This window comes from Aedes aegypti, chromosome 1, assembly GCF_002204515.2.
Source record: "Aedes aegypti strain LVP_AGWG chromosome 1, AaegL5.0 Primary Assembly, whole genome shotgun sequence".
NCBI lineage: Eukaryota > Metazoa > Arthropoda > Insecta > Diptera > Culicidae > Aedes > Aedes aegypti.
The window spans coordinates 25,097,175-25,233,638 of record NC_035107.1 but is presented as its reverse complement, the minus strand read 5'-3'; the positions used below and the strand labels follow the sequence as shown (position 1 = coordinate 25,233,638).

Sequence of the window (136,464 nt, the reverse complement as noted above, 5' to 3'; positions counted from 1 at the left end):
TTGGGATTTGCACCAGGAGTTGCTTAGAGATTTGCTTTAAAAATGTCACCGGGGATATCCCCCAACATTTATTCTGACGGTTTTCTCTAGGAATTTGTCAGGGGATTTTCAATATGAATGCCTCCGGCGATTTTCTCCAGGAATTCCTCCGGTGATTTTTTCAAAGAATTCCTGCAGGGATCTTCCAAGAATAATAAGCACCTCCAAAGATTTTTCCTGAGATTTCATTAAGAAATTCCTCCGGGAAGTTCTTTGGGAATTTCCTCCAGGAAGTTCTTTGGGGATTTGCACCAGGAGTTGCTGTAGATATTTGCTCCAGAAATTCCTCCAGGTATTTAAAGGATTTCACCGGGGATATCCCCAACATTTATTCTGAGGATTTCCTCCGGTGATATTTTTTCAAAGTATTCTTCTACGGATTCCCAAGAATAATAAGCACCACCAAAGATTTTTCCAGGGATTTCATCAAGAAATTCCAACGGGGATTTTCTCCAGAAATCCCTTCGGCATTTTTCAGAGAATTTCATCCGAAGATTTCCTTTAGGAATTTCTCTGGGAATTTGCACCAGGAATTTCATTGGAGATTTTTTCCAGGAATTCCTCCGCGGATTTCGTCCAGAATTTCCTCTGGATATTTTGTCCAGAAAATCCTCCGGGATTTTCTCCAGAAAATGTATCGGCTTTTTTTCAGAGAATTTTTCCGGAGATTTCCAGGAAGTGCTTTGAGGATTTGCACCAGCAGTTGCTATGGAGAATTTGCTCCAGAAATTCCTCCAAGGATTTGAAGGATTCCTCCGGGCATATCCTCCAACATTAACTCCGGGGATTTTCTCCAGGAATTCCTCAGTGGATTTTCAATAGCAGTTCTTCCGGGGATTTCCCTCAGCAATTCCTCCAGCAATTTTTCCGGAGATTTCCTTCAGAAATTCCTCCGGAAATTTGCTACATGAATTCCTTTGGTTATTTTCACCAAGAATTCCTCCAGAGATTTTCCCCAGAAATTCCTCCGGTGATTTTTTCAAAGAATTCCTCTAGAGATCTCCCAAGAACTCCTCCTAAGGTTCTCCCTCCGGGGTTAAAGATTTCCTTCATGGATTTCAATCAAAAAAAATTTTTTTTCCGGGAATTCTTATGGAGCTCCAGCGGGAATTCCTTGGGATTTTCTCCATAATTCGTCCTGATTTTTTTTCCGAAATATGTCCAGAATTCTCCAGAGTTCCTCAAGTATAGTCAAACCTTCATGAATCGATTACTGAAGTTCCCATCGACTTATAGAACAGATTTGAAATTATTCCGGACTTCCATCGGCAATTCTTCTGGATTTCATCCAGCATTTCCTCGGAACGTCCTCCGGATTTCCACCGGTAATTCTTCTAGCTTTCTTCCAGAAATTCCTCCAGCGATTCATTTGGATATACAGAAAGTTCCTCCGAAGTTTCTTTCCAACGGTGGGAATTTGAATTTCCTCCTTAGTTTCTCCATGAAAATTCTTCGGAGTTCGTCAAGCAATTAACCCGAAATTCCTCTAGAAACGCTTCCGGAGTTCCCTCAGAAACACATCCGGAGTTTCTTCAGGAACGCCTCCTAAGTTCCTCCAGGAATTGCTTCGTAATTACGTTAGGATTTCCTTTGAAGATTTTCTATGATTTTGTCCAAAATTCCTACAGGAATTCCTTAAGAGTTCCTTCTGAGCTTCACCGGTGATTCCTCTTGAGTTGCTCCAGAGTTCTTTCAGCAATTCTTTTGGATTTTATCCAGCATGTGCTTCGAAGTTTCTACAATGCTTCAGGAGGAACTCCGGAGATATTTCTGAAGGAACTTCGGAAGAATTTCTAGAGGACCTACGGAGGAATTCATGGAGGAAACCCGGAAAATTCCTGGAGTAATACCTGAAAGAACTACGCAACAATTCCAAAGGAGCAAATCCTTGAGAATCTTCCAAAGCAAATCCTAGAAAAACTATGGAGCAACTCTGGATGTGTTTCTGGAGGCGTTTCTAGAGAAACTCCGGGATAATTGCTTGACGAACTCTAGAGATATTCCTGGAGAAATTAAGAAGGAAATTCAAAGGAATTCCTGGTGGAGCTCCGAAAGAATTCCCGGAGGAATTCTTGGAGAATATCTCCAGAGGAAATCGCTGAAGGAAATCTTCGGCCCCAGAGGAAATCTTTGTGAAAACCCTAAGGGGAGTAGCTGTAAGGAATCCCCGGATAAATTCTTGGAGAAATCTTCGCAGAAATTTATGGAGGAAATCCCTATCAGAGGAATCCCTGAAGGAAATCAGCGGATTATTTCTTAGAAGGAATTCACGTAAAAGTTCTTGGAAGAAATACCCGGGGCATTCCTGAAAGAAATCCCCTGAAGAATTCCTGAATGAAATCTCCGGAAAAATTCCTGTTGCAAATCTCCCATGAACTACCTGGAGAAAATTACCAGAAAAAATTCTCTGAAAAAAAAAATCCCCGAAAGAATTTCTGGAGAAAATCCCCGGAGAAATTTCCTTATGATTTTTTTGGATGAAATACCCAAAGGAAATTCTGGATGAAATCCCAAACAATTTCTGGACGAAATCCTCGGAGGAATTGTTATTAGAAGTCCATTGGGAAATTCCTGGAGAAATTTCTCGAAGGAGGTCTTGACGAATATCCCCGGAGGAATTGCTATTTAAAATTCTCGGAGAAATTCCTGGAGTTATTCTATAAAAAGAATTCTATAAAAAAAATCTCCGGAGAATTTTTTTTAAGAAAATCCGCAGAAATTTCTTTAGGAAATCCCCGGAGAAATTTCTGGAGCAAATCCCCGAAGAAATGGCTATTGGAGATCTCCTGAAGAATTTCTGGTGAAAATACCCGGAGGAGTTCTTGGGGGAAATCTCCGGAAGGAATGCCTGGAGCATATCGCCTAAGGAGTTTCTGGAGGAATTCCTGGACGAAATCCCTGGAGGAATTTCTGTACGAAATTTCCAGAAGAATTCCTGAAGATATCCCAGTAGAAGTTTCCAGAAGAAAAAAATCTCTAAATAAATCCCACTAACAATTTTTGAAGAAAATCCTCCGAGGAATTTCTCAATGAATTTCTGGACGAAATCCCCAGAGAAAATCCTGGACGAAATCTCCGGAGGAATTGCTATTGGAAATTCCCTGAGGAAAAATTCTCGAGAAATCCCGGAAGAAATTGCTATTGGAAATCCCATGAGGAATTCCTGGCGAAAATTCCCAGAAGAGTTCTTAGGGATATTGCCGGAGTAATTCTTGAAATCCCCGGAGAAATTCCTGGTTGGAATCCCAAGAGTAATTCCTGAAGGAAATCTCCGGAGAAATTTCTGCAGCAAAACCCCAAGGGAGTTTTTGGGGGAAATCTTCGGACGAAATTCCCAGAAGAATTCCTGGAGGATATCCCAGAATAAGTTGCGGTAGGAAATTCCCTGATTAACTCCTCAAGGAAATCCCCTCAACAAATCCTGAAGGAAATCCTAGAAAAATTTTATGAGAAAATCCCCGGAAAAATTCCTGGTTTAAATCCCAAGAGAAATTACTATTAGAAATCCCCTGATGAATTCCTGAAAAAAAATCTCCAAGGGGGTCTTGGAGGAATCCTTGAAATTATCGGAGAAATTCCTGGAGTGAATCCCCGAGGGAAATTTCCATTACCAAAAGATCTTGTACCGACCGGGAATCGAACCCAGATACCTTCAATGGCTTTGCTTTGTAGCCACGGACTCTAACCACTCTGCTAATGGAGGCCCTTTGTTCAAAAATATTCTTGGAATGTCTCGTTTGATCAATATTCCAAATAAGTTTAGACATTCTCTCAGAGCTCCAAAGTATTCATCAACAATTCAGCAATTATCTTAAAAACTAAAAATAATCCTGAAGTTCTCTGTAATTGTAATATTTTTTCAGAAATAACCTAAGAATCTAACTTTTCAAATTAGTCTGAATTTTCTACAGTGAGCTCCATTTGAATTGACATTTCTTTTCAACTGTGTACTGCGATCAAAGAAAAATGCTTTTCTTTGCCATTTCTTGCAAGAAATTTCCCACCCATCGAGATAGGCGTTTACTATTCTGTTGAAGTGCGTACTTCCTATTATGGGAATTAAAAAACACCGACACGTTAATGCTTCCAGTGGACGATTTGCCCTTTAAAGGAAGCACCACACTAGATAACGGACTAGCATGTAACGTCCAGTGGTCGTCCATTCCTGACGAAAACCGCACTAACCGCACTGCCACGAAGCCCATGAATTATTCTCAATTAGTTAAGAAATATCCTAGGGATCTCTTGCTATCCGTAGTAATTCTCAATTTGTCCAGAAATTGAATCCCAAAATATTCACTAAAATATCAGAAAAAATCTGTATGTTTTCTGTGATTCTCAATTAGTTCATAAACAGGGTAACTTTGATGGTCTTTTTTTAGAAGAAGATCTGATTATTACTGCATTCTGTTTCAACAATTTTTATTTCATATCTTTAAGGGGGCAGGATTCGTCATTGATTTCGGAATTTTCAAAACAGTTTTTTCGCTCAAAATCAAGAAAATTTTCAGGAAATTGTGTTCACTGTATTCTATTCTCCAACTGAAACACAGTGAACACATTTTCATCGAAAAAATGTCAGTTTTGAACAGAAAAACTGCTTTTGAAGTTTCGATGATGACGATCGAACAATGACGGAGCGTTGAACGTTAAAACAAGTACTTGTAGCTCATTTATCGATTGCAGCTGAAAAAATGCATAACGATCAACTTTATCAGTTAACTCTCCCTTACTCGATATTCCGTATCTCGATATCGAGTTAGAGAACCATAGTAAAAGTTGGTTTTCATGGCTAACTCGATGGTCCCATAAATCGCAGTTGCATTGGTTTTGTGTTCTGTAACTCGATATCTTCCTAACTCGATGGTCCCTTCAATATCGAGTAAGGGAGAGATGACTGTAGTCAATTTTTGGCTTTGTTGTAACTTTGATAATGGGTATATAACCATGATAATCCACAACCAAACTACTGTTTGACATAACTACAGTTGAAACTAGGTTGCAGAATAAAAATAAAGAAGGAGTATTAAATTGCTTTCATTGAATTCAGAATTTATAGGATAAATTATCTACAAAAGTGTTAAAGTTGAAAGAATTGTGACAAACGACATAATAAGTCCTTATGTATTTATATAAAATTATGTTTTTGAATGAATATAGATTGATGTTTATGTTTTGGCATTGATTTCTATTGTGCTTTGCTTTGATAAATGGATTATTGGGAAAGTTGTGTATCGCACTTCGAAGGTCACCAAGCAGTGGTTCCAATATGTTTCTTAGCAAATGGATCCATACCCAAAGTTCTTCAAATGTACATTTACGCGACGGTTTTTTTTTATCCAAATGCAGATTTGCACTTGACTGCATCATTGTCACAATTAATTATAATCGAACAAGCCTATTTCAAATGGCAGACATGCTTTCACAAATGTTTTACAAGCAAGTTTTCGTGAAACAAATGAAACAAACAAACTAGCAACCCTGCTGAGAGCACATGCTTTTGGTAAAACATAAACAATTTTAGTTGGCGCGAAACCGATTCACTGCCTTTTCTTGCCCGCCAACGGCGAAAACAAAGGGTTTGACGTTTCCGCACTTATGAACCCGCCCGCACTTCTGAAGTACGGGGTCCAATAAGGTGGGAACTGCGCAATATATGAATCAATATTTTTTGCAATATAAATATTGTTTATTATTATTATATATTAATTATTATTATATTAATTATTATTATATATTTATTTATTAAATAAGTTCATTTCGATATGAAAAGTAAATAAGGCATACATCTAGACGTTTGACGTAATATGGGAATTTCAGACTTGGATTGCAAAAAGGCCTCAAATAGTAGAAATGCTTTTTGCTAAGAGAAATGAGTGATCAAGAATGAGTGACAAACCCTTTGAAACTTTATAACATAGTGATCCTAGAACAAATTGTGTGTAAGCGTTTCAAAATCACTATACCCCACCAGCGCCATCAATGAATGCAGGGTGTCGACTACCTGGAAAAACCTGGAAAATCAGGGAATGTCAGGGAATTCCATTTTAGACCTGGAAAGTCAGGGAAAGTCAGGGAATTTCACATGAGGTCAGGGAAAAAAATATCCATGCTGTGTTCCAAAATCCAAATGAGTTGCACTGATATAAAACAGATACAAATTTTTGATTTGTTATAATTGAACACCTAAATTTTTGGTTGTCTGCAAAGTTTATCGTGAGGCCATTCATCATTACAATAGTTTGCAATCTTTTGATATTGATTCATTTGAGTCTTTATTTTGTCTTTGATCTTACTCAACATCTCGACATTTCTTTGAATAGTTCGACATGTTTTCAACCAGAGGCGACTCGTAGCCTCACTTTCTACCTGTTCTACGAATCTAAAAATAGCTAATTAGGTAAATTTGGACTATAAAGCAAACAGTAAATTATTGGAATAGTCTTTTCTAACAAATCACTTCTCAATAGATGCAATTTTGTAGCTGAAACTCTTGAATTTATATTCGTGGAACAGGTAGATTTGAGGTTAGAGAATCGCCACTGTTTTCAACTTATTTTAACTAAAACGAGATTCCGTGATTTTTTAACGGAATCTTCGAAAAATTGTCTTATCTTAAGAATTTAAATTTGTCAAGGATCAGTGAATCAAATTGTCATCAAAAACGCTCACAACCGCTTGTCTCAACTGTTGCGTATAAGGATACAATCAAAAGCAAAATTGTCATGACAATCCTAGAGCGCAACATTGTTGCAACCTTTTTAATTCGCGATTGATCAGTTAATTTAAACACAAAACCAAATTTGTTTTATGGATGCTGTTTTATAATGTATCAATGTTAACCAACACGGAGAAGGTTCTCGAAAATTGCATTGCGAAGCCCAGAAAATCGCTGCGCTCGTGGTGATCGATTATTGTCATATTCTGTTCAAGTGGTGATAATCTGATGTTGCGGGATAAAATTATGGCAAAATAGGAGGTGACAATATCTTTGTTGCTGCGTGTTGAGTGACAATTGATTCACTATTTTTCAATGCTTTTTTATCATGAGTTTTGTGAGTTTATAGACATTTTATAGTTGAAAATATTTATACATTGAAGCTTACTTCAACTATGCCATAGTTCATGACAAAATTTGCTCAAAATGTTGACATAAATATGCTAAAATGATTAATAAGAAATTCTTGTATTATGAGGCATGACAATTTTCCTACATTAGATGCGAATACTTCCTGTTTTATGACAATGTAGGTCATAATGTAAGGTACCGCGGGGCAAGTGGGTAAATGGGGTAAGTGAAAACAATTGAAATATTTTACTGAATATGTGAATTAACGTTTTGAACTCATGCGTAAATCTTTGAGGCCATTGAGAACATTACGATAGGTAAGAGATTTCTGAGATTTTTCAGCCATTATTGCATAATAGAGCCAAAAATTGTTAACCTGTCAACTGTTACTCCGTAACAAGTTGGCGGTGTACAATCTTATTTTAATATTTTCAGTGGAACAAAGTTGCGGAAAATAATTTCCTGCACCACTTCTTAGTTGTCCTCTGTGACAGTTTCAAACTGCAATAAAAAAAGTTTTAGAATTAATTCGACGTAGACCTAAAAATAACTAAATTTAAACACCGTCAATTTTCTTATCAGGTGGGGCAAGTGAAAAGTTTATCATTAGAGATTGAATTTGTGTTTTTTCTTTAAGTAGCCACCATAAGTAAACATGGTTCGCAATTATCATAGAAAAACATAACGTGCTGATAATTCAAGAAACACTACACTCAAGCGTTGAAAGCTAAGTGAAAAGTTTATCATTAGAGATTGAATTTGTGTTTTTTCTTTAAGTAGCCACCATAAGTAAACATGGTTCGCAATTATCATAGAAAAACATAACGTGCTGATAATTCAAGAAACACTATACTCAAGCGTTGAAAGCTATTAATCATGGAACTTCTCTAAAAGATGTTGCCAAACATTACAATATTACTATGTCTACTTCGGGCAGCCAATTAGAAGGAAGACGTTGACAGAAAGGTTGCAATATTAGAGAATACACGGGAATCTCGTGGAATGTCTATGTAAAGCTAGTTCAAAACATAAAAATGGGGTATAGGTCTATCCACATAAAAAATATTCTAAATACGTTATTGAAGGATTCCGTTTGATTTCTCCCGAAGAGGTATCCGACGTCATATCCGACTATCCCAAAAACAAATAACGAGCGGTGGAAATTCTACAGAGCAGAAATGCAATTGCTGTCCTATAATGTAAGAACTAACATTGGAAATGTTGCAGTTATAATGTTGTCGAATCATTTCAACTAACATAACTGAACAGAAGAAAATTCAAATGAAAAGAATAACATTTTCTTTGTTTACATGTTACTTATGTTATTGTTAATTGGGAAGCCTTAACAAATGTTAAAGTTAATAGAAATCGTGAATATAACTGTTTGTTTTTGAATTTATTGTTCAAAACGGTAAACTTTTCACTTGCCCCACTTTTGGGGTAAGTGAAAAGTAAGGAGACATTTTTCAAAAACTTTTTCTGTATTTTTTTCTTTAATTTTTCATAAAAATCAATTTCAGCATGCTGCTTATATTTGGTGGGAGTCAAGCTAAAAAATATACACGACCTCATTTGTTTCAATTTAGAGTCTCTAGAATTTGAAGAATCTCAACTATGCGAATTCCATTACCCACTTGCCCCACGGTACCTTATTTGTCTCTCTAAGCATAAAAACTATGAAAAAATAAATGGACAATTGGAACTTTCGACAATATTTATGGAATTGATATAGTATAAGCAGTCTTCTGAAGTCTTATTTTTTCTTCGAAAATATTGTTAGTTGTCTTTCTTAGATTAAGTTTGTTTCAGACTAATTAAAAAGAATTAAAGAAATTTATTAAACATTTTCCATCAGTTAAAATCTGTTGTTCGAGTAAATCAAGACTTGTTTATCATATGGTTGCTAAAACAACAAATTCAATGGTCTGGATTTTTTCTGGAAATCGACTGGAAGGTCAGAGAAAGTCAGGGAATTTCATTTTCAAAATTGAGTCGACACCCTGGAATGTTATTTCAAAGAGTGGTAGGGGCTCTTTGGAATAAACTAGGTTTATTTATGATGCTGGACTATTTCAACAAACACATCTGGTGCCTTACCATTTTTATTGCTACGCTTTCTTTATTGTAACATATTCTAATCAAATATTTTTCTTTTCAATTACAGCGCTACCACAGCATCATACTAATGGCAGCCAGTGATGCTAGTTACCGATTCACTTTTATCGACGTTGGATCTCCTGGTGCAGATGGCGATGTAAATGTTTTCTCCAGAACTGATTTCGGAAAACACATATTAGAGGACGCCCCATTTTTGAATTTACCGCCAGATTCTCCCATCAATGGTGACGACACGCCGTATTTCTTCATTGCTGATGATGCTTTCCCATGTTTCCCATTATCCCATCGTATAATGAAGCCATACGGGACAGCAACCGAACTCACTAATGCTCAAAGAATTTTCAACTATAGACTTGAGAATGCATTCGGAATTTTGACAATGCGTTGGGGATGTCTTCGATCAGAATTTCTATGTGCTCCAGATAAAGTCAAGATCATCGTTGCTGCATGTTGTGCACTACATAATTTTCTATTGAATAGAAGTGCATCATACGTGACGTCAGCAGATCGTTACGACAAAAATGAAAAAGTTGTCGAGGGAGAATGGCGCACATTACAGCAGATGGATCAGATTAATGGGCATAAACGTGGACGGCCTCATGAAGCCGGCAGTTTCATTCGGCGAAAATTGACGGAATATTTCAACAACGTAAACATTTTACCGTTTCAGTTTGAACCCGCTAACTGTATTTAGAACATAGAGAAATGTGCTTAATTTGAGGTTAGCTCAACATCGTAATAACGTATATAAGTAAATGGAAGAACTTTTGCAATTCATTTGCTATTTAAGAAAACATTATTTTGATTTTTATTTGTTTTATACATACAGAGCCTCCTTTGATTTGCGACGAACTCCAGACAAACTAAGGCAGATGTAATGTTGATATAACAATCATTAGATCTTACAGTCAACTAATTGCTACAATAGTATTGAATTACGATGCAAATCACCATTGTTGAGTTACTTTTTTTCAGCTCAAACCGATGTCTGGTTCTCTAGATTTGTGTTATTGAAAATTTGATATTTTGCTTCCATGTATCTTCATCTTAACTGGTTCATAAAATTCAGCCAAATTGTTCATACAGGATATGCAGACAAAAAAAATATGAAAAGGATAATAAAGGCTAGCTTATTATTTATATTATAAAATTTGTATGGAGTCTTGCGAAAGAAAGGGTTTAATTCAATATAATTAATCGAACAGTTTGCCTATACGTGCTGTGTGCAATGGACAATATTGTGAGACAAAAAACTTTAACGCCAATCGTTCCAAGTTTGTATGGAATTTACTATAGGAAAACTTACTTTTGCAAAGAAAAATCGTTAAAGGTTGCCCACTGACATCTGTAAAAATTGTGAACACAAACTTCGATAGGTATTTTTACGACAAAGATTATAGCCGAAGACCGCGAAACAAACCGACACTTGTGAAAAAAGTTTTTCAATGAAACCTATTGACAAGGTGACGTTTATTAAATAATAATAAAAATATTTCTATGTAGGTACTTGTAATTCTCCGCAAACAATGAATTCTGCATAATACTGAAGGCATTTAACTAAACCAATCATGAGCAGTAACAGTCTTATTTATTTTTCATTTTCTTGCTTTATAAGTCTTCACGTACCCAGTAGAACATGACATGTATTTAACATAGAAGCTTCACTAAGAAAAGTTAATTCTATCTATAATTCCAATAATGATAGGTGTAGTGAATGAATCACGACGTCTAACTTAAAACTAAATAATCAGAATATTTTTGATGGAAAGTCAATTCAAGAATTAATAAACCATTTTCGTAAGCAAACATTTGACATTTACTGCGATTTTGTTTGTAAATTGTCATTGTTCCTAATACTGTGGTTTCACTTATAATGGGTCAACCACCATGTGAAATAGAGTGACTAATCATTACTGACCCATAATAGTGTGGGCAGTATAGTTTATTGGCGTTTTCATATTGCAGATGTGGTAAAATCTCTATGAGTCGAGGTTTTCATTATTGGATATAGGAACTCATGGAATAATTCAGAAAATAAAAATTAAGTCAATTGCATGACTATTCCAGTGGTTCCCTCAATCTAGATTTTGAATGATTTCGATGGTCACGATAAATTTTATTACTGAGTTTCAACCACTGACCATATAAAAAGCCTCTATGCTGAAGCGAATGATGGAAGTGTCCATGTAGGGGAAACGCACTAGACTTCGGCCTAAAAAACCTTTATGCTATCTATTCAGATTTTCACACATTTCCACGGATTTTCAGCCAAAATCCTATGAATGAGTCGTAAGCCGGTGCTCTTTACCATCGACTTCCCATAATTGCACCATGTGAATACGAAATCTAGCAAATTGGGACTGACATGCAATTATGGGCAGTATTAGTGATTGCACAAATTCGTGCCTCTTTTTGTAATTCGTTTTTCAAGCTCTACATGCTCAATCGAAAGCATGTCATCGTGGCGTTCATAAGCATTTAGGAAGAATTTAATAAATTCTGATAGAAAATATTATGGTAAGCAAAAGCTAAGGTTCGATTCCGCCTCAGGCCGATAAATTTTTCGAGAGGAACGTTTTCCGTCTGTGCCACGACGTTGAATGCTAGCCCGTTGTCTAGTGTGGTGCTTCCTTCAAAGGGCAAACAGAGCCTGTGGAAGCTAAACCTATACCTAAACTAAACCCCCTATAATTGCGAAATCGTAAATAAAAGTGCGGGATTACCGATGTAATCCGATTCAATGATCGGTCTGGTGTATTTCCCGCACTTTTATCCCCGGTCTGGTATATTTTTATTCCCGGGTTGGTGTTTTCCTGCACTTTTATTCTCAATTCCGCACTTGTTATATGCGCAATCTGTCGTATATTTTTTCTATAGTTGTTGGTAGATATCAGTTAAAATTCTACAATGGGTACAATGTTTTATAATACGATTGTCTTTTATTTTCCGTTCTAGTTTCATTACATTTTAGTTATTATTTAGTATGTATTATTGTTTAAGATTTTCTAAATCCAAAACTGCATGCCCTCCATAAATGGCATTTGGCGCAGAACATTATCCAGCTCAGCATGAAACTCAATAAACTTGAGTTGAACTCATTTTTAATATTTGCACCGAAATCACTTATCGCAAACCTTCAAATTCCGCGCGGAAACAATTCAAAGTGATTTGTTCCCGCGCGGGAAAGTTTGTGTAGAGTTTCATTTCCCTTCGCAGAGCAAATCCCGCGGTAGCGTCTACACTTCAGGAAAACTGTCATGCTCAAATTCCGTCACGGGATTTCCAAATCCCGCTCCCATTTAAAACACATGGGGGACAAAATCCCGTGACACGTTTTCCGAACTGTAAACCGGCCTATACCAAAAGTGTAGTAAACTTTGTGGATTTTGTTTTTGAGTAGATGCTACATGTAGTAAAGTTCAACGATTTTTATTCATACGACCCAATTGCACATCAGTCGACATGGGCCGTATGAATAAAATGTAGTAAAGTTGAGTTTACTACATTCTCGGTAGTAAACGCTATATGTGGAACACGAGTGGAACATGTTTGTGTCATTTTCCTTTCTACACCTTTCGAACATACTACAAACAACGCATTGCTATGAATAAAGGTAGCATTTACTACAAAGCTACTGGTAGTTAGCTTCAGAGGTTGCTACACATGCTTTGAGTTTGCGGAATTGAGTGGAATAATTTACTTTTGAGTAAAAATCATGGGAAAACGATATGAGTTTTGATATATCGGAAGGTATTTTGAGTTTTGCAAAGGAATTCTGAGGTTACGAAAACTTTCGCTCCGCCAATTCTGAGATTCCGGTAAGATTACCGGCAGTATCAATTTGTAATATCCGTTTGAATTCTGGCATTACGATAATTATGTTATTTTCTAGGAATTTTAGGATGTCGGTAGGAATTCAGATATTGATAAAGTAATTCTGAATTTTACTTGTAAATTCTGACATCTCAGATTTCCTTTTGAATTCCGGAATTCCTGTAGGAACTTTGAGATTCCGATAGGGATGTCGGATTTTTTATGATAATTCTGAAAATTTAAATACCGTTCTAGGAATATTGCGGAAATATTAGGAATCAGGTAAAAACTCTAGAATTGGGGTGAGAATGGGATTCCGAATATTAATCTCTTGGAATTCTGTGGGTATCTTTGAAACGATATTTCTGTAAGAATCTATGAGATTGCGGTGGGATTCCTGCGAATTATTGTGTGAATATTTGTAATTCCGAAAATCAATCTTTGTAATTATTGTAAAAACCTTTAAGATTCCGTTGATCTCCAGTTCCGTTGGAATTTCAAAGTAAAGCTTTAATATAAACGTTTTGAATGTCGGTAAATATTTTATAGATTTCAATGGGATTTTTTGTGGAATCGTTAAGAATTTTAATAATTTCAAAGGGAACCCTGATGTTTTAGGGGAGATCCTCATTGAATAATAACGACTACCAATGGAATCACTACAATTCTCATAAAAATCTCTACATTCTAAGTTCTAGACATTCCAAGGATACTATCAGAAACCCCACCAAAATAACGAGAATATCACAGAAACACTTAGAACATCGGAATTCAACATGCTGTTAAGAAAACACATGGGGAGCATCAAAATTCTACCGCAATTTCACCAGAATCTCAGTACTGGTGCTAGAAAATATGTGATTCCTAATTTGATAGCTGTAATCTCAAGATCTCTTCATAAATGTTAAGCTAGTATTTAAAAAATCATCGGCGTTGGCGAAGGCCGAAAACCACCCAGAAAATTCTTTGATGTACCATCATCATAAAATCATAGACATAGAGAGAATACCAGACTAATCGCAAAATTACACTACAAATCTTGTCAAATAACAGCACCTTCATGATTTGTGCAAATTGTCGCGTAATCGATTAGATTCCATGCATTTTCTTCATATGCATGATTGTATTAATTTTAAGCGTCACTCTGAATAGATTATTCTTTACGTGCAGAATCACTCTGCACTCTGAATGGAAATTTCTTAACGTGCAGCTTCAGTCACTGCTCATGTTCGAAAGTAGTAAGTACTACACGCAAAAAAATTGTGCGGTAAAAACTACCATTTTAGGGGGTTAACTTAAGCGCTCGCACCGGCAATTTTCAGCAGACCAGAGATGCTCTTGATTTTACCATGTTTGTAGTCGAAATCAGATTGTTGTAAATTATTTCTGTCAAATGAACCAGTAATGTGGTGGGATGTACCGTAAACATAGTAAATTGGTCTGAAATTGCATGGTAGTTTCAAGAATGGGCGTAGTCAGCTAAAATAGTAATTTTTACTACAGAATTTTTTCCCGTGTACATGTTCGAAAAGTTTTTTATTCATTCCAAAAGTGTAGTAAACTTTGTGGATTTTGTTTTTGAGTAGATGCTACATGTAGTAAAGTTCAAAGTTTTTTATTCATATCACCCACTTGATAAAATCTCGACTCAGGTCCAACCCTTTGAAACACGATTTCATCGATACATGTGGAAGAATGGAACCCCAACAAACATTTTTTTGAATCAAAGTTGAACAGATCACTCTCAAGCATACTTCAGTTGAAAAAAACTATTATTTAGCTACTAAATGTGGGATGTAACCTGTTTTGGTGCAATAAAACGCGTATTTTACTTAGTAATTCAGATTTATTACGGACTTAATTACAGTCACTTGACTTGCTATTCTGACTGTTAACACACGAATGAAGAAAGGAAAAACTACCAAACAGTGGAACGACATGAACAAGAGTGTGTGAGTATGCGCTTATGAATGGAATGCGAGGGGCTATCCAATACTACAACATAACCATCGGCCTAATTTTCTCGCATCCCATTTTTGTTGCCAACTGATTAAGGCTCGCTGACAAAATATAATCGTTGAAAGCGATTTGTCTGTAATAAATATCGCCTTCCATAGCGCTCCACACTTCCAAGATCCTGCTCCACTTGGTCAAACCACTTAGCTCGTTGCGCTCCTCTTCGTCTTGTACCGACCGGATTCGAGGTGAACACCATTTTTGCGGGATTGGTGTTCGGCATTCTCACAACGTGTCCATACGCCGTTCTCACATACTCCGCCAAAGATCGTCCTAAGCACACGTCGTTCAAAAACTCTTAGTGCTTGAAGGTCCTCTTCCAGAATTGTCCACGTCTCATGCCCGTATAGGACTACCGGTTTTATCAGCGTCTTGTATATGGTACACTTAGTACGGAGGTTAAGTTTACCAGACCGCAATGATACGTCTTCGAATTTCTCTGCTGCAGTTGTTATCCGACGTTGCCAATGATCCGAAGTAGACAAATTCGTCCACCATCTCGAACTCATCCCCGTCGATCATCACGCGTCTGCCAATGCGAGCTCTATCGCGCTCGGTTCCTCCAGCCAGCAGATATTTCGTCTTCACGTTTCAGCCTGGTATACTGTTCAGAAATCACCTGGAACGTTCTTCCGACAATGTCCACGTCGTCAGCAAAACAGATGAACTGACTGGATTTATTGAAGATCGTGCCCCGCATGCTGAAGCCCGCCCGTTCCATAACACCTTCGAGCGCAATATTGAACAGGAGGCAGGAAAGACCATCGCCTTGTCGAAGTCCTTTGCGTGTTTCGAACGGGTCCGATAATGCACCCGATATCTTCACACAGCACTGTACACTATCCATCGTTGCATTGATCAGTCTAGTCATTTTCCGTTTTGAAATCGATGAATAGGTGGTGCGTAGGGACTTGATATTCGGAGGATCTGCCGTAACATAGATTTTTCTCGCGCAACGTTACTAGAGGACCTATGTACTAATGAGAGATTCTCTCCTCTCTCGTTATCTTTTGATTTTAATAGTGGAATACTAAAGCTTTTGGGAAGTTTTTCACTATAGATCGAAAGGCAATTTCCTTGACTAGCGTTTCATACATAAACAGCAACAGAAGAGGTTAATGTGACTCAGTTATTGATTAAAGAGAAAGTAAACAGAGAGAGCCTCTCATTGTTAGATATGTCCTTTTGGAACGTTGCGCGAGATTTGGTCTGTCGTCGATCGTCCGTCCACAAAACCGGCTTGATAACTTCCCATAAATCTACTTGCCAGTGGCGATAGACGACGGAAGATGATCTGGGAAAGTACTTTATAGGCTGCGTTAAGAATGGTGATCGCTCGATAGTTCTCACATTCTAACTTGTCACCCTTTTTGTATATTGGGTATATTGTTCCCTCCTTCCACTCCTCCGGTAGCTGTTCTGTATCCCAGACCCTGGCTATCAATCGGTGCAGACAAGTGGCCAACCTGTCCGGGCCCATTTTAATAAGTTCCGCTCCAATACCATCCTTTCCAGCTGCTTTGTTGTTCTTGAGCCGTTTGATAGCATCCTTAACTTCACCTATTGTGGGAGTTGGCACGTCTCCCTCATCCGCCGTACTGATGAAGCCATTCCTCCTGCTGCTTTGGTCTTCCTCCTCTGCGCCATTAAGGTGTTCATCGTAGTGCTGCTTCCACCTTTCAATCAACTCACGTTCGTCCGTCAAGATACTTGATACTCCATTCTTATCCCGGCACATTTCGGCTCGCGGCACAAAGCTCTCCCTCTTCCGGCAACGCTGCTTGTACCGTGGAGGGTGTCGGTACCAAATGTTGTTCACAACGGAAGGTCTTTGGTGCACTTTGACCGCCACAAGCCAGTGGTCCGAATCGATGTTTGCGCCGCGATAGGTTCTGACGTCGATAATGTCCGCGAAGTGTCTTCCATCAATCAAAACGTGGTCGATTTGCGATTCAGTGCCCACCTCATGTCTGTTGCCGCAGCTCTGGTAGATGGTACAACCATCCCTAAACGTATGTACCGTCGACCCTTTCCAGCAAACCTCGTGCAGCGCTACGATGTCGAACTTGCGGAAGCTCAATAATTCGGAACGAATGCGGGTACTTTCCAAGAAATTGAGAAACTTACAGTTCCATGATCCGAGTTTCCAATTGTTAGTCTGTTTTCGATGCCTGGGTCTATGCCGATTGTTCCGGTGCGAATTTACATTGTATGCTCCCTGTACTGATGGTTTTTACGGCTGGCTTGTAAGGCCTGCACCAACCCCCTGTCTCGCCGGAGAACCATCGTGCACAGCACTGTTTAGAGTCCCACGCTGGCACTAGGACGATGATCAGCCGCTCCTAACCTGGAGAACAGACGCTGTTCTGAGCCACCCCTAAGGAATAGTACACAAATTATGTCACGCTAAATCTCAACTTTTTTGACCCCCTCCCCTCCTTTGTCACGTTTTTAGTATGAGTCCTCCAAAAGTTTTGTAAAGTTTGTCACGCTTGGCTTGACCCCCCCCCCCCTTGGAGCGTGACGTAATTTGTGCATGACCCCTAACATGCAGTCTGTTCAGTCCAAGGTCCCACCGGAGTTGGTTACCCGATCTTCCCTAAGGATACTCGTATCCCAGGCGGCACCACGGGGAGGTAGGGATAGGAGTTACTGGACAAGAGGCTAACGACCACAAATGGGGTGTATTTTATACCTGCAGGTACGCGAAGTACCAATGGTACACATTGTCCAGTCATTTACCACCCCATTTACCACTACAACTAATTAGGTTGTTCTAATTTCCTTATATATATTTTTTTCCTTTGCACCGAAGTGACCCTGCTTATCGCAAAGGAGAAACTGAAAATTCTTGAAAAATATTTAATCGCACAGCAGTCCTTCACGCACTTCACGAAAACGATAAGTACCATTCTTCTGAAAACATTGCTATTACTAATTGAAAGGTAATTCAGATTAACTAATTATTTAACTAATTTGTTTCAGAGTGCAATTTACAAAACACCACAGAAAATCCCTCCTTTCCCAATATCCTCAGGTGGAACACTTCACTCCCGCTAGTCAAACATAACTGATTAATATTATAATGACCTTACATCATTCATACGTATAGTGGAAGTCTAGAGTATAAGCAAAACTTAAAGCAACTTCACGTCAAAGATGCGTTGCTGTTTCCCAAATCAAATAAAACTTTGTACTTTGTGTTTCTAAAGCCCCAAGGATTCTTAGTAAATCCACTTGGGAATCCTATGATTCCCAAGAATTGAAACAAAAAGATGTACTACATTTTTGAGAAGGATTTCCTAATGTTTGGATTGAACTCTTGAACTTGAATTCTCAATCATCCCCAAAGAAAAAGACACATCTACTGTTCTACAGTTGTACATTTATTTTCAACAGTGTTATGCATCTCATACACACTACTAGTAGGTACATTAATGTAAAGGGGTTTCGATTCCTCTCCTTAGTTTCCGTTTCCAAATATGTAAGTAGTTGATGGCATCGGCCAACAACCGAGTTCTCGGGTGCCGCCACAGTACGGACAGAATTACGCGTGCCTGCCTATAGGTCAATTATACTAATGTGTGTTAGGAAACTGGGTTGGATAATAGGGTCTCTCAAAACCAATGCGCCATAAGTACAGTTACTCGAAATCCCAACGTGCGTGATCCTCTAAAACCCCACTTTCGACTTTAGTCCTAAACGAAATTCATAACAAAAAGTGGTGTAAATATTTAGTAATTAGTTGTATACTATAATCTAGAGACGACTTCTACTTTGAACGTAATTAATCTTCTTTTTGATTAGGTAATTTCTTAGTTTGGTTAATAGCTCGTAGTTCTAGAATCACTTCTTCGGTTTCCCTCGCTACTTATCTAGTAATTGAAGCCTAGACATGCTTCTACGGCGTGTTTCAAACCCCATTTGGTGGGAATGTGTGTGTGTCTACATGGAATGTTTGTTCGTCCGCCAGTCCGCCAGTCCACCCCCCTTACATATCCGTTGGCAGGATATCCGGGATTAGATACTTGCACAGATCTTCCTCGCTCGACACGAAGACCACCTTGCCGGAGGTGTTCTCGTCGAGCCATCCCTTAATGACCGGCCAAATGGTGGAGAACACCATCGGAGCATTCAGGATCAGACAGGCCCCCAACCGTTCCGGGTAGTGCTTGCTGAGCAACCAGATCAGATTCTTAATCAGCTGGTAGTCCATGCAGGACGTGCTGAACTCGGCCAAATCGAACACGATGCACAGATTGTCGGTCACTTCTTCGAAGCAACGCTTGCACGCTTCCTCCAGGCAGTGCACGATGAACTTGGTCAGCTCGTCGATGTCCCGCTCGGATGAGTGGTTCTTGGCCGGGATGTAGATCACTGGTCGGCCGGTGCAATCGCGATGCTTGAGCACCCGAGCCTTGTTGGCGTTGGCAGCGATGGCCGGACTGTCCCCCAACGTCTCCACCCCGTACTCCTGGCGCCATTTGTTCGTCTTGAGAATCGCCTGCACGGGTTGAACAAGTTAAGGAATAATGATTAATGGATAGCAATATGGATGCTGATTAAAATAAATTGCTGATGCTGATTAAAATAAATTAAAATATATAATAAAAGTAAAAATGGATGATTTGAGGTAGTCAAGGAGGTTTGGCCAATAGGATGGAATGAGCACCCCTTGAAATCTGTATGAATTCATGAAATAAATTTCATATGAAATAACATGCAACTCCAAAGCTGACAACGAAATGAAGCAATAGGCATGTTAAAAGTCAGTGTTCAAAACTCAAAGAAAAAGAAATACATTTCGTTTGAAAAAACTGTCCATATTGCCCCGAATGGCTTTTTGGAATTTCATCATTTTAGAATGATGTTTGAAGTGTTTATAAAAACTAATAGCTTTCAAGTGAAGCGAAAAAAAATTATTGATTTTTTAGATTGTATGAGACAGTTTTACAACCAAAATAGGATGCTCATATCACCCCATCGGTAAAAAAACCGACTCGAAAAATGATTTTTTTTTTTGAAAAATCATTCATTTATTCGTGAACTACATGAGACAACAGATATCATTTGGATCTAGTGTATTGATCCAAGAATTGTTGGAAATCATGTAAAAATCCGAAGATTCCATAATATTTCCAGCTCTTTTATCGACTTTTCCTGCCTCACATTTACCTAAGTTGAAGTATGATAATTGGTTAAACTTCATTCTTGATTAAGTAATGATAAAGTACATAAATAGGCTATGTTACTAAATTTGTTAATTTTTGTTCGATAATTAATAAATGACTGATTGAATCAGGCCTGCACAACCTTTTTGCAACTCGGATCAATTTCAGAAATAATATTGGATGCCAATTTTAAAAACTACATATACATCATTCTTCTTCGTCATCATCATCATCTATTATTTTTGGAAAAATCAAACAAAATTATTAAATAAAATAGTATAATTGCTGCTGAGCATCCTGATCAGAATCGATTCTGTAGGAATTTCTTCTAATATTCTATTCTGTGATAATCTGACTATATAAAGATTATGTTCAGGATTACAGCAAAGTTCGATCCACAATTCGATCAAAGTTCTGCCACGGATTCTGTGAGTATTCTGATAGTTGGTGTTTATAAAAATTGACCTTATTATTTGCTGTTCCATCTTTTTGAATGATTCACGAAGTCAAGTAAATTGATAAGAATCAATTTAAATGTACCTAAACACACGCTTAACTGAAATAATTTCTTGACATTCAATTCAACGTTGATATAATTAGACTTGCTATGTTATAACTTCAAGATGGTAAAGCAGTCGATGGACAGATATGAGAAGAGTCTTCAAACTTTTCTGCTCAACTGCGGGCCGCACACAAAAACCCGCGGGCCGTACATTGGGCAACCCTTGATTACAGGATTCCTTCAGGAAGTTCTCCAGAATTTTTGTGAGAAATTTTTCAAAGAAAGTACTAAGAGAGTTTAACCAGGCATGTTTTTCCTTCAACGTCAACAAAAACTGTAGAGAAAAATCATAATAAGGAATCTCTGGTGGAATTTATCGAGTAGAATTGCTGGAAGCGTTTTTAATAGATTCACTGAAAAAAAAAATAAATTGAGATCAATTCCTGAGACAAAGCGTTTATGATTTTGCGAAGAAATCCATATGAAAGTTGTGTTATGAGCAGCTGGATAAAAAAAGAAGAACTGAAAATATCGGAGTAGGAACTCCTTGAAGAATTCTTTAAGAATTTTGTGGGAAAATTCCTCAATGAGTTTCTCCAAAATGAATAATTGAGGATTTTCTTGTAAGAACTTAGACATTTTTTCTGCAAGAGCAGTGATCCCCAAAGTGGGCGAAAATTTGATAATCTAGCTTTTGGGGCGAAAAATTTAAGAGGGGAGCCATAATGCCAGTATGAAAAAAGTTGAAAGCAACGAGAGATAACACGTCTCTTTCACTTTTTTACTTTCAAGTGTAACTGAAAAAATGGTGTGCTTATTTTATTAATTTATTTTCATAACAACAAAATGATTGATTTTTTTGTGTACTAAAAAGTAGACTTGTTTTTTAGATTGAAAATTATCATCAAAACCTTCCGAATCTGGATGTGTAGTCCTCTGAATTCGAGAAAAAGGCATAATTTTTCAAAGGGAAATAGAAGCTTCAGGATAAATTTAAGGAGTTTTTAGAGTTTGTTACGTTAGAAACATACTTGCAATATTAGCCAGTTACATTTTGTGTGCAAACTGTATTGAGAGTGAAGATTATGCTGCGAGGGACAATTTGCTTGAAAGCAAAGATTAGTCGATAAATTGACTTGCGAATATACAGCATACCAGCTGTCAAAAACTGCTTCCGCTTTGGAATGCAGTCACTCCATCGGACCATCAGCGAGGATAAAAAAGAAGCCTTCGTGTCGACTGGTCGTGGAAAAGGCTACCGCGTACCGATTAGAAAAGTTTGCGAAACAGAAACGCCCGCTTAAAATACGGTTGGCAAAGAGTGTGACCGTGGGAAACATCGGTCGGTGATTAAAATAAACCGTCGGAATCGAAGTAAAAAATTAGCCACCACTCGGAAACTCATCCACACGAGGGACCATTCTCGGTGTCCCGGAAAAAAACAGCCACGAGTGATTAACTGGTCCGCACAGCCTTCGCCGAAGGGAGCCGGCATTTCTTTGGAGAGCCATTCAGCTTAGGAAAACAATTCAGATTACCTGGTAAGGAAAATCATGGAATTTTACGATGACAGCACTGACACCATTGCCTTGCAGGACAATCGGGCATTGTGAAAAGCACCTTGAGATTCTTCGGGACGTACTCGTCGCCCAAGCAAACTGCGTCACGAGATTTAGCAGCAAGCATCCCCTTCGTTGGATCCGTAGGTCCACTGACGTCGATCATCCGGTAATAGGATCAGGAAAGGGACTCGGTAAGCGATGCAACGAGCGTCAAAATGGCAGGATCCTAATTTGTTTGCCTTACAGAACACTAGGGCGTACGAAGGACGTGCTGAAGTGCCGAATAGACCTGTTGGAACAACCCGACCAGCGAAACAAGAGAGCCTTACAAGTAGGTTGCATATACAGGACGGGATTGCATATAGAAACTAATATGCGTTGTCCAACAGGGCTCTTTTTTTTCTACAGCTTCGATTGGCCTTCAGACTCATTCGGCGGAGGACTCTGGACCGCGACCAATCCATCAGCAAGGTACGAGCTGTCACACGATCGAGGTCCATCGACAGCGTAGATCCCAAACAGGGTCGGGATTCGGCACGGAGAGCGGGTGATCGTGGATGCCGGGGATTACGGTGGTAGATGAGCCACTGGCCAGCGTTATTATACGAAAGAAGCATGTTGGCCGAAGCGGACGCGCTCGCCCACAAGCAGCAATGAAGCGGTGACCGTGAGTACGATGAAGAAAGTGGCATAGAGTGAAAGAAGAGCTAGAATGTTAGGGTCCAGAAGAGTAGGAGCATGAGACAGGTTAAGGAAAAGTAAATAAAATGTTTGCACACTAATATTGCATTTTGTGGCGTTTTATGTGGTTAGCCGGACCGATTCTTGCCCATTCCAACCCAGCAAGATCGTTTCACAACATTGGCGCCCAACAAAACGAACCATTTTTGTTTGTGGTTTGTGGTTTGTAGTTTTTAGAACTTGTGTTGAGTTTGAAGCACAATTCTGTTATTTAGTAACACATTTGTAGAACCTACCATTTTATTAGTTCTTGTCTAGTTGGCTAATTAAGACCATTTGGATCATGGATCCAGCAAGCCTGTCTGAAGAGGAGATCTGTTACGAATTGGCGTTGCGCCATGTTAACAATCTCGGAGCACTTCCTCGCAGGGCAAGGGCCGTTCGCTTGCGTGCTCTTATGCAGGAAGATGAGATTAGAGGCATTATTTATGACAGTTCCTCCCACGTTATGGATGCGGGGGACAATATCAGTCAATGTCAAACTCGTGTGCGCGAATTATTACCAGAAGTGGAAGCAGCGATGAAACGCGGGGATCTCCCGGCCGTGCGTCTGATACGATCGCGATTGATTCACTATCGGGATAGACTGGCAATTATCGATCCGCCGGAGGTTTTCGTCGACACGCACGCCACATTATCACTACTAGTGCAGTTTTCGTTGGAGGATGTGGACGATGCGCTGGGAAGAACGAGAAAAAGTGCTAGACCCGTGAATAGTGAAAGTGTGAACCAAAGCAGCACCGGTGCAATTCCGAAAAGGACCAGCCAGACTTCGATATTCGCCGAGGCAGATTTCCGAGGATTCGACGCAGAGGGAGACCCGTCTTTTCGTTCAAATTCGTCGAATCATGCGGGCATCGAGCAAGCTGGACATCCGCTAAGGCAGTCTTCATCTCCAGGGATTGAAGCGTTGGAGAATCGGCCGCAGCGGATGAACTCAACTCAACACGACAACGAAAGGGGAGCAGAGTCCTTGGAAGCTTTGTCTGCCAACCGAGGAAGAGGTCGGGGAGCGTTAAGGCAGCGGGTGGCAACCAGCAACAGATTCACCATGGAGAAAGATTTCGGCCGGCGTGAACCAACGATTAGCAGCATACCACCTCCGCCGTACGAACCACCTAGAGCAGAAGCAGGTGAAGCTGATGCCAGAGAAGATTACTACCAACTCCGAGCCGATCTTTTACGACAGCTGAACCAGAGACCACAAGAATACCTCCAAAGGCCGTTGTTGGAGGAAAGAAGAACACTGAAGGCAATCCACAATTGGCCATTTAGGTATAAAGGCGAGAAAGACGGATCATCGCTGAATACTTTTCTACAACGGGTAGAAATCTTCGCAGCATCCGAGGGAGTTCCTGAGGACGTATTGTTGAAGAACGTTAAGCACCTGCTAATGGACGACGCGCTCGACTGGTACAGCAACGTTTACGTGACTGGGGAGTTAGTATCCTGGTATGATTTCAAGCGCCTAATCAGGCACGAATTCCTTCCAGCGAGCTACGCCTATATCCTGAGAGCAGAGGCCTACCATCGTCTGCAGGGAGAGGACGAGCCGTTCAGCAAGTTCTATCAAGACATTACCACTCTATTCCAGTACGTAGACCCTCCGATGACCGATCCTGAGAAGCTGTTCATCATTAAGAAGAATATGAACTCCACCTACGCTCCCATCGCAGCATCGCACCACTCCACACGCTTGCTGGTAAAGGCGTGCAAGGAACTAGATGAACTTCGAAAACTACAACAACATCAACGAAGAATCTCGTTACCTTATGGAGCACTTATCGAGCCATCACTAGCTACACCGCACTCTTCATTGCGATCATCAAAGCTTCAGCAACCGCTTCAAAGATTTGGAAAGGTCCATGCGTTGGAATCGGAGAAGTTGCAAAGCCATGGAGACAATCATTACATTCCGGAAGCCGAGCAGTCAACGCAAGAGGAAGAGAAGGTGGATCAGCGAATGGAAGCCATACTCCAACAAGTGAACGCGCTCAAGCTAAGGTTCGATCGACGAGAAGCAGGAGGAAGACAGTCGTCCAATCAATTTCCCCAACAATCAGTGACCAATCCCAGCAACCAACAAGCCGCTGATGCATTTAATGCACGGGCATCTCTGGATCAGCGAATGGAAGCCATACTCCAACAAGTGAACGCGCTCAAGCTAAGGTTCGATCGACGAGAAGCAGGAGGAAGACAGTCGTCCAATCAATTTCCCCAACAATCAGTGACCAATCCCAGCAACCAACAAGCCGCTGATGCATTTAATGCACGGGCATCTCCAGCTGTGATGATATGCTGGAACTGTGATGAAGAGGGACACCGTTTCATGGACTGTGCCAAACCACAGGCGGTGCTGTTCTGCTATCGCTGTGGTCAGAAGGGATTCTCGCTGCGAAGTTGCCCGACATGTTGTCAACGCTCGGGAAACGCGCAAGCGGATAACCAGTAACCGAGGGTATGGAGTCCTCGCTTCACCATAACGATCCCTCAGTAATACCCGACTTAGTCCAAATCAGTTCACTGATTATCAATCCCGACAATGACAATCGTCCGCATGCAGTAGTGGAAGTATTAGGAAAGCAAGTTACCGGCCTCCTCGACAGCGGAGCCAACTGCTCCATTTTAGGAGGCGACAACGTGAAGATGGCACAAGAACTGGGCCTGCAGAAGACAGCGCTAATTGGAGGCATAAGAACAGCAGATGGCACGGAGCATCGCATCCAATCATACACTCGTCTACCCATAGCCTACAACAACAAGAATGAAGTCGTGACGATGTTGCTACTACCCACGCTGCCGACATGTGTGATCTTCGGAATGAATTTCTGGAACGCATTCAGCATCAAACCAGTCTGCTGCAAGATAAGCCTGGAGCCTGGCATGCGAGTTGATCCTCAGCAAGTCTCGATGAAGTCGCTGTCCGTAGACGAAAAGCGGAGATTGGAAGAAGCCATAAACCAGTTTCCAAAAGCAGAACCCGGTAAATTGGGAAGAACTGACCGATACGTCCATCGCATTGACGTCGGAGAAGCGAAGCCTCGGAAGCAACGGTACTACCCCATGTCGAAGTACGTTCTAGATGAAGTGAATAAAGAGATCGACCGGATGCTGGAGCTCGACGTGATAGAGGAAGCGCTGTATTCACCATGGAACAATCCGCTGGTTGCAGTAAAGAAGAAGACGGGCCAGTACAGAGTCTGCCTGGATGCCCGCCACCTAAACTCGGTGATGGTGAACGAGGGGTATCCCATCCCACAAATATCGGCTATCATGAATAACCTCAGCGGGTGCAACTACATATCAGCGATCGATCTGAAGGATGCATTCTGGCAACTGCCTTTAGAAGAGAAATCTCGTCCGGTGACAGCGTTCACGGTACCACAAAGAGGGCACTTTCAATTTAAAGTGGTACCATTCGGGTTATGCACAGCGAGTCAGGCCTTAGCGCGGCTGATGACCCATCTCTTTGCAGATCTGGAACCTCATGTGTTCCACTACCTCGATGATATCATCATCTGTTCAAGATCGATCGACGAGCACATTGAGATGCTTGAAAAGGTGGCCAAGCGGCTGAGGGATGCCGATCTGACCATATCCGCAGAAAAATCCAAGTTTTGCTTGGAGGAAATGAAATATCTAGGCTATGTGCTAAATCAGAGCGGATGGAATGTAGATCAGGAGAAGATCGACTGCATCGTGCGTTTCCCAGCTCCTCAATGCCGAAAAGAGGTGCAACGATTCCTGGGGATGTGCAATTGGTATCGAAGGTTCATAGCGGACTTCTCCAAAATAGCAGTACCGCTGACGGAGCTGACCAAAACGAAAACAAAGTTCCGGTGGACAAAGGATGCAGAAGATGCGTTCCTGAAATTGAAGTCAGCACTCGTATCAGCGCCTGTTCTAGCAATGCCAAATCACACTAAGCCGTTTGCGATTGCCTGCGATGCGAGCGACGTAGCCATTGGGGCGGTGTTGACGCAAGAAACAGACGGAGAAGAGCACCCAATTGCTTATTTCTCTCAGAAGCTGTCGTCGTCGGAGCGGAAATACTCGGTAACCGAACGAGAATGCCTAGCCGTGATAAGAGCAATAGAGAAATTCCGAGGGTACGTAGAGGGTACAAAATTTACCGTTCACTGCGACCACTCAGCATTGAGCTATTTGAGATCGATGAAAAACCCTACAGCGCTCATGAGCAGGTGGATACTGCGACTTAACGCATTCGATTTCGACATAAAGTATCGAAAGGGTGAAATCAACATAGTTCCGGACGCGCTTTCCAGAATTGTTAGCACGCTGGTGTTTTCCGCCGACGCCGCCGTCGATCAGTGGTATCAGAAGCTGATGGAAAGAGTGCAGAAAGCCGGGGACAAATTTCCGGATTTCCGTGTGGTAAACCAAGAGCTTTACAAGAACTGCAGCAGCAAAAATGAAGAAGGAGCCTTGACACACAAGTGGAAGAAGGTCGTGCCGCTCAACCAGCGAGCTGGAGTGATTGCGAAGTTCCATGATTCAGCCTCAGGGGCTCACCTTGGCTTTCAGAAAACATGGCAGAAACTACAGAACCACTTCTATTGGCCGAAAATGATTGAGGACGTAGCACAGTACGTTAGGGCGTGCGAAACATGCAAAGCAAGCAAGGCGCCGAACAGAACAATGATGCCGAACATGGGTGGCCCTAAACCTGCTCGCGTGCCATGGGAGTTGGTTTCGGTAGACTTCGTAGGCCCATTCACCCGTTCCCGCGCAGGAAACACAGTTATGCTTGTCGTGGTAGACTGGGTGACCAAGTACGTCGTCGTTCATCCCATGCGTTCAGCAGATTCGGTGAAAAAGGGTAGACTTCCTAGAACAGCACGTCTTCTTGCGGTACTCTAGACCTCGTATTATCCTCTCGGACAATGGGAAACAATTCCTATCAGCAGCATTCAAGGCTTTAATCTCCAAGCATAACATCATCCATATGAAGACTGCGTTCTACTGTCCGATGGTGAACAATGCGGAAAGGGTGAACAGAGTCCTGATCACTTGCATACGAGCCCTGTTAGACGAAGACCACCGTGGATGGGACGAAAACCTACAAGCCATCGTAGCAGCTATCAACGGAGCAAAACATGAGGCCACCGGTGTCAGTCCGCACGTTGCAAACTTCGGTAGAGAGTTAATACTGCACACTGACCTCTATACTCAGCTGGAGTTGAACACGCCCGATGATCCGAAGGTAGCGCAAGAAGTACGTCTCTCTGCGATCCGCCGTATCCACGAATTCATTATCCAGCGCATCAAGAACAACCACGAAAAGACAAAGCAGCGGTACAATATGAGAACAAGGGATATCGTATTCAAGGTCGGAGATCTCGTATGGCGAAGAACGTTCACGCAGTCATCCAAGGTAGATCACATTAATCGCAAACTCGACTCCAAGTTTATTCCGGCTACAGTGATTAAGGTCTTGGGGAGCAACTTGTACATGCTGGAAGACGTCAGGGATGGCAAACGTGGACAGTACCATGCCAAGGACATAAAACCGGACTAGTGATGCCTTTTTTATCAAGCTATGTAAGCAGCAACAGCTGCCAACCACAGATTATCTACGGAGAATCAGCAAAACACGCAAAGCGGTCAAGATTCCTGTGTGCAGAACGATTAGCAGACAACGCCCATGGGTAGCAGAAGGAACGCAGTGAAAAATCAACTCAACGTGCTCCGGAATCACGGAGGACCTAGACGGTGCTGCTCCGCACAAGTTTCATCTCTCTGCACCAGAATCGAAGCCATCGTTAAGCGGCATTTTCCAGCCGAAGAAGTTCGAAGCTAAGCTGAACCCAGCATTGTCCGTCAGGTGTGATGAGCAACAACATTCTTTTAGACTACCTCTCCACCTTGACCAGCGCTCAGCTATGAAAGCAAAGACTTTTGCAGACAACTGCCTTCGCCGAGAAGGAAAGAACATACGCATTGCGGTCATATAACAGAATTCTCCGGTAGTTTGAGGGGATCATTCAGCGGTACACCAACACTTTCATCGCGCCAGAAAGTGTACCGCGCGCCGTTCGCGAAGCGGGAGAAATCGCACCTTGCATTTCTGGAAACGGGAGGCAGGGATCTCTGCAGTACACCAGCTGGCTTCTGGATAGGAGGAGTGGAGAGCCGGAGATCGACGATTGAGTTCGGTTCGACGCGGATTCGAAGCTTACGGCCACTATCAGGCGCAGCGGAATCGCACCTGGTCTGTACTGAGAGAGGAGGAGTACGTAGCGGAGCCTACAGCAGGCTTGGGAGATTGGGACCCCGAAAGCGACCAAGTTAGTAGGGAGGCTCCAAATACCAGAAACAGCAACAACGCGGCAAAAGCACGAAGCCTACGGAAGGCTCGGGAGATTGGGACCCTGAAAGCTAACTGGCAAGTAGGGAGGCCCCAAATACCAAGAAAGAACAGAGACAACCAAGACACTACGCCAGAAAAGTTCAGAGCCTACGGAAGGCAAGGGGGATTGGAACCCTGAAAGTTGGAGGATGGCCCCAAATACCAGAAACAGCGTCGGTGCAAGGGAAGTCGGAGAGCACAGCCGGCGAGGGAAATTGGGACTCCAAAAACTAGTAAGGTGGCTCCAAATGCCGGACAAGCTATGCAGATAGCGGGTAAGGAGCTGTTGACAACGAGCATACGCTTCACCAAAACACGTTCTGCGGCAGAAGCTAGAGGACCAATATCACCAAACGAAACCTCGATGTTCTTTGCGTACCAGTGGACCAGCACATCAGTATCAGCTGTCGAACACGGTCTGAACCACCAACTCAACGAGCCATCAAGCAATCATCAGTTTGGAGCCCATTGCAGTCGACCACAAGTCGTCGGACCTGAAGCGCGCGCACGTCGCCGATCAACCGATCGGAAATATCGCTATCGGAGGAATGAATCCAACCGAGTAGTATTGACTGATCTTCAGGCACAGGTCTTGAACGAAGTGGTAGTCGGTTGCATGGGGGTCACTACGAAATCTCTCTCTAAAGTAACGCGACCGGGGGGCGCGGTAAAGCCACCTATCTGGGCTCGTAGTGATTTAGGTCGAGGAAATGCGACCTTTTCTCAATCGTAACTGACAAAATCCACTATTATCGTTCTAATATTAGCCAACATTAAATGTAAATTTTGTTACATGTTTTGATCTCTAGTTTTATTGTAGCTCTTAAAACTAGCATAGATCGTCTTGAGTGTTTGCCACAGGAACGGCAATGCACAGAAGATGGAACAAGAACTAGCGCAGAGAAATTTGCTCATTAGTGAGCGTTCAGATCACCTTTGGCAGGACTCGCTGCCGTGATGTTTGTTTTGTTTATGTTTGAGCTTTTGGATCTGGTGAGCAATATTGCTCACGTTTGTTAGTTTTGCTGCAGTTATCTACATCCTAAGGTCTGCTTAGAGATCCCCTTCAGATCTGCTCCAGTCTCTTTGCGACTTCTTGTAGAAGTGAGTCTGAGAGTTTTTTGTGAGCTGCCTACCAGCGCTCACAAAAAACTCTGCGCCTGTGGTAAGGTTGTGTTACGTTAGAAACATACTTGCAATATTAGCCAGTTACATTTTGTGTGCAAACTGTATTGAGAGTGAAGATTATGCTGCGAGGGACAATTTGCTTGAAAGCAAAGATTAGTCGATAAATTGACTTGCGAATATACCACGAGTGATTAACTGGTCCGCACAGCCTTCGCCGAAGGGAGCCGGCATTTCTTTGGAGAGCCATTCAGCTTAGGAAAACAATTCAGATTACCTGGTAAGGAAAATCATGGAATTTTACGATGACAGCACTGACACCATTGCCTTGCAGGACAATCGGGCATTGTGAAAAGCACCTTGAGATTCTTCGGGACGTACTCGTCGCCCAAGCAAACTGCGTCACGAGATTTAGCAGCAAGCATCCCCTTCGTTGGATCCGTAGGTCCACTGACGTCGATCATCCGGTAATAGGATCAGGAAAGGGACTCGGTAAGCGATGCAACGAGCGTCAAAATGGCAGGATCCTAATTTGTTTGCCTTACAGAACACTAGGGCGTACGAAGGACGTGCTGAAGTGCCGAATAGACCTGTTGGAACAACCCGACCAGCGAAACAAGAGAGCCTTACAAGTAGGTTGCATATACAGGACGGGATTGCATATAGAAACTAATATGCGTTGTCCAACAGGGCTCTTTTTTTTCTACAGCTTCGATTGGCCTTCAGACTCATTCGGCGGAGGACTCTGGACCGCGACCAATCCATCAGCAAGGTACGAGCTGTCACACGATCGAGGTCCATCGACAGCGTAGATCCCAAACAGGGTCGGGATTCGGCACGGAGAGCGGGTGATCGTGGATGCCGGGGATTACGGTGGTAGATGAGCCACTGGCCAGCGTTATTATACGAAAGAAGCATGTTGGCCGAAGCGGACGCGCTCGCCCACAAGCAGCAATGAAGCGGTGACCGTGAGTACGATGAAGAAAGTGGCATAGAGTGAAAGAAGAGCTAGAATGTTAGGGTCCAGAAGAGTAGGAGCATGAGACAGGTTAAGGAAAAGTAAATAAAATGTTTGCACACTAATATTGCATTTTGTGGCGTTTTATGTGGTTAGCCGGACCGATTCTTGCCCATTCCAACCCAGCAAGATCGTTTCACAACAAGTTTTAAATTAGGATAAGTGACAAATCAAAGCATATTACAGAGGAATTTTCTTTCATTCTGATGTTTTGTGACATTTGGTATAACTACACTACACATTCTCTATTTTTTTAGACATGCATATTGGAATTTTTATGAAAAGGTTCATTTTTCAAATAATCAATTTGAATTTTAGTTCAAATTTCAATTAATAATAGTTGATCTCTCCCATATTCGATGGGATCTGTTTCAATTTTCTACACGCTAATCCAGCTCCACGCAGCGCATGTGTTAACACTACTCAGAATGAGGCAACCAATGCAGAACTGGCAGGCTGACTGAGTGAAAATTCTGTGTAGGTCGCACTCATTCTGTGAGTAACCGATGTGTTGGCCTTTGGCTGTGCGGGGATCGATGGAAACGGAACTATCAATCATCTCCCGCGCGGCAGCAAACAGTTGGCCTTTGTGCAAGATGGGGAGTTTTCTGGGGAAAAAGCCGAAAGATGGTCGCAAAAGCGAAAGTTTTTTCCTCTTTTGCTTCCGCTTCGGCTATTTGAATGAAGTTTAGCAAGTTTAGCGTGTGTGTATTGTTTTTTTCTCTGACGTGATATTCTTAAAAGTTTAAAATCTTCTTCAAATTTATTAATTTTATAAAACAAATGATACAATTCTGTTTCAGGAGTTTCAAATTTTCACTAAATGTAATACTGTACTGACCCGATTTTGTCAGCCCCTTTTTACTGATAACTTTTTGCTCTCACGGTTTCATTATCAAATTTTGTCCAAATCTTATTCAACTCCGTTGAAGTTATTATGAATTTACATAACATAGTGAAGGAATAATGATAAACTTGTTTTCTTTTTGATGGAGAGCTGAAAAAGGGGCTGATCAAATCGGGTCATCTATGTAAATGTATAAATTTTAAGATGAGAAAGTACACAATATTTTTTGTTAGAATAGCGGCGTAAGTAACTTGTTGATAAATTTTATACTTTTCAGGTTGGAATAACAAGTAATTTTATTATATTTTAAATTAAACTTGAAATACTTTATAACTAAAAAATATGTGTTAGTCTCCTTGAAAACATAGTAGAAAAAGTTGAATTTAAATTCAAAAAGCTACACTTAATTCCCTCCCCTTGGTTATGCGACCTTGTCGCGATGGGAGGGCATAGAGGTCCCCAAGCAAACTGCCGCGAACACCAACGCACAATCAATCTTACACAAGTCGATTTCCTCAGAATGAAAACGTATCGATGTTTGTTTGACGTTATTGAGCTTTCGGTCAACTGCAGGCCAACAAGGAAGTGGTTGTTTTGCAGCAATTCTGTTTATATTTGGATTCTCACAGCAAACAAAAGCAATGTTGTGACAGTTCTCACAGCAAACAAAGATTTTTTTGTCAAAATTGTACTACTACGCAGGCAACTGGATTGGTCTATAATCCTGGGAGGGAGAAACCAATACAAAATTTCTGTACGTCATAGTGAGCCGAGATTCCGCTGTCACCAGCGTTGCCAACCTTCCAGATTTGTCTGGAATATTCCAGATTTTTGAGGCCCCATTTTACAAAAATCTGGAAGATCCAGATAAAAATTGAAACGAATTTGTAAGGTTTTATAAATAATTTGTAGGGTTCTCCATATACGAGATAAGCGATCCAGACTTTTCCAGACAAATTTTCAAAATCTCCCAGATTTTTGAAAAATTGACTTGGCATCCCTGGCTGTCACGAACTATCACTGTGAGCCCAGATCTCAAACATTGGACTAACATGGAAAAAGCGCGTAACTGATTAAAACACATTTTCGCATTTCATCAAAAGTGACAAAAATTGAATGAAAATCAATTCATACACAAAATGTAAGTAATGTCACGTGAGCACCTTCCAACTGATTGAATATAGAGCATTGAACAACGCATCGTTTTACTTTTTCCAATGAAAATTATTATTTATTGCACAGAAAACCGTGGCCCTTTTTCCATGTTTGTCAGGAAAGATCGAAAGTACACTACAAAAGAAAACTAGCGGTTTTCCCCAAGCCTGCCTTGATTGATGTTGGCAAGCTGGAGTTAACTTGCAGTTCAAACAAACGTTGTTCTATATTTCGTGTGTAGTATCGGTGCCTCCCTCCCAGGCATAATCCATTAGCCCATATGATGGAAACCAAAGGCGTAACCCAAGGTTTTGGATACCTTGTGTAACATTTGTCAATGTCCCATTAAAGTAAACGAAAAAGAATTGTAAATAATTGTATTAGTTTTGCATGTTTAGGAGTTAGCTTTCTTGTATTATATAAAGTTATTTAGAATACATCCGCCCATCGACACGCCGTGCGCTACCAACATCGCTGGGAGAGTAAACGCCCATAGCTGGGGGTTTGTTGGAGCTCGAGCTCGATGGCTGGGCCAATTAAGTTTCGGCCAGCAAAGTGTGAAGATCGCGTTAAACTGGGCTGATCGAGAGAAGCGTTGCGAAAGGCAAAACTAATAAGTGTGCATGTTCGAACCGGCAAATATCGCGTTCCCTGAGTGTGATTAGCGATTGTGCTTTAATCCCCTGTGAGGCCGGAAAAGTGAAACGGTCAAAGGTGGCGGATTGTGAATCTCTAGGCAGATTCCGAAAACGTCTGTGAAGCTGTAGTTTGGGGGGGATAACCCACGTGCGTTACCCGGAACAGCCATCTCCTTATTACATGGACGCGAGTGACTCGTATTCACGGTGCTCCCCTGACCGTTATTATCAGAAAAAAATCTCCATCAAATCTGTGCTCACCAGTCGATTTCTATAGCTAAGCTGCATGTCTGGGCAAAATTTAAAAAAAATCGTAGGGCCCGTTTTGTAGTTTCGCCCTTTTGATTGTCTAAGACCACTAATTCAAAGGAAATCTGAGATATTTAAACGGGTTTTGATTGGCAGTGATTATCAGATGAAATATACCACCGAAATTTGAATCAAATTGGTTTATTTAGTTATTTGTAACCTATTGGAGGAGTTTTGAATGAAAAGATAGACGAAATTTGGAGTTACGTCCTTTTGGAAGCGTAACCATTGAAAACACTGATTTCCAATAGATTAATTAGGCATTCTTTTAAGCAGGCATTCCGTTAAGCAAGTTCAAATATTTTCAATGACACATTGCACTTACATGTCGCCAAAGTCTTACACAATTGATTATTTTTTCAAAAGCTCAAGCGCTGTAAGGCATTACGGAGCCATTTTCGTGTCATTATTATTATTTATAAAATATTGTTATGACTCAACTAGCTACCTTGGGCCTTTCTTAGCCAAGTGGTTAGAGTCCGCAGCTCCAAAGCAAAGCCATGCTGAAGGTGTCTGGGTTCGATTCCCAGTCGGTCTAGCATCTTTTCGTAATGGAAATTTCCTACACTTCACTGGGCATAGAGTATGTTCGTTCCTGCTACACTATATACGAATGCGAAAATGGCAACTTTGTCAAAGGAATCTCTCAGTTAATAACTGTGGAAGTGCTCATTGAACACTGTGCTGAGAAGCAGGCTCTGTCTTAGTGGGGACGTAGTGCCGGCTATTCCGGCTAATTTTGTACTGCCCCAGAACATAAACTTCAATTGCTGAGTAATGCACTATTGGCCAAACTATAGCACTCTAGACCACTGTCAATACTTTTGTAATCATTTGTAGCATACATTACAATATTTAGATTTTTCACAAAGCTACAATTTTACCTTTGGGTTTCTCGGTCTTTTCGATTACACAAACTCGTACGAACTCTGGAAAAAAACAATAGTGCAAGATTTGTATAAAGCAATCAATCCATTCTCATGCTAACTCGTGAAGAAAAAGCCTCAGCACTTGAAATGTGCTTAAGAAAAATAAGAAACATGCGTTATTATTTGAATTTAAAATCAAAACACTATCGGAGCTTTTTGTTACATGTCTCCCTTGAATATCAAAACTCTTTTGAGAAGGTTCTATACCTTAACCCAGAATTTTATTACCCTAGTGTCATCACCTTGAACGCACTATTACGCTGAATGCTATTGTCCCGAATATATAATTACCTTGCATGGCATTGTCCCGTACCCGAGCAGAAGAAAATAACTACTGAATACCAAATTGAGGTATTCCATACCAGATAATTTCCAATACTTACAACCTAAATGAGGTATGAATGAGCCCTGCATAAGAGGTAAAATACCTCAAATAATACCTTCTGTATGTTCTACAAATATCTAGCTTATAATTAGATCAAGTATTGTAATACCTAAACAATATTTGATGGATTTTCATAGAAAAGTGAAATTTTTCAATAGTAGTTCAATACCTCCAGCAGACCTCAATAGCTGTTTAATACCTCAATGAAGTATTTTTAATTGTTTTAAAGATTTTTTTTAATACCATTATAATACCAAATTGAGGTATTGACAACTGAACAATACCTAATTGTGGTATGATACCAAAATATGGTATGCATAAGTTATTGGGGAGTTATTTGTTCCTGCTCGGGAGTAATGGAATTCGAACTAATGCCATTCTAGAAACAGGAACATGCGGAGATGGTCTTCAGGTATTCGGGGTAATGGAATTGAAAGTTAAGAAGACATATAAAATATGGTAAAAACAGAGTTGTTCATGGATTTTACGTGAATTCCAGTTTTGATTACCGGAAAATCATAAATTGTTCTGTGGCCCTGTTAATAACCTGCTGGTCTACCTACCAGAATATTGTTTTAACCCTACACAAACTGAAGATTTCCATGAAAACTTGTATTTGTTTTTCGATCGCAGACTATGCTTGTGAAGTAAAGACTCACAAAATGCTATGACTCATCACAAACGAAAAAAAATCTTTGGGAGCTTCACAAAGCTTTTCAAACTGACAGAGACAAACATTTAAAATTAGGCCCTGCAAATGCTGCGATTTTGGACTCCATTAAACAAAATAATAACGGATGTTCTGAGCTATGCATTGTTTTCTTCCATTTGATATCGCTGCTTTCTGCGTTGTTAATTTTATTTAATTCCATAGACTGCTACCCATAAACGAAAACATAACTCGTAAAATATTCCTTGACGTATGCTTCGCTTCGATATGCAACAGGTAGCAATCAATTGCATGTAAAATAATCTGAATCGTGAGTACATGGGTTCACCAAACTAGCCAAAATATTGTGCTACAAGAACTAATTCGGTTTCATGATTAAATTGGCTCCGTAATGCTTTAAAACACTTGAGCCTATGAGTTGATTGTAAAATACTTTGGCGGCATATAAGTGAAATGTGCCATTAAAAACATTTGAATATGCTCAAAGGTATAAGAATGCTTAACTAATCTATTGGAAATAAGTGTTTTAAATGGTTACGCTCCCAAAAGGGCGTAACCCTAATTTTTTTTATCTTCTCATTAAAAACTCCTCCTAGAAGTTACAAATAACTATATAAACCAACTTTGATTTAAATTTTGATAATATATTTATTCTGATAATCACGGCCAATGAAAACTCGTTTAAATATCTCAGATTTCCTTTGAATTAGTGGACTTACACATTCAAAAGGGCGTAACTACAAAACGGGCCCTACGATTTTTTTAAAATTTTGCCCAGACATGCAGCTTAGCTATAGAAATCAACTGGTGAGTACAGATTTGATGGAGATTTTTTTCTGATAATAACGGTCAGGGGAGCACCGTGGTATTCCGCAAGGCGATAGTTCGCGCCAAGAATTCCCCGACGCGAGTGCCCTAATTGTAAGGGGGACGCTGAGGCAGCGTCCCGGTGCTCATATCCGACGCCCGTTACCGTCGTGCGGGGTAACATTGGTCCGTAAGGGTGACTTTGGGCCAAGATTTTTACAGCAAGCCAATGCCTGAATAATGAAAACAATGTGTCAAGTTTCTAGAATACGTTACAAATGGCCAATAGATGGTCATATACTGGTTTTTTGGCGTTCCTACTAGCCATGAGATGCACCGAAAGAGGCGGTCAAAGTCACCCCCTAGGCCCAATGTCACCCCGCACGGCGGTACCCCTTTGGCGGCGGTGTCATCACTGCGAGCGGAGCGGCGGCGCGGGCGCAACGTAAGCTAGCTCACGAGTGGCAGAGTAGGCAGCCCCCACATAACATAAGTGGAACTCGAGCTCAAAAAGTGGCACCCACTTTAATATTTGCATGCTGGTATAAGGACATCGAAATGTCAAAAGTGTTATACCACCAATCGACATTGCACATTGGGCCAGACCGCAAAATTAGGAGAAAAAAAAAGTTTGATTATGAAGATGATTTTTTAGAACAAAATTGTCTTCGGCAAAAATGTTACATATGATGAGGACTACATTTTGACATTCAGTGACATTAGGGTGGTCCAACAAAACACGGAAATATTTTTTCCAACTTTTATGCTTTTCAAGCTAGCGCTTTAAACTGTTCTATAAAGTTGTTCTCTGTTAAATTTTGAACAACTTTGCCCAAGACGCCAACTTTGTAAGTCTACTATAGCCCTTGCTACGGCGTTTTCAATGTTGCAGGGTAGGGTAGTCCATGAAAAATTTATATTTTGCCCATAACTTTTTTACTTCAAATTCTATCAAAATTACGTCTTCTACAAAGTTTTAGAACTAGTTGAAACGCGCATTTTGGTGAAAGAGTTAAGGGATTCTATTCATTCGTTTATGAAATATGACCACTTTTATTAAAAAAAATCATATTTTTCAAACGTCAATATCAACAACAACGGGAATCCAATTTGCACAGGATCTGAAAGGTATAACTTAGAGGTTCAAATGGTATATTGTATCACTGGAGAATATTGGAGGATTTACCGTATAATTTTGATGAGAAAACGAACATATTGAGCAAGACCATGAGCATAAATGACCGTACAATTCGTAGTTGCTACTCCATGATTGACCAGATCAATCGAAGTTGCACAGAAATTTAGTGAATGGAGTTTGGGATTAGCTTACCATTCTTCAATGTGCACAAATCGAGATCTCAAATTTAGAAAGTTAATAACGGCGCCAGGTACAGCCTCACGATCATCGGGGAAGGGAAGGTATGTTAGTTAGACAACCGTTGTTACTAGAGACCGAGTAGACCTCTACATCTCCACAGTTGTCATGGAAAGGATATTGGGTTAGTGGGATAAGGTAAAGATCTGGGAGTCACCAATCGTTGGTTACGCGATCTATAATATAAACACGCGTAATCGGATTCGCGATATAATTAGATAAACGCATTGTACGCCGATCAAGTGTTCATCACTCGCCCACGCAAGAGCAAGCGACACGATCAATAGATCAAACACTCTTAACAATCCGCGACGCTTTTTCATTTCACTACTAGACCGACGATATGTTTGATCCTGCCCTCATCGCCCGCCCCCGCAGGGACAAGCGTCAAGATCGAAGGATCAAATAGAACTAGCGCACATAACATATGTGGAACTCCGAAGTGAAAGCGAGTTGAAAAGTTGTACCCACTTCCAGCTGCTGGCAAGTGTATCTAGTATAGAAGACATCGAACTGTCATTACCAAGAGTAAACAAAACACATATGATTCGATCAGTAGACCAGTTGCTGCAAAGATTACAGTCATTAAGATCGGGGGACGGTCGACAACGTTGGAAAGCAATGACTAAAGATTAAACAAATTTATTTTTTCAAAAAAATGTGATTTTTTTCTGCCATACTGTTTAATGTTCATGTTTCATAACCACAGAATGTGATCGTTTCGAAAAAAATATTTCCTATCAAAGAACTTCCTGTTTCATAACGTGAAAAAGCTTTTGCTTTCGAAAATCCTTCCATTCATTCACCTAAAGAATATAATTCTAGCATAACAACATAGATATCTAATACATTGGCTAAATTATCTCGAATACGAGTGGTGTAAATCTCATTCTAAAGTTGTACCATAAATAGTTATTTTCATTCCATTCGTTGCCACTCTGGATATATGTGATCTTTGGTTCATTTCAATACAATGCCACATTGGGCCAGACCGCAAAATTAGATGAAAAAAATATATTTTGGTTATGAAGATGAATGTTAGGCAAAAATGTTACATATGATGACCCGAATAAAAAATACAATACAAAAACAATATAACGTATTGCAACAGTACCATTCAATATATTGGAAATACAATACAGTATATGTAAAATGACAATACAATTACAGTACAATATATTGTTTTGAACAGTTCACTGTATGGTATATGAGATTTTTGCAATATAATGTATGGGTGGTTAAGTATCGTAACAATACAAATATAGATATTTTCTCATACAAACATTTTGAAAATACAATACGATATAATGTTCATGTATTGTCTTGATTAGCAATTCGTGTATTGTTGTACAATACAAAAACAATTCAACGAACTGTATCATGGTTGCATTCGTCGTTACATCTTATGTCAAGTGACTTCTAAAAAATTACTTATTTTAACTTTTTGAATATTTTTCACCCAACATTTCTTGCTTTCTGAACTTGTTTTGTTTATTTCTTTCAGCAAAGCTTCATAGAAAAAAGCAACAGTTGTTTTACGCGAAAATAGGAATTTGACCAAAATTGTAAGGTATAAAACCAATTAAAAACAATACAATGTTCTGTTACAATATATTATATTGTTTTTGAATTGTATATCCAAACAAGAATAATATTGCTTCGACATTCAATTACAATACGCTTTATTGTATCCAATACGTTATATTGTACATTAATGGTTTATTCCATTCACTGAATGATACGTTTTTATCCGGGGAGGACTACATTTTGACATTAAGTGACATTAGGGTGGTCCAACAAAATACGGAAATATTTTTGCAACTTTTATGCTTTGCAATTTAACGCTTCTATAAAGTTGATCTTTGTTTAATTTTGAACAACTTTGCCGAAGACGCTAATCTTATAAGTCTACTGTAGCCGTTCCTATGGAGTTTTCAATGATGCAGGGTAGGGTGGTCCATGAAAAATTGATATTTTGCCCATAACTTTTTTATTTTAAATTCGATCAATATTACGTCCTCTACAAAGATCTAGAACTAGTTGAAACGCGTATTTTGGTGAAATAATTAAGTGATTATATTCATTCGTTTATGAGATATGACCATTTTTATTCAATAAAGTTTTGTGTGAAATGGAAATATGCACAGAAAAACCGCAGCAGCAAAACAAATCCAGTGAAATCTATCGACATTTCAATCAACAATCTTCAATTATTGCCTACTCACCCCCCGTTGTTTCATAGCTAGCGTAAAAAGCTGGATTGTTCTGATAAAATTGTTGTTTCAACATTTTTTTTTATTACAACAAATCGAAAACACTTATTGAAAACAACAAAAATATTTATTATTTTGAATAGCTGTCAATTCTTTTCGTGTTAAACATTACTGCAAAGTTCTAAACATAATTTGGTTGAAAACTTTTAAACTGAATATTTTTTAGCATATTATACTTATTTATATAATGTTTAGATTCATATTCTGAACACTTGCGGCTTAGGCTGACTTGAAATGCAACTAATAGGCAAAAATCAGCCTGAATTGGCGATAAAAATATTAATATATCTCCTTTTTTTAAGTTTTTCTTAAAAGTATCGAATAATATTTTGTTTCCATTGTCAATCACTGTGATAATTCTGCCGCATATTCCGAACAGCACGAATAAATCCAATTCATATAAACAATTTAGCATACAAATTAATCTAGGCTGGTTTATCTGAAATCGAGCTAGAAAGTCATTACTACTCCCAGGATATAAAATAGGTTGAAATACAATAAATATGAGTTGCAATTGACTTCCACTTCCTGCACACTTAGACTAAATCACCGACTTCGGTAATCTCATTACTGAAATCTCAACAGCTGAACGATCGGTAATCGATTCGGTAAACGAATAGATTACTGACCTTTCGGTAATTTGCGTTTCGCACCTCAGCTGTCAAAACTACCGAGTTTTCGGTGAACGTTTACCGTAGATCTGTAAATATGGTGCATGGGTTTGTTTCTCCGGATAACCAAATTGCTATTAGTAAAAAGGGTAACGTAAACGTATAATTCACATTTTCACCTTTATTCTATCTTCTAATAATATAATCATGATCTAGCAGCATAAATCTATTCATGAAATAATTTTACGGGGACTCGTGCTGGGCTGCGGGAGAATGGCGGAGAAGTAGCGGTCGTTGCAATCCTGCCACAAAGAGTAACGTTATTTCATATAAAAAATCACTTTTAATCTATCTTTTACTCACCTCTATCGTATTTCCGTATTTGGTAAATCCTTAGAACACATTTTTATATCGGTATAACATGGGCTTGCCAACATTTTCACCATGACGACAAAAAAACAATGATAGTTTGACACTTTGTCAAATCACTGATTTCGGTGATCTATGGGTCAGTATACCGAAACTTCAGTTAAATATTTTACAGTTTTCGGTAATACTGGTGATTCACAGACGGTTCGGTGATTTTTTTGACAGCTCAACAATAGTTTACCGGAGATCTGTAATTTCACTCCTGACACACTGTCAAAAACTCATCGATTACCGAAACTTCGGTATTTCTGTGAATTACAGATCTGTTTCGGTAAATTTATTTACCGAACGCTCACACTCTGTTTTAGTGTGTGGGAATTGGATGACATATATCAGTGAAATATTTCAACCAACACGCCATATCATAGTATTTCGTTATGTCATAGATATGTACTCTGATTATTTCGCTTATTCCATGTAATACATTTCATACATATTATAACTGATCCATTAAAACAATTGTCGTAAATACAAAGGTGCGTTCGATCTCTATTACAAGAGGTTTGTATTTATAAAAGAAAAATATAAACATATATATTCGATTGAGAAGATTTCCGATGGTTTTGACTTTGTTTTTGTCAGCACTCAACAATATTTCAGCTAAAATCATGAACTTCCTGTAAAATATGTTCGTTTTCTCATCAAAAGTGAGTTCTGTTTGATCCTTCGTCCTTGGCGCTTGTCCCTGCGGGGGCGGCAATGGGGACAGGATCAAACATGTCGTGCTTAAAAAAAGTTAAAAAGTGTCGTGATCCGCTAGTTCTATTTGATCCTTCGATCTTGACGCTTGTCCCTGCGGGGGCGGGCGATGAGGGCAGGATCAAACATATCGTCGGTCTAGTAGTGAAATGAAAAAGCGTCGCGGATTGTTAAGAGTGTTTGATCTATTGATCGTGTCGCTTGCTCTTGCGTGGGCGAGTGATGAACACTTGATCGGCGTACAATGCGTTTATCTAATTATATCGCGAATCCGATTACGCGTGTTTATATTATAGATCGCGTAACCAACGATTGGTGACTCCCAGATCTTTACCTTATCCCACTAACCCAATATCCTTTCCATGACAACTGTGGAGATGTAGAGGTCTACTCGGTCTCTAGTAACAACGGTTGTCTAACTAACATACCTTCCCTTCCCCGATGATCGTGAGGCTGTACCTGGCGCCGTTATTAACTTTCTAAATTTGAGATCTCGATTTGTGCACATTGAAGAATGGTAAGCTAATCCCAAACTCCATTCACTAAATTTCTGTGCAACTTCGATTGATCTGGTCAATCATGGAGTAGCAACTACGAATTGTACGGTCATTTATGCTCATGGTCTTGCTCAATATGTTCGTTTTCTCATCAAAATTATACGGTAAATCCTCCAATATTCTCCAGTGATACAATATACCATTTGAACCTCTAAGTTATACCTTTCAGATCCTGTGCAAATTGGATTCCCGTTGTTGTTGATATTGACGTTTGAAAAATATGATTTTTTTTAATAAAAGTGGTCATATTTCATAAACGAATGAATAGAATCCCTTAACTCTTTCACCAAAATGCGCGTTTCAACTAGTTCTAAAACTTTGTAGAAGACGTAATTTTGATAGAATTTGAAGTAAAAAAGTTATGGGCAAAATATAAATTTTTCATGGACTACCCTACCCTGCAACATTGAAAACGCCGTAGCAAGGGCTATAGTAGACTTACAAAGTTGGCGTCTTGGGCAAAGTTGTTCAAAATTTAACAGAGAACAACTTTATAGAACAGTTTAAAGCGCTAGCTTGAAAAGCATAAAAGTTGGAAAAAATATTTCCGTGTTTTGTTGGACCACCCTAATGTCACTGAATGTCAAAATGTAGTCCTCATCATATGTAACATTTTTGCCGAAGACAATTTTGTTCTAAAAAATCATCTTCATAATCAAACTTTTTTTTTCTCCTAATTTTGCGGTCTGGCCCAATGTGCAATGTCGATTGGTGGTATAACACTTTTGACATTTCGATGTCCTTATACCAGCATGCAAATATTAAAGTGGGTGCCACTTTTTGAGCTCGAGTTCCACTTATGTTATGTGACTAGCGGATCACGACACTTTTTAACTTTTTTTAAGCACGACATGTTTGATCCTGTCCCCATTGCCGCCCCCGCAGGGACAAGCGCCAAGGACGAAGGATCAAACAGAACTCACTTTTGATGAGAAAACGAACATATTTTACAGGAAGTTCATGATTTTAGCTGAAATATTGTTGAGTGCTGACAAAAACAAAGTCAAAACCATCGGAAATCTTCTCAATCGAATATATATGTTTATATTTTTCTTTTATAAATACAAACCTCTTGTAATAGAGATCGAACGCACCTTTGTATTTACGACAATTGTTTTAATGGATCAGTTATAATATGTATGAAATGTATTACATGGAATAAGCGAAATAATCAGAGTACATATCTATGACATAACGAAATACTATGATATGGCGTGTTGGTTGAAATATTTCACTGATATATGTCATCCAATTCCCACACACTAAAACAGAGTGTGAGCGTTCGGTAAATAAATTTACCGAAACAGATCTGTAATTCACAGAAATACCGAAGTTTCGGTAATCGATGAGTTTTTGACAGTGTGTCAGGAGTGAAATTACAGATCTCCGGTAAACTATTGTTGAGCTGTCAAAAAAATCACCGAACCGTCTGTGAATCACCAGTATTACCGAAAACTGTAAAATATTTAACTGAAGTTTCGGTATACTGACCCATAGATCACCGAAATCAGTGATTTGACAAAGTGTCAAACTATCATTGTTTTTTTGTCGTCATGGTGAAAATGTTGGCAAGCCCATGTTATACCGATATAAAAATGTGTTCTAAGGATTTACCAAATACGGAAATACGATAGAGGTGAGTAAAAGATAGATTAAAAGTGATTTTTTATATGAAATAACGTTACTCTTTGTGGCAGGATTGCAACGACCGCTACTTCTCCGCCATTCTCCCGCAGCCCAGCACGAGTCCCCGTAAAATTATTTCATGAATAGATTTATGCTGCTAGATCATGATTATATTATTAGAAGATAGAATAAAGGTGAAAATGTGAATTATACGTTTACGTTACCCTTTTTACTAATAGCAATTTGGTTATCCGGAGAAACAAACCCATGCACCATATTTACAGATCTACGGTAAACGTTCACCGAAAACTCGGTAGTTTTGACAGCTGAGGTGCGAAACGCAAATTACCGAAAGGTCAGTAATCTATTCGTTTACCGAATCGATTACCGATCGTTCAGCTGTTGAGATTTCAGTAATGAGATTACCGAAGTCGGTGATTTAGTCTAAGTGTGCAGGAAGTGGAAGTCAATTGCAACTCATATTTATTGTATTTCAACCTATTTTATATCCTGGGAGTAGTAATGACTTTCTAGCTCGATTTCAGATAAACCAGCCTAGATTAATTTGTATGCTAAATTGTTTATATGAATTGGATTTATTCGTGCTGTTCGGAATATGCGGCAGAATTATCACAGTGATTGACAATGGAAACAAAATATTATTCGATACTTTTAAGAAAAACTTAAAAAAAGGAGATATATTAATATTTTTATCGCCAATTCAGGCTGATTTTTGCCTATTAGTTGCATTTCAAGTCAGCCTAAGCCGCAAGTGTTCAGAATATGAATCTAAACATTATATAAATAAGTATAATATGCTAAAAAATATTCAGTTTAAAAGTTTTCAACCAAATTATGTTTAGAACTTTGCAGTAATGTTTAACACGAAAAGAATTGACAGCTATTCAAAATAATAAATATTTTTGTTGTTTTCAATAAGTGTTTTCGATTTGTTGTAATAAAAAAAAATGTTGAAACAACAATTTTATCAGAACAATCCAGCTTTTTACGCTAGCTATGAAACAACGGGGGGTGAGTAGGCAATAATTGAAGATTGTTGATTGAAATGTCGATAGATTTCACTGGATTTGTTTTGCTGCTGCGGTTTTTCTGTGCATATTTCCATTTCACACAAAACTTTATTGAATAAAAATGGTCATATCTCATAAACGAATGAATATAATCACTTAATTATTTCACCAAAATACGCGTTTCAACTAGTTCTAGATCTTTGTAGAGGACGTAATATTGATCGAATTTAAAATAAAAAAGTTATGGGCAAAATATCAATTTTTCATGGACCACCCTACCCTGCATCATTGAAAACTCCATAGGAACGGCTACAGTAGACTTATAAGATTAGCGTCTTCGGCAAAGTTGTTCAAAATTAAACAAAGATCAACTTTATAGAAGCGTTAAATTGCAAAGCATAAAAGTTGCAAAAATATTTCCGTATTTTGTTGGACCACCCTAATGTCACTTAATGTCAAAATGTAGTCCTCCCCGGATAAAAACGTATCATTCAGTGAATGGAATAAACCATTAATGTACAATATAACGTATTGGATACAATAAAGCGTATTGTAATTGAATGTCGAAGCAATATTATTCTTGTTTGGATATACAATTCAAAAACAATATAATATATTGTAACAGAACATTGTATTGTTTTTAATTGGTTTTATACCTTACAATTTTGGTCAAATTCCTATTTTCGCGTAAAACAACTGTTGCTTTTTTCTATGAAGCTTTGCTGAAAGAAATAAACAAAACAAGTTCAGAAAGCAAGAAATGTTGGGTGAAAAATATTCAAAAAGTTAAAATAAGTAATTTTTTAGAAGTCACTTGACATAAGATGTAACGACGAATGCAACCATGATACAGTTCGTTGAATTGTTTTTGTATTGTACAACAATACACGAATTGCTAATCAAGACAATACATGAACATTATATCGTATTGTATTTTCAAAATGTTTGTATGAGAAAATATCTATATTTGTATTGTTACGATACTTAACCACCCATACATTATATTGCAAAAATCTCATATACCATACAGTGAACTGTTCAAAACAATATATTGTACTGTAATTGTATTGTCATTTTACATATACTGTATTGTATTTCCAATATATTGAATGGTACTGTTGCAATACGTTATATTGTTTTTGTATTGTATTTTTTATTCGGGTCATCATATGTAACATTTTTGCCTAACATTCATCTTCATAACCAAAATATATTTTTTTCATCTAATTTTGCGGTCTGGCCCAATGTGGCATTGTATTGAAATGAACCAAAGATCACATATATCCAGAGTGGCAACGAATGGAATGAAAATAACTATTTATGGTACAACTTTAGAATGAGATTTACACCACTCGTATTCGAGATAATTTAGCCAATGTATTAGATATCTATGTTGTTATGCTAGAATTATATTCTTTAGGTGAATGAATGGAAGGATTTTCGAAAGCAAAAGCTTTTTCACGTTATGAAACAGGAAGTTCTTTGATAGGAAATATTTTTTTCGAAACGATCACATTCTGTGGTTATGAAACATGAACATTAAACAGTATGGCAGAAAAAAATCACATTTTTTTGAAAAAATAAATTTGTTTAATCTTTAGTCATTGCTTTCCAACGTTGTCGACCGTCCCCCGATCTTAATGACTGTAATCTTTGCAGCAACTGGTCTACTGATCGAATCATATGTGTTTTGTTTACTCTTGGTAATGACAGTTCGATGTCTTCTATACTAGATATACCACTTGCCAGCAGCTGGAAGTGGGTACAACTTTTCAACTCGCTTTCACTTCGGAGTTCCACATATGTTATGTGCAGCCCCTGAGGTTAAAGGTGAGTTGCATGAACCTCTAATTTGTTATACTTGGCGTAACCTGTAGTGGTGGTATCACATTTTGGCATTTTTTTGCTTGAAGCTGCGTCATAATTCATATGGCATAGACGCAATAATATCTCTGATGTGATCCAACGGACATTCTGCGTCATTGATAGAATTGATGCCCATTTCAAATAATTAATCTATTCGAAGTGGACATTAATACTATTGGTGACGATCAGTTTGCCTGTTGGCAAACCAGAATGATTCGTAGCCACTCTTATTATTAGCTAGCTAGACACGTCGTTATCATGTACGACGTAAGGAATATTACTCTGAGGAAAATGACTAGTAGATTCACTGAGTACAAATAAGTGGCGACAATCTTATTTTAATAAGGTTTTTACATTGCCATAAAAAGAAATACCGTTTTTGTAACAACGGTATAAATAATCTGATTCCAGCTTCATTTTCGCAAAATTTACAAGTAGAAAGTAGGCGTTGTGAAGCATTGCATTGCAAGTGAATCTTGTAGGAGACTGTTAGAGAAGCCAAAGGTAATTTTACTCTTAAATATTCACTATAAAAATAACTATGGAAAGGAAGACGTTGAGATCGATCATTAGGGTTCACTTGCTAGGTTCGATAAATTGTTGAACAGACAAGGAAAGTGACTTTTTTTAAGGATTTATGAACGTAATGACCAATAAAGACTTTTAACAATAAAAAATAAAATTAATTAGAACTACATTTAAGATTCTAATCTTACGTAAAAGACAGGAGTAATCAGAATAGCACTTAAATGACAAGTTATTCAAAACCGTTTTGACTAGACAGTATTAGTAATGACACTACTACACTACTATTTCAAACAAATTCTGATGGAGCTGCTGATTTTCACAATGCTCCCTTTTCTCAGAAGCAAGGGAATATGGATATTTTTCAAAAACTATCACGTCAAACTACTAATAAAAAACAGTGTTCATGTGGGCACCATAGCCTAGTCCGTCTGAGTATTGGTCCTGGTAGAGGGGTAATTTGGCAAAAGCCAGACTGAGGGTTCAGCCTTGACAAGTTAAGCTGTCAGGCAGCTTCAACTGAATACCATACAAAAAAAAAAGCCACACTTAATTCGACATTTTTGTGGCCACGTATTCAATAGGCTATAATGCCTTAGGATTCTATCTAGTAAAATTGATAATATTAAATATTACTGACTTATGTTTACCGAAGGTTGTTTCTGCAAATAATAACAAAAAATATTGTTGATATTTATTTCCTTATATTTATGGTTCAGATTGGAAATTCATTGACGTAGAAAATCAATTATTAAACTACATTGTAGCTTATAGGAAATACACTAAGGGTCTGTCTCAATTGCGTTGTTAAAATTAGTCTGAACTTAAATTTGACAGTTCGGAAATTAATTCCCCTCCGATTTCGATCTGTCAAAAATAAGTCTGCTCCAGAGGAGACTTATTTTTGACAGATCGAGAATTATTTCGTTTTTTGTCCCGCTTCGGTGATTTCCGATATGGACATCCGTATGTCCTTCCAGCTGGCTTTCGGACGGCACATCAAGTGGGATAATATTGTGCATCCGAGTAATCGCTGCAATGTCGTTCAACTTTCGCGTCGCTGGACTGGCGAGCGCTTTGCAGTTTAGTGCTCCAGCGACGCATTGAAATAGCCGGTGTCGCTCAAGCACTAACATGAAAAGGACGCCAAAGTCCAGCGACGTTTTGGTCGCGTGAAATAGTTGAGCGAAGTTTGTATTCGTTCTTGATTTTGCCTGCACTAACAATATATTGCTGCTCATACTGAGAAAAATCTACACGTCAAGGTCGTGTGTTTTACTTATAGATTTGCGCAATGAGGAAAACCACATGATTTGAGTGTGGTAGCCATATGGATTTCATCATTGATTTCACGGTATAAAAACATGTGTATCAACATTAGGTTGTCATGTGAAACAAACATGAATTTCCAAATATTAAATCATGAAAACCAACTGATTTGATTATTGAATTCGAAATGTAGTAGCTTTAGATAGTCATGTGTGATAGAACATAAATGTCATGGGACTGAAAGAAGAAATTTGGTAGAAAAACTTTTGCTCCCCAAAATATGGATCCGAGGCTCCTCTGCTTGTCGCAAGCTCTCTTGATTTTTTTTTCAAACCCGTGAGCCAGCAACAAGCGGGGCGCCGCAAATCCATAATTTGGGAAGCCAGGGATAAGCATATTCCATTTTTTCTCGAAACTGAAAGCCAGGAAAATCTGTTAGGGGAATCCGATTTTTCTACTAAACTATACATTATAATCAATGTTTTCTTATAGAAAGGTAGAATTCTCGTATATCGGTCGAATTCACAAATTTTCATCTAACACTTTCAGCTGCAAAATTTGCTTCTTCTCTTTGGAAGCATGATGATAACTGTCGTTCGACACGAGGTCCAACCGCAATTCAGTTCACTATGCATCCCATGGGTTGATCACAAACAATTTAGAAGCTTTGAACATGGAAATCGATAGCATAGCTCATGGATTTCATCATAACAATCTCATTGCGCAAATCAATGAATCGACCAACTTGAACATGATGATTATGACACAAGATAACCATAAGCAAAACACACTGAATCCGTGTTGGAGTGATGATCTATGCGTCCATAGGTTGACACATATGAATCTGAAGAGAAAACTTCGGGAACTTATGTGGAAAAAATATGGAATCCCTGTTGTCGGTTGATGAATCAATCCATGAAGCAAAACACAGGAATTTAATGTGTAACACACACGAAGTTTGCAAGAAAATCATAGCAAATCGATATGGACGTTCATGAATCGATCCATAATTTTAAACACACAGATCGAGCGTGTGGATTTTTATCAGTGCAGTGAATGGGTAAGTTTTTCTCCCGGTGGGCTGGCTAAACAATGCATGTATGCCATAGGAAAGCTCTGATATCCACAGGACCACCGATTATTGTCACAGTGTACAAAAGGCTTCTCTTCGTATACCGCAGATCGGTACCAAGGAACTTCAATGCTTCCGTGTATGGTGTGGTTGGTTCGTTCCGTTTGTTCAATCCGGATGGTCACAAAAATGTGTTGTCCAAAACGAACAGTTGCAGAGCTGGTAGCGAGTCACTTTTTAGAGACTTGGTCACTATTTTACACTTAAGTTAACAACTAAAAAGTCACTATTTGTAACTAAAAGTCACTAGAGCCCCTTTTCCAGAAAAAAGTCACTCAAATCACTATGTTCGTCAATTACTGATAAAGAAATTATAAACTGGTCTAGCTTCTCAAACTCAAACAGCAAAACAATAATGTTTCACAGATTTTTAAAGACATCAACTTTGTTAAATTGGAAATTAAAAGGTAGGAATTTTTGGCTCTACCTGGAAAAAATCAGGTAAATATTCCTCTAAGATTTCTGTCTAGAAGCGAATGTTTTGTCGAGCTTTTTGAGAAATTTTTGGAGACAAATTTGGGAAACCATTCTTGGCTGAACTTTACTGGCCGAGATTTTTTTGACGAGAACCGGGACGAATTTTTGATTGATGTTATATTTATTACAGGAATTCTTCTACAAATTTGTCAATTTTTTTTTTTATTTTTGCAAGGAACTTCGCCATAATATTCTAAAATGTATCCACAAACATTAAAAGAAATCCATCTACAATCACCATTCAAAATTTACCCTTCAACACCTCCATGAATATATTCAAAAATGCCCCAAGTAATTAGTTTTTCAACTCTACATTATTAAAAAAATCATAAATAAACTTTTGCCGGAAAATTTGTCAAAAACAAGAAATTCGTCAAAACAGATGATCTGATTTTTGACTCACAATTCTTATTCCAGTCGATTCATTGTAAAGAAATATTTCAAATTACTAAAGTAATGTTAAAATTGTAGATAACAGTATACGTTATCTACAATTTTAACATCCACTTTCGTTTCTAGGCAATTTTTTTAATAAACACTTGTAGTTTTGAAGTCACTTATCATCACTCTATTTTGATAATTGTAGTCACTGAAGTCACTATTATTTTGCTGTCTAACCACTTCCTGTACTTCAGAGCTAATTGTTCGATGGAAGAACTAGACATCAGAAGGGTTGCCACATATACAGATTTATCCGTATTTTATAGATTTTCTCGAATATTTGATCAACAATCTACACAGATTTTTTGGAAAAATACTGATATACAGATTCTGCAAACATAATTCTTCCGAAATTGTACAAATTCATACTGATTTTGAGCAACGATGAAAATAAATATTTTTAAAACCTTAGAACTCAAACTGAGATGTGACAATTTCGCCTTGTAATTACAAATGATTAGTATCTCTTTGGATTTAATGTGTAAACCTAATGGTTATCTAGATTCTCAGTGATACAGATTTGAAATACAACACAAATAATTTGCTCCAGGATTAATACAGAAATATAATGATTTATATAATTATTTTAAGTGCATACTCGTTTTTAAATGCACGGTGAATTGTAGCTTAACGATACATATCTATATAAATAAAAATGGAATGGTGTTTGTATGTCACGAAATGGCTTACGAACGGGTCAACAGATTTGAATAATTATATTTCCGTTTTGTTTGTCAAGGGTTCCGACGTGTTTGTGTGTCTAACAATTCCAGGATATTCACCGGGAAAGTCGGGAAAACGAGCGTGAACGGAACGATTCATAGCGTTTTTTAACAGCCTACTTGATGGCAAGACGAAGTTTGCCGGGACCACTAGTAATTGAATAAAAATACAAAATTCAATGTGGAACCCCTGGACCTCAGTGTTCCTATTACAGATAATAGTTACAATGGAGTTTCTAAGCACAAGGATAATATTATCAGCCTTGAATCTGCTGAGTAGTATAATATAAGTTTTACCTGCTCAGTATCATATCAGCTGCCGCTGATTTTACTCAAGTGGACAAGCGTGTTTGGGAACAGTGTTTGGGCTACCAAACTGACACTCCAGAAGAAGGGTTAAAAATGACGCCCAACATCTAAAGCATAGCCAGTTTAGTATCCGCGATAGGCTTTAGATGATACTTAGATTTCCAAATGGCAATGTAATAAATATAAAGACGAACCATTTTAATGTGCCTTTTGGTACTTCAAGGAGGTGGTAAAAACATTTATGCATTGGTTCGAATCCTATCGGTCGAGGATATTTTCGTAATTGAAAATTTCTTCAACTTTGAGGATTTGTAACTCTTAGAATTATGGATAGACATTGATGTTTCTTACATATATTTAAGTTGTACATGTACCTAACAAATGTGCAAAATATGAGGTAAATCCAACAAGAAATAACAAAAATGCTGGAATAGCGAAAAAAGTGTGTCCTTCAAGACAAAAAAAGGGGCTACTTTGGACATTTTCAGAAATTTTCACAATTTGGTAATAGAATGATTTTTCCTCATGAATTTCAAACTGATTAAATTAATTATCATCCATTGTGATGTAATGAAACGTTTTTTCATTGAAAAACATAATTTAGAAAATTGCCAAGCTCGAAACAATTACACATATATAACCATTAATTTCAGTGAAACATGCTATTCGGACTTTCCAGTTTGCAGTATGAAACTTAAACTTTCAACTTCCCTTTATATGGAACTATCAGTTACGAATGCTTGATTTTTAAATTGACCTAAACGAACAATGTATCTACTAGGTACTGCGGCCCAGATAGCCGTAGCGGTAAACGCGCAGCTATTCAGCAAAACCAAGCTGAGGGTCGTGGGTTCGAATCCCACCGGTTGAGGATCTTATCGGGTTGGAAATGTTCTCGACTTCCCAGAACATAGAGTATCATCGTACCTGCCACACGATATACGCATGCAAAAATGGTAATTGGCAAAGTAAGCTCTCAGTTAATAACTGTGGAAGTGCTCATAAAACACTAAGCTGAGAAGCAGGCTCTGTTCCAGTGGGGACGTAACGCCAGAAAGAAGAAGAAGAAGAAGAAGGTACTGCGATGATTAATGAGTAATGTACAAAAACGGTCTTTTCTATTCTTCTTCATATAACATGAACGGTATGTAGAGGGATCACATGAAAACCTGTAACTAAAAGTAATTTTCATTAAAAAACGCAATCTATGAAGTAAAGTTGTGCAAGATCGTGAAGAAGTAAAAAATTGCTTTTGTAATATGCTTTTAGCTTCTTAGCAGTTTAGAGCTGGCTTAAGAGTTGTTTATTTTAGAAATTAATGGATGCAATTGTTTTGTACTGCAAATCCGTATAAAATATGACGGAAAATATTTTTTAGAGATTATGTTGTGAATTTTACATTGGTACGTATTGAAATATGTGTGTTTTATGTCTATTCACTTTTCCAAATATTTATTTTCCTGTTATTGTTGATGTTTTTTTTTTTCAAAAATAGTTCATGTCTAGTGGTAGAGCATACATTGGTTAATAAAAGTGCTGAAGACACAAAATTGCTCAGATTAATATTTATGCTGCAAATAAATTCAAAAGGTGAGTGTCCAAAGTAGCCCCCGGCATCAAAAGTAGCCCCGTCCGACGGTAATCTTATTGCTAAATAATTATTGAATCCTAAAAATTGGGTAATTAATGATATCCATTTTTGTTTGATTATAATCATGCCAAATGAAGAACCATCACAAGAACTTACCTGGAAGGCCGCATCGACCGTTTTGAACGCCCTCAGATAGCGCCTGAGGGAAAACTCATTGTGATACTGCTTGGGGTCCGCCTCGGCAATGAGCTTCATCCGCTCCTTGAGCGATGCCAGGTCAGCAAGATTCACAGCCGCAGGTTCCATTGCCATATGGTTTGTGTGTCTGAAGTGCGGGGGGAAAACGTAAAAGGTAATTAGATTGCAGATATGCACGAAGGAGGGTTTTATGTTAAACTTTCTCCAAACTAGACACTCGATGATGACTCATTTACTTACCACTTTTGATGAGCAGCACCTAGTCGAGGCCGAGACGATAAGCAAAATCAGACGATTGGTGATGATAATATACGCGAATGACGGATCGGAGGAATAGACCAAGAAAATCGACGACGATCGGTAGCCTTATCAGCAGCTGGACGCTCCTTTCCTGTTTTACACTCGTTTGAACAACACTGATAACAAGGAAAGTGGTTGAGGAAACGCAAAGGGAGCCCCTTCCAGCAGAGTGTTTTGTTTTGTTTTCTTTTGCTGACGTTTTGCTCGTGACACATCCCAGGGACGTACTCAGGACGGCAATATTTTATAATGTTCAGCTGCGATGACACTGAGGTTGTGTTCCAATAGGTCGTATGAATAAACTGAGCAAAAGCTTTTACTTCACTCAAATTCACCTGTCAAATAATTTTCTTGAGCATTTACTCAAGTTGGTATAATAAAACTGAGCATTTGAGCCGATAGTACATCACACCAGAGCAAGGGTTTTTTTTTCAATGAGCGGGGACAATAGGGTAACGACTGTTTGTTTTGATCTTAATCGCTAACAGTTGGCGCCAGTGGCAAAAAGTACAGACAACAACCCTTCGAACATTCAGTTTATCTGTGCTGGCCGCCTAGCGGCGACACTGATGTGTGTATTCCTTTCACTGATCGCGCTACGCTGGATTCTCAAATTTCTCAAATTTCAAACACAAGCGCATGGAAGAATGGTAGTCGGTGAACTGTCAAAACGTATGGAAAGTAATGAAAAACGTAAATTACTTGCAATTAGGAAACTGGATCGAAAAAGTAGTGATCAAGAGTAATATAAATACATAACTTTTTGTGTTTAGTTCATCTTCCATTGTGCTTTCTTTGCTTCAGGATTTCGTTTTTACTGCCACTGAAAAAGAGTCATCTATTGCCTTTTCAGTTTTGAATATCGCCCTATTATTGCAACAAATCAATTCAATACAGAGTCAGAATTAGGGCGAATGTGAACACTAATACATTCTCAGTAAAATCGGTTTGAAGTTCAGTGGATATAATGTTAATTCTATATTATGTTTCCGGTCGATTTAATCACATGATGCATTTTTGAATGATCCATTACAATATTACCTTTGTAACAAACCATTTGATTTATTTTTATATTATGAACAACATATTAAAATAAATAAAAATGCATCATGCGCCATTTATCAAAATTTAGAATTGTTCCGCCCTTCGTCTCCTTCAGTTTGACAACAGCGATTGTGCCTTTTGACCTCGTCCTTCTACGCTCTTTCACATGAACCTTCATCACTATCGCCCTTCTGCACACTCAGTTTGAAATGCGCCCTGCTGCCACACTTAATCTCAAAAGTTCGAATAAGAGAATATCAAATGTGCCTTTATATTTTTCTTACTTGTTTTGTGAAAAAACGATATTTTTAACAGTGTTGATAGACTCACACTCAAATCTCAATCAATACGCTCTCCCGTGAGAGCAAATTCATTAGAGATCTGCTTCGCAAATATTGTTTATGTTAGATAGGATTACAGTGGGGATTCGCTCGTTGGGGGTCCGCAACATGGAATGACTCGATAGTTGGATGTTCGCTGCTGGTTGGAAAAAAAATCCAACTAAAAAGCACTCGAATGTCAAGAAAAGATATCAAACTGACTTTGACGTCTGAGTACCGTCGCATTGAAGTCTCCATGTACAGAACAAATGTGTATGTATATGTGCGTTTCGTGACGATTTGCGGTCCAAACAGGTCCGTCCCACTCGGGCTTAGATTTGGTACCACTTCTAGTACTGCATCTGGTCCCTCGGTAGTGCAAAAGGTACCCAAGTTTGACAGATCGCAGTACACTTTGCACGGCATTCTAGATTACCTTAAGAGCCATAAAATTTTGGACAACTCCAAGGGACATGGAGGTCTTTAATGTGTCTTTGATCCAAATGCGTTAGTCTGAAGGATTTTCACCTGCTGTCAGTCGTTGCAACTATCGGGTCGGATTCACTAGATGGAAGGCAGTCGTGTTCCAACCAACGAATCCCCGCTGTACTATTGTTATACCAGACTGACAAGAAATTATTGCCATGTGTGAGTAAATTGTGGAAGTCAAACAGCTGAGCCAACTCTTCTTCTTTCTTCTTTCTGGCGTTACGTCCCCACTGGGACAGAGCCTGCTTCTCAGCTTAGTGTTCTTATGAGCACTTCCACAGTTATTAACTGAGAACTTACTATGCCAACTCATCCATGATTGTTTGACTCCTGAGTTGCGTGATTGACATCTCACGCATGAAAAGTCTCAAGCGTGAGTTATGAGAAATTGAGTTTTTCACAACACTGATTTTTAAGGAACACACGCAAACAAATTTTATTGTATAATCTACCGAATCCATGGTAGAATTAAGAACTGCACCAACTATTTTCAACTGATTACAAAAATCTGTTAAGTTTACTATAATCTGGTAAAAATCACTGAGCAGTGCAGTGAATGTGACCACGTCCATAGTACACGGTTAAATAATTAAATACTGAAAAGCTTAAACCTCATACTAAAAAAATATTCTGTCTATTCACCCCATGGAATGCATATCCTTGTTTTATCCTTTCAAACAATAAACGGTTTTTAGGAATTACAATGTATAATTGTGCATTATTATTTAGCTACCGCTATTCTTTTGTTTACATTCAAGCTGAGAGGCAGAAAGATAAAAAACAAAACAGTTGAATGAAACTAATAATTGATATAAAATTCACCATTTATTTAATAAAAAAAAACATACTCCACTACTGCCAAAGATGAACAATCAGTGAGGGTTATATGGATTGGAATTCTCTTTGGAGTCATCCCGGCGGCTGCTAAATACACACTCGCCTTGAAACTCTTATGTTTTCCAGAATGTTGGGGAAATTTCCTCTGGAATCGTCGGTTGGTTGGCTTAGTTCATTTGCTAGGAATCCTAATCAGCTCGTCTGTTGGCGATCGTCAGGAACTTCTCCATTTCCTTCTCAATGTTGGCTCACATCAGTGTGCTGAAACGTATTGATTATTTGACTCTTCCTCTTCGTTGATTCAATTTTTTTTAACTTACTTGTTGGACACTTGAGTTCTGAAGAAATGTAGCGTAAAATAGCACCGACGAACGTAAGAAAATGTTCACGAATTACCACGCGAAATAGCAACGTGTTTTTTTTTTACCTCGACGTGAGTGCCTGCAGCTGCATATTAAACTGGGAATGAAAAAACACCAAGTCCAAAATGCAGCAAAATATAGCCAATATCTATACAAAACAATAATTTCCGAAAATGCATGGAGAAGTATAAAACTTATGTTGGTGGCGCATATTTCATATGCTGCACAATGCATAAAAATCAAAAATGCAATAGATGTGATAATTCATACCCTAACTAGTATTTCCTAAGTTATCCGTGTAGCATCCACTACAAAGCATTGTAATTCAGTCCATGACACCCACCGTGCAACACTGTGTGGTCAAAAGTACAATGCCAAACTTGTCAAATCTAGAATATTTGTAGTCATAAATACTACAACTCTGGTTAAATAAACAGAATATATTTTCTTGTGTAGTGATGTTGACTATGTTTTGGTAGAGTTAACAGATTAATGTAGTCGGTTGAAAATCGTTGTTGCAGTTCTTAATTTAACCATGGATTCAGTAGTTTCTACTAGAAATCCTTTATAAGAGAGATTCGCGGAAGCTGACATTTCTGTCAAAGTGTGAGCCAATCGAGCAGCGAGAGCTGTCAAAGTGTGAGCCAAACGAACATGCGTTATGTTTGTTTTGAACTTTTCTTGAGGAGTAATGTTATCCACTTGAAATTATTTCGGTAAAAGTAATTTTGCATGAAGCAAAATAAATGAAATATTTTTCTTTATTAATTTTTTTTCAATGCGATTTTTAGTTGTTGATTTTTTGGGCAGTTTATTAGTTTGAATGTGTAGCTCAAAGATCTATAACGAAACAAAATAATATTTTTAGCGATGAGGAAGTCATGTCCGTGTTACAATATTGTTCTCGACGCCGAGCAAAATCAGCACTGCTGGTCTGTTGCCAAATATTTCCATTTTACTTCCGCGTATCTCTCTATATAGGATCACTAGTTTCTACAAAAAAAATTCATTTCAGTGCAGATTTTTTTTACACGGAGAAATCAGAGTACCCAAAAAATAAGTTCTTTATACTCAAAATTGGGTCCTAAAATGTTTAATGAATTCTTGTTTGTATTTAATAATACGAAAGAGCATGTTATTGCAACTACTTTAGCAAGTTTTCCAGCTCAAATAACGGCTATAACATTTTTAAACTTCAATTTTAAAATGGTTCCAATTATAAACCTTGACACTTGTGACACAGACAAACAGACGAAACACCTAGAGCAAATTTCTTCAAAATCCATCGCCCAGTTTACACTACCATCATCTGGTGGGCATGTTGCACAAAAAGGTGTTTCGTGAAACAAGACCGGCAGATGGCGGTAGTGTGAAACGTCAAACGCGAAGAAAAACGATGCGCGCGCCTCTGGTTGTGAAATTTGTAACATAGCGAATTTGAAATGATCGTTTAATGAGTGGTCGATAAAAATTTCGTCAGTGTTACGTCTGTTTGTCTGTGCTTGTGATCTTGTTTGACATTCAATTTTTAGACAAAAATGCCACAGAGCATTTTTAACACTGGGGTTGTTCCAAGGGGTGGGAAACTCGGCTCACTTGAAATTGTGCCGAAATGTGCCAGCTGTGCAAGAGTGAGCGATCAAATTAATATGTCACATTTGACTAGTTGCACTGCAAAAACTGGCAACTGTGATCGTTTCATGGCAGATTGTTTTTGTTTATTTATGTAAACTTTGAAAGCACCAACTGCAGTCTGCACAACTTTTGACTCGACGGAAGCCGCCAGGGAAGCCGCTATTAAATTATCTGAACATATTTTCGGTAAGTTTGAAGTATAGTTGTGTCTCAAGCAACACATTACAACCTAATTAATACCAGGATTAATACAACGTTTCAGTCCGATGGTAGAGGAACCGAGCGGATGCCCACCAGGACAACGGATGTTCAAGGGATGATTGCTGATTGCTGATGAAGAGACGAGGAAGTTGGGAACCTTATTGAGAACCAATCTATCCCTGTTTGTATGAACTTCGATCAAACTCTACAATGTCACCGGAATTTACAATGCCGCCGGAATCGATGACTTGGCAAGGATACCGGATATTACCAATCACGGAGTGATCGAGAGAGGCGAGATCCTGAGTGAGATAGTTTACGAGATGGAACAATAGAGATAGAAAACTATAGAGGACGAATGTCGCTGCTGTTCCCTTTGTTCTCGCTCAGAAACATGTCGGGTACATAAGTGTCAAACTGCTTACTTTTACGCGTTGACATTTATATCCCCGCCTATCTCCGCCAGCAAAAGATGTTCCTGCAGCGACGCCAGCGACATTCTTCCTCTATAGTTTATTACCTCTATTGATGGAACAGTGGCCCAGCCATATTCGTACAGGGCGTTGTTTTCACATCAAGTAGGTAAAAAGCTATTACATATCGAAGGTTTTTTTTTATGAATAATGAAGGTTTTAGGCGTCATATATTGCTCAAAAATTAAAAACTGTTTCTATTTACTTCCATATTTGGTATAAATAAAAAGTATTTAATATGATTCTAAAACTCATTTCAACAAAAACTCTTTCAGTACTCACGAATATCGCTCTTACAATGTATTCATCACAAGATCCATCAGCAAATATGTAAGTCACTGTTAGACTTATTGGATTATACCTGGGATTATATAACAAAAATCATCTAACAACGATATTAAAGACTCGAGCACAACAATTTACGGTTGTCGAACAATAGATGATACCTTTGACCATCATTATTGATAATTTATTTTGAATTCGATATATTCTGCCCATACTCGTATAATAGTCCCGTTTATATAGGGAATCCCTGGGAGGGAGAAACCAATACAAAATTTCTCTACGTCACAGTGAGCCAAGATTTTGCTGTCACGAACTGTCACTGTGAGCCCGGATCTTAAATAATGGACAAACATGATAAAAGCGCGTAATTAGCCTAAGCATATTTTTGTATTTCATCAAAAGTTTCAAAAATCGAATTAGAATCAATTCATACACATTCAAAAGTAACGTCACGAGAGCACCGTATATTCTTATTGAATGTAACGTATTGAAATGAGGCTCTTTTTACTGTTTTAATTAAAACTGAAAATTAAACGCATAGAAAACTGTGGCCCTTTTTCAATGTTTGTCCAGAAAGACCGAACGTACACAACAAATGAAAACTAGCGATTGACACTAAGCCTGCCTTGATTGTCGTTTGCAAACTGGAGTTATCTTGCAATTCGGAAAACAATTGTATCCAATTTTGTGTGTAGTATCGGTGCCTCCCTCCCAGGGGAATCCCATAGAACATGGGACTGTTATGCAAGTATGATAGTTTTTCCCAACTTGATGTGAAAACAGTAATCTGTACGAATTTGAATTTGATTTACTGTACGTCACCGTGGCGTGCCGCTGCTGATGCTGCTCAGTAGAGGTTTGCATGCCAAAGACTTGCTACATGTGACATAGTAATGGAGCGGTGGTTGGTCTAAAATGTGATTAAATAAATGCCATAAATATACCATATTTTTATTCCTCAATGTACCCATACAATTGGTGGTTTTAGATATCTATAGAAATAAATTATTATTGTGCTTACAATGTGATTGTTACTAACATCTCGAACACAAGATTGAATTCATTAGTTTTCATATATTTAAATCATAATGAAAAATCAGAAATTAGCAAACTCTGACACACTACTTTTTATACGACTCCTCCGTAGCTTCCTCAGCTCCTTTGCAATTACTGAAGCCACATACAACCACGGATCCATATTTACACGGAGACGGAATTCAACTCAATTTTGGGTTGTTTCAACGCAGTTCCGTAGTTGAGCCCAATAACTCAATTTTGGCTAAATTTCCAAGGGTCCCACTAGGTAGTTTGGCTTTAATTCCATTAGAAAAATATACTCAATTTTGGGTTGATTCAACGCAAAATTGAGTTCTTTCGACCCAAACATAAGAAAAGTTGCATTTACCCAAATTTGGCTTATTGGGCCAAAGTACCCCCATTGGGTAGATGTAGCTCTCTCTATTTTTGACAACATTCGTGTGGGAGAAAGAGAAAACCGAGAGATTTTGGGTTGAAACTATAATCGATATACTTAATTTTGGGTAAGGTAAACTCAAAAATTAGGTAAAAATATTTCTCCGTGTAGCATCTCTCCCGATGAATTTACACTGTAAACTCGGCATTACTCTTTAATGTGGGAAAAATACCCATTATTTTCTGATATATGGAAACGTCAAATAAAGGGTACTTTATTTTTTTCGAATAAAGGGTATTTTATGCCCATTTATATATTCCGTCGGTTTACCCTTTAATGGGTGAAAAAATTCTTGGAATTTTGCATATTAGATTCACGGAATAGCGTTTGTTATTCTTTAGTTAGTTAATTTTATAACAGGAATAAGCATTTAAAAATGCGGATAAATCGAAGGTAGGTTACTTTTCTTTTCTTTTCGCGTCATCTATCTAAACAAACAATAACATATTTTATAGAACGACTGCTGCCCAATACATCCCGCTACATGTCTCGCTGCATAAAGCTACCAGGAGCAGTGCTGTTAAAAGTCAAAATTTTGGAAAAATTAGAATGCTCATAGCATCTTCCTATGGGAAATATCTCTTCAGCTCATAATGCCAACCGATAGTAGTTTGGAAAAGGTCACCAGAAAAATGCTTTTCCGATGACTTTTTCCACGGGGATCGATGATATTAGCAATATTCAATTGTCAAAGTCACGTGAAATTCATGACATTTAACAGCTCTGACCAGGAGTACCAGCCCCATTAAGCTTGTTGACTAATGGATTGACAAGAAAATAGAATCAGAATTGTTATTGTAAATCTTTTATTAAATAAATCTTTCTGGTATTTATGAGTCTTGAAGCTGATGATTATATATATACGAAAATGAGCATTAAAATTATTATTATTTAATATTTGAAAAAAAAGAGTAAATTTTACTCTGTTTCTCAGAAACTATTTTTTGGATAATGGGTAAAATTCACTCGTTGATTTGACGTACAAGCCGTCTACTCTTTAATGAGTAAAGGCCCTTTACTCTTTTTATGAGTTAAACTAGTTTTTTTCAAAGAGGGTACTTTTTTACCCTTTAAAGAGTACTTTGGTCTTACAGTGTACCGGATTAAGGGGGTGGGAAACTCGGCTCAGTGTGCCCGGCACACTTTCCGCACATTTTCGGCACACCTGTGTACACCCTTCAGAAACTTCTGGAATCAACGATTATCGACTCTGGCATCCCTGCTTGGCATGTCAAATTATCAGCTGCTCATGTGTTCATCTGGTTTAAGGAAAAAAAAAACGAACAAAACCAGGAACAAAACCGATTTTTAGATGCAAATGCTGTCGAAATGCATTCAATACGGCTATATTTGGCGTATGTGTGCGCCGTCCAGGCGTTATTGGAAGTATAACTAAATGATTATAAATACCAAAATTGTGTAAAAATCAACATCTTATTTCAAAATTTTCAATTTATTCAATAACCAAGACAAGTTCTTTGGTAGTGGCTTCTTCGGTCCACTTCCGCCATTGATATTCCGGAACACAATACGGTGTGCAGGTAAAAAAAAAACCCATCCTGAAATTCCGGTCGATGAGCTTTTCGATTGTACAGATTGATGGTCCAGGGACGATGAATGCTGATCTGAAAACCGAGTGAAGACAGCTTCATTTGATTATTGTCTATCCTTAAACCAAACAAACAATTTAACTTACCTCTTCAGCATGACCGTTGTTTTCAGCATATCATAGATGCTAGACACGATGGTCATTTCAATGCGGATTGGAATAATTTCAGTCTTCTCACGAACTTGTTATTTATGGCCAGGTCTATGGCCCAAAAGATTCCTCAAACGCGAAACACTTCGACAATCGAGCCGAAAATATTTTCATAAGCAAAACGTTTGCAAGGATCCCGAAAAACCAAAACAAATTATACGGTTGCCAGACACAGCGAAAAATTTACAACCAGATAGTCAAAACGTCAGCACACTTCGGCACATTTCAGCACACCGGGCACAAAATGAATTGAGCCGAGTTTCCCACCTCCTGGGTGATTTTCATTATCACTGCGACGGTATATCGACATTTTCAGATAATCGCATTACGCAGGATGTATTATATAATATCCTTTCAATTCACAGACTATGAAATATCATCGAATGCCTATCGAAGATACCGAAAGAGCTTTCCGAATTAGTCAATCTCCTAATCTACCATCTGTATATATTGAAGAGACCGCCATGGGGACCATGATTGACGAACAACGATTGTGTTCCTCCGCAAGCATGCCACTACTCTGAGAAAGATTGAGCCATGTACGGCTGCACCAAGTAGGTCTCCGCTGATGATGAACCCGAAGATCGGAGGAGACAGACAGAGGGACAACAGGAATCCGGTCAGGGGGTGGGAAACTCGGCTCAATTCATTTTGTGCCCGGTGTGCTGAAATGTGCCGAAGTGTGCTGACGTTTTGACTATCTGGTTGTAAATTTTTCGCTGTGTCTGGCAACCGTATAATTTGTTTTGGTTTTTCGGGATCCTTGCAAACGTTTTGCTTATGAAAATATTTTCGGCTCGATTGTCGAAGTGTTTCGCGTTTGAGGAATCTTTTGGGCCATAGACCTGGCCATAAATAACAAGTTCGTGAGAAGACTGAAATTATTCCAATCCGCATTGAAATGACCATCGTGTCTAGCATCTATGATATGCTGAAAACAACGGTCATGCTGAAGAGGTAAGTTAAATTGTTTGTTTGGTTTAAGGATAGACAATAATCAAATGAAGCTGTCTTCACTCGGTTTTCAGATCAGCATTTATCGTCCCTGGACCATCAATCTGTACAATCGAAAAGCTCATCGACCGGAATTTCAGGATGGGTTTTTTTTTACCTGCACACCGTATTGTGTTCCGGAATATCAATGGCGGAAGTGGACCGAAGAAGCCACTACCAAAGAACTTGTCTTGGTTATTGAATAAATTGAAAATTTTGAAATAAGATGTTGATTTTTACACAATTTTGGTATTTATAATCATTTAGTTATACTTCCGATAACGCCTGGACGGCGCACACATACGCCAAATATAGCCGTATTGAATGCATTTCGACAGCATTTGCATCTAAAAATCGGTTTTGTTCCTGGTTTTGTTCGTTTTTTTTCCTAAAACCAGATGAACACATGAGCAGCTGATAATCTGACATGCCAAGCAGGGATGCCAGAGTCGATAATCGTTGATTCCAGAAGTTTCTGAAGGGTGTACACAGGTGTGCCGAAAATGTGCGGAAAGTGTGCCGGGCACACTGAGCCGAGTTTCCCACCCCCTGAAATCACCAAATGTTTCAGATTGGGCAAATTTGAAACATTTGTGTCCTTGAAGGACGAAAAAATCCAAGCCTACTTGAATTTTGACGTTGCGTTTGAATTGCGCGCATATCTTCTGCGCGTTATCGCCGCCGCTGGATGTGGATTTAATATAAGCGCCGCAATAAGTTGCGGAAGCCCATGAAAAAGCATTCTGCGCTGTTCCCTTTTTTGTCACTACACGCTAAGATCAGTCTACCCAAATATGGGTAAAGTTTACCCATAATCGCCGAAAAGTGCACACACTCATTTTATGGGTAAACAAGCTTTACTCATAAATTGGTAAAGTCTCTCTACCCATAAATGGGTAATTTATTTTTATTTGGAAATTCGTGATTTTCACTTTTTTAGAGCTAGAATATTTTTAATACGGTTTTGTAGTTTATTATAAATGAATACACTCCAATAGATATAGTAGGTACATGTTTCATTTATTCAGAGCATCAATATTGGATCTGCATTGTTGCAAATGTTAACCGGGAACCTGCCAGCCAAAGAATCAAATCGCACCTTTCAATCCGAACTGCCGGAAGAGAGTTAAATGGCATCAGCTCGGATGGAAGTTCATCGCTGGTTCACCTTACTGCAGATTTCTCCGTAGTGGAATGCATGCTGTAAAAAGAACTTCTTTATCAGTTAAAAACTGCTATAAATTATATTTAGTTTGCAATTTACCTCTATCAGCCAGCCGCTCTCGCTACCTCCTTCTTGACAACGTCGTTATTTTTTTATTTTCATCCAAATATGGGTAGTTTGTGGTACTCATATATAGGTAAACATGCTTTACTCATAAAGTGAGTGAATTTTACCAAATTTTATCAGTATAATTTACCCATATTATAGGTTATGCAACAGAAACCCAAATTTGGGTGAATCAACTACCCATTTTTGGGTAGACTGATCTTAGCGTGTAGAGGGTGCGCCAGAGTTGCCCAAAATTCCAATCCCACCCCTGATGTGTGCAAAACGTTCCCAAAGGGCATAACGCAACGCGCCGCGCGCACATTTCTGACAGCTGTCAAAGTCAGAAAAATTTTCTCGTTTTTCCCCGCGCGCTGTTTCGATTCCGATGCTGATGTAGAGTGGTTTAACGCGAATGGTGAAAAACTCATTCGCACACGCGTGAAATTTCAGTGCTTCAGTGCAGTGCAGAAAATCGATAATTTGTGTGCAGTGTCCGATTCCATCTGTGGAGTATTCAGAGTGGGAAGTTCCCAGAAGGCGATTAGTCACAGGTGCTGAAAGTTTTCATCCGGAAGGAAGAGAGCAACCTTCTTGCAAGCGGTGGTGTAATTCCTTGGCAAGGTGTAAATCAAGCAATTCGCGAAGCGCTAGTGCGGAGCCCCATTTAGTTCGGGACGGTTCTGCTTTTGTAGGAGAGAAGGAAGGAAGCAAGCAGTAACAAAGGAAGAGAGCGGAGAGGCACACCATGCAAGGTGTTCTATTGCACAATATTGCTGCTGCCTGTGATAATAAATACCGTTCGTCATCATTGGAAATTAGTGCCAACAAGTGCTGTTTGTTGTATAAAACTGGTTCTCCCAGTCAAGGAACTTTCATAAGCGCCGAGAAAACCCACGGGAACTGTTGTCCTACGAGAAGGTCCTGATCATCGTCCTAATAGGTTGAAGGGCAAAGGGATTATACGCCCAGTTACGTGAGCAACCTGCACGCTAATCACCGGATTTGTCCTAGTGAAAGAATCGAAAAGGGTCGGAAGTGTTATTAAGCAAGAAGCAAATTTTTATATATTTAGCCAACAACTAGTGAAATAGCGACCAACAGCGACTCGTGCTCGTAATTGTGGAAGTGTCGAAAGAGAACAGCGCAGAAAAAAAGAGAGGAATTGGGGCTTGATTTTGAAATCGGTTGCCGAAGCCGAAGCAGTTTGGATTTATTTGTCGTGGCAGAAGTAGCCAGAAGCAGCCGTCAAGATAGGGTCCGATAGCTACCGCGGCGGGAGGAAGTCCAGCAGCAACAAGATGCCCCGCAATCGGAGGAAAAATATGGGTGAGTAATAGGTAGTTTTTAAAGTTGCAATCGGATTGATGGGAGAGTAGAATAAGCAGTTCAAGGTAATTCACTTGAGCAAGGTCGTGCGCGGCGCGTGTGGAATTCCTGTACAATAAGCGAAAGTGCGTGTATGTTAGGGTGTCCCAAAAATTAAAAAAAATGTTTTGAAAAGTGATGATGGTGCTCAACCCTAGACTGAAAGATATTACAGTCGAAGCTTGTTATAACGACATTGCAAGGGACCGTCGTAATAGAGAAAAGTCGTTATAAAGAATAGTTATAACACTGAAATATTCTTCAAGGGTCCGAGAAATGTCGTTATAGAGAGCCTTGGTCGCAATAAAAGTTGTCGTTATAACGAGCTTCCACTGTAATTATATTAAGATTGTTAGCAGTGCTGTTAAATGTAAAAAATTTGGAAAATTTCAAATGCTTATAGCACTTTTCCATGTGAAATATCCCATTAGCAAGTTGTGCCAACCGATAGTAATTTGGAAAATGTCACCGGGAAAAACATTTTCCGATGACTTTTTCCACGGGGAAGGATGATATTAGCAATATTCAATTGTCAAAGTCACGTGATATTCGTGATATTTAACAGCACTGATTGTTAGTAAAACAAATCAACATTGTGAACTACCGTTTGGAGGTTCCACAAGAACATTTTTTTTGTTAATAATTTACTTTTGATGGCGTTACGTCCTTTAAGACATGACCTGCGCCACAATGTTACGCCAACAAACTCGATCCATGGCCGGTAGCCTCCAGTTTCTCGATCGCTCCACATTTCCAAGAATTGTTGGCCAGCATTCTTACAACGTGCCCCGCTCATGGTATCCTTCCAGCTTTGGCGACTTTATGGATACTGGGTTCACCGTAGAGTTGCGCAAGCTCGTGGTTCATTCTTCTCCTCTATACCCCGTTATCACACACTCCGTAAAAGATCCAGCGCTTGAAGGTCCTCTTTGAGCCTTGTCCACGTCTCATGCCAGTAGAGGACTACTGGTCATATCAGCGTCTTGTACATGGTACTCATAGTACGGAGGTGAAGTTTACCAGACCGCAAGGTCTTGTGGAGTCTGTAGTAAGACAAATTAATCAACCACCTCGAACTTATTTCCGTCGATCATCACACGTCTGACAATGCGAGCTCTATCTCGCTCGCGGTTCCTCCATCCAGTAGATATTTCGACGTATTTGCCTTCAATCATGATCTGGGAAAGCATCCTTTTAGTATATTGGGTATATTACTCCCTCCTTGCACTCCTCGGGTAGCTGTTCTGTACTCCAGATCCTGACTATCAATCAAGTAGCCAACTTATCCGGGCCCATTTTAATAAGATCCGCTCCATTACCATCTTTCCCAGCTGCTTTGTCGTTCTCAAGCTGTTCGATAGCATCCTGTGGGAGTTAGCACGTCTCCCTCATCCGCCGTACGGATGAAGCGATTTCTTCTGCTGCCTTGGTCTTCCGCCTCTGTGCCATTCAGTTGGTCATCATAGTGCTGCTTCCAGCTTTCAATCATCGCACGTTCGTCCTTCAAGATACCTTCATCCTTATCCCGGTACATTTCAGCGCGCGGCACAAAACCTTTACGGGATACATTGGGTTTCTTGTAGAACTTACTCGTTTCTTGACACCAATAGAGCTGCTCCATCTCTTCACACTCTAACTCTTCCAGGTGGTGCTTTTTTGAAGCGATGCCGATGCTTAGCAACCTGAAGAACTTGAAAGCTATATTAGCTTAGCTTAGCTTAGACTGACTACAAATATCAATGGTTGCTATTCCGTGATTGACCGAAGTATGTGAAAATGCACAAAGAATCAACTAGAAGTTCGGCTGGGATTGGCCATAATCTTCTTCAGTGTGCATAATTCAGTGCCTCTATTTATACAGGGTCAATAACGGCGCCGGCCACGTCCTTGCAGTCAGGTGGGATTGGGGGAAGGAATGTTACTGTGTAACCTTTGCTATTTGGAGACCGCGTTTGCATCTGCATCTCCACAAAGGTTACTGGGAAGGATGTTTGTTAATGGGGAGGATCGTTGGGTCAAAGGATTCACTTTGATAAGTGATTAGACCATGATAAATAGCTTTTTGTCAAATATAAATATGCTTTTATGAAAATATAATATTTTCATTTGATATGAACAATTTCTATGTAAAGGAAAATTATGCCGACACTTGAGGTGACGAACCATTCAAAGTTTGTTGAACAAATATCTAAATGTAACATTCCTACAGCTGTCAGGACGAAAGCATGTGTTATTATATTTTACTTATTTGAAAAGAAACAAAAACTCGATTGGCTGGAACATCATAGAACACTCTTATTCTTATGCCGACACTTACAGTGGCGAACCATCCAAAGTTTGTTGAATAAAGTGAACCTTTCGCAAGTCTGCACTTGTAGTGTCGAACCATTCAAAGTTTTTTTATAATTACAAAAATAAAGCTAAAAAAGGGGTGTTTTGAAAATCAAAAAATGTTAAACATAAATAATTCATGAATTAGAGTTTATGTCGACACTCACAGTGACGAACCATTCATAGTTTGTTGAAAAATCATATTTACGTTCTACCGTTGTATCGATTAAATGTGCAGTCATACATATTTTATAGATTAGAAATAGTAGCATGGAACGAGCTCACCAATTGATCCGTCATCCTTGACTGAGCAGCAACAATCCACATTCAGCTTAACTCGTTTGCTCGGCTATATAAAAGCACTCAGAGAAAATAAGCGCACGACCCGAGAGGGAAAACAACTGACGACTGCTCGGGCTTTCTTGACGCACTGCCAAGGAGCAATCGTCAAGGTCGAAGATCAAACAGAACTCCCTGAAGAACTTGAAAGCTATATTAGATACTAAGTAAGCCTTGATTTTCTACAAGAATAAAACGTTATAAGTTGTTAGTCACTCAAACCGGCTGGACTTTTTTTTTACTCTGCTCCATACCCTCCCAATAGGTTATGGGTCTCCATAGCAATCAGCAAATTTTTTTTTCTTCGCTGTGCATAAGTTAGTCGCGTTCGGGAGCTTGTCGCCATTTTTTCGAAGCAAAGGATGACGACGGTGGAAAAATTGGGAATAAACCGATTGAACGGAAGCAACTACCGTCAAACGGGGTGGCTTGCAACACATTGTAATTTACAACTAAATTTCACTATAAAACCCAAATTTCAAAAGAAAATTTGTTTCAAATCGGTGCTTCAATACGTGTGACTCACAATTCAAGTAACTACCACGTTTAAAGCTGTTATTTTAAATAAATTTATACATTAAACATAATTCTTTTAAATGGTTTGATGGAGGTTTAAAATCGTGACCTGAAAACATGAGATACAGTGATACCTCCATGAGTCGATGTTCCATGACTCGATATCGACTCATGGAACCATACTAAAAACAAAATTTCATGGTTACTATGATGGTCCCTAGAATCAGCTTTCCAAAGGATTGCTGTTCCATGACTCGATATTTCCATGAGTCGATGGTCCCTTCAATATCGACTCATGGAGGTTTCACTGTAGATTTAATTTACAAAAGTAATACTCTACATGGTGTTTCTATAACTAATAAGTGATAATATGACAAATTTTATTTTACGAAATTGTAGCAATAACTTTTTAATAAAAATCATTATGATATAAATGTACCTATACGGGGTGACTTGCAACACTTTATTTCTAAGCAATTTAGAGTTTTATAAAACTCAAAAACTGTTGTGTTAGGTCTACTTTATAATTAAAAGAGTAATACAGTCATCTCTCCCTTACTCGATATTGAAGGGACCATCGAGTTAGGGAGGTATCGAGTTACAGAACACAAAACCAATGCAACTGTGTTCCAAGGGACCATCGAGTTAGCCATGAAAACCAACTTTTATTATGGTTCTCTAACTCGATATCGAGATACGGAATATCGAGTAAGGGAGAGTTAACTGTAATTCATCTAGCAACTGCAAACACTCGTTAAAAATATTCTTCAGTTAAGATATTGGACCGATTTAACGTCTCTTTTTCTCACACAAAAAAGCTCAATTATTTTCTTACAAAAAGATATTCAAAATGCTCTTGTACTGGTTCGAATTGAAGCGTACATGAATAACAATACTTAACAAGTGTGACTAATAAAAAATTTCAACATTTTGTTGGCAAAAACTAAATTAGCATTGAGTGTTGCAAGTCACCCCGCACAAGGACATTTCAAAAATTTCACCTTTTTGATGACTTTTGATATGACAAAATAATCCGATTCAATCTTCTGTCATCGCATTCTGTGGGCGGGCCGGCCATTCAATGTTCAACGAGGAATTTAGATTTTTAGATGACGTTTAGATCATGGTTTTGGTTGATTGAAGTTGAAAAGTGTTGCAAGTCATCCCGTTTGACGGTACTCAAGCTGGAAATTCAAGATCGAGCTACTACTGGTTCGAGAAGATCTCTGGGAGTACGTAACCGGAACCTGCCCAGCAGAGTTGGAAACGAACGCAGCAGTGGTAACAGCATGGAAGAAAGAAAAGAGCCACAATTGGTCTTCTGGTTGACGACAGCCAACGGAAGCTGATCCACGATACAACCACGACGAATAAAGCCTGGCTCTGGAAAGTCGTTCGGACGCCGATCTAACGTTTGATCTTGCGAAGACAATGTTAGGAGGAGCGCAATCGGTGTTGAAGGCAGGTACGAGGAAACCAATCATTTGCCATCATTGCCAGAAGGTTAGACACAAGCAGAAGGACTTTCGTTCGCTGGCGCAGAGCCGGGAAGTAAAACCGAAGAACAATGAACTGAAGCAGCATAGGAGAAGCACCAAGGCCAAGGTGGTTCGCAACAGTCCTGACGAGTACGCTTTCATGGCAAAGGTAGGTGGTAGATCAGATTCCGGAGCTACCTTGCACATGGCTGCTAGCAAGCAATTTTTCGAATCGTTGGACGAGACCATCACCAATGACGTCGTGCTGGCGAACGGGATCAAAACGAAATCTGCTGGCAAAGGTGTGTGTCGTTTCAGTACGCTGGACCGGACAAGTCTGTCAATACCATGACTCTCAACAATACGCTGTTCGTTCGTTCTCGAAGCAAATCTATTCTGTGTTAGATCCGCTACGAAAAGAGGAGCAACTGTCGCATTGCCAAAAACGAGAAGGTAGTAGGTAGCAGTTGGCTACGTCTCTGCCAGATTGTACAATCTTAAAGTGGTTCACAATGCACAAGTGGCACGGAGCGCAAATCATTCGGAGAATTGCCAACACGCGTGGCACAGGATGTTCGGCCACAGAGATGCTGAAACAGTCGGTGACCTGGAGGAAAATAATCTGGCAACCGGTATCAAGATTGTGAACTGTGGAGTCAAGGCCGTCTGTGAATGCTGTTTGGTGGGTAAGTTTTCAAGATTACCTTTCCCGAAGAAATCCAAGAAGAAAACCTCTGGACCCGGTGCACACGGACCTGTGCGGACCGATGAATACACCAACTCCAACGGACGACTTCACACGGTATTCTTAATGTCTTTATGCGACGGAAATCGAAAGCGACCGAATGCATCAAGCAATACGTGCGAGAGGTGAAGACCACGTTTGGCAGACCGCCGAAAATAATTAGATCGGACCAGGGTGGTGAATTCCAAAATCGAGAACTGGCTGAGTTTTGTCGTCAAGAGGGTGTTCGACAGCAGTTCAGCACCAGCCATACGCCGCAGCACAATGGAGTATCGGAAAGGAAGAACCGATTATTAGTCAAGATGGGAAGGTACCTGTTACTTGATGCCAAGATGCCGAAAAAGGATTGGGCCTGACGTTAGTCATCTGCGGTTGTTCGGGTCGCAAGCCTATGTGTGGATTCCGGAGGAGAAGCGTTCCAAGCTGGACCCAAAATCAATAAAAATGACGTTCGTCGGTTACTCGCAGAAACATAAGGGCTATCGTTTTCTGGATCTAGCGACGAAAAAGCTCGTCGTGCCTCATGATGTCAGGTTCATTCCAGCGGAAGATGTTTGCGGGCCACATGGACATGCGGTTAGTGTCGTCAGGCATTTAAGCGCATCGTGTCATGGGGTGTGGGTTCGATTCCCGCTGCAGCCATTGAAACTTTCCGTCAGGAGTGTTTCTTGGCTGTGCCACTGGAGCATGCTTGTCCGTTGTCTAGTGTTAAGTTACAGTCTGTGCAGCTAAATGGCTGAAGACGGTGTCCGTGTCTTCTTTTTTTAATGGAAGTACTGATGAAGGCGTCGTATTTTATCCATTCAAGCAAGTGGCCAAGAAGTCTGAAGAAGTCGGTGAACCTATCGTTGAGGTTGAGAAGGAGCAACCGAGGGCCGACAACGAATCATCCGAGGATAGCGATTTCGAAGGTTTCGATGAATCAACGTTTTGTCGAGAGGACGATTACGACACTGCCATAGAAGTCGAGGCCGGAGATGAAGTTCATGATGTGCGACGATCGGTGTCCGGCCATTTGGCCGAACGCCGTTTGCCGTTTGGCCGAATGCCATTTGGCCGAATGCCATTTGGCCGAATGCCATTTTGCCGAATGCCATTTGGCCGAATGGGTCGTTTGGCCGAATGCCGTTTGGCCGAATTACGAAAAAAAAATAGTTACTAGCACGCTGATGTGTAGGATTCATAAGTGTGGCCCAATAACTGATTAGCTAATTAATTTGATGTTTTTTTTTTATGTGACGAGACGTCATGTTTATCTATAAAGAAATTATAGAATCGACCCTTTAATTCAGGACGAAGTTGTGAGCTCCCCATATAACGTTAAGACTCTGAACTGACGGTTGATTTGTCTGTGGGTTACCAACGGTGTGCTAGTGTGTTTTTGTTTTTCATCAGAAATTTGTCCTTCATTTGAACATAGGCTATTCTTTCGAGTTATACTAGTTTCATTACAATTGGCAATAATTTAGCTTATATTTTGATTTAGAATTTTTTCCTTCTTTAAATCATCGGCAGTTCTTCGAATTTATACTGACACAACGATTATTTGCATTACACTTGTTCAAATTTGTATAAGAGATTTTTTATTCTTTTGATTATAAGCAGTTCTTTCAAGCGAGAAGTACCGTGGACGTACCATATTTGACGCGGTTAAGAAAATTCTAAATTCAAACACTTGTCAAATCGTCTAAATCTTTCCGATTTTGTTGAAATTTGAACATATGCTAGCTCAACTATTATAGAACTAGGAAAAAATCAGTAAAAAAATATTAAACGTTTTTTTCTTCATGTTTGATTGACTTTTTGTGGAACACATTAGGTTCCTTAATTGACGCATCAATTCTTCAATGTGCCTAATTTGACGCACTATGTTCCTTATTTGACGCACTAACAAATGATTCTACCCCATTACCCCGAATCCCATTACCCCGAATGCCATTAACCCGAACGCCATTACCCGGAATTCCAAAACCCCGAACGACCCATCAACCCGAATTACATTACCCCGAATTCCAATATCGTGGGGAAATGTCATCAATATCGTCCTGTCATGAAAATTGTAAATTCGGGGAAATTGCATTCCGGGTAATGGAATTCGGGGTAATGGTACATCCGGGGTAATGGAATTCGGGGTGATGGCAATCGGGGAAATGGCATTCGGGGTAATGGGGTAGAATCCTAACAAATAATTGCTAAAGTTTAAAATATACTAGAGTTTCAGTATTCAATAGTTTAATTAATTGAAAAAAGCGCTTTAGAGTGCACATAATAGTTGGAACCTTTGGAAAAAAGTTTTGAATGACGTCCTCCGGTAGTACTTTTGCTATGCTTGTCCCATGTTCTATGTCACCCTTATGGACCGCGGGACAAATATGCGTAGAACTAACGGCAGTATGGGCCTCGAAATAGATCGAGAACCATAAAGTACGTCATGTTATTAGGGGGTAGGAGGTAATCTGCAAGATGTGACGAATCATATAAGTTTTTTGAAGGCTCCATATAAAAATTGTGACGTAGGGCGGATGGGCGGAGGTTTTCTAGAAAATGGTATTTTTTTGTGACAGATACGTGGACACCCCCTATTGTATAAATTATACGAAACAAACCATTGAACCTACAGCTCACCTCCTGACGCATTTATTGAAGCTTCCTTGAAACATTACGAGACGTCCATAAACCGCGATAAATAGTTCAATTTCCAACCCCGCTCAACCTTGGCCACATTTATTTTATGAAAAATGCGAATATTTTGTATGAATCGTTGCGTTTCCCTGAACCTCCTCCTCTTCCTAAAAACGTGACGTAATCTATGGATTACCCTTTACATGTGATTACATAAAGCATTGGGTTGTTCTGCGGACGGATTTTTTGAATGCAATCACCATAAATATTTCTTTTCCTATTTTCGATTCAACAAAACATGCTAAACAAAATAGCAAATAATTAGGAACATTGTGTGCCTAATTTGACGCACAAGATGTTCATTTCATTTTCATTTTCATTTTGCAGCGTTTGGTGGGGCAATGAGAGCGCAAGTCAGTCCAAAGCCGGGGGAAGGGATAGGTAATGGCCGTAATAGTCTATGCGGACCACTTGAACACCATCGGAAAGGATAAGAAGGGTTGGGGTAGGGTATAGGGAATTGGAGAAGACTTGACACAGTAATGCGATTAATGCTGCAAAATGTAAATGTGCTGAAAGCAATTTAATTTGAGTTTTGAAGTTTGATTTGACTTATTAAAATTCCAAATAGATCGGCCATTGTACAAGTAAGAAAGAATATGCTGATCGCTTTCTAGAAATTTTATAAACAACAAAATAATAACAATATGAGAATGATGCTAAGGGCTGCTGATGGCACGATGCTTCGCTTTAGGAGATTTTGATACTGATTGAACACTATAAAGAGCGCAATTCAATCGATGGTGATAACTTTACAAAATTTATCTGTTTTTGCAATGATTGACGATGCTGATTTATATAAAAATAGTTGATATTATTAGTTCATTAGTTTGTTTGATCTATGAGTTAATAATGGAAAAATTTTACATACCCTTGATGATTATACTTCCCTGACCAGAAATATTCTATTTTGAGCACTCTTTTCGAAGCTATTCTATCCAGGTATCCATGTACTGCTTTCAATCCTGAAAGTATTCTTATTGTGCATGCTCATGCATTATATTAGTGATGCTCATAATCATGCAACAGATAAGAAGGAGAGAAAAAGGGAATATAGGAACAGTGATTAGTAATGAGTTAATTATGTAGTTTTGTTAGAATTATAAACAATTAAACAGTAGTAATGAATAGCTTACAAAAACTTTGCAGCATAGCTGAGCCTTTCGGATCGTAAGACCGATGTATAAAAATAATTTGTTTCGAAATTGTCCGCGTGGTCTTCTAGTGCCCCTATTAGATAAGAATCAGTCATAGACATACATACCGAATGCTCGCCATGACCCTATGACCAACATTTGTATATGTATAGCCTTAGCTGATGTGGCTTTTCTAATAGGTAGTTCTTTCACTCATTGATTGTCTTCAAAACTGTATCAAGTATAGAAAATTGATTTTATTTCATTTATTACTACATTGAAGCTACATTGTACTTATTAAGTATTAGGTATTAATTTATGTTTTATCACTATTGATATTATCAAGGCCAGAATTCCCAGTGAGTGAAGAACTTTATAGTACTAGAACACCATAGAAGATCGCTAAACATTACCTAATCATGGAACGGCTTTTTGCTCTATTATTTTAGGTAGATGCTATTGATCTCCCTTTGCTCCTATCCGCAACCCGGTGCACGCGCCCTGTTGGTTTTCGAAAACCTCGTAGAAGATTACAAACCGTCAATGGCATTCCCAATTACTACCCCACATTGCACATTCAAGGGTCTGATTGTGCTCCTAACCCACCCTCAGTCTGTAATCTTCTCGCCAGTTTGAAATTATATTTTCCCGAAGTGAAAGTAATTTTGATGAGTGATAGCGTAGTGCAGCCCAACTGCATAGTACAGTAGTTTAACCAGAATCTTTAGGTCAGAAGATAAAATCTAAATTTTGTAATAAAGAGGTTGCCATTGCTTTGAAATTCACCCAACATCTAATCAAAACTACTAACAACAGCGATCAATTATCAAAATTCATCGCTCCCTGGAAAATATAATTCCAAGCCCAGGGAATTTGACGCACAAGATGTTCATACAAAAATATGTCTTAAACCTTATAAATAGAAAAATTTCGACGTCAATTTATGAATAAAAGAATATTACTGACTGTTGTTAAGGTGAAACTCCTTTGAATCCACTAATAACTGTATAAAAGTAGTGGTACACAAAAAATATTCTCCTATTTGTTGGTAATAGTGAAATTATAATTGATAAGACGTTGTTGCCAGTAATCGCTACTTCAATTTGAGTCTTTTCTCCTTCGACTAAATAAGATTGCTTGATGTCGTACATAACCATCAACGTTTCTGACAGCCCTGCAAGCGAGCAGCCAGCGTAAAATTAGAAAAATAAAAAAAGCGAATTGCTGTGATCTAGTGATTGTTTTTAGCACGGTTTGGTGAAATTTTAAGTTGTTTTCATCGGAAATCCACCAGTAATTGTTCTTTAATTAACAAGTAGTGACAGTAAACTGTGTTGGAGGTTCTACGTTTAGCGAAAGTGGTAAATCTCGGCGGAAAGTGTTCTTTGTTCGCTGGTGGATAAGTGTAAACAATTGTAGCAAAGTTAAACGTCCGTTTTGAAAATTAGCACGGTCCATGGAATTTCCACCAGCTACTAGTGTTAAAACTACGGAAAACGTAAGGTAATTGTGTTCTGATGTCTCGTTAGCAATTTGGGAGTGAACTTAGTGTAGGTAAGTGAAATATTTTGAGAAATAATGTGGACTTCCAGAAATGTGTTTGTATATGTGAGGAAGCCATTTTCACTGCCATGACAGGGATTCCTTCCTATATGTCCTTAATGATATTGCTGTAAAACAGCATAATATTTTCATGAAAATTGATTAAAAATATTTAGCACATTCACTAAGGAATGAAAAAATTGACGCACTTGTCGGATGCATTTTCAAATAATTTTTATTTTATGCCTATTATTAATCAAAAATAAACTTTTTTCATTGAAATCTTACAATAACATGTAAATGAAGATTAAGGAATAAATTTTTGAATGCTATTCTGAACTAGAATTAATTTATTATAAAAATAATTAGAAAATGCGTCAAGTTTGGACCCGCGTCAAATATGGTACGTTTACGGTATTTCTGAAAGTTATTAGAATTAAGGCTTATAATACGTTCATGAAGAGTTTTACTCAAAATATATTTTTTTAGCTCAAGGGTTAACTTAGGCAAGATGTCATTCACATGCAAGATTAATTTGCAACGTGTGAAATAAACCCTACACCAAACCGAACGACTCGGTGAACACATTGATGTATGTGAAGAAGCTCACTGTTTGAGGAAAGAAGAAGCCGAAACATGTGATTGCTAGAACTACGGAATAATACCTTTAATACCATTCGAGGGATCGAAGAAAACCAATCCTGCGGAATAACGAATTAGTCTTGAACCGATTTAGCTACTGTCAAAAGCTGACTACAAACAAAATGCTGGCAGCTATTACCGCTAGCAGAGAAGTGAAAAATTGCTTACATTTAGGAAGTTCTTTCAGCAATGACTGTTTCTTGAACTAACACTAAAGAGCTCATTGTTTATATATCAATGCTGATTTGTCCTTCTTCAGAATAAGTTGAATTAGTTTTTTGAAATTCAGCTTTGAAATTCATTACAAATGCATACGAACTATAGTTAACTATTATTTCCAATTTCGGACAAATGGCATTCGGCCAAGCCTTTTTTGACAAAGTGAATTTTGGGACACCCTAGTGTATGTATGTCCACTGCTAGTAGTCGTCGCTCGGAAACAAAATTACTTTCTGATGCGTGTCCTTGACGACGCGATTCTCCCCACCCAGTGGTGCCAAAAATGAGACATTTCCAATCTATAACTACTATTGAAATTTGAAATACTTATACAGATTTGGATGCAATCCAAAGCTTGAACCATCTAGCTCGATGACTAAGAGAATCTAGAATGTGCGAATAAAACGACGCAAATTGGCGATTGCTCATATGATTGGCGTTGTTGTAATTGTGTTTACTATCTTTCGCAGCGAACAAAGGTTTCGCGAAGGGTCGACTCGGAACACAGCTGCGCATTGATTCGCACGGGGATGCAAATTGTCGATGTTTCCTGTCGTGGTCAGTCACGATCTGTACTCGTGACGCTGAGTGTGGGACGTGGCCATCGAAAAAGGACCCCCCTCAAATGGGATCACTCCGAAGAACTGGGGGGAAGATTAAGATCTTTCCTCTTTGAACGAGAATGAGCAGCCAAAAGCTTTTGTTGCAACAGCTGAAGTAGCTGGCAACGTGTTTCGTTCGCGTGTCAGGTGCTGAGGTGCTCTTGTGTTGGTATACTGTCGGCTACTACCGTAAGCCGGGGGTTGATTGATCACTGTTCTACAGCTTTTTGTTATTTCATCTCTCCTTAGAATTCCCGCATAGTTAGTTTTTTTTTTTATTTTGGTCCATTTATTTGTTTAGAAACAATAAGCTACTCACTTGGTTAGCAATGGCTTTTAGAGCGAGATCACAAGTTATGCGAGATTTGAAACATTGAAAGTTTGGATGTAGGCTTAGCATTACGGGATTGCTTAGTACTGACTTTTCCAGCAGTATTGGTTACACTGAGGCAAAAATACTTAACATTTCCAGAAGAAATAATAATGATTTGGCACTACAATGATTTCTATTGAAACTTGAAAGTATGACTTATGATTTTGGCGAAGAATTTCGTCACTAAATTACATAAGCAAAATTAGCTGATGATTGTGAATATGTGCCTTTATTGTCAGGCAAGTACAAAAATAGACATGTTTCGATAACATGACTTTGCTGAGCTTGGATCCATTATCGATACCGAAGCAGTTGTATTGGTGATTGGTAGGGATAGTATTTCAAAACATGCTTCTTAAATTATTCATAGATATCTCACTTACGATCCTATTAAAAAATTAAAATCATCTTTAGACAACCATAAACTAGAAAGTATTGGATGTCTCTGATGCCAACGAGTTATTCAGCAGCCTTGGAAAGAATTTCTATTTTCCATTGACCTGATCAAAGTCTCCCAGTGATTAATATGACCCCGGGTTACGGTATCTACATTGATTCGACGACGACAACAGATGAATGAAGGCGCTCGTTCGCTCGCAGGGGAGGGCGGCGTCAGAGGATAGACATGAACAAAGTGATTCAGCATTGTGTGTGGGGTTTTGGCTGGCAATAAGTATATACTAAACGAGTAGTTATCTATAGCCTTAGTACTTATACTAGCTCATGGCGGGTACTCGAATCGAGAGCTTGCGCCAACTGGCTCGTACGCAAGCAATGTTACATTTGCCGAAGATGTAACGATATTTACACGGTTTCTCTTGTTGTTGATAATGCTTAGTCAGGTGTTTAGATTTGCTTTTTTTGCGGAGGTGTAGGTATTTTTGTTTAGATATTTAATGGGTTTCTTCTTCTTCTTATTGGCATTACGTCCCCTCTGACATTGGGCAACAATTTCTTGCTGTGCATAATGATGCTCACCAAATATTTTTTTGGATTTTTTTTATTTTATATAACTTAAAGTTCGATGGCTTTCTTCATACAACATTAAACGATTAAACATTTTTTATCAAAGCATATAGGGTTTCATTGCTAGTAATGGGGTTCATAGCTGAAATTCATTCTCGATGCTCTTCTGCAATGATATCTCAGACGGATATACGTTTTGTGCAGCGCAACAACAAGTTCCATCTTTACTCCATAGTACGCATTCAAAACATCCAAAATCATTAGATTTTTACAGCTAAATATACATTTAAAAAACTATTGTCCTTTTGCCTATTATGGACCCTGCCTGTGTCCATAAATGGAATGTTTTCAAATTTGACGTTTCCTTTTATTTATTTATTTATTTATTTATTTATTTATTTATTCTAACAAAAATTTGGAAGAGGGGAAAACCTTTTGAGTGATTTGTTATTCCAAAATACTTCTCAAAAGGGCGCAAAACCTCTTCATCTTTTCGAAATACGTTATAAAATAAGTTATAAAATAAGTAAAACTAATACTAAAGGCTCAACCGGAAACAATAGTTGAGGGACAAATATGTTTCTTGAAATCTGAAAAGAAAATTTGAAAGGCTATATCAAATAATAAAACGAATTTCATTTAAATATTCAAAAAGAATTTTCATTATAACAAGAGATTTACTAACAAGAATATCTCGAACCGATGTAGGTACAGAATGATTTAATTTTTGAAAACTATCAATAATTTTTCTCCTTGGCATAACATACGTCTGACAATGAAAAAGTAAGAGGTTGTTTCCGAGATACGACCGCCAAGTTGACGTTGGATAACGTTAGCTTCTTCTATTTCCTGGCTTGAGACCGTCACAAGCTTATGAAAGATTTCTACTTATAAAAATCCAATCAATTTTCATACTATTTGTTGCATGTCAATTCTGACATATTATGGACATTGTGTGTTATTATTTTGGTGGTTCGGTTACCGGAAGAAGAAGCATGAGCGGTAACTCTTGCTCCCTAAACAAAGATTTCGGTTGAACGTTAGGTCCACGCATAATCCACTAAGATTGGTTGCTTTAGTGAGTTTCGAAGCCAGTTTGAGGTTGAGGTACTTCTCCATGAACCGCGAACTCTATGTTCTCCTCTTTACTCAAATCGATGTTAAAGTTGCGTGTACATGTAAACTTCAAAACGTCAAAACCTTATAACAGCAAGAAAAATGTGCTTTTCTATGAAAAATAAGACATATCTCGATATTTCCCAATTTTTCAATAGTTTAGTCATGAGAATCAATAGTTTTCATTGTTGGCATAGATTCGTAGAAAGATTTACAATCGATTGGTGCACGAATCTTGAAAATCTATCCCGGCGTTAGTAAGTTATTAACAGTCAAAATCTAACCACTTTTCGTGACGCGAGCGATTTTTTGTTTTTCAAAATTGTACCCCGGTATGTTGCCGTAAGACGTTATCCAACGTCAAAAAAAGAAGATAAGTTTTGCGTCTGCGAAGAAGAAATTGCATCTGGCGGTACTGAGGAAAATTTTATCTTGGCTTTGGCAATGACGGCGCATCACAACGGAGATTGGAAAACATGCGAACGCAGTGACGACATCAGGCCTTATCGTTCAAATATATCGTTCCGTCACAGGGGGAGGGAGAGGGTCTTCCATAGTGTTACAGCCCTTATACACAATTTAAATCTTCCATACAAAAGTTGTTACGTGGGGAAGGAGGGGGTCTAGAACTGGCACATTTTGGGTTATGTAATATTTGAATCATTCCTTAACAATAGAAAATATATTTATTGCATTCCGACAGCACGACTCGGAAACATTCTCGATTTGTCGTTTTGTCAATTATTCATAACTAATCAGATATTGTATGATGCTACGAGATGAATAAATGTAAGAATATGGTAAACACATTAGCAAATATTACACAAATAACTCTTTAGTACACATTTGTTGGCACTGAAAAGGGCCGATTGAACTGTGAGAATCGAGTAACGCGGACACATTTTGCCAGCGAACAGGTTGAAATCCTCCTCGCCCGATAAGATTTGCGGTGGCGATGATGATGGGCGCTTGAACAAGCGGCTTGAGCTGATTTTCTTCAGCCATCTCGTAGCCAGCGATTTCACAAACCGAACACTGGATTTGCAGCAGCTTAAGGTGAAGATGAATCGAAGCCAAACCTCAAATTTTCAAGAGCACGGATCTGGAGAACCAAACATACGTTTAAGCTGAAAACTTAATCGATTGGTCACTCGCTGGTGGTGACCAATCGATTAAGTTTTCAGCTCAAACGGGTTTTCGGTTCTCCAGATCCGTGCTCTTGAAAATTTGAGGTTTGGCTTCGATTCTTCTTCACCTTAATGATTGTTAATTATTGATGCTGGTTTTCTTGTCCACACACTAAGGGTGAGTTACGAATTTTGATAATAACTCAGCAGCGGAACATTCGGTAAACAAAATTTGTAGATATTGTTGGAATTTTACTGATTTTGGTAAAATGTTTACCGCAAATCACTAAAAATTTCACCAAAACTATTATTTTTGATTCACCGACAGTTCTGTTGCTGTGACTATTGCCAATAATGTTGTGTGAAATATTTTCGAAACTCTTTCAAAATTAAATTGTCGTCCTGAAAAGGACGGTTGGGTGAGGATATCGTCGATCGCCATTTCATGTTCAGGTTTTGTGAATTCAGTGGTAGTTTTGCTGTCGGTGATGGGGACGATTTAGCCTCCAAATCTGTACAGCGTATGGCCCTGCCACTTCAGAGCGTAGCCGACAGAATTCTGGATGACTTCAGCACACCGCGGGTTTCCTCGTAGATGAGACCGGAGGTACGATTGACGTCGCCACGGCGAGCCAGACGGCGGATGGCGGGCTTGGTGATGATGCAATGGATGTTGTCACGCTTGGCGCTTCCTTTTCCGAGGCCGGTCTAACTTCGGCAACGATTGTAACAAAACTGATGCTCGGCCGCCGGCTCGGCTGCTTTTATGCGGTACGCGATGGATGAATTCTTCTTGCTCGCTCGCTGTTCACTGTTCGTCTCGCTCGCTCGCAAGAGAAGGTCATAAAAGGGACCGGCAGCCGCGCAAATTCAATCATTCGTTTGTTTCAATCCGTTCAGAGAACACTACTACGACGATGGCTGGAAAGCAGCCCCTCGCAAGTAGCCGGTCACGAAAGTCGCTCGCAAGAGCGCCCCAGCCACCGGAGGAGTCAAGAAGCCGTATCGCTATCGGCCAGGAACGGTCGCTCTGCGTGAGATCCGTCGCTACCAGAATTCTACGGAGCTGCTGATCGACAAGTTGTATTTCCAGCGCCTGGTCCGTGAAATCGCTCAGGACTTCAAGACCGATCTGCGATTACACAGCTCGGCGTCATGGCCCAGCAGGAAGCGAGCGAGGCCTATCTTTGAGGGTACTAACATGTGCGCGATCCACGCCAAGCGTGTCACCATCATGCCGAAGGCCTTCTAGCTGGCTCGTTGTATCCGTGGCGAACGAGTTTAAATTGAATTAGGACGCAATTTCAAGCAAAACGGCCCTTTTCAGAGCCACAACAATGTATTCCACGTAAAAGAGTTACGGCTTAAGATATTTCACCTATTATTAATTAATTAATTTATTTAATTGCCAATTTAAATTTCGGATGATTAGTTTTCCAACGGCAAACAAAGTTTTACCTAGGTTCCCGTCGGGCGGCGGTAGCATTTTTGCAGTTTTCTCTATGCGCTTATTTGGTTTCGATCGACAATTTCTTACCAAATCAAATCATCAACAAAGCTGTTGCTGATAAGTTTTAGCTTTCAATTCGACAAGTTTATACTGATTGCTTTGGCATGCATGTGGCAAATGACTGACCGAAATATGAATCCATCACATCCATTCACCAGTAATGTCGCTCTTCACGGTGTAAAATTCTCATAACTCTCTTTCAAAATTAAATTGTCGTCCTGATAAGGACGGTTGATGGTAGTCACAATCGATCGAACTGGGTTTTCATTCCATTCTTAGACAGAAACACACCAAAAGATTACCGAAGACGATTGAATTAAAATGCGGTCGTGCGCGTGCGCGTGAAGTGGAATTTGATTGGCTTTGACTGAACACGAGATAATAAAGAGAAGTAAGAAGAAGACCGAAAGGGGCGTTTCCCTTCGAATGACGAAAGTGGCTAAGATATCTCTCAATGATGTCTGTGTCAGGAATACACAGGAAAAATGTGCTTTTCTTTGAAAAATAAGACATGCTTCGATATTTCTCAATTTTCCAATAGTTTAGCCATGAGAATCAATAGTTTTCATTGTTGGAGTAGATTCGTAGAAAGATTTCCAATCGATTGGTGCAAGAATCTAGAAAATCTATCCGGGCATTAGTAAGTTATTAACAGTCAAAATCTAACCACTTTTCGTGACGCGAGCGATTTTTCGTTTTTCGAAATTGTACCCCAGTATGTTGCCGTAAGACGTTATCCAACGTCAAAAAATGTGATCAATATCTTGATAAGATGCACCACATTCACATAGATTAGAATCTACAGTATTAATACAAAATAAATGACTATTGCAAATATAATTATTGGATATGAGTCTTGAAATAAGACAAATAAAATTTCTGCCAACAGATAGATGTTTAAACCAGGGTTTCTTATTTACATTTGAACATATGGAATGACACCAACGACCTTCATCACTTGAGTTCCAATCATTTTGCCAAAGGTTGATAGAATATCTTTTTAATTTAGTAACATATTAGCATAGCATAGCATAGCATAGACTGACTGTACATGTCAATGGTTGCTACTCCGTGATTGATCGGAACTGGTAAGAATTGCACTGGGATCCAAATGAATAAGGGATGGAAGTTTCCGCTTACTCTCGAAGTGCAATTTTAGCAGATCTAATATTATTGATCAATAACGGCACCGGCCAAGTCCTTACAGTCAGTTGGGATGGGGAAGGAATGTTAGGGTGTAATGATTGTTGCTTCTAGAGACCGAGAATACCTCTGCATCTCCACAATCACCACGGGAAGGGTGTTTATTAGTGGGGGAGGAAAAGATCTGGGAGTCACCTTTGGTCGGTGATGCGATCCATGGACAAGGGGGAAATATACGACTTACATTTAAAACTAGTTTTGTATTTTTGTCTCGAGAAGTTTTTAGTAGTAGATTCAAAAAAAAAAAAAAAACGTCAACATCTATTGTTAAAGTTTCGTATCGCCGCGCATTCGAGCGAAGGTTCGATTTATCGCGACGGTATTTCAACCTTACGATTTCGAAAGTTACACGTATTACTTAAGTCCCTCAGACTATTCAGCCTAGTATGCCTAGTAACTGAAAGTGGAGGTTAAAGTAGTCCGTGGAACTTTCTAGAGTACAATTTTGATCCGTCGAAATGACACGCCGAATTAACGGGTGATCTACAATCGAAGGGGAGCAAAATCTTACTCTTATTTTTGAATTACTTATACGACGAGAGTAAGTAATGCAATCTTCTCAATACTACAGACTGGCAGGCTAGGAAGTCTAGTACCTGACGGTGGTAGCTTGAAATAGATTGCAATGCTGTGGTTGCAATTCAGAGTCAACGATTACCGTTCCGTATTTCGTTCTCAGACTGTCAAGCTAGTTAAACCTAGTACTTGACGGTGGAAAACTAGTACAGTTCAATAGCGTTTAATCTAACTAAATCTTGGAACGTCAAAATGACACACCACCATAGGTGGGTAGTCTACAATCGAAGGAACCAAAATTTAGTCGGGTTACTCTGATTAAGGAGACCGTGGAAGAATTCTAATCCTTTCGACTTTCAGACTGGCAGGCTAGTAAACCTAGTACCTGACGGTGGAAAGCTAAGGATAGAAAATTCTACATGTAACAATTAATTTTCTTCATAGAAGAAAACTGATTGCTGGTCTTACCTTGGATTTCTTTCTAAGGATTGAACCGTCTCCTTCGAGTGTCGAAAAGGTAACTGTTGTATTTCTGAAATTTTCCTTATTTATAGGGGTTTGCATACAATTATCACTATCCTAAAACACGGAATGAATGAATGTTTATTTTTGTTGTTATGCTTATCCAACCGGATGTGCATTTGGAACATTCTAGACTTGATCATGTTATAAATTTTTATTGCCTATGTTTCGAATGCGAGAGCAATGTCGAGATCGTACCTTCTTATCTATTTTCTTCTAATCTAAGGTAGCGCACACGATCGGAGCGAAACATTATTTTCCTAACGTCCCTAAAGCAATATTTATTCCTTTTTATGCGATATCCTCTCGTCCGTTGGAACGATCGATACACGGTGCATGGCACTTCTGTGTGAAATTTTGTCCTTTCTTTATGCTTATGCTGCACCGCTTGTGCGTGGACTATCGTTCTATGATGCATGGACCGTGTTTCGAATAGCTGATTAATTGATAATTAATTTATCCGAAATTAGGATTGATTATGCAAGTTCGTCGCGATTCTTAACACCACCCCTCGTAAAACTACTGTTTTACAACAATTTCGCGACGTGTTATAAAGTAAACGTATAAGTGTGAAATCGTAAATTGTAGATTAATTTTGTAGATTAATTTTGTAGATTAAAATTGTAATTAAGATTGCATTTTTCATTACGCTTAAGTGCGTTTTTTTTTTTATTTCAATGATTGGATTATTATATTAAAAATATTGATATTGTTTTTTGCACTCACTTAATTTCTAACATTGGTGCTTACTTGTTATCTAGTCTAGGATAAATGCATACTCCAACTTGATGATGCGTGTTTCCCGCCGGTGGTTGAGCGAACGCTTTGGCGGTAGTTGCTGTTGTTGTTAACTGGATGTCTTCTTCTATATCGCCGGTTTCTTGTCGTTGTTTCATTACGTTTCGATGTGATAAAAAGTTTGTCAACGAATCCCAGAACGATGCAAGTAACTGCCAGCCAAGTCCGTATATATCATATAGTATTCTTCCATGTATTAGCGTATCTATTAAGAATTTAATAATTCTTCCGATCATGTAGATACCAATTGCCGTTGAAGTTACGTTTCCTAGCCAGGTCGACCAACTGATGAGTTTAGTCCAATATTTATGTAATACATTATCGATTATTTTCTCCGAAATAAGTGCTTCGAATGAAAATCCTTGTAGATCTGGATGTTTTCCGGTTATCATCTTATGTAGTACTGACGACGCAATTTTCTTGTCTCCTTGTTCATAGACCATACTTTTCATTTTCTCAAGGCTATCGGCGTCGTATACTCCACTTTGCATAAGACTTGGTAGTGAAGTATAGGACCAGCTTGTTATCACGTCGGTTGTCAATTTTCTTGGTGGATTCGATTCCCTCAATCTTTGATCCGTTGTATATCATCTGCCTCCGATAGTGAATTTTGCTGGCAAAAGTGGTGTACAATCGATTTCAGTTCCCCGTAGTTGTAGTATGCGTGTTACAGGTGCCATGAACATCGAGTTATTATTGTATTTTACCGGTATTTCTTGGTAACAATCTTCTTTACTTTCGTAAGTTACAAAAACTGGTTTACATTCGAGTATGTAAAGTACTTCTGCTGCAACGATCGCTGTGAATCCAGAACGTTTAACAATATTGGAAACGAATTCGCTGGGGTTTACTCTTGCGAGTGTAAGCTTTGTCTCCATAAGCGATTTATCTATTTTACACATTTCAGTCATGACGTTTGTATAGACTTCATTTAATTTCTCTCCTAGGTAGTTTTCCACAAGAGTAATTTTTGAGTTGAAATATGTAAAAAGATCTAGATTTCTGCCATTGCTTGCCTTACGTCGGAACGGTGATTTGAATACGTTTGCTTCTAATATGGAAATTCTCGGATGATCTGTGATGTAGCCGTCAAAGCCACATATTTGAGTCCTGTCTTTCGCTCTTATGGAAAACATATGTGTATCAGAAAGCAAAGTGTAAACTGCTTTTGATTTTCTATCGTTATCGAAGGTTTTGTTGACGTTTCCTTCGTAGATAACTTCGAACTCGATTTCTTCACACTGTCTTTTGAGGTCGATCTCCCAAGTTATATATCCAAATTCAGCATCTAAGCACCATCCGGTACTATATGAGCATATGATTCCATTCCTTAATGTCACCTGATCATTTTCGATGTCGGCAGTAGCTACGTAATCATGCATACTAATTTCGTACTCGTAGAATACAAGAGCGCCTTCCCAAGTATATTCTGGTGTTCGATAGACTCCACCATTGCGAGAAGTTCCCTTTAAGCTTCCTACTATTAGCGATTCACCTCTTGTTGTGCTGTTTCGGCGCAATTCTTGAATCTTGTAGTTATCTGTTAGTGTAATCGATCCACGAAGTTGAGCTAGTCGACATTCGTCCGGAGTGAATTCCTTTACTATGTATGCGTATCCGTATTCATAGTCTGAAGTATGTGAAAACGCACCACAATGTCTTATTGAGCGTTTTATTATTACTTTGCATTGATGTACATGGACGAGTATCTTAGGACTTCATTGTAATACTTGAATTCGTGTCTCTTTTGTTGTTAAATTCCTTGCTGGTGGTTCACATGATGCCACGTCGACTAGTGAATAGCTTGTAATGTTGATATCATTGCTAGCACAGTCGTAGGCTATTAGTCCTTTTAGTTCGCTTCCAAGAACTTGTCCAATACATAATATTAGCATCATAACGGTTATCGTCCACGGTGTGATGTTTATTACTCTTGGTCCTTTGGAGGTTTTATTTAATTCTGTCAACGATTTCTTCATACTCTTGTCCACCGTGACCTTCATGTACTTAGTCGTAGCTGTTAGTCCGCAGTAGGCCCATGTGCATGGCGCTACTCTTTTCTGTCCTCTTTTTCTATGTTTAGTAGTTGTTGGTACGATGTTTTGGCTGGTTTTCGTTGAGGATGGTTTAACGTTTTCCTTGTTTTTTCCTTGTTTGATTACGTCTTCGGACTCATTGGTGTCCATCGTTATTGTTTCATCAGTTACTGCTGGCAATTGCTTACATGGATTTATTACTGCTCCTGTTGCTTCTGCTGTTGATGTCCCGAATTCCGCCATCGTTGTGTGTACTGCTGCTTCTACCGCCGTTTCGTTGAACGTTTGTTCCGCTACCACTGATTCGTTGATCGCCTGTTCCGCTACTGCTGATTCGTCGAACGCCTGCTCTGCTACTGCTGATTCGTCGAACGCTTGCTTCGTTGTTATCTTCTGCGCAGTTGTGCTGGATACTTCTTTGGCTGCCATTGTTGCCTCGTCCGCTGCCGAATCGTGGTTGTAAACATCGAGTACTGCGACGCTGGTTGCGGCTCGATGATAAATTCCATTCGCAGTTTTTACCTTAACTGATCTCACTTGCTTATCTCGTGCTTCCGTGATTTCAATTACTCGTCCCTTTAACCACTGTCCTCTTTCGACGTCGTTGTCCGCTATAACTACGATATCGTTTACTCGTATCGGTTCAACTTTCTTGTTCCATTTGGGACGTTGTGCTATAAGCGGTAGATATTCGTTATGCCATCGTCTCCAGAAGTATTTACCGTAGTGTATAGCGAGCCTCCAATGTTTTCTTTCTAGGTCATTTGTCTTGAAGGAGAATGGTAATGCGAAACTTCCCGACCGACCGATTAATATATGAAATGGAGTTATTACTTCGTCGTCCTCGCTGTTTAACGGTATGTTGGTTAATGGTCGAGAATTCAAGAAGTATTCTGTTTGTATTAATGCTCCTCTGAGGACTTCTGCTGTCGGAGGTGATCGCTCTTTGCGTGATCCAATCATTTCTTTTAGGTTGTCCTTAATAATTCGAATTAGCCTTTCCCACGCTCCTCCAAAGTGTGGAGCTCTTGGTGGATTAAAGTGCCATGATAGTTCTAGTTTTATGGCTTGTCCATTAAGCATTCTTTTGTTAACTTCTTCTAGTAATTCTCGTAGCTCTCTTTCTGCACCAACGAAATTTGTCCCGTTATCGCTGTAAAGATGCGATACCTTTCCTCTACTATTCTGGAAGTTCATGAAACACAGCAAGAAGGCGTCGGTATCAAGTTTAGCAGCTAGCTCCATATGGACGGCTCTTGTTGACATGCATGTAAATATTACGCCCCATCGTTTCTCCCTTGATCTATTGACTGATATCTCGAAGAGGCCGAAATAATCTACTCCCGTTTGTGTGAAAGGGTAGATAAACGAATCAGTTCGGCATGATGGTAGCGCAGCCATAATTGGAGCTCTTGGTTTTGCCTCTGCATTTAGGCAATGTTGACAACGTGCTTTGATGTATTGAAGTGTAGTATTTATACCATTTATAAAGTACTTTTGTTGTAAGGCTGCTAATACCGCTTTGTCTGCATGATGTTTGAACATTTCATGATACCACTTTACAATTAGATTTGTGATGTGATGCCCTTTGGGCAGTATAATTGGTATGCTTGCTGCTTTTGGTATATTCTCTGCATATTCCAGTCTGCTATAGGAGCGTATTATTCCATTTTCATCTAATGCAGGATTAAACTTGTTGAGTGGTCCAATTGTTGTTAATTGGTTATTTTTCGACAGATCCTTTAGCTCATCTGGGTAGATATCTCGTTGTGCTTTTTTATACAATATATTTTCAGCCCTTGTTCCAGGGCTGTTACAACTGGCGCGTATTTCGCGATTCTCGCGGATTTCGCGATTTTCGCGGATTTGTAGCGGATTTGGCCAGCCAAGCGCGAAAATCGCGGGTGGATAAAATTCTGTCGCGAAAATCGCGGATTTACCAAATCATGCGGCAAAAATTGCAGTTATATACATACAGTCGTGATTTCGTAATTAGGAATTTTATATTTAAAAAGGAAAATCCAATTCATTGAGAGTAGTAAAGTTCAGTTAGTTATAGGGACGTTCCGATACTTTCAATATATCGGAATATCGATATTTTGCTTTCGATATTTTGGTATCGATATTTCTCATTCAATATATCGGTAATATCGATATTTCCTTCCGATATATCGTACACTAATATAAGGAAACACTTGTAGGAATTTATATAAAATTTATTTTTAGTATTTCAAAAAGCAGTTACCGTTCAAATTGTACTGTCATGTCACTTAACAGAAGATGCTTAACCCCTCTACCGGACGCTTCATTTTTTACCACTAAAAAAATATTCAAATCACGATAACTTTTTTGTTTCTCAATATTTTTGCACCATTATTTTCTTGAATTCCAAGTTCTTGAAAAACTCTCCTAGTTTCAGAATAAGTGTCGATATTGATAATAGGTCATCTGGATCCAGAGATATTGGAAAATTTCTTCGCGTGGCCACGACTCACGTAAATATCTCAGGCTACAGAATTTTCAGCGTATTCGGATATTCATTCCTCGGAATGATACATTAATGCGAGTGTGTTGTGAAAAAATGAAGCAATTTGGTGCAGCCGTCTCTGAGTAATGAGCATTTATGTTTCTTGTAGCACGCTGAACAAATAAAGATCCTGAAAATTTCACCTCATATCGTAATTTTCAGATTTCTCCAAGAATACTTAACCGATTTGTATGATTTTTTAGGGTAGCTCCTTATTACCTGGTATTGTATAGTAAACGTTTTATTTTATTTTTTTGATAAATTGATCAAAATCAAAATGGTCGTCAAAGACATTTTATATAGAGAATGTCGGTCCCCCAAGGAACATCGGAATATTTTCAAAACAAGAACACCAATTATCAATATCGACACGGACTCTCAAATTAGAAGAGTTTTTAAAGATCTGGTAAAAAATTAAGCCAAAATATTAAGAAACAAAAAAGTTATCGTGATTTGAATACTTTTTTGGCGGTAAAAAATGAAGCTGCCGGTAGAGGGGTTAAGTACAAAACGGTTAAAATACCAATAATCTTGAATATTTGAAGATTTTTATTTGAATCTTTGGAAACTAAACAACAGGTCACTAAGCGATAAAGGAAATTTTGCTCCATTCAAATATATCATATGATATTCCGATATATCGATATTTTGAATCAATATATCGGTGGTATCGATATTTTGATTCGAACGTCCCTAAGTTAGTATAGTCACTGATATCAAAAATACTGTACAGGGAAATGTGAAAATCAGTAACATTTTATTAGTAAATCATTTTCATTTTATTTGTAGTCATTTTTCTTGAGGGTCGCTAGTCAATCAAGAGATTGTTCCTCCCTAAATTCTTAATGACACTTATCTAAAATTCTATTGACGGCGATCTATAGGTTCTTGACTTTAAGATAAACTGGAAATAGAAAATTATCCTGTGAGTTCTTTTTCTTCCGCTAAAAATTTTAGAAAATGCAACACATTTGGCTTGGCTTTAAAATATTTGAAATCAGAAATGTCATAATAGGGGAGGTGTACCAGTTTTGGCCACCCTAAGGAAAAATATTGTTTATACATAAATCAAACGATCTTTGGTTACTGTCAATACTTTAAACGAAAGCTTTCAATCCATGTTCAACAGGGAAAATATAAAAACTAATCAGAAACTTTGTTTTTGTATTAAAAATGGGGGTGGCGAATACTGGGCCACTTGCACCAGTATTCGCCACGATTTTAATTTCGGTTCCTGAATTCGCCACCTACGTTGATTCTTATGGAGGGTGGCGAATCAGGAACACCATGGCAAAAAATAGGTGCAAAGGAGCAACAATTTTAAGGAAAATGATTTTTTTCTATAATTTTCTGGGAAAATTTTGCGGTTTCCAAGAATGTTTCTGTATCATTTTAAAGCAATTTAGCGAACACTAAGCAATTGGCAACCATATATATCGTAAAATGGTATATAATCCGGGGTGGCGAATAACTGGTACATGGCGAATACCGGTACACCTTCCCTATTAAACCGTGTAGGAATACTAAATTTGTTCAGCTTAACTCATAAATGCATGCCTTCAAAGTTTGTACGGATAATATGCGGACACTTTGGCTGAGATTCTACCCCATTACCCCGAATCCCATTACCCCGAATGACATTACCCCGAATCCCAATATCATGGGGAAATGTCATCAATATAATCATGTCAAGGTAATTGTAAATTCGGGGTAATAGCATTCGGGGTGATGGAATTCGGGGTAATGGTTTTCGAGGTGATGTCATTCGGGGAAATGGCATTCGGGGTAATAGGGTAAAATCTTGGCTGGGTGTTGGCGCTGCAGTCATAGTTGGTTACCCTATGAAATCTAAGGATAGATAGAAAAGTTTAAAACAATAGATAGCTTCGCAGTCAAATTAGCAGTTTTTTCAGTGAAAAATAAGTATTGTAAATCTATAAGATACAAATTACTTGAAGTAAATGGAAAGCAACGCTAAAAACTGTATGTATCCAGCTTTTTAAAAGCGCTAATGGCTGCCGCAAACGGCCTCGCTTTCTGGTAGGGATGAGTCGATTTGACGTTTGGCTTGGGTAGTTTTATATTGATCGGACCCAAGCCATATGTCATATCAACTGATCCCTACCAGAAAGCAAACCTATTTGCAGAAAAAATCGAAATTTAAATAGCAATTCAAGGTTTTGTATGCTTCTAATTGACAATGTAAAATTACTGTGTGTGTTTTTCCTTTTAAGTTATCATTAATAACTACATTTTGGATCTCCTATTGTATGCAAAGATCATATCGAATTGTGTTAAGTATAGTTGCAAACTAGGCCTCCTCTCTGCTTGTAGTGACACAACCATTTATTAAATTGCACGGTTTTTTATAAAAATATATTGAAATGTTGATGACAAATAAATTTCGAGTGATATTGTTGAATACGATTTTCTCCATAAAAAACTCGAATTATTAGATTTTTTTCGCTTTGTACCTTTTTTCCTGCCTGGTCAAGCTCGATTACGCATTTTTTATAATGAGTAGGTAGTAAATATGTCCATGAAACAGATTTTTTTTTGGCGCGGATTGGAGTTCCCAGGCGCGGATCGAATTTCTGAAGTCGCGATTTTCGCGGATACGATTTTAAGATTTTTGTAACAGCCCTGTTGTTCTATCTTCCATTGTAAAAGCCCTCGAGAAAGTGTTTCGTTTCGTTCCAAATTGGATAATTTTTAATATCATGCAGATGCGAAATAGTAATTTCCACCAGCATGAAAACTTTCCTTCCTGAATACAATCATCTTTTTCTTCGTGTGCTCCAACGAATCTCTCTTCTTCGTTAGTTTCCGTGGTTTCGGTTTGAGGCCAATCCTTACTAGGTAGTTTCAGGAAACTCGGGCCTGAAGTCCATATGGACTTTTTATTCGCTGGTTTTGTTCCTTCGTCTGCGGGATTATCAGCACTAGGTACCCATCTCCATTGATCCATAGTGGTAGAATCAAGTATTTCGCCAATTCGATGGGCTACGAATGGTTTATATTTCCTGTGCTCTGAGTTTATCCAGGCTAGCACGGTTTTCGAATCCGACCAAAATATGGATTTGGTAACCTTGAAACGCGTCTCATGTTTGATCGTGTCTGTTAGTCGTACTCCTAGTAGTGCTGCTTGTAGTTCCAATCGTGGAATGGATAGAGCCTTTATGGGCGCGACTCTTGACTTTGCGGCAACCAATCTGATAGTTGGTGTTCCTCCGGTATTGCTTCTACAGTAAACAACTGCAGCGAATGCTTTTTCTGAAGCATCGACGAAAGTATGCAGTTCCACTTGGTTTCCTGTATTTTCAAGTAGCCATCTTGGAATTCTGACGTACTTTGATGCTTCTACTTGTTTTAGCCAGTTTTCCCATGCTGGCTGTTGTTTTTCTGATATTTCCTTGTCCCACTCTGATGTCTCCTTATGAAGGTCTTGTATAAGTATTTTCCCATGAATCGTGATGTTAGATATTAGACCCAGTGGGTCAAACACACTCATTACGAATGAAAGGACTTCTCTTTTCGTTGGGCGTCTTATTTTACAGTAAACCTCTCGAGGTAATCTCTCTGGTTTTACTTGAAATCCAATGCTATCTTTATTAGTGTTCCAATAGACACCAAGAATTTTTTCAGTTTATCATTTGAGCAGAATTTCGTGATAAAAAAGCCTCCTTCATCGTGCGCCTTAATAACCTGATCAACGGTTTGAATAGCGTCTTCTAACGAATTGAAGCTGTCCTCGTAATCGTCGACATAATGTTGATTAATTATCGGTGTTAATGCTAATGGGTATTTATCTTTCAAACGCGTAGCATTATGATTTTTTACCGCTTGAGCGCATGACGGGGAGCACGTAGATCCAAAAGTCATCACTTGCATAACATACATATCTGGGAATCGATGTTGCTCGCAGTCCCGCCATAAAAATCTTTGAGCGTTTTGGTCTTCATTTCGGATTCGGACCTGATGGAACATTTCCTTGATGTCCCCGCAAATCGCGTATTTTCCTTCACGAAATCTAATAAGGATTCCGAATAACGATGTTGTGCTGTCCGGTCCAGATAATAACGCAGAGTTGAACGAATGCCCGTGTATTTTGGATGCTGCGTCAAAGACCAACCTCGGTTTGGGTGGTTCTTTATTTTTGTTGATAATTATGAAGTGAGGTAAAAAATACTCGTGCTTTACCTTGTTTATCATTTCAACTGGTTCTAATTTTCTAGCATATCCTTTAGCCACGTATTCTCTTATTGTATCCTTTGCCCATTTGTCGAGGCCTGGATCTTGTCGCAGTTTGTTTTCCAATCCTACGAGTCTTTTTAAAGCAACGTCGCTGCTAAACGGAAACTCGTGATTATCTTGCTTCCATAATAATCCGATCTCATATCTTCCGTCTTTGTATCGTAAGGTCCTTTGAATAATCTCATTGGCCCTTTTTTCGTCCTCGGACTTGGGGAGCTCCTTTACGTTCTTGACTCCAAAATCCTCAATGGAAAAATATCCATTTAACATGTTACGAAGTGTATCGTCTTCGTGGTTCATCATTGTATAGTTTTTCTCGTCGTTAGTTGTCAACCCTCCGTATATCAACCAACCTAATTTGGTTCGCATCGCTATCGGCTCATCTCGATTTCCCCAACGATGTTCGTGACCTATAAGCAGAAAACTGTGTTTTAGTCCAAGCATAATTGTTGGTCTGATTTTATCAAAACTTTGTAATGGCAATCCCTTCAAGTGAGGGTACTGCTCATATAAATCTTCGTAATTCCTAGACTGACAAGGTAACCCAAGATTTTTTATTGTTCTAACATCTTTTAAGAAGTAGCTCTTTTTTGTAGCCCCTCTTATATAAAATTGAACACTTTGACTTAAGTCATGATCAGTTGTAAAATTCTGAGTCCATGCTAATTGAAGAGGTGTAGTAACTCCCTTTAGATTCAATTGTTGAGCTACGTCCGCTTCCATTAGTGTTAATGATGAACCTGGATCTAAAAATGCATAGGTTTCAACGGATTTATCCTTGTTACGTAGAGTAACCGGTAATATTTGGTAGTAAATGGAAGGACGACTGTTTCCCTCCGCATGTTTGTTCACTGTTTGCACTGGTTGACTCCCTACTGGATTAGTGTGAAGCATTGGATGATGCTTCCTTTGGCATCCGTTAATATTGCATGACCTATTCCGTTGACAATTCAGTAGGTCGTGGTTGGATGATTGCAGGCATCCAAAACATAAACGTCCCCTTTGTGCCACTTTAATTCTATCTTCTGCATTCATTCTCTTGAAGGTATAACAGTCCCATATTTTATGAGGGTGTAATCGTTTACAACACAGGCAAACGTTTTTTGTCTTATTTTTCTTTGTATTTTGATCGTGGTGATTAACCGCACCTCTTTGTTGAGAGTTATGAGAATTGTCTAACATCATAACTCTTGCAGTTCTAGCAAATGGCTTCAACCAGTCTTCTAGATCATCTAATGTCTGAACCGCGAGTTGATTCTGCGCGTTTAGGTAATACTCAGTTCGTTTTACCTGAATATTGTAAGGAAGTCTTTTAACCAAATCTTCCACTAACCTGTGATCGGCTAAATATTCCTCTTTCCTGATTAATTTAATGTTATTAACAAGGTTTTCTAGAGCATTTGCCATTTCGATTACCACTGTTCTAGAATCCCTTCTTATTTTGAGTAGGTCGGCTAATAGCTCCTTATATATTTGATCCGGTCTACCAAAGTGTTCCTCAAGGCGGAGCATTATGTCTGGAACATTATCCGGATCCATCATTAATTGCTGCACGCTCTTAGCAGCTACTCCATACAGTACTTGTTGAAGTCTGTTTAAATTTTCCAAATTGTTGAACGCTCCTTCCTGCGTTGTTTGTTGGAAAGCTCTTTGAAAATTCGGCCATTCCTTGGCTGATCCGCCGAATTTGGGTAAACGCATTAATGCCTGGCGTTTTAAATAAATGGTCCATTCTTCTGCATCTCCGGACTCATTTTTTATTCCAATCCTGGATAGTACTTGTGTAATATCGGTCATAGCTTTTTGTTGGTTATTTATAACTTTCTCGAAGAATGCTTCTGATGGATTGCTTGCTATAGCTGATGCCACTTTATTTAGACGAAGCAATTCCTTATCTATGACACTACACTTGATACATAGAAACCTTTCATCTTGGGTAGGTTTACGTGTTAGCTTGGCGCATGATGGATGGAACCATCTGTCGCATTCACAACATGCGACCATGTATTCCTCTTCGTCATCGCTATTTTGACATAAGCGACAGTTGCCGTTTTTGTTAATTACGAATGGGTTCGACATGTCGGTGTTATCCCTACTTGGGTTTATACGTTTTTCTAAGTCGAATGTATACCCCTTTGATGAGGTGACGTGATCCCTTGATCACTTGCTGCCTTCCTTGGCAGGTTGTACGTCTCTCCTGAGATCGTACTGGTCCTCCTTTGAGGAATTTGGTGATCCCTTGATCACTGTTGATGCCTTTAACGGCTTATTAGTACGTCTCTTCTGAGATCGTACGGTCCTCCCTTGAGGAATATCTGTGATCCGCTGTTTGGTCACTATTACTGCCTTGTTGGCAGTTTGATACGTCTCTTCTGAGATCGTAGTGGTCCTTCTTTGAGGAATTTTTGTGATCCGTTGTTTGGTCACTATTACTGCCTTGTTGGCAGTTTGATACGTCTCTCCTGAGATCGTACCGGTCCTCCTTTGAGGAATTTGTGATCTCTTGATCACTTGTAATGCCTTTGACGGCAGATTCGCACGTCTCTCCTGAGATCGTGCTTGTCCTCCCTTGAGGAAATTTTTTATTATTATTATTGACCCTCCGATTGTATGTACCGAGTTTATCAGATAGCCAAAAATGAATTCACGAGTCACGTCGTTATAAAGATTACACAGAACAAGAATTCAGCAATAATTTTGTTAGACACTTGATATTTTATCAAAAACTTGTCATCAATAAAGTGTGTTAAAGGAAGTAAAGAAAATTGTTTGACTCACCTTGTTGTTGAAGAATTTGAATTACCTCTTCAACAATGCTGTCCATGAATCTCCGGTCCGCTGGTTCAGCTGTTCTAACTGATGGTTCACTTTCTTCACCTTATTGTCCTTTTTGCAGTAATTTACTTCTAAACCTTTGTAGAATTGTTCTTCGTGTATAATCGACGTATATTGTATTTTTTTTAAGAACTGGTATGACACTTTCGCTTATGGCATCTTCGGTCTTACCATATTTTTCTGAATTTTTGAAATCCGTTGTACAAATAACTTTTCCCGTGGGGTATCCTCCCACAAAATGATTTCAAATTCTTTTGTTTCGCTTAATTTTCCTCTAGCGATTGGCTTTCTATGCCATTGTTTGTACTCTTCAGATTGTTTTACTAGTTCGAACTTCCTATCTATTTCACGGAAGTACTCGACCAATTCATCGATTTCTTGGCTTATATCATTCATTGTTTACTTTATGTATATAGTTCTTGAATTTTCTCGATGCTTTACTTAGCCACTTTTTAACACAGTTTATGCGTTTCACTTGTTGAACCTAAACTTTTGATTCACTTTGATTCACTTTGCTGTTTTCGGCAACAGCAACGCCTCTGTGGTACGTATTTAAGATATCACACGTGTTCGCGAAAAAACCGTATGACATTCCTCTCTGGAGCCACCATGTTAAAGTTTCGTATCGCCGCGCATTCGAGCGAAGGTTCGATTTATCGCGACGGTATTTCAACCTTACGATTTCGAAAGTTACACGTATTACTTAAGTCCCTCAGACTATTCAGCCTAGTATGCCTAGTAACTGAAAGTGGAGGTTAAAGTAGTCCGTGGAACTTTCTAGAGTACAATTTTGATCCGTCGAAATGACACGCCGAATTAACGGGTGATCTACAATCGAAGGGGAGCAAAATCTTACTCTTATTTTTGAATTACTTATACGACGAGAGTAAGTAATGCAATCTTCTCAATACTACAGACTGGCAGGCTAGGAAGTCTAGTACCTGACGGTGGTAGCTTGAAATAGATTGCAATGCTGTGGTTGCAATTCAGAGTCAACGATTACCGTTCCGTATTTCGTTCTCAGACTGTCAAGCTAGTTAAACCTAGTACTTGACGGTGGAAAACTAGTACAGTTCAATAGCGTTTAATCTAACTAAATCTTGGAACGTCAAAATGACACACCACCATAGGTGGGTAGTCTACAATCGAAGGAACCAAAATTTAGTCGGGTTACTCTGATTAAGGAGACCGTGGAAGAATTCTAATCCTTTCGACTTTCAGACTGGCAGGCTAGTAAACCTAGTACCTGACGGTGGAAAGCTAAGGATAGAAAATTCTACATGTAACAATTAATTTTCTTCATAGAAGAAAACTGATTGCTGGTCTTACCTTGGATTTCTTTCTAAGGATTGAACCGTCTCCTTCGAGTGTCGAAAAGGTAACTGTTGTATTTCTGAAATTTTCCTTATTTATAGGGGTTTGCATACAATTATCACTATCCTAAAACACGGAATGAATGAATGTTTATTTTTGTTGTTATGCTTATCCAACCGGATGTGCATTTGGAACATTCTAGACTTGATCATGTTATAAATTTTTATTGCCTATGTTTCGAATGCGTACCTTCTTATCTATTTTCTTCTAATCTAAGGTAGCGCACACGATCGGAGCGAAACATTATTTTCCTAACGTCCCTAAAGCAATATTTATTCCTTTTTATGCGATATCCTCTCGTCCGTTGGAATGATCGATACACGGTGCATGGCACTTCTGTGTGAAATTTTGTCCTTTCTTTATGCTTATGCTGCACCGCTTGTGCGTGGACTATCGTTCTATGATGCATGGACCGTGTTTCGAATAGCTGATTAATTGATAATTAATTTATCCGAAATTAGGATTGATTATGCAAGTTCGTCGCGATTCTTAACATCTATAATATCGAACAATTCAAAAGAAGTTTTTATTAATAGCGAAAACTGAGAATTACATTATATATTTTAAATCATATGAAACAGCAATAATGCCGACACTTGTAGTGACGAACCATACATAGTTTGTTTGAAAATTACATATGAGTATTACTGTGCATTTTTGTCTCGAGATGGTAGAATTTTTAAAAAATACGTCAACATTCACAATGTCGAACATTTCAAAAGATATTTTTAATAATGTAAAAAAGAGAAAAATATATGTATATTGAAATTGTGTAAAACAAGCATAATGCCGACACTTATAGTGACGAACCAAACAAAGTTTGTTTTAATATTACACAAAAGATACACTTTCAAGAAAAATGTGTTATCATAAGCATGAAACGAACTCACCAGTTGGTAATCCATCCTCGACTGAACACAAATATCTCTTCGCAACACAGTGCGAACAGAAAAACTTCTTGGCGTCCCGAAAACAAACCGTTTTCACGAAGCACTATCCAGCAAGACGCGCGAAAACAGGGAAAAAAGAAGTTCTCCGACGACGAAAACACGCGCGAAACCGAGAACAAAACCTATCCGTCGACGCAACAACGATCCATCCTGCTTGGGCTTCACGGAGCACTACCCAGCAAGACGATTGAAAACAGGGGAAACAATTTTCTCCGACGACGAAAACACGCGCGAAACCGAGAACAAAACCTATCCGACGACGCAACAACGATCCATCCTGCTTGGGCTTCACGAAGCACTACCTCTTTTTAATTTAGTAACATATTCTGAATAAAATATGTCACGGTTGAAAATAATGCCACGAGAAGCACCTAACTTAGCTAAGGAATCGGCTTGTTCATTACCAAATATTTGACAACTAGCTTACCCAACGTGGCTAGCCGCGTTCCAACGAAATTGTATATCGAAAAGCTATGTATGATCTTTTAACGTGCGTGATAGTTATGACCGCAAAATCGCCTAAATTTATGCTCTGACCATACTCAATCGACCACGTGGTCTTAATGCTGTTGTAATGTTCTAATCTGAGCTTTAAATGCTCTTGTAGTGTTTCTTCTGTTGTAAAATATTTCAAAAGTTCCAGAAAATTCTAGAAATTACAAAATACTCTTCTCGAAAATTCGCGAATATTGCAGTAATATATTGTCATCATTCAAAATCACAGTAGGGAGGGAACCATTAGGGAGGAGTTACCATCGCCTCATGGAAATATCAAGACATGGTACAGGAATGTTTGGAAATCTGTTATAAGGGACCATCATTGTAGCCATAACATTTTGGTTTTAGTATACTTTCATGAGTCGATATAGAGCCATAGAGCATCGGCTCATGTACTGTCCATAACTGCATATTTTTCACATTCGACATTTTTGACAATTTCGAGTTAATACCATGGAGAGTCACCAAATGATAAATACTTTCGATCAACTAACTGCAATCTGTGAGATTGTTCTAGAAAGTTAGAAATTTCCGCTCAAATAATAATTGAGCAAATCGCGAAGACTCATTATTTGGAATTTGTTTTAATTCCATTTGTAAAGATATATCAATTAATGGATGAAAAGAATGAACATTTATATCACAATTATGAGAAATATTGGAATGAAATGGGACAATATTTTCCGTAGAACAATAATCAAATGCTGTTATCATTTTACATGTTGGATTAATTTCTTGTAAATCTTCTAGTATAGTAATTATTTGATGATTATTATTGAAGCATTGAACTTAGAATTTACAATTCAATTCATTAAAACGAATTTTGAGAGGGACAACTCCCGCTAAAACTTCGACAGATTTAGTATGAGTGGAATTCATTAACATTAAACAAATCCTCAAACAGCGAATTTGATTTTTTTTAAGTTTTGAAAAATATGTTTGACTAGCACAACCAAAAGTAAAACATCCATACTCCAAAACTGAGCGTATTGTAGTATTGTAAAGAGTTATTATATAAGAAGGATGGGCACCCCACCAAGTGCCAGTAATGATACGAAGAAAATTGATTCTTTTCGAACAAATTTTCTGAATGTATTTGATATGTGAATTCCAGTTCAATTTAGAATCAAACCAAATACCAAGATATTTATACTCATCTACTTGTTCAATTTCAAATCCATTATGGTATAAATTTACACTTATGGTGGAATATTTACGTGAAAATATAATAAATGTAGTTTTTGAAACTAAAAAGGGAAACCATTATTCAAAGCCCATAATCCAATATTATCCAAACAAATTTGCATGTAATGTCGAATAATTTCTCTGTTTTTTTCACTAACGGAAATGACCTTATCATCTGCAAATTGATAAAAATAACATCCATTTGGAATTACAGATGATATATCACTAGTAAATAAATTATATAAAAACGGACTCAAGCAAGAACCTTGAGGTAGACCGAAATAACTAAAACGGACCATTTTAGAAGATCCATTATGATAAAAATGCATTACTCTGAAAGAAAATAAATTGTAGAGAAAATTAGATAAAATGGGAGGAATTTTATAATCATTCATTTTTTAAAAAGTGAATCAATAAGCACCGAATTGTATGCACGGGATACATCCAAAAAAGTGTTTTCTATTGAAACATAATTGAACTTGAGATGCTAAAAGTACTGTGCAGTCACGAATTCCACGACCTTTTCTAAAACCCATAACTTCAGCCCATAACTCAAGGCGATTAAGAATCATTCTTTCCATAAGTTTACGAAGGCAAGACAGTAAACTAATTGGTCTACGACTATCAGCCAGCGAAGGATCTTTACCAAGCTTTAATATACTAACTACTTTAATTGAACGCCATTCTAATGGTAAAATATTTTGCAAAAGAAAACAACTATATATTGAAAGTAAATGAACTTTTCCTTCATATGGTATATTTTTAAGAACAATAAATTTAACATTATCAATACCCGGAGCAGTATTGTTAGTAATAGATAATGCTAAATCAAACTCATCTATTAAAAATGGAGAACAAAGTTCAGGGAAAAAAAATGATGGTCTGTTTGTTTTTAAAATTAATATTACAAGGAACAAAATCAGGACAAATTTTAGGTGCAAATTGATTAATCCAACTATCTGAATATTCCAATGTATTGAGAGTAAAATTGTCATGATTTCTTAAATTTTTTGCAACTGTCCACAATTTTGATAAAGAAGTTTCTCTATCAAGATTTTCAATAAAATGTTTCCAATAATTCCTTTTCTTGAATATAGTAATACGAGTAAACAGAGCTTCCTCTCTACGATATAACAAATAGTTTTCTCTAGTACAAGAGGGACGAAATTTTTTAAAAGCATCTGATTTGGGTTTCAAAGCGTTAGAACAATCTGCATCCCACCAAAATGTAGGACGCCTATTCTCTTGAATTTTAGGAACTGACTGTTTTTTCTGTGATTTTTGTAAACATTTTACTGAAATTTTAATGAATTGATTATATTTTTCAATTGTAGAACAAAGGTCTTCTAAATGTATCAATAAAGTGGACATCAAATCAGAAAATTTCATCCAATCTATAGTTTTTGAAAAGTTAGGAATGTGAGAATTATTTGAATTTGCACTACATGTTGAACCAGCAACTTGAATCAAGATAGGAACATGATCGCTTCCATTTGGATCATTTATTGTTTTCCAAGATGATAAGAAAGCTAAATTACTTGAACATAACGATCAATACATGAATTTTGTAATGGTGGCACAGCAAAAAATTAATATCATTGTGTTTAACAGAAATTATAACATGTTCAAGTTGTATGTTTAATGATAAATTCAAATACTTAAACTCAATGCCACTCCTAATACCAATCAGAACTCCTCCAAATAGAATATCCCAATCTTTCCGAATAATGTTAAAGGATTGAAAACATAAAGCTTTCGAATCAGTTAACCATGTTTCATTCAAACAAAAAATATCAATGTTGTTATTTGCAATCAAAACTTTTAATCTATCCACTTTAGGAATAACACTTCTGCAATTCCACTGTAAAATATTCAGAGATCTTTTATTATTATAAGAAAATAATGAAGCAATGATTAGTCTGAATGAATTCAATTTATCAAGTATTGAACTAAAAAGGTAAAATCATTTTTATTATTTTCTTCCAAAAATCACTGAAACCCAATAATTTTACTAATTCTTCCAAAATACCTAACATTGAATTATCATCTTTACAATGTTTGTTCTCATCTGAAGTATTTGCATTAAAATCATTATTTGGTGGATCAAACTCAACACGTTGAAATCCTGAGATTGTATTAGAAGTGGAACGAATCAAACAAGGAAAATTTTTGTCAAATGATTTTACTTTAGAATTATGGCTTTCTAGAGGTTGACTAGATGATTTGAGAATCCTTTTTCTTTTAGGGGGCGGCTTGTAAACAAAATTATCTGAATTCAATGAATTATCCTGTTCATCATCAAGTAAAGATTCATAAACATTAGAATTTGAAATGTCTTTTGAATTTTTCAAAATCTCTGAATATGAAAATTGATTTCTATTTTTAAGCTTTTGATTATGAATGATTATTGTTTTATGGCTATATCGGTCATGCGACTCAAAGGTAAAGGGAGTCTATAGAAGTAAATGATGGAAACGAATAGGTGCATAGGCGTCGCAAGGGAGCGACAAGATTGAAATTTAATTAGGTGGCTCAAAAGCTTTTCCAGTAGAGAAGCTAGGCAAAATACAGGACGCTTCGATGCTTACTGACTTTAAAATGGCTTGCTCAATTTTCACCACCTAATTAAATTTCAATCTTGTCGCTCCCTTGCGACGCCTATGCACCTATTCGTTTCCATCATTTACTTCTATAGACTCCCTTTACCTTTGAGTCGCATGACCGATATAGCCATAAAACAATAATCATTTAAAACAATCACGGTCGAAACCTTCTCCTTTTGATTATGTTTTGATTGATTACTAATATATACAGGACAATCCTTCAAGGCAATGTGTTTCTGATTACAATAAATACAACATTCTGAATGTTTTTTACACTCGGATGATAAATGGGATTGTGCACATTTCGAACATTTAGGTTTATTCGAGCAAAATTGAATAGTGTGTCCAAAAAGGAGACAACGTTCGCAGTGCATCAGTTTAGGATAATAAAGCCTTACTCGAAAAATAACTCCATCAACTTCTAGAAAGTCCGGAAATACTGATCCAGCAAATGTAATCTTAATGCAATTGGAGTGAACATATTGAGTTCCTTTGTCATTTAAAAAAAGCTTAGATAATCTGTGGCAATCTAAAACATTCACAGTCGAAATAGCTTTATTTTTGAATATTCCAATGCCGTGATTTATAATATCATTGCAATCTAAAGTTTCATCATATATAACACCACTGATTTCACAAAAATCACATGGTGCGTATACACGATAAGAACCAGCAAAAATTTGAGACTCCAAAAAGGAATTGGCATCATCGCGAGAACCAAACACTGCTCGTAACTTGTCAAGAGAAACTTTTTTGATTTCTTTGACAGACGAGTATTTTTCATATATTTTAGCCGAAATCAATAAAACATTGATAGGCTTATCTTTTTTTTTCTAAAAAATACTATAAAGGGGCCAGAAAATGATGTAGGGTAAATTTTAATACGCGTTGGCTTTGTAACAGAAGATGGTCCTGGTGGAGGATCATCTTCTTTTGAGCCAGAATCTTTATCATCCACATCCATAGCCGTGGTAGTAAATATCAATTGAAGAAAATAAATTATCCTAACAAACGTAACGAACTATAACAAAAATGATACTTATCAGAATTTTGAAAAATCAACTTGATCCGGGAAAGCTTCAACTAAAATCTTTCTTGAAAGTTTTAGTTTTCTCCTTCCGCGCCACACAGGATGTCTTCTTCTCGCGCCACACAGGAAAACTTCTTCTTCTACGCACCACACAGGAAATATTCTCCTATCGCACCACACAGGAATCCAAGTAGCAGGGATCTTGAAAATTTTCTCACCTGAAAAGGAAAAAATGTCAGCCGATGCAAAAACAATGTCTTGACGTTTCCTTTTATGGGACCCTCCATTTGATGTCCATTTATCCAGCTCACTGCCGACATGCCTATTAAGAACCCTCCTGAAAATGCAAATTATGGAGCTTCTTGTGTGCTTTCATTTCCAAAACCGTTCAAATTTCTGTATTTATGCACCTCAGAGCTACTATTTTGCCTGAAACTTTTGCCTAACAATGCAAATGAAATTCCCCCGATGGATTTTTATAAGAATTAGATTGGTTTGAGTGTTAATTTTATGATTTTCTGTAGGGGGTCCATAATACGCAAAGGGTCCATTACCGGCATGATTTTTAAATATCTTGGGAATTCAATAAACCAAGCATGCAAAATAGGTCTGTTAAAGAGATGGCGTCTTCGGCAGAGTTGTTCAGTAGCTCAAAGGTTATCCTTGTATAGGCCTCGAAATTGCAGATTGGCCAAAAAGATGATAATCCTTGAGCTACTGAACAACTTTGCATAAGACGCAATCTTTCTAAGTGGTCAAAGTGTTGATTCAACTTGCTCAAACAATGATAGCTCTTGAGTTATTGAACAACTTTGTCGGAAACGTCATCTCACTAAATAGACAGGCTCCTGAAATATCTGCAAACAAAAGTAAAAGTTTTATGCACACCAGTGCCACCTAGCGTTCGAATTCCAAATTAGATGAGGTACTATCAGATAGCGTTCCATCTCTAGAACAACTTTACTGAAGACCCCAAATTTCGAAATTATTTGGAATTTGAGATATATTGATTTCAAATTGTAGACTACTCGAACCGTACATAGTGCGTTGAATATGCTTCTTAAGAAGATTCTTGAGGAATACATTTTGGTTTGGTATCGATAGAGATCTTTATTGTAAAATGATAGCATATATGTACAAAGTACAACAGCGCGACAGCCCGAAGGTTAAAAAGATCTCTCCTTGGATCTAACATGAGTTTCACAAAAAGAATTTCTTCAGGAGCCAGCCATGGTCATGTTTAACTCATAGAAACACAGCAAAAAATGGTTTCTATAATTACAAGATATTTTTTAGATATTTCAACAAATAGTCTGTATCGTTTTGTCCAAAACTCTTTCAAAAATTCAAACCGTTAAGTATTTTATAAATCTAATCAAAAATAATTTATAAATAAGTTAAATCAAATCTAGTGGAATTAAATGGTATAGTACTAAATTCGGTTTTTTCATCTACTTATAGGTATTCTACTAAACAGCTCGAAGATTTATTATCAAGTTAAATCAAGTCAAACTATCAAGTCTCAGGATCATTATGTTATCTGTTTTTAGTTTTTTTTTGGGCATCCGAAAAAAACGGAAATTTCAAAACTGATTTTGAATGGACACCCTGTTATGAAGAAGCTATTGAAATTTTACTTGGGAGAAATTAATTGTTTTGGAGTAGTTCTTGGATGAAATGTTGGAGAAATTCCTTGAGAAATGTGTGGGGGAACTTCATGAGAAATCCCATGTGTAATTTATAGAGGAATTTCAGGAAGCGTTCTAAACATATTTTCTTGAATAATCCTTGTAGATTTTTTGGAGCAATTCTAGAATGCAAATGTGGATGAATGGAATTCTTTATGAAAATGCCTGGAAGCATAACTAGAGAATTAACGTTGGAATTCTCGTAGATTTTCATGGAAAAATTCCTAAAGGAATTCTTAAAATGAAATGATTTTTTGTGGACTTCTGTAGGAGCCTTCAGAATGTTTCCTATAGCAACAACTGGGAAAATCTGAGAACTAGTCGAAAAATTTCTGGAGTAAACCCTGAGAAAATCTCTTGGAAAACTTTTCTTTTTGAAATTACAAGAAATGCTCAAGGATTTCCTTGATCACATTCTGAAGCAATTCCTCTAAGCATTCTTCGGAACGCCACTGGATTAATTTCTGGGATACTTGATGGTGGAATCACCGGAAGAATTTTTGCACGGATCTCTGGAGGAGTCCCTGAATGTAAATCTTTGTAAGAATGTGCAGAATGATTCCGAAAGCTTTTCCTCTAGGAATCTGAAAATACAGAAACCGTACGTGGGCTTCGTAGCCGTGCGGTTAGTGTTACCAAGCGTTTAGCCGCATCGAGTCAAGCAGTGTGGGTTCGATTCCCGCTTCAGGCCGGAAAACTTTTCGTGAGGAACGTTTTCCGACTGTGCCACTGGGCGTTGCATGTTAGTCTGTTGTCTAGTGTGGTGCTTCCTTCAAAGGGCAAATCGTCCACTGGAAGCATTAACGTGTAGGTGTCTTAAAAAAAAGACACGTGAAGGAGTCGTGTGATAGTCTCTGAAGGTTTCTCTGGAACAAATAGAAATTGCAGCTTGACTAATTGCAAGCAGCAAAAAGAGACTTTAGATACAATTTCAGTTAAAATAGAGACTTTAGGAACCTTCCATTGAAAATAGATACTTTTTTTTGACTTACGTTTGAAAAGAGACTAAGTGTCTTAGAAGAGACCTGCTATCAGTCCTGCAAATATCGTTATGCAAATCGACCTTGGGCCAAATTATAGCGCTCTTATTTTGCGACGTACTACACGAAACAAAGATTATTTTGCTTAATTACGATATTTTTCGTACATTTCAATCGACACCAAATTTACACCTCAAACTAACGTTCAAATTCTTCCCTCTTCTTTCAAGCCAACGGCAACGCCCATCACAACAACGACTCGGACGACGATACGTCCAACGACAACGCCAGCGTGTACTCGTGCCAGTCGGAAACGCTGAACGATGCCTACAACAACAACACGGACGGCGATTCGACCCAAACGGAAGCCGGTTCCGGCTTCGAGAAGCACGAGGAAAAGCTTCTGCAAGCGATCGAGAACGCCACGGACAAGTCGCTCCAGACCCGGATCAACGCATTCCAAGTGATCAACGAAACGCTCGTCCATCACTACATCCCGGACTTCATCGATGACCGCAAGATGACGCTGATGGATGCGATCGAAAAGTCCATCAAGAAGGGCAAGGGCGCCGAGCAGGCCTGGGCAGCCCGGATCATCCCGCTGTTGGTGATCCAACTGGAAGGCGCACAGGAAATCAACGGAATGATGAATGTGCTGAAACCGGTCTTGTTGGCAACGGCCCAAGATGGAGCCGCTTCGTACGATGCTCGCGCCAAGTGTTGCATGGCCCTGGGCTTGCTCAACTTCCTCGGAACCGACGACATCGGAGATCTTCTGCCACTAATGAAGAACTTCGAGGGTATCTTCTCGGGAAGCTACCTCAAGGGAGACAGTAGCCCAAGCAGTGCCAATGCGGACGCAGCTGCCCTCCACAGTGCCGCCCTGAGCGCATGGGCCCTGCTTCTCACGTTGATCCCATCCGGAGATCTGGTATCGCTCGTCAACGGCAACAATCAAATGATTCCCTCAATCAACAAACTGGTCGGTATGCTTCAGAGCCCTCACCTGGACGTACGAATGATCGCCGGAGAAACAATTGCCTTGATTCTGGAGAGTGGTCGCTCGCACGACGAGAGCTTCCTCGAGGACGAACTACCCGATCTGATTGAAGCCACGCAAAAGCTTGCCACCGATGCGCACAAATACCGCGCCAAACGGGACCGCAAGGTTCAGCGTGCGACGTTCCGGGACGTGCACCGTTACCTGGAGGAGGACATCTCGCCGGAAATTTCGATCAAATTTGGCAAGGAAACGCTGCTCCTGGACACCTGGTCCCTGCACCATCAGTACATCTGCCTGCGCAATGCGTTGGGATTCGGCATGAACGTGCACCTGACCGAGAATGAGTTCCTGCGGGACGTTTTGGAACTGGGCGCCAAGATGGACGAACTGGAGCGCAGCTTAAAGGTGGCCAAGGCGGAGAAGAAGTTCATCAATGCTGCTGCGTTCAAGGCTCGGACCATCACCCGGGGCAAGAACCGCGACAAACGATCGGCCGTTGTCAACTAGAAGGGGCGGGAAGCGGGTGGTCGTTGTTGTACATAGAAGCGTGTGATTTATACCTACTTTTTTTTATGATAACTTGGATTTACTTTAGGTAGTAGTTATCCGATTTTTTCTTTCTTTTGATAGTAAAACTATAATATTGTTTGAAATTTACGTTAACGTTAATGCTTGATCGATACCTATCGTTTCGCAAATTTGTCGCAATTGGGATTGTCTTCGAAGGATCAGTCCAGGCAAATCTTAGGTACATATTGAATATCGTTTGAATTGAAGAAACATGTTAAGCACCGAATTTCCTATGTAGTAGCTGTGGTTAGAATTGTCGAACGTTCATTACTAGTATGATAGCCCCCGTCGTATAAAATCTACTCAATATTGCAAACAACCGGTAAGTTTAACATAGTGGAAGGAATAACAAATTGCATGTAGAAAAATCGTTTATGTGTAAACCAATAAAATCGCAACTAGTTTCGTTCTCTATATAGAACTAGAAGTGATCCTGAAAGGGCAAAAAAAACTGTGTTGTACATACGGAAGAAACTCTCCCTTTGATGACTTGTTGAGTTATGATTTGAGTTGATGTCACACGTTGAATTACAGGTTCCAAGAATCACCACCGCCTTTTGGATGCGGTGGATGTCCTTTACAACCCCAACTCGGAAATTCTGGAAATCGCTGAGACGGAACTACAAGGACGTCCTGTAGGCCAAGGCGCCACATCTGCTTCAAATCCTCCGTCAAGTCATGGTACTTTGTTTCCTAGTTGAACGTTGATCGAACATCGCCAGCAGTTCATCGATGTTGTTGAGGGTTATTTGTTTCATCCTTTTTAGCTTCTTTTGGAGCTCAGGAAGCTTCTTTGTGGAAGTTAAGAGGGCTGCTTTGTGAAAGCTCAAGATGGTGTTTTGTGGAAGCTCACTAAGCTTCTTCTGAAAGCTTATTTGTGAAAGTTCTGGAAGCTTCTTTGTAAAATCTCTGCGAGCTTCTTCTAAACGCTCACGAAGCTTCTCCTGGATGCTTCTTCTGGAAGCTTAGTAAGCTTCATCTGGGAACTCAGGAAGCTTCTTCTGGAAGCTCAATAAGCTTCTTCTGGAAGCTCATGAAGCTTCTTCTAGAAGCCCAGCAAGCTATCTCTCGAGAGTTTAGAAAACTTCTTTCCGAACTCAGAAAGTTTTGTTTTTCAGAAGCTCTTGATGATGATGATGATGGTCCCGCCACATACCCCTACAAAGGTTTGAGCTAGACGATATATCTTTAGGATAATTATTATGATCAATTTAATCAGATATTGCAAAACGAAACGGTCTGATTATTTTTACAGATATAAATAACATAGAAATTTTCATACTATACAGCAACAAATAAATTTTGTAAACACCATTGATCTTAACCACAGATGTTCATAAGCATAACCAGTGATCATGAAATTCTAACAAAATCCAAAACCTTGTCAGGATTGAAAACTCCGCAAGACGATTTCAAAACTATCGACAACATTCGCATTTTCAAGAAGTTTCCGACATTCAACCAGCGAGCCTAATAATCCAAAGAATCCTTCAACAGTGCAATTGTCCAATTTTGTTTATAATCATAAAATAGTCATTTATACCTGTGTACCGCGCGCGAGACTCAAACTTTTGTAGACTTCACAAAAAAATAGGTTTTAAGCTAAAGCTACGTCAACAATATAAAAATCCATCATCATCATCAGGGTGAACATAATAGTTTGTCTATACCCTAATGAAATAAAACAAATAAATTATGCAATCAAATAATCTGTTTGTAAAAACATCGTCAAGATACAAAATTAGTCATTATTAAAAAATTACTATTTGGCTGCTCAAAATACAGCTTTTACGTGTGAAATGCATAGTCTCTTGAACTGTGACAGAGTCGTTGCACGCTTTATTTGTATTGGCATAGAATTGAAAACATTTATTCCTTTGTAGTATAATGAGTTTTGTGAAGCACCATGCAGAAAATTGGGTGTTCTGATTTCGTCCGCGTTTCATGTGTTATATCTATGAATCAAGTTTGAAACGGCTTGTTCTAAATTTTTAGCTGCAATGAATAACACGGTGTCATCCGCAAACAAGTTAATATCACAAAATCGTAAAACTCGTCTCATGTCATTAATGTACATAATAAATAAAATGGGCCCTAATACACTTCCCTGTGGAACACCAAGATTACTTTCCACGGGACTGGAAACCGAATTATTAAAAACAGTCCGTTGAGTTCTTCCACACAAATAGCTTTCGAACCATTTGTATGCAGAACCCGAAATGCCAAAGCGCTCGATTTTTTCAACAATAAGGGCCTAGAAATCGTCTCGAAGGCGCGTTTCAGATCCAGAAATACAGCAATGATAGTTTCTTTACACTCCATTTTTTCTTTCCATTTGGCTAAAACCAAGTTCAATGCGGTTTCACAAGAATGTCCTTCTCGATATCCCGATTGCTCTGGTATCAGCAAGTTATTATTATTCAAATATTTTATCAGTTGGCCTTTAACAACAAGTTCTAAAATTTTCTCTAAAGTGTGCAACATGTTGATGGGACGAAACTCTTCGGCTTTAATCGTTCCAGCAACCTTTTGTATAGGAATCACTAAAGATTCCTTCCAAACCTGTGGCACGTGCCCGGTTCTCAAAGATTCATTTATAAGGTCCAACAGATTGTGTCCAATGACATGAAAGCAATCTTGCACAACTCTAGCATTAACATTATCTACTCCAGCCGTTTTATCTAAAGAAAAACATATACTTCTTAATTCATCAAATGTAATCGGGTGAAAACATTCAAGTTTACATCTACTATTAACCGGCTGTTTGATTTCGTCAGGTTCAGCAACCAACTCAATAGATTGGTTGATCGATGAAACGCTATCGACAAAATATTTGTTAAAATTACATGCAATTACTTGTTGTTCTAATGTGCCATCGAAAGTTATGGATCGCGGATTACAATTATTAGGTTTCAATAAAGACTTTAAAATTTTCCATAACTCCTTGCTGTTGTTCTGATGCTGATCGATTTTCCTCTGAATATATTCACAGCGGGTCTTTTTCAACGTTTGTGAATATATATTTCGCGCTAACTTGTACCTTCTCCAGTTATTATCATCTCCTTAAAAACTTTTTGTACAGTTTATCCCTCTTGCGTTTAAGACGAAGTAGCTCTAAACTGTACCAGCTGTTTGAGTTTTCTAGAGATACAAACTTTTGTTCAACTAACTTATTGGTACTGGTTTTTAATATATCCGTTAAAACAGCTGCTTTATGATCCAAACTGCCCGCACTATTATGCAAACCCATACTTCTTTCAACAAGATTTGATACCGCCTGTTTTGAATATTTCCTCCAGCACTTTTTTCTTACAAGATTATCTCGAATACTACTGTTATCTTCAATATTTATAACTAAAGTTTCATGATCGGTTATTTTCACATCTGAACATGTGACTGAGTTTACTATATCGAAATTAGAATAGACATGATCAATAATTGTTCTATTGTGCCGGGAAATTCGAGTGTAATCGGTAACTTTTTGTTTCAAATTGAAATACTCAGCCAAACGCCTCAAATGATTCGAATTCGCATCACTCCAATTGATATTAAAATCGCCAGCAAGTACGTTAAGTTTACTAGGATCTATAAATGTCTCGAACCACTTTTCTAAAATTTCAATAAAACGCTGGTCGCTTGAACTGGGAGAAAGATACAAAATACCATAATTACCCATCTTCATGCCACGTACAACCGTAATGCCTAAGAACCAATTACCATCATGCGCCTCGTTCGATTGAAGCTTGAATTGAACTGATTCTTTGACATAAATAGCAACTCCGCCAGTGTGTCTTGAATGTGACAAACAAGCAGCAATATTGTAACCCGGAATATTATACTGATTAAATGCGTCAATGTCTACAATATGTGTTTCCGCGAGAAGTACCAAAAATGGACGTTTTTCCTCTACAATCTGACGTAATGCAACGTAGTTTGTAGATAATCCAGCAATATTAAAATACAAAATGTCTAATTGGTTCACATTACTACTGGAACTTGTTTTCTATTTATTGAAATGCAAGCTGCTTTTTTTCTGATCAAATAGCTTCTTATATGCCATACATTCATTCTTACTGAACGCTGGATGATTAATATTCAAGTTCATGTTACGTTCATTATGTATTTTTATACAATTTACACATTTCAATACGGTTGACGTACACTCCGATGTTTTGTGACTTCCGCTGCACTTAGAGCACGCAGTGCTGTTGTTGCACTTCGTACTCATGTGCCCGAATTCTCCACATTCGAAGCATCTTAATACACTAACCGCGGGAACTACAAGGCACCGATCAAATTTAACATTAACTTTTTTGGCAGTTAAGAGACAGCTATACGTATCAACATCTACTTCGATTACGGCATTGTATTGCTTGTATCGGAAGCGTGGATTTTCATAAACATTTAATACTTTCACATCATTAATCGCGATATCTTCGCGAGCTCTTGGATCAGCTGAAACATCTATCGGAAACTCAGGAAGTTACTTGCGGAGTTTATGCAAAAAGCTATGTTTTTATTTCATTTGCTCAAGAAGCTGCTCCTTCCAGAATCTCCCGTAGGCTTTTCCCGATAGCTCAAATAAACTTTTTTCTAAAGCTTCTGAGAGAATGTAGAGAAGTTTCTAGTGGCCTTTCTTTCTACCAAAAATTTTGAAAGCTTGTTGGAAAACTTCTTCGAATAATTTTTAAAACATCTTAAAATACGGAAAGGATTTCTTAGGACATTTAAGAAACTTGCCCCTGTCATGTCTACCTATCTCAAGTGATATTAATTATTTTACCTTTTGACTTGGTACATTTTATCTGTTCGTACCTACGGTATTTCTCAGCTATAAGTACTGGCTGCAGTTGGTGCAGAAGAGGAACTTCCCGAACTGTGGACTAATTAACATATTATTTTATTCTTTATTTACAGGATATAAAAGTGACGACGAGGATCATGGAAACGTGTGTTGAAGATAATCGGTTTTCTTTGGGGTGGCGAATTGCCAATTGTTTCTATTTTTGAAAGTGTGGTGAAATGGCCGATTTGAGTTGAAACCAAATTGTTCTTCAGAGCTGACGAAATTGTCGTTTATTGTGAACATAGTTGTTCTTTTGTGGAGCGATTGCTATATTGAGATGAACGAAATTGTTCTTTAGTGTTGACGAATTTGTCAAATGTAGTGTTGAGCAGTAAAATCCAATGAATTAGCAAATTTGCGTATTTAACATAAGATCGTGGAATTCTTTGGATATATTTTTGATTGTTCGTTGTATGAGTTGTTGCAACTTGTAAATGGATTTTAAAGAGTTATTAGAAAGTTTCTAAAGGGGAAAGGACTGTCATGTCTACCTATCTCAAGTGATATTAATTATTTTACCTTTTGACTTGGTACATTTTATCTGTTCGTACCTACGGTATTTCTCAGCTATAAGTACTGGCTGCAGTTGGTGCAGAAGAGAAACTTCCCGAACTATGGACTGATTAACATATTATTTTATTCTTTATTTACAGGATATAAAAGCCCCAAAAACTCTTGAAGTTTTTTTTTCAGCAGGATGAACTTTCGGGAAATAAAAAAAAAATACTCAAGAAGCTCATCCCAAAAGTTTAGGAAGCTTCTCCCATCAACACAAAAACGTTACATACGAAAATTCAGAAGTTGCGTCAAATTCTTCCAAAAAAATCGGGCAGTTATTCCAAAATAAGACATTTTTGGAAAGCCTTGTTCCAGAAGGTCAGACAGGTCTGCATGTGTTCTCCGAAGATAAGAAAACTTCTTCCAGAAGCTCAGACTGTTACCTCCGTAGACCACGATGTCTGAGCGATTGGCATAGATGAGGACATCCATAGTAGCGATCCTTTACACATTATTGAGTAAATCAACTATTTTCCAGAACAGTGTCAGACAGGTAACCGCAATAGAATCAGTCCACCAAGGCGTGCCCTCATTGCCCGCCCCCGCAGGAGCAAGCGCCAAGGTCGAAGGATCAAACATTACTAACAGCACTAGCAGACTGCGCATTTTTCACTTCTATACTGAGCCCCTCCTGGCTACAACTTTGGTCCATCACCCGAAAGTGAAGCGAAACTGTGGAAGCAAGCAATGGACGACGAATATCGAGCTCAGATCGAGAACAACACGTGGGAGCTGGTCGAGCTACAAATGGGATTCAACCCATCATCGGCGGATCCCAGTTTATCATAGCCTACAATGAATAGGGAGCCGGATCCTATTCTTGGCACCTTTGATTCACTTCGGCAGTGGGGTTTTTTGAAACCTAGAGAGCTCGAATTTGGCCACAGTATGCGTCGTACTAATGCGTTTCTCTGTGCAAAGTTTCAGACAATTTGGCAGAGGAAAACCCCCGATGCCAAAGTGAATCATGGTAGTGCCCAAGTAGCTCTGCACCCTACTAATTGTCGCATTACTTCCGACAGAAAGGCTTTGGGGGTTTCAATATTTCGATGTATAGAATCTTACAAAAATAGTCCGGTTGAAAACCCCGTGTAACACCATCGTGACCTTCCCTTGTTAGTGTGATTGTCGAAAGAAACAATTGCGAAAATAATGATTAGCAAGGAACCAAGTAGAGGTCGTCGGCTTCGTGGAAGACCACAAATACGCTGGCTGTACACAACGGAAGAGGCGCTGTTAAGGTGAAACAGTTTTGAATCAACTTCTAAGATTTCACTAAAACTTCAAAGGCACAAATCTCGCAAAGAAAGAATCCACCAACCGTGCACTTTTTATTTTGGTTTTGTGCACTAGCAGAAAGCTTAAAATAAGAAGATTAGAATGGCTAGAGATGCTAGTATTAGAAAGTCAGCAGAAATTAATAACGCCAAACAATTTTTCGACTGGGCTGTGTCGCAAAAGGTGAAAGACCAATTTAAATAAGATTGGAAATTTATCTATGCAACTGAAAATGACTATTCAGAGGCTGAAAAATTTCTTCAGGAAAGATTTTCTAACCTTGTTTTAATTCCTGGAACAAAAAATATCATTCATTTATAACAAAAGACGAACGAAGCATTTTTGCTAGTGAATTCTCAGATGCACATGAAAACCAAGAAAATACAGCATACTTTGTTCTCAATAATATAAAGAAACGAAAATCTTCTGGTGTTAGCAACCAAAGACAATCTTTTATTACCAAATCATTTATTTAAAGGCTCACACGCCGTAACATGCTTTACAGAGCCGATATTCATTTTCTATTATGCATAGAACAATTTCCCTCCTCTACAATTTTATTTTTCGATAAACATTTTGTATCATTTGTTGATACATCGATTTCCGTGCGATCCGTGTTTGGGGAACACTGATCAGAGCAAGTCTTTTTTATTCCACTCTTCTGGTTAACCCGGTTAACCTGCCTCGATCGCCGTCGCTTGTTTGTAGCCCCATTGTGCTCAGTGGAAGAGTTCGATGCATTGTCATCATCAGTCCAGTCGTCGTCATTGTTCTGTTGCTCCGCTTCTTCACGAACGGGAGATGGAGATTTTTGCCGATTGTTGTTTATCAGTGGGAAGTCATCTTGATCAAACAACTCGTCGGATGATTTTGATGCTTCTAATATTTGTGGCGATTTTTCAGCAGGCGCGACAGTTGAATCTGGACATTTTGTGCCAGGGTGATACGGTCCGGTACATCGTTGGCATGATTTAGGCTGGTCGATGTACGAAATCATAGTGATCTCGTTTTCAATAGTAATAAACGATGGAATTTGCCATAATAGATTCATTCTAAGGACTCGAACTCCGTTAGAAATGCCCGGAAAGTAGTGCTTCCACTTCTCATTCCTAATGGAGATAACCTCTCCATACTTAAGCATGTGGTCGGCGACGGTTGCGTGAATCATAGACGGTGGGAGGTCGTGAACCCGGACCGTCACTGCGTCACAATTCGCATAGACCGGAATCCTAAATTTTGTGTTATTACACAGCATTGACCGCTTCCAATTATGGTCAGATTGGTAGCGTGCGACGATCTCCTTCGATTTCATCTCTATGAGCACACAGTTACGAGAGTGATGCAACTGTATGCTCCTAATGTCCGTATATTGGAGCCTTATTTCATGCTCCAAGAACTGCTGCACTTTTGCCACATCTGGGCGAACTGGGAGAACACTGAAATCAAACACTAAAGTGTTTTTCCGCGCACCGGCCATTTTCTAAGAAATGCGAACGAAAGCAAGAGGCAATAAGTGATGGCAGCCCTGCGCCATTCAGCATCGCGCGCCAATCGAGTGTAAAAGGAGCTGACTGAATGAAGCTCAAAAGGGAATGGAAAGGAGGAAATTAATAAAGCTCATTCAAGTGTTTTGCCTCGATCTGTAAAGACGTGTTTTACTGTTCTCTCTGCTAATTTACCCCTCCAATAGGTTATGGGCCTGTGAAGTAGCCATTTTGTTTTTGTGCTAAGTGAACACGTTCAGACAAGTCGTGGCGTGTTTGTTGGAATTTTTCCGGAAGTGTTAAATTCAACAAAAATGGAGAAAATTGGTATCGCGAAGTTAACGAACGATAATTACGATTCGTGGAAATTGGAAGTCGAGTTTTTGTTAGTGAGAGAAGGACTTTGGAAGTATGTCTCGCCGGGAGTGAAGCCGGAAGTGGCTGCTTCGGGTTCGAACGTCGCGGAACTGGCTGCCTGGGATGAGGGAGACCAGAGAGCGCGCGCGACGATCGGTTTATTGCTGACAAAAAGTCAACACGGGCATATCCGGAATACGAATTCCGCGAAAGCAGTGTGGGACAATTTGGAAAAGCAGCACCAGAAGAAGACGCTTACGACCAAAGTGCATTTGCTCAAGCGAATCTGCGACATGGAGTACCACGACGGGGACAACATCGAAGAACACCTGATGGAGTTTGAGGATTTGTTCGAGAAGCTGGCTAACGCTGGAACAAAACTAGACGAAGATCTCCAGGTGGTTTTAGTGTTTCGAAGTTTGCCTGGTTCGTTCGATGCCTTGACGACGACGCTAGAGAACCGAGCCGATGATGAGCTAACGATGCATCTTGTGAAAGGGAAGATCATAAACGAAGTGCACAAGCGTCGTGATCCGGCGGTAGTGGATTCGGTTGTTCTCAAAGCGGAAGACAAGAAGAAAAACTCAGTGTGTTTTTTCTGCGAGAAGCCCGGTCATAAGAAAGCAAACTGCAGCTTGTGGCTGAGGCAGAAGAAAGAAGAAGGTGACAGTAGCTCAGCAGTGAGCAGGCACAGCGAAGTGAGAAAAGTGTCGAAAAAGCTCGCGAAGGCGAAGCTTGCGACGTCGCGATCGGAAGAATTTACTTTTCTTGCCAGAGAGTGCGTGACGAATGGTTGTGTCGTCAATTCCGATGTGAACGTAGAACCGAGAAATAGTGCGTTTGTTGCCAGTGAGTGCGCGGCGAAAGACTGGATCGTCGATTCCGGTGCGAGTTCGCATATGTGCGCAAATCGGAAGTTTTTCGTGTCGTTCAATGAACCGCGGATGGACACTCCGAAATCGGTTACGGTTGCCGACGGTAAACATGCAGCGGTGAAAGGCGTCGGATTGTGCCAGATTTGTTGCATCGGAGGTGGTGGCGCAGAAACGCGAATTTTGTTGAGTGAAGTGCTTTTCGTTCCTGATCTCGACATGAATCTCGTGTCCGTTGGCAGGCTAGTTCAGAAGGGAGCGAGCGTAATCTTCGACAAGAACGGATGTAGAATTGCGAACGGTGATAAGATTGCTGCTATTGCGCCGTCAAGCAAGGGTCTGTTCCATCTTCAAATGGTTGAACGTGCTAGTGCAGTTTCGGGTCAGTGTCATACGAAGAACTGCATACACGAGTGGCACAGGAAGCTGGGACATCGTGATACTCAAGCTATCCTGGATCTGGAGCGGAAAGCTTTGGCAACAGGCATCAAGGTACGTAACTGCTCTGTTCGTTATTCTTGTGAACCCTGTTTGGAGGGAAAGATGGCAAGGCGACCATTTCCTAAGAAAGTGAGGCGTAAGTCGAAAGCGGTGTTGGATTTGATCCACAGTGACTTGTGTGGGCCGATGAAAACGGCCACACCTGGAGGTCGTCGGTATTTTCTTTCGCTGATCGACTACTACAGCCGCTTTACCACTCTATACATTCTTAGGAAGAAGTCGGATACCGTGGACGTTATCCGAGATTTCGTACGTTTGATGAAAACGCAGTTTGGTAGACCCCCGAAGATCATCAGATCGGATCAAGGAGGAGAGTACCGCAGCGCAGAGTTGGTCAAGTTTCTCAAGCAGGAAGGAATTCAGCAGCAGTTTACGACAGCATACACGCCACAGCAGAACGGAGTTGCGGAGCGCAAAAATCGTTCGCTGGTAGAGATGGCACGGTGTATGATTATCGATTCTGGGTTGCATTATCGTTACTGGGCCGAGGCGGTTAACACGGCCAACCATCTACAGAATATGTTGCCAACGAAACCGGTGCAGCAGACGCCCTACGAGATTTGGCACGGTACGAAGCCGGACATGAGCATGATCCAGATTTTTGGCTCGGAAGCTTATGTGCACATCCCGAAGGAAAAGCGGACGAAGCTGCAATCGAAGGCGACAAAATTGACGTTTGTTGGGTACTCCCAGCAGCATAAAGCGTGGCGTTTCATCGACTTGAAGACAAATGAAATCGTTTTCAGTCGTGATGCTCGTTTCTTGCCGTCAAGTGATCGAGAGATTCCGGATGCAGTCGATGACGAAATTTTCGTGGTGCCTCCGGTGAAACCGTCCAGCAACATGGAGCATGAAGAGTCGGACGAGTCCGATGAAGATTCCGAAGATGAGCCGGACGCAGATAGTGACGATGAGGAAGAATTCCGTGGGTTTGAAGAAGAATCTTGCGACAATTTGGATCTTGGTTTTGAAAATCCAGCAGATCGGAGTTTATATGAAGATGCCAATGGTAGTGTTGTCTCTCGACAGGACGACGAACTAGTTTCGATCCAGGGGGAGTCGACTTACTTGCAGGAGGAGCAATTCGCCGTTACACCTCGTCGGTCTGGAAGATCAACGAAAGGTATTCCACCTGAACGTTACGTGGCGGATGGTAAACTGGCTCGGAGTCAGCAATGTGAACCCCGAAGCTACCAAGAGGCAGTGAGTGATCCTGAGAATGGCCATTGGAAGGCCGCCATGAACGACGAGCTGAAGTTATTGCGGGAGTGCAAGGCCTGGGACTTGACGTCGTTGCCGCCAGGAAGCAAGACCATCGGATGCCGCTGGATCTATAAGAAGAAGCAGGATGAGCAAGGTAAACTAGTACGATATAAAGCGAGATTAGTAGCGCAAGGTTTCACGCAACGATATGGCCTGGACTACGACGAGGTATTCGCCACAGTCGCGAAGCAAGTGACGCTTCGTACACTGCTGACCATCGCTGGACGAGATGAGATGCAGGTCAGGCACGTTGACGTGAAAACTGCATATTTGAATGGCGATCTCAAGGAGACCATATATATGCGGGTACCACCCGGACTACGAGTTGAAAAAGGACAGGTGTGTCGTTTGCGTAAGAGCCTATATGGTTTGAAGCAATCAGCCAGGGTTTGGAACCAAAAGCTGAATGATGTTATGAAGCGACTGGGATTCCGGCAGGCGGATGCTGACCCGTGCTTATATGTGCGGAAGAAGAGCGGCGGCACAGTGTATATCCTGGTGTATGTGGATGATATGCTAATCGCTACATCACGTGATGAAGACTACGAAGGAGTTGTGAAGGCTTTAGCTAGCGAGTTCCAGATTACAACACTTGGTGAAGTGAAACATTTTTTGGGAATAAGAGTGACGCGGAAGAACAACGCCTACTGCTTGGACCAAAAGGCTTATATCGACAAGTTGGTTGCACAGTTCGGACTTGCGGATGCTAAGGGATCAAGGATTCCTATGGACGTCGGATACCTACAGCAAAAGGAGGAGCTGGAGAGTCTACCGAACAATGAAAAGTTCCAGAGCCTTGTCGGTGGTTTGCTGTATCTATCAGTAAATACCCGGCCAGACATCGCTATTAGTACATCCATTCTTGGAAGGCAGGTAAGCAAGCCAACGAATGCGGATTGGACGGAAGCAAAACGGGTTCTGCGCTACCTGGAGTCTACGAGTGATTTGAAGTTGGAATTGGCTGTAAACAGACAAGAACTTCGAGGATACGCGGACGCAGACTGGGCCGGAAATGTGAAGGACCGAAAATCGAATTCGGGCTACCTGTTTCAACTGGGTGATGGCCCGATATCATGGTGTGCCAGAAAGCAATCGTGTGTGGCACTTTCATCGACGGAAGCGGAGTACATTTCGTTAGCTGAAAGTTGTCGGGAGCTGCTTTGGCTGAAAAAACTATTGAAGGACTTCGGGGAGCCTGTACAGGAACCAGTACAGATCTTCGAAGACAACCAAAGTTGCATCAAGATGTTGGAGCAGAATGCAGGACTGAAGCGTTCGAAGCACGTGGACACCAAATATCACTTCGTGAAGGATTTGGCTGAAAACGACAACGTAAATGTAACTTATTGCCCATCGGCGGATATGTTGGCGGACATTTTTACGAAACCGCTGAACAGGGTAAAATTGGAGGACATACGCGAGAGGATTGGATTGCGATCTCTGCGCGATGAGGAGGAGTGATGGCAGCCCTGCGCCATTCAGCATCGCGCGCCAATCGAGTGTAAAAGGAGCTGACTGAATGAAGCTCAAAAGGGAATGGAAAGGAGGAAATTAATAAAGCTCATTCAAGTGTTTTGCCTCGATCTGTAAAGACGTGTTTTACTGTTCTCTCTGCTAATTTACCCCTCCAATAATAAGTACGTCCGACGCGGGCGATATCTGGCTGTTAACTGAAGACAATCTTTCCGGTTGAAAAAATAGATAGTATTAAGATGAAAATGTAAGTTATATACTGAATAATTGAATAAATAAAATTAAAAAAATAATAATAATAATCTTATTTGTTCCATAGAAAAGAAAGAATCCCTTTTCAGTGTACTTAATGAAAAATTGAGGCAGAAACAGTTTTTTTTTTAGTTTTTCTTAGCGGTGTAATTTTTCATGAAAAATATCATCCATTCCGACTTATACAATCCCATATTATAATAAATCTTCGAGCTGTTTAGTAGAATACCTATAAGTAGATAAAAAAAACCGAATTTAGACAAGTCGAGTCTAGTACACGACACTGAAGACGGCCTTACAGTTTAGTTCGAAATACGCGTATCTGTCAAAGGATACAAACTCCAGTGGAATTAAATGGTATAGTACTTAATTCGGTTTTTTCATCTACCAATCCCATATCTTTTCTTCAGATGTTTTAGAAAATTTGCAATTGCTTTGATAAAAAATCTTTGTTTTTCCGAAGCTTCGATTGAAATATGGGTTTTCAAAGAAAAGGCTTATATGGTCATTTTCCACAAAATTGACCATAACTCAAAAACGAAAAAAAAGTTCATTTCAAAAATTTCAGCGATTAAAGCTTATGAAATTACCTTCTCAAAAATATATTTTTGAAAGTTTTCCACTAATTGGAACATAGTTTTTCCGGCTTTTCTTTACGAATTTTCTCAACGGTGGAAAATTTTGTGGAAAATTTTTTCCAGTTAATATTTTTTTTTTATTCCTGAGAAAATTTGCTTTCATTTTCATAAAAAAAAACTTTGTTTCTACGATGCTTCGTTCTTGAGTTATGATTTTTCAAAGTAAGTAGTGTCAGAGGAAAACAAAAAAAAATCCAACTGAGTTTTCCGGGAAAATAAGCGACCCTGAATTTTTCTCAATTTTTTTTTATTCATATATTGATGAGCCCTGCCTGTGGAAAAAGTTTCATGAAAATCTGAGACCTTTCGGCCCAAACCCGTACGGAAATAAAAAAAAAACACCATCGTGACCTTTCCTTGTTAGTGCGATTGTCGAAAGAAACAATTTCAAAAATAATGATTAGCAAGGAACCAAGTAGAGGTCGTCGGCTTCGTGGAAGACCACAAATACACTGGCTGTACAGTGTACACAACGGAAGAGGCGCTGTTAACCGTAAATGATTAGGGCAATTGGAGAAGTATCGCTCAAGAGTGACGAAAATGCAGCTCTATAATACGCTCGGCAATTGCGAGACGCTGCGCTGTAGCCTCCAAGCTTCAAACAAGGTAAAATAATCATTAGATCGGTTACGACCGCTCCAAGCTTTCTCACAATAACATCGACCCCAAGCGTTGCCAATTAAACATACAGTTTATGTCAAACTACTCATATTATCATACCGTAAAACTAATCCTACGCGGACGACTCTCTCCCACCTGCCCCGCCATCGCTTCTCTCTCCGATCGGTCATTCCTGCTGCATCATGTTCAAATCCACCGAGAGACACTCCTCGCCGATGTTGCTCGGTGAAGTGTCCACCATCTGGTCGTTGGATTCGCTAGAGGGATTCTGGCTGAACATCTCGTTGGGCAGTTCTCCCTCGGGGACCACCTCCAGCATGGATTGGGCTCGAGACTGCAGATGTCGCTCGACTTCCTCCGTCGTCAGGTGTCCTTCTTGGTGCTGCTGCTGTTGCTGCTGATGGTGATGATGATTGTTCACGATCTGGTGCTGCTGGTGGAATTGTTGAGACTGGGCCTGAAGCTGGGCCATAATCTGCGCCTGATGTTGTCGTTGCTGTTGCAGAATCGCTTGCTGTTGAAGCACCATGTGCTGTGGGATTTGCTTCTTGGGGCCAGGTTTCCTGCGCTTCGGTGGATTTTTAACCAGCGACGCATTGTTTGATGTGGATGGGTCGTTCTTGCGCTTCCGGCCCACCGTTGGAGTGGGTTCCATTTTGGAGGAATCATCCGACGATTCGGTGTCCTCGCTCTCCGAAGATGTGAGATCAGTTTTTTCGTACTGCAGCAACCGGTCGAGCAGGAACGACCGGTCCCGGGTAACCTTCAGCAGCCGACGCTGACTGGTGCGTAGATTTTCCTGGAAGAATTCGTTCTCCTACAAGAACAAAAATGGTAAACTTAATTTAAATCGATTTAACACTAAGAATGTTGTTACGAGTCGAGGTTTTTCGAGTTAATTGATGTAGAATCAAATAAATAATAAGGTTTACAATATTTTTTTTGTAAATGTTTCCAAGTTTTTTTTTGTTACAGAAGTTCATAATACTTTTCGTGCCAAAAAAAACTTGGAAACATTTTACTGAATCACAACAAAATTATGTGATTCAGTACGGATGTATTAGAAACATTTGGTTAGAGCACGAGTTTCTTCTAAATTATGAATATTTCCCTGTCGTGAATCGTAAGTCAACCCCATCTGTAAAAAGTAGGCATTGAGAAAATGGGCTGTGAAAATCGTTTTCCATATGAAAAATTCCATTTGGGGCCCAGATAGCCGTAGCGGTAAACGCACAGCTATTCAGCAAGACCAAGCTGAGGGTCGTGGGTTCGAATCCCACCGGTCGAGGATCTTTTCGGGTTGGAAATTTTCTCGACTTCCCAGGGCATAGAGTATCTTCGTACCTGCCACACGATATACACATGCAAAAATGGTCATTGGCATAGTAAGCTCTCAGTTAATAACTGTGGAAGTGCTCATAAGAACACTAAGCTGAGCAGCAGGCTCTGTCCCAGTGGGGACGTTACGTCAGAAAGAAAAAGATGAAAAATTCCAGAGGAATGTGTTCAAATCTTAATGAAACTTTCGCAATTTACTTTTCACTACAATATACAGTGGGATTCCGTTTTTGGCAACAAAGTTGAAATTTTCAGTTGCCAAAAACGGAACCGTGCCAAAATCGGAACCCATATTTCAAATTTTATTTTTCAACTATTGGTTTTGAAAGCATCATGTAAGTACATCATTTTTATCGAATCATAAGGCGTTGAGACTTCGAAAAGGTTCACTTCGAAGCATTTTCCCGAAGGGTTATGCTATGCTATGAATCTATAGCTCCGTAATATTAAATCTGGCAAACGATTTCCTGGTCGCGTTTTTACGCCTCAACGTCAACAATTTTTTTTAGAAGTTTTATGCATAATTTTTGTACTTATAAAAGGGCCTTGTAAAACCAATAATCGCAAAAATGACTTTTATTGAAGAACTGGACATTTTCTTAAAACTATGAGAGAAAACGAAAAAAAAAATGTTTTCTTTTAAAGACGTATTTGCGAATCAAAAGCGCTGGGTATTGCAAAACGGCATGACCTTTTTTTCGAATTAAATGAACATTTAAAATCAGTTTAACTTTTGGACTTTAGCGTAAAATTTGAAAAATTCGGTAAGTTTGGAATTGCTCCTTCAATTTATGTTTCTGATAAAGTAAAGCATTTTATAATGTTTGGCTAACTGTATCAAAAGGGCAAACATGAGCATGAGAAGATGCATAAATGTCTTGTAATTGTGTAGAATTTAATTTTTACTTGAAATAATTTTTAATTCAGCTTGATATATGTTTTACACCTGCCTTATGAAATCAACTGAAATTTACAGGATCCTGTTATGAAACCTCAAGAACCTTATAGGAATCTTCAGGTTCTCATAAGAAATCTACAGAAAAAACACTTGAGCTCTGAAGCATATTAAGCTCTGAAGCATATCTCGCATAGAGTTATCAGCATTTTGCTATGAGTTAACATCTTGGAATTCCGCTGCGATGTTGCCGAAAATTCTCAAGTCTCCGATGAAAAAATTTAAAAGTTTATTATTATTAGGCTACCACTAGCACACCTCAAATTCCGCTAGGAACCTTTTCAAAATCCTCAAGCTTTCACCGGAAATATTAAAAATACTACTATAAATTCACATTATCCCGCTTAAAATTTACAGGACGCCCTAGAGTTTATTAGGAATCACCAGCTTTTGGACATAATACTCCATAACCAGTTATAGACTCTAAAGATCCCTCAAGAAGCTCTCAGTGTCCACCTGGAATCTGCAAACATCCTCATGAATTCGTTAAAATTTCTAAAAAGTCCCACAAGAACAAAGAATCCCTTAAAGGTTCTTTAGGTTACAGTTAGGAAACTCATAGACTCAGCTCGTAAGGAACATTTTGATGATGTTGAGACCCGTATCCTTGATTAACAATCTTGTACAGAATTCTGGATTGTCTCTTAACAAATCTAACGCCTTATAGAGTCTATAAAAAAGAGAGAACGTAGCTTTAAATAGTTGACGCAGAAAGATCAATATAGACACCAATACCACAGACAAAAAGTAAAAACACTCTCGTATTTATCACAGCTTCAATGGTATTATTGAAAATAAATTGTAATTTGGACTGTATTCGCATTTGTCATGTTATTAAATGAAATTTAAAAAAAGTTATGATACACGACATTTTGCTGTACATATTTGTATCTATTATTGCGGTGTGTTTTTACATACGCAATGTATATAAATCCATAATAATAAAGACAGCGAGACAAAATTTATGGTTATAACTCTGTGTACACACTTAATCGTAGAATTTAATTTCGGTAAACTTAAATGCCGAATTCAGCCGGTAAAACATATTTTTACCGAAATCTCGTTCAATTTTGACAGATGAGCGATATTGACAGATGCAAATTGACGAAAATCGGTAGTTTTCATAAAAAAAACTGAGACTCGGTAATCTATTTTACCAAAACAATCAGCAAACAAATATTTTTACTGAATTTCGACAAAGTGCATCTGTCAATACCGAAAAATTAGAGCTGCAGAAAGCGACATGTGCTCGAAATGTTTTGAAACGTTCGTGGAAAGAGGGAGAGTGCCTACATGTAAGTATTCACATAACTTATTGTATTATAGCGTACATTTGTGCCTATAAATAATTCATTCAGACGAGTCAGCTCGGTTGATGCTATTTTTATTACACTTTTAGGAATATCCCCCGCGGGAACTACTTGGAACAATGGAAGTGCAGCGAAAGTAGTTGTGCTGCTATCATTTGCTTCAAATAGAAAAACACTATATTTCATCAATTTTGTGAAAATTTAGATGTTCTCTGAGGTGGTATTTTATAACACAATTATATAGGTATATAATTTTAATAAATTTGTTATGATCATTGAAATTTATGTGTGGTTTTTTCTTCTTCTTCTTCCAATCGAAAAAAAATACCATTTACCGAATTTCGGTAGTGGTGTGCCGAGATTTTCAGCAAATGATTGCTGATATTTTCGTCAAATTTTGACAGCTGGGTTGATTTAACATTTTGCAGTTCAATCGGTACTTCGAACTTTTACCGAGATTTTTGCCGAAATCTCAGCTGTTTAGTTCTCGGCAATTATTTTTGCCGGCCTCGGCGAAATAAATTAAGTGTGTAAGTCATAGATTTTTCGTTGCTCTTATGTCGGAGCTGGTGGTCGAACAAGCTGTTAAAAATTTAAAGATCAGTATTTTTTTATTGTATCACCTACTGGCAGACTCAAGTGGGCTGGTCACTCAATATGAATGCCTATGAAAAGAGATTGGTCTTAAGTTGAGATACTGGTGGAGATTATTGGTGTCATGAAATGTTGCCTATGTATGACCAATGACCATTCTAAAGTAAATAAGCGCGTACGCGAGTCCTTAGTAGTTGGTGAGATTTGGGGAAACATCGACGAAAAAGGAGATCTGTAATGTAATCGGTGTGGAGTTGACATGCTATTCAAGTGACTAACGCAACAGACACGATAATATTTACAGAAATTTACAAATTTTAATGGAATTGAAAAATGTTGCCAAAAACGGATCCATTTTGTTGCCAAAATCGGGGGGTGCCAAAATCGGAGCATGCCAAAAACGGAATCCCACTGTATTTCCGAAAAAAAAACAAAGATGACCAAAATTCGGTTTATTTTTTGTTACTCAGTGCGGAAATCTGTGGTGGGACTGATATGCGGTTGCTTTTCATTAGGGGACAATTTGACATGCTGTAAAATCCTATTTTTTCAGAACAAATAATATTACCTAATTAATGCAGCTGAAAGAGCTTTGGAAGATATCTTGAAAACTGAACTTACGAGTCAACTCAAAAATGGGATATCAGATTTTGAAAATAATTTCATTGTTGATTTTGTATAATGTGGCGCCGTGCTCGCTTGAACATAAAATTGATGAAACTCATCGGGAAAGCAAAAAAAAAAAAAAAACAGTAGAAACGAAACTGTTGTAGCAACAACATTTGCCGGTAGTGTAAGTGTTCCCTTAGTTCTGGGTGTTCCTATAGTTGCGGTAGTGCCGTTTTCACTGATTTTATTACATTAGCCACAAAACCAACACTGCCAATCGACGTATTGGCTTGTTGATACACGGAATAGTTGGAAAAAGCGTTCAAATTGCTTTAAAACTGATGAAATATAACTTAAATCGCTAAAACTTTTCTTACTTGTACCAATAGTTGCGGTAAAGTGTTCCTATAGTGAAGGATCCCATAAGAAAACAACGGATACCGCAACTATAGGAACACAAATTAAAAATATACCGCAACTAAAGGAACATTGTACCAATAGTTGGGGTATTATTTTTCACTGACATGCCGTGGATCTTCACCACTGTTACAGGAAAATCGCACATTCGAAGTGCAGCACGTGAAAAACCGTCAAAAGACAAGTAAAAGTAATTAAAATTTGTAGATGTGTTTTGATGAATGAAACCACCAGCTGGTGACCAATCGATTAAGTTTTCAGCTTAATCGGATATTTGGTTCTCCAGATCCGTGCTCTTGAAAATTTGAACTTTGGCTTCGATTCATCTTCACCTTAAAATCATAAATGTAAATAATTATTTTTCACATTTGTGATCCTTTATTCTGAAAATTATCTCAATTTTCAATTAAAACTAAGGATCGTTTTGTGGTTTGATCCTTTTCGTTCAGAATAGAGGGGGCCTTCTTAGCCGAGTGGTTAGAGTGCGCGGCTACAAAGCAAAGCCATGCTGAAGGTGTCTGGGTTCGATTCCCGGTCGGTCCAGGATCTTTTCGTAATGGAAATTTCATTGATTTCTCTGCGCATAGATTATAATCGTTCTTGTCACACGATATACGAATGCGAAAATGGCAATTCTGGCAAAGAAAGCTCTCAGTTAATAACTGTGGAAGCGCTCATAAGAAGATTTGCTACCAGCCCTGCATTCGTTTAAATCGTAATGGGAAGTATGCACTTCAACAGAAAAGTAATCGCCTATCTCGATGCGTGGGAAATTTCTTGCAAGAAATGCCCAAGAAAAGCATTTTTCTTTGATCTCAGTACGCAGTTGAAAAGAAATGTCAATTCAAATGGAGCTCACTGTAGAAAATTTCTTGACCATTTCTTGCGCAGATTTTTTTTCTTTTCTTGAGCGGAACAGCATACCTAGCTTAACAACCCTGAAGGAACAAACAAAAAAGGACCTCCCCTGACTCACATAAAGAAGATATTTCAGCTTCTTCTTGAGCGTGTTGTACTGTGCCTTGTAGTCGACGTTGCGTCTGGTCGGGATGATGTCCTCGTCGCTGTCCTCTTCCTGACCGGAACTGTCCCCTCCATCCCGGTCGCCCAAATCGTCCCCATCCAGGGAGTTCCTCCGCTGCGATTGGGACGGGTGCGGATGTTGTTGCTGCTGCTGTTGCTGAAGTGCTTGTTCGTTCATCGAACGACAGTACCACCCATCCAGCATATTGCCGAAGGTATTGCGGTAAGTTTTGTGTAAATTACACTTATTTCAGGGCAAAATTTCAAGAATAACTTTGAGAAAATTGTGAAGCAACTTATTGATTAGAATCTGATGGTAACTAGGGTGTAAACAAACATAACGCTGTCGATGCGGAAAACCAGACGTCGGTTAATCGTCAAATGACGTTTCGTTTTCTCGCGTCACTGAAACAAGCGTTGCAGTAATGAGAACCATGAGCGTGTTTTTAAATTTACTATTCCAACCACGATTGAGCTATCATGAACGCTTTTTATTTGCGTTTTGTTCCCTCTCAATCCAACCGCGTCGATAGCCGAGCGGCTAGCGTTCGCGCTTGACAATCGCCAGATCCTCGGTTCGATTCTGGTCTGCTGCAAGTTTTTAACCATGATATAGTAATTTTTACTATACAAATGGTGCCATGGTAAAATTGAATGCACAAAATATTCTAAATAAATGCGAATTTAGTCTGCACAAATCAAGTGGCGTTGTGTATTTAATTTAACCCTCTGATATAGTATTTTCAACCGCAACGCTGTTCTCAGTGGCCGGCTTTAGCATTGGGCGCGATTTTCATAATATTCTACACACTGAAAAGCAAAAAGTACCACCCGGATAAAAACGTACCATTCAGTGAGTGGAATAAACCTTCAAGAAACAATCGTATTGGATACAATACACTGAGAACAGCGTTGCGGTTGAAAATACTATATTAGAGGGTTCAATTAAATACACAACGCCACTTGTTTTGTGTAGACTAAATTCGCATTTATTTCAAACAATTTGTGTTTTCAATTTTACCATGGCACCATTTCGACAGTAAAAATGACTATATCATGGTTAAAAACTTGCAGCAAGCTAAAATCGAACCGAGGATCAGCCGATTGTCAAGCGCGAACGCTAACCGCACGGCTATCGATGCGGTTGGATTGAGAGGGAACAAAACGCAAATATGAAGCGTTCATCACAGCTCAATCATGGTTGGAATAGTATTGTGTATTTCTTTCACTACTGGACTGCGAAGTGCGGCCTCATAAGTGCGAAAGTATAAATAGAAGTGCGGGATTGCATTGAATCCTGTTGGTGTCTTCATAGCACTTATTCTTTGATTTACGAAGAATAAGTCCCCCAAAGACACCTATACCCGATTTGATGCAATTGCGCACTTTTATTAGCGTTTCCGCATTTGTAAAAACTTCTGCGATAGTCCAGTGGTGAAAGAAATACGCAATAAATTTAAAAACATGTTCATGATTCTCATTACTTCCACGCTTGTTTCAGTGTAATTTACATTGTAGGGATTATTCACAAATTTCATGTTGCTGAAGGGGGTGGGTGGGTGTCCTCACGATGTTACGGCTCATACAAAATTTGTAGAATATTCATACAAAAAGTGTTACAAAAGGGTGAGTGGGTGTCAAAAATGGTCATTTTCAGCGTTGTAAAATAAATGAATGAGCCCTGTATTGAATGTCGAAGCAGCATTATTCTTATTTATCAATGCCATTACGCAGAAGAATTTCTTTATGTTGAGATTACTATAGCCTGATTCGCTGCTGACAAGTAATTTTTCGGCCTATCTTGATGCATGGGAAATTTCTGCAAGGAATCGATCAAGAATGCGCTTTTTTTCTGATCGCAGTACGCAGTTGAAAAGAACTGTCAGTTCAAATGGGAGTCGCTGTAGAAAATTTGTGTAAGGAATCGGCGAGAAATTTCTTTAGCGATTCCTGTTCAGTAGCAAATCTCGAATAACTTATGATCTTGCCCTAAAAGCCATTGGTTGTGTAGCTCGTTGTTTCTGAGTATTTGAATAGGGTTACACGTTTTTTAACAACGCTATGGTGAAGAAAGGCTCATTCTCTACTTGCCAGTGATGTTGGTTTTGATGTTTATTCATTCATTTACTCAGAAACAACGAGCTACACACGTGGTTACCAATGGCTTTTACGGCGTTATCCCAGATTATGTGAGAAATCAGGCTTATCTCGTTAATTACTTTTATTGGGGATTCCGCCCTCCAATAAACTCACACCTGAAATATATTGTCTAACCAAAATATTCTCCCACCGTGTTTGCTATACGTTGGATGGCGTCGTAGCTAACAAAACCATCATGTAACGCACATGTAACACACACTGTTGGATTGTGCATTGAATGCAAGGTGCGTGCTTCTACTGAACTGCCATATAAACCGAGGTGTGAATATTTATTTCCCAACGTTAAAAATTGGGTCCTAAAATTTTTAATGAAATCTTGTTTTTATTTAATAACACGAAAAAGCATGTTACAGTATCTACTTTGGCAATTTTTCGCGCTCAAATAATGGCTATATCTTGGGCAGTGTTGTTCAGACTCATTTCCCCGAAAATAACATTTTCCGAACTACGAAGCCACGAACTACTACAACCATGATCTATCCTCCTAAGATAGAAAAGCAGATGATTAAGCTTGAGTACTGCACACAAAATCGATCAATTTTGATCCCAGAGGGCCACAATTCAAGTTTCGGTGAAATGAAATGAGTGAGTGAGTGAGTGCGAATCATTTCACCGAAACTTGAATTACGGCCCACCGAGATCGAAACTGTCGGATCCCATGTGCAACACTCAAGCCCAACCACCCCTCCCTCCATCTCAGGAATACAACGCACAGTTATAACAGTTCATGGCTTCACAATTCGAATTTCGGGGAAATGAGTCTGGTCAACACTGCCCCTGGGCTATATCATGTTTAAACTTTAATTTAAAAATTTGGTCCATAAATGAACCTTGACACTTTTGATCATGTTTGACGTTCGCTTAGTCGACAAAAACACCACAGGGGTTTTAGTTCGACCACTGGGGTTGTTCCTATCTGACATTTCGTAAGGGATACGGAAAACAAAATACACCCAAAATTTGAGTTTAAGCCAAAGCATGTGACAAAATCTGAAAAAATGTTTTTTGGGCTTAAATCAACGGAAAACATTAGAAAATTGAGTAAACATGTGTTTTTGGCCTAAACTTAACCGTTTGGAACTAAAATTGGGACAGGGCTTTAGGACCCTATTTGCGAATAGATTGTCAACAAAACTAACAATACTTACGCACAATTAGTTGTTTCGAAGTAAAATTAACTTACGCCAACACTAAATTAAACTCAAATCAAATACACACACTCCATTGATTCAGCTTTCCAGGTGTACCTCATTTCATTTCATTTATTTAGTCAACATCTAAACAGATAACACTGGATCAACAATTTCACGCCACAATACGCGGTTCGTGGTCGCATATCTCCATCCTCGGTTCTGCCCCACGCTCGCCAAATCGATACGCACTTGGTCCGCCCACCTAGCTCGCTGCGCTCCACGCCTTCTTGTACCAACCGGATCCGACGCGAACACCATCTTGGCAGGGTTGCTGTCCGGCATTCTTGCAACATGCCCTGCCCATCGTATCCTTCCAGCTCTGGCCACCTTCTGGATACTGGGTTCGCCGTAGAGTTGGGCGAGCTCGTGGTTCATCCTTTACCGCCATACACCGTTTTCCTGCTCACCGCCAAAGATCGTCCTAAGCACCCGACGCTCGAAGACTCCAAGTGCTTGCAAGTCCTCCTCGAGCATCGTCCACATTTCATACCCGTAGAGGACTACCGGCTTTATGAGCGTTTTGTACATGGTAGATTTGGTGCGGTTGTGAATCTTTTTTCACCGCAGGTTCTTGTGGAGGCCATAGTAGGCCCGACTTCCACTGATGATGCGCCTCTATATTTCATGGCTCACGTTATTGTCAGCCGTTAACAAGGATCCAAGGTAGACGAACTCGTCGACCACCTCGAACGTATCCCCGTTTATCGTAACACTGCTACCTAGGCAAGCCCTGTCGCGCTCGGCCTCACCAGCTAGCATGTATCTTAGTCGCATTCACCACCATTCCAACTTTTGCTACATTTGAGGCGGGTGTACAGGTCTGCCACCTTTTCAAATGTTCGGCCGACAATGTCCATGTCATCCGCGAAGCAAACAAATTGACTGGATCTCGTGAAAATCGTACCCCAGCTGTTGAGCCCGGCTCTCTGCATACTACCTTCTAGCGCAATATTGAACAACAGGCACGAAAGTCTATCACCTCGTCGAAGTCCCCGGCAGGATCCTAACGAACTGGAATGTTCGTCTGAAACCTTCACACAATTTTGCACACCTTACATCGTCGCTCTTATCAGTCTCGTGAGCTTCCCGGGAAAACTGTTGTCGTCCATGATTTTCCATAGCTCTACGCGGTCGATACTATCGTATCCCTTTTTGAAATTGATGAAAAGGTGATGCGTTGAGACCTGGTATTCACGACATTTTTGGAGGATTTGCCGTACAGTAAAGATCTGGTCCGTTGTCGATCGGCCGTCAACGAAACCGGCTAGATAACTCAAGACTAACAATTCAAAAGGCCTCATCTCCAAAAAGTAAACAATGAGAAAAATGCAATCTTGTTTTGTCAAACAATAAATCAAATTTAAATTATGAATTTAAGCATTGTATGTTATTTTATCGTCCCGAAAGTCGATGGATAAACTGATTTATAGCTATGAATATTCATTACTATCATTTTAGCAAAAAATCCTGCTAAAAAAACGAGTCAAAGGAAATGAGGCTTTTATTTCACCAAAAGCTGTGCAGCCTTTTTCATTTGTGCCCATAGACGCCGGTCGACGCTGATGAGGCCTGTGAGTTGACGCCTTTGTTTACTATAAAAT

At 39.0% G+C, this 136,464-nt stretch overlaps 3 protein-coding genes and 5 long non-coding RNA genes across 11 annotated transcripts; 5 read left to right on the top strand and 3 right to left on the bottom strand.

Annotated features, from left to right (window-relative positions):
• Positions 1-18,420: 18,420 nt before the first annotated feature.
• On the bottom strand, positions 18,421-54,894 carry LOC5580057 (phosphatidylinositol transfer protein CSR1). 2 transcript variants are annotated; one of them, XM_021839188.1, is made up of 3 exons: positions 54,652-54,894; positions 54,374-54,542; positions 18,421-19,559 (listed from the first exon to the last, which is right to left on the bottom strand). In XM_021839188.1, exons 2-3 carry the CDS (start codon positions 54,527-54,529, stop codon positions 19,047-19,049), a joined length of 669 nt encoding a protein of 222 aa, XP_021694880.1. In that variant the 5' UTR covers positions 54,530-54,542; positions 54,652-54,894; the 3' UTR covers positions 18,421-19,046. The 2 variants fall into 2 exon arrangements, with proteins under 2 accessions (XP_021694880.1, XP_001654815.1); XM_001654765.2 differs by having other exon boundaries at positions 54,656-54,894.
• On the top strand, positions 21,635-23,079 carry LOC110674806. Of its 2 annotated transcripts, XR_002499213.1 has the most exons (3): positions 21,635-22,481; positions 22,537-22,621; positions 22,680-23,079. It is a non-coding gene; the product is annotated as an uncharacterized LOC110674806 (long non-coding RNA). The 2 variants fall into 2 exon arrangements; XR_002499212.1 differs by having other exon boundaries at positions 21,635-22,621.
• Positions 30,507-31,616, top strand: LOC110674807. 2 transcript variants are annotated; one of them, XR_002499215.1, is made up of 3 exons: positions 30,507-31,018; positions 31,074-31,158; positions 31,217-31,616. It is a non-coding gene; the product is annotated as an uncharacterized LOC110674807 (long non-coding RNA). The 2 variants fall into 2 exon arrangements; XR_002499214.1 differs by having other exon boundaries at positions 30,507-31,158.
• LOC110674808 lies at positions 54,479-54,744 on the top strand. Its single transcript, XR_002499217.1, has 2 exons — positions 54,479-54,569; positions 54,629-54,744. It is a non-coding gene; the product is annotated as an uncharacterized LOC110674808 (long non-coding RNA).
• An 8,356-nt stretch (positions 54,895-63,250) lies between the features above and the next one.
• On the bottom strand, positions 63,251-63,795 carry LOC110674805. The gene is made up of 2 exons (XR_002499211.1): positions 63,532-63,795; positions 63,251-63,460 (listed from the first exon to the last, which is right to left on the bottom strand). It is a non-coding gene; the product is annotated as an uncharacterized LOC110674805 (long non-coding RNA).
• Positions 63,796-64,287: 492 nt separating this feature from the next.
• On the top strand, positions 64,288-64,831 carry LOC110674804. Its single transcript, XR_002499210.1, has 2 exons — positions 64,288-64,551; positions 64,623-64,831. It is a non-coding gene; the product is annotated as an uncharacterized LOC110674804 (long non-coding RNA).
• Positions 64,832-66,202: 1,371 nt separating this feature from the next.
• On the top strand, positions 66,203-111,563 carry LOC5580053 (interferon-related developmental regulator 2). Its single transcript, XM_001654767.2, has 2 exons — positions 66,203-67,186; positions 109,779-111,563. Exons 1-2 carry the CDS (start codon positions 67,159-67,161, stop codon positions 111,056-111,058), a joined length of 1,308 nt encoding a protein of 435 aa, XP_001654817.2. The 5' UTR covers positions 66,203-67,158; the 3' UTR covers positions 111,059-111,563.
• A 13,752-nt stretch (positions 111,564-125,315) lies between these two features.
• On the bottom strand, positions 125,316-131,868 carry LOC5580072 (putative mediator of RNA polymerase II transcription subunit 26). Its single transcript, XM_001654768.2, has 2 exons — positions 131,464-131,868; positions 125,316-126,081 (listed from the first exon to the last, which is right to left on the bottom strand). The coding sequence occupies exons 1-2, from the start codon at positions 131,713-131,715 to the stop codon at positions 125,431-125,433; spliced, it is 903 nt and encodes a 300-aa protein (XP_001654818.1). The 5' UTR covers positions 131,716-131,868; the 3' UTR covers positions 125,316-125,430.
• Between the last annotated feature and the right edge of the window lie 4,596 nt (positions 131,869-136,464).

Coding starts and splice junctions, on each gene's coding strand:
- LOC5580072 (XM_001654768.2), bottom strand. CDS start 131,715: ATGCTGGATGGGTGGTACTGTCGTTCGATGAACGAACAAGCACTTCAG. Junction 126,082..131,463: donor AGCTGAAATATCTTCTTTAT/GTGAGTCAGGGG, acceptor TTGTTCTTGTAG/GAGAACGAATTCTTCCAGGA.
- LOC5580057 (XM_021839188.1), bottom strand. CDS start 54,529: ATGGCAATGGAACCTGCGGCTGTGAATCTTGCTGACCTGGCATCGCTC. Junction 19,560..54,373: donor CGGTCGATGCGGCCTTCCAG/GTAAGTTCTTGT, acceptor CAACCCGTGCAG/GCGATTCTCAAGACGAACAA.
- LOC5580053 (XM_001654767.2), top strand. CDS start 67,159: ATGCCCCGCAATCGGAGGAAAAATATGG. Junction 67,187..109,778: donor CAATCGGAGGAAAAATATGG/GTGAGTAATAGG, acceptor TCTTCTTTCAAG/CCAACGGCAACGCCCATCAC.